This window comes from Manduca sexta, chromosome 24 (assembly GCF_014839805.1).
Source record: "Manduca sexta isolate Smith_Timp_Sample1 chromosome 24, JHU_Msex_v1.0, whole genome shotgun sequence".
Lineage (NCBI taxonomy): Eukaryota > Metazoa > Arthropoda > Insecta > Lepidoptera > Sphingidae > Manduca > Manduca sexta.
The window spans coordinates 9,325,518-9,457,467 of NC_051138.1; the positions used below are offsets into that span (position 1 = coordinate 9,325,518).

Here is a 131,950-nt window from a genome sequence, read left to right on the forward strand (position 1 = left end):
TTTACAATGTTATATCTCAATGGCATAACGGTATAGGAACGCATAGCATAAGTACAAAGAAATATTTATTTTTATATTAGTTTTGCTAGATTTTATATTAGTTTTGCACGGACAGAAACAAGCAAAAACTCGAGTCGCGTGCAAATAATACTGTTTGTATAATGGGTTTCAAATCTTAAATAAAGTTTATCCAGAATATCATATGGCTTAAACATCACAAGGCATATTTTCGTTTGCCAACTGAATAGGTCAATGCTCACTAAAACAAGTGAACAATTCATATCAAAATTGATCTCAAAAGTCGATTCACAATCGACGAACTGCAAACTACTGACTAAACTAATCAAGCGTTAAAAGATAAGTATTTGATGTATTTTTTTCGCAACTAACATAACCATGGCGAAGTTATGTGGGTATTTGACTTAATTGGGTGCAAGTAATAGATGTATAATATCATATTATGTGACCAGGAGTTTCATTCTTACATAGCTTTGGGCTATTTATTGGATAAGTTATTATCAAAAGGTGTACCCGCCAGTGGCGAAAGCGTCCATACAAGCCGATTCCCATCGGCTTCCCTTTCTAGGTTTTCGGTAATACTAAACAAAATATTTAATAGGCAAATATAAATTTACAACATACCAGACAGTGGACAATAATTATAATAGCTTAACTTATTAATTAATGATCACTTAATAATGACATCTATCGGCGAATAGCCCATTGTTTGTTAATTTAATCGATATCGATTACCTATTTTAAATAACGATAGATGGCGCACTTTGTATTTAGTTCCCCAGAAATTCCGTTACCAAAGTGAAATTGTGACGCCACTGGCGCAAGGTAACCCGCTGTCAAGCGGCTTAATGTCGTAGTATGTTTTTAATATAGATGGCAGCACTTTGTATGACTTTCTATGCCAGTGTTTGTCGGAATCGCGCGGAAGATATGGGCAAAGGTAACCCGAGCATTTTCGGCTTCACGTTAACCGACTTTGTATAGTTGTCACTTTTACGTCCATTAAACGTCATAATTTATTATGCTACTAAGTTGCGGTGTTTGTAAATTGTCATATTCATTTTATTTTTGATAGTTTTGTGATATTAAGTAACCAGCGCTTTGTTTATTTAGAAACTACAAGTAAATATGTATTATAATAGAATTAACTACCTGTGATCAGTTTAATGTCTACCTTTACGTAAGTATATTATTAGTCTGTAATTTCACATATTAGTATTTAGATGGTTAAATATTAAAAGTAGATCTGAAAGTTTTTGATTTTAGACACAAAATATGTGTTAGAAGAAAATAAGTACTTACTTATTATATTTTACTGAATTTAAAACGATACAAGCAAAAGTTAACGAATAACCTTTCTTTATTATTTTAATTGATAATTATATACGTTTATCATGAAAGTATATTTAAACTGTTGGTCTGTTTGACGATCGTGATACCTATTTCTATATGGGGTAATTACATTTAAAGTTTTATTTTGAAAAAAAATAACAGATATTTATTTGGAGGTAGTGTGGTTATAATTTTAATACTTACTTTTGTTGCTTTTATAACAAATTAATAGGTAAGTACTTATGTTTGTGATTAATGGAAGGAGAATTATCTACATTTATTGTTCGATTTTATAAATGTTTCAATTATTTACACATAATAGGTAATTTAGTAGGTATGTCAACGTTAGACGATTTCGAAGCAAGATTAATGCGTTGTCTTAGTTTTTGTTTTCCAATAAATTGCTCCCGATATCTTAACTGACGCCAAATATTTCACACCGGGTTACCTTTAGAAAAATTTCACCCTTCGCCACTGGTACCCGCATAAATTTTATTAAGATCTGATCAAGAGGTTCAAGAGTATAGTTAACATACAAATTTCATGTTACGCAAGCTAATCTCGGAACGCGACACATTTACGTGGGCCTCTATGGCTGGTTTTAACGCCTTGTCTACGGTGGTCCGCAACCTGGGCAGAGAAAAAATATATCCTACAACCAGCTCTTTAATTTTATATCTACTTAATCACTGTGTCTCGGAACTAGAAAGAACGAACAAAAAATTATTTTTTAAAATTTTAGATGTAGCAAGACTTTTTGAACTGCTTTACATAACAATTGTTTAATTAAAATTCAAACAAGTAACTTTCTAAGCGTCTTTTCTGCTGTTATGAGGCAATAAGTTTAAAATTAAACAACATTTACACAGGGAGTGTTGTCATCTTTTATTTAATTCTTTTAAGGTTTTTTATGTACCCTTCTGGTTGCTCAAAATCAAGTGTGTAGTAGGGTAACATACAAAAAATATTTCGGTTTTGTTGTTTAACTCTTTACACAAATAATTGACAAATAAATAAGGTTTTATGGACAATAACGGTAATGAACGTCGATTGACTTACAAACTTATACGTATTTCAATATGATAAATTGCGCATGTAAGTAGCATAATTTAAATTAAGGCCTAAAAAGCCTTAATATGAAGTAGTCTGGGACTCCAGTATTGATTTAGATTATTTATCCAGTTTATACGCTAATGAAAGCCTCGGTTTAGAATTAATTACCAAAAAGTTGGTTACTCTATTGGCTCTCGTAACGGCACACAGAATTCAAACCTTATCTCTCATATGTAATGACAATATTACATTTAATGATAATAATGTCACCATTAAAATTACAGAATTAATAAAAACATCTGCTCCGGGTAGATCTCAACACAACACACACACACACAACATCACGCATTTTATCCCCGAAGGGGTATGCAGAGGCGCAACCATGGCACCCACTTTTCGCCAAGTGTGTTCCGTCCCATGATGTGATAGGGGGCGAGCCTATCGCCATATCGGGCACAAATTCCAGATTCCGGGCTGATACTGAGCAGAAAAACCCAAATATCACTTTGCCCGACCCGGGATTCGAACCCAGGACCTCAGAGCGCTGCCGTACCGCGCATGCAGTATAACTACGCCACCGAGGCAGTCCATATAGATCTCAACCCAATTTAATATTACCATTTTTCAAAGAAAATTGTAGTATATGCCCTGCAACAACTCTTTTATGTTATTTAAACTATACTGCAAAATTAAGGCAAGATTGTAAGAAATTAATTATTACAACTAAGAAACCCTTTCATGCAGCATCTACAATGTCTATTAGTAGATGGATAAGACAAATTTTATCCAGTAGTGGTATAGACACTGCCAAATTCACTGGATATAGCACAAGACATGCATCTACTTCAAAGGCTTCTGAAGGCGGAATTAATATTGAGGTCATAAGGAAGGGTGCAGGTTGGAGCAAGAGATCTCTAACTTTTGCCAGGTTTTACAAGATGCCTATTGTTGGGGATCCTAATGCCTTTGCTAATTCTGTATGCTCTATAAGTAGCTGATTAACTATGGTTTTAAATATGTATGTTAATTTTGTGTTCTATATATACCTACATAATTGTTTAACTAAATTCTTACCTATGTGTCCAACAAAGATTAAGACTGATTAGTTATAAACTTATGATTAATGAATAATATTTCTAAATGTATGATTAATTAAAAATATAAACATTAAATATATAATATATTAAAATAGTCTTTGGACTAATAGACATAATAGTTATCTATTTGCATCACTCTATAAGCAATCATATATATGTAAACTTATATATATCGTTATGGGACAACAAATTATAATAATATATATTTTGTTATTTAATAACACAACTTCTTTCTTTAGACATCTACAATGTAGAAAATGAGGATGAGATTATTTCCTATAATTAAATAGATCGAACTAACTTGCCAAGTGACGTCCGATCCTCAATTATGGGAAGTAATCTCGTTCTCATTTCGGTCCCAACCCTAGATTACATCCTTCCTTTCCTATCTAATATGGTTGACTATAGTTCAACTACCCCCCCTTTTTTATATATTTTAAGTTGTGTTAATGCTTTGAAACAATGACATTGACAGGTCGTAGAAAAGCGCGGTAACATAACACAGACTGCAATTTTTTTGCTTTATCTTTAAACGATTGTGGCAGCAAGTAGTTCACAGGTATAAACTACAATGTAGAAAATGAGGACGAGATTACTTCCCATAATTGAGGATCGGACGTCACTTGGTAAGTTAGTCCGATCTATTTAATCATTTGTTGTTGAAGTGAATAATTCAATTTATTTTTAAATTGTGGCTCCATCGTTGGAATACGATGATTTTGCCAATGTCAAAGTTGAAAGTAGGAAAAGTTACGGTAAATTTTTATGGGTCTAATATTATCTATGACTGTTGAGCGGTAAATAAAGCAATGGCATTACAAAATAATCGAAAAACACATTATACATAAATTCAGAAACAGAATGTTATGAATGTATAAAAATATTAAAATTCCAAATATAAGAAAATAAATACAGTCCAAATCAGAGATAAAGAAACAAACTAAAGATAATATAAAAACAAATATCAAAAATCATAATCGGATATTATTAATTTTTAAAAATTTATAGAGGACTTTAATAAAAGGGGAATGGACTAAAGTTAGGATAAATGGAATATTAATTGGGCGGGGGATGTCTGCAGGAAGAAGGTCATAGAGGAGGATTAATAGGTAAGGACAGAAAAAAAATATATGTTCCAAGGAACCCTCGTCCAAGCCACACTCGCACAAGGAGTGATCTTTCACACGAATTTTGGATTAAAAAACTGGCGTGCAAACAAAACCAAGTCGCAGACGAATGATCACAGATGTGATTATTATATCAGAAAAATTCTTCCTTCTAAACCAACATTTTGGAGAAGTTGGAGGTTGAATGAAACCAAAATATTTTCCTTTAGTCTGTCTTGATCTTTGCCATAAAGTATCCCATGTTTTAAACATATTCGGTTTAGCTAGGCAACGAAGATCTCGTGGAAAACAGGCATTGTGTGATTCATCACCCCAATGACAGGCCGCCTTGGCAATAAAATCCACGGTTACATTACTCGGAATACCAGTGTGACTGGGAATCCAAGCCAAAGCCACATTTATCTCTAAAGTATGACATTTGTAAAGAAGTTCTTTAATTTGAAGGGAAAGAAGAAAATTGCTAGGGCATCGAAAATACGATTTTGATAAATCCATAAGACAACTTAGGGAGTCTGAAAGAATAATTGTTTTGTTTAAATTGTGGGAGAGTACATATGAAACAGCCTCAAAAAGCGCAATGGCTTCCCCTGAAAAAACAGACTTGAGAACAGCGGAAGTTTAGTATAATTTTGAATTTAGGGATCCATACCGCAACACCAACACGACCATTTTCGGAAGATTTAGATGCATCGGTATAAATAGAAAGCCAGTCAGGCCAATCCCGGTCTAAAATATAATTGAGTTTAGCATCAGCTCCAGGGTCGTTTTTATGAATATTGAAATTAAGACAAATATTAGGTTGAAAAACTAAGGCTTCATAAGGAATTTCAAAAAGAGGGTTAATTTTAGATTGTACAATAGGAGTACGCATACTAAAGAATTGATTGAAATTATTAATAACAAGAGGTAAATCCTTATAGGACCAATATGAAGAAGAAAGAGTCAGATGTGATAGAGAGCGTAGAAGAGGAAGTAGAGGATGGGATTTATACTGTATAATGTTAAAAAAAACCTGTCTGATAGAAATTGACGACGCAAATGAAGAGGAGGTTCCACACACTCCACCTGCATGGCATTAATTGGAGAGCATTTCGTAGCCCCGGTAATAATGCGCAAGCATTTGGACTAGACTAAATCTAATTTGGCCATGGCAATTTTATTACATGGTTCCAAAATGGCAGAACCATAATCAAAATGACTTCTAACAATGGAGTTGTATAGAATCCTTAGACTGGAAGGATGAGAACCCCAGCGGACACCGGAGAGGGCATGAAGGATATTAACACCCTTTTTTGATTTTTTTTTAAATATATTCAAAATGATAAAGACCGGATAATTTTGAATCCAGAATAATGCCAAGAAACTTTACGTTCAAGTGAGTAAATAAACTATGTATAACAGTGACATTTTGGTTGTCATTTTAGTTCAGATGTTGAACAAATAGTTTATATGGACGTTCGTGTCTATAAAATATAGGTTAATGTTTATAAGTATAAAATATACAAAATAAAGCGTTTTATATTGATATAAAAATAAGTTCTATCTGTATATTTCTAAAAACGCTAATAATATATGTACACATATAAATATTTACTTATTGTGTTGTTTCTCTTAATTGTAGTAATTATCTTATTCTTTTAATTGTAGATATATTAAAACAGCTTTTTGTGCATGTTCGTATTGAATTGGCATAATAATATATGACACAAATGCCAAATTTTGTTTACGAATTGTAATTATATCATGTAGTCAATATACAGTGTAAAAACTGTTTATCGTACAGTCATAAAAAAAAGGTCAGGCATTGATTAAGGTTTCAAGCGAGCTATTGTGATTATAAACCTTAAGATTATTTAAAAATATAATTAGTCTATTTAAAACAATGATTAACCTATTATGCGGAGGCAGCTGGGCGTACAATTTAGTCTGCATGGAATTTAGTACTTAGATCTATTAGAACTCAAAAATATTTAAAGTGAATTGTAAATATTTTAAAATGATTTTTTTTTTCGTATATTTAATGTTAAAGAAAAATTGTTTACATTCTGCTCCCAAATATATTTAGTTTGTGAAAACTATATGAAAATCTATCCAGTAGTTTTGGAGATGTCCGCTAACAAACAGACAGGAGAATTCTAAGATTTGCTGATTTGTGTTTAATTACTCTTTTTTAATCACCCACTTTCTTTTTTTAATAGCTTTTCTCTCAAGGTACAACCACACCGGGTACTTCAGTATTATTATAAGTATAAATAGATTAGCGGACATCTGAACGAGTCTATCTATTAAATAATATTAATATTTATTATATTATCGTAAAGTTTATTAGTTTATTTTTTTTTCTCGTCTCAGTTGATAAGTATTACAGTATAAAATGTTTTAAGAGAATCGGTAATAGCTTTAGGTGTGATATTAAGGCATTTAAAATTTCTGTGTAAATGCATCATATTAATGTATAAGCCGACCAAATATAAAAGAGATACTATAATCTATGCTCCCAAATAAATGGCCACAAGCGCTGACTATACACGTGGATATCACCCAGTGCCCGCTATCGAAACCAGATTGACTAACCTAAACTGGAAGACTGTGGAAAGTTTGGATCCAGGCGCATAATGGCAACATATAAAATCTAATATATACGGAGTGTTAGCCCCCATGGCTAGAACAACAACATGAGGAAGGATTGGATGGCTGATGAAGTATGGGAAACCATAGAAAGAAGGAAAGAACTAAAAAGTGGCCCAAAGTCTGCCTACTTCGAGGAAGAATAAGCACGCTTGACAAAATAAATTCGAAACCTATGCAGGAGAGACAAGAACAGATACCATAAAATTAGATGATTAGGGACAAAAATCAACTTCATTGCTAGTTTTATGGTAGTTTTCTTAAGATACTAAATTAATTCAGGACATAAATGAACGAGTCTTGAGTGCTTCTTTATTATGAAATATATAAATTCCTATATTGACGACATTAGACAAGTCGCAAGAATAATATGGGGTAGAGTGGCCATGGAAAGGTCAGAATGGTAGAGATTGGAGGAAGCCTTTGCCACCTGGCAAACGGACACACAAAAATAAACTTTACACAGCAAAGTTTTAGAAGTTAAGATATAAGAGATAAGTATAGATAAGTACCAATCTGCGGACTTGTTTAAGAAGATCCGACAAGTCACGAAAAAGTTCAAACCGTCCTCCTAGGTAATCGATGACAGGGACAGCAAACCCAAACACGATCTTAGTCAAGTCGTAGAAAGATGAAGAACACTGTGAAGAGCTATATCAGGTTCGGCAGAGTATAACATCTACACATACACCAACGCATAACCCGGAAGTGGTAGGCGATTCAGAGAAAGAAATACTCCGGAAATTGAAGACTTAATCCGAAGGTTAAAAAGAAACAATGCCCCGGGAGTATAGTTATAACATTACAGCGGATGTATTCAAAGTTTTAGGTTCTAACGGGGTAACCTGTTTGCACAACATCAGCTGTACAATATGGAAATCGGGTAAATGGCCCTTTAATTGGATATACTTTTCTAGACTTCTCTTTACAAAAAAAGATCGGTACGCGACTGCAACATTTATCGCACAATAGCCTTAATCTTACATGCTAGCAAAATTTTGACTGCCTGTTATTTAAACGTGTAAACAAAATGTAAATCCGTTATTGGCCTTAAGATAAGTGTATCAGATTGTGTCACTCTAGTATTAAGGGCTGTGGATCACATTTGTCGCGTTGACACAAAGTCATTACTAATCTGGATATGAAACAGTGACAATAGGAGATGTCACGTCCAAGAATTTCGAATTTCAGAAAGGCGTGCGTCAGGGATGCAGCATATCTTCCATCCTTTTAAATATCTATACTTTTATATGGGGAGTATATAAGGCATCATAGCCCGTAGGGTTGGGAAGGCGGTGTAAAAATTGAAGTAGTACCCATATCAAACCTTCGCTATGTAGACGTCACCGCACTCCTTGCGTCGACCGAAATGGAAATGGTTGAACTTCTGGAACGGCTTTAAGTAACTAGCCGCGGGATAGTGCTCGAAACAAACAAAACGAAGACCAAGCTGATGGTAGACGACCGTTTTTGCGTAGCACAGCAAATTCATCTGCCTCAGGATTTGAAATCGTGGAACAATTTAATTACCTTGGTTCAGTTTTTATGAATAAAGGCATCTGTGAACCAGAGATATGCAGGCGGATCGGTATCGTCAAGACAGCGTTGATCCAACTCAGCAAAATATGGAAAGACAAGAACAAGTATCAAATGGAAACAGTTTTCGAAACGCATAAGGAGTTACCATCCTCAGTAATGTGGGGAACGATTAAGAAGAAAAATGAGTGCTATTTAGTTAATATTAGTTGTCTAATATAAAATACAATATGCAAATATCATAATTTTTACTTGTCGATACACTATATGACATTGAGGATAATTTGATAATAAACTTACAAAAAAACTAAATCGATAAAACAAATTGCAAATATTATTATCGTAATTAAAAGAACTGATCGAATAACATATTTTTCGACCTTTAACAGACCCTAATAAAGATATTTGTAACTTATAAATTTTAACCAAAACAAAAAATGGATCTACCTAAAAATCATAGAGATTAAAAAAGAAAGTAATTGCTTACAAGTAACTAATGTAGTCCGTTTAGATTTTCCGAAAACGTTACCTATATATATTATAAAATATGAAAAAGTTTTACATTTGTATCGCTGAAGGAGTGTCCTTAATCTAAATTAATTTTTGACACATTTTTTTTATAGCTTTGAATGACGAGACGACCTTGCTGTTCGCCTGGTGGTAAGCGATATGACCGCCCATAAACAGTAGAAACACCATCCAACACCTTGAATTACAAAGTATTGTTTGGTATTCCACTGCGCTCGCCATTCCGAGACGTGAGATGTTAAGTCTCATTATGTCCAGTAGTTACACTGGCTACAATGTCCTCCAAACCGGAACACAAGTGACTACACACTGCTGCTTGGCGGAACATACATGGGGGTGATACCCCAAGGGGTGCTCTATCTCTGGACCTCCGCTTGACACTATTTTCTGGGACACCCTGTATACTCTACATTAATGATTGATGACTGATTATATTATCAGTCATAACATTAAGAGACTATACGACTTCTTCCGAATCCTCGCAACGTCAACAAACTTGCAGATCGAGAAAATTAACTAGTTTTCTCTGTAATCTTTATCCCGCTTAAGACAACTGTCTTTCGCAAGTGTTATTTCCTGTATAAATAAATAGTCACGGCAATCTGTCTTCGGTAAATTTTGAATTTTGTAAGCCTTGCGGTGAGTTCCATAGAGAATAATCGAAAGATTGCCTATAATGTTAAATGTATGTATATGTATATTCATTCCATATCTTGCTAGTCTGAACTCGGCTTAAGCGCATTGATATGAGAAATTTAGGAAAAAAAAAGTCTGACATGGTTCTATCTATGTTATATAAACAAACATGGCGACGCACTGTGATTGACGAAGCGAAGTGTTGGGAAGACTTGGAGCGAAATCAAGCAGGTGGCCCAAGACCGTGCGGGGTGGAGAGTCACTGTGGATGCCTTCTACCCCATCTAGAGGACATAGGACTTAAATGAATGATGATGCTTCCATCAATTCCTATCCCGCATTTTGTAAAGATAATTTATCTTTGCTGTCTCACTTAGTAAAAACAATATCAAACAAAAACAATATCCGTGTATCCACTACTCAGTTGCTACTTGATTTCGCAGTTGGCCTTAGAGTTGATTAGTTTGGTCAAGATTTACAAATCTTGTTCCATTCTGCTTTTTGTGGTATTCAAAACTTTTTATAGTAATAACATATAACACAAAATTTGTATCTACCATAAAAAGATAATAATTCTCGAAATGTTATTAAGGTTATAGCTTAAGGTCCATTTTTCATACATTTTGTTTCACCTTTAATCTGGGTAACTAAACAAGTATTGACAAGTAAAGAATTTAAATTCACGTCTAGTTAGTGATTAGTTCTCGCAGTTGAAAGAAACACGTAAAAATAATTAATATGCATGGATATTTCGGCCTTTAAAATTTCGTCGTATTAAATTTTAAAGGCCGAAATATGTTGTCATAATAAATGGCTGTCATTAATACGTAAAAATCCTTTACGTCTAATATTTCCACATTCTGATAATCCACTTTAATCTTAATTCCCGTTTAATTATCATCTGTACCATCCCTTCCTCACCGATCCTCGCACCTTATCCTGCCGCATCGTCCGTGGACGGCAACCGGAGCTTTGCCTGAGGTCCCGAACTTTCTCTGTGGTGTGCGCCTCGTGACTTTGGCTGCAAGATCGGTGAGTAATTTTTGCGCAGTATTACCTATTAGCCTTTGCTCCCCTCCCTTGAGGGGACATCGTAGGTATTGCCTGCTCGGCCTTGCTATTCCTCAGCCCTTTACCGCTTTTTCACTTTTTCTTTTTGGATGGGATCTATGTTACATTGGCCACGCCCAACCAATGTATTTTTGTTTAAAATACTTACATCTTCGTAAGATCTGTTTTTTGTTTGAGAACAATTTGGTTTCATTTTAGAGTTATTTAAGATATAATGGCAATTGTACAAATAGTGGGTCTCAAGGTTGTATGTTATGTGGTACGTCGTACATCATTGTATAAGCATTAATATTAGTTTCGTGTTATGATATTTACATTTACTTCATCCAAACTTTCAGCGAAAACTGTTTGAATTGACATAATTTTGATTATTAAATACTAGCTGACCCGGCGAACTTCGTACCGCCTAACAGTCAATGAGTGTCGTGTTACCTTTTAGCTGAACTAATTTAGGCTTTGATGAACGTAATACAATGATACAAAATAATAGAAATATAAAAGTATTTTATTATGATGAATGAAGAATGAAGAAGCTAATATGCGTATGGTTTACTACCGTATGATGGATGGTGTGGCTCGATAATAAATATAGACAAAACGAATGTGAATCTAAAGTAACTCAAATAGCTCAGAAGGAAGAGCAGTTGACTTGTAATCAAAAGGTCCCGGGTTCGAGGCCCGGTCCGAACTATTTTGGATTTTTCTCGATTTGTCTATACACTTCTATTCGGGATGGTCCCTCTCTCCTCCACCCTATTCCTTTCTAATTCCTATTCCTAATATGCGTATGGTTTTTTTTTTCTAAAAAATTGAAAAATTTACACAAATTAATGTCTAAAACAAACAGTACCTAAACTTTCGAGACCTTTTACACAAAATAAATTTCTGAACGCACACATGAATAGTTGTTACAGTATTTGACAGGATTTGACAATAAATGTTTGACATGTAATAAACAAAAATGAGCATTTATTGAAATGATTAAGTATTATTACACATATCGAGTTTTCATTGTTTTTAAGATGTATTCTGCTATTCGGGCCGGAGACAAATCCAACGAATCAATAACCATGAAAATTGGTTCAGCAGATCTCGAGTTATAAGTGTTGTAACAAACCCGTCTTTGTTTTATATATATAGACTAGCTTTTGCTCGCGGCTCCGCCCGCGTTATAAAGTTTTTCAGGCTAAAGTTTTCCGTTATAAAAATAGTAGTTTCCCGGGAGCCTATGTTCTTCCCAGGGTCTCAAACTGTCTCCATACCAAATTTCATCTTAATACGTTAGGTAGTTTTTGAGTTTAACACGTTAAGGCAGACAGATGCAGCGGGGGACTTTTGTTATATTATTTAGAACTTTTTAAGTGAAACAATCCCGTCATACATCATTGTTGCATAACTTTAACCGTTTACGCAGCGCAGGCAACGGAAGCTCTCAAAACTCATAATTTTCCCCGTTTTTGCAACATGTTTCATTACTGCTCCGCTCCTATTGGTTATAGCATGATGATATATAACTTTGAGCACTCCACAAACAAAGGACTATTCAACACAAAAATATTTTTTCAGTTCGAATCGGTAGTTCCTGAGATTAGCCATTACTGCTCCGCTCCTATTGAATATAGCGTGATGATATATAGCCTATAGCTCTCCACGAATAAAGGGCTATCCAACGCAAAAATAATTTTTCAGTTTGGACCAGTAGTTCCTGAGATTAGCCATTACTGCCCCGCTCCTATTGGGTATAGCGTAATGATATATAGCCTATAGCACTCCACGAATAAAGGGCTATCCAAAGCAAAAGAATTTTTCAGTTTGGACCGGTAGTTCCTGAGATTAGCCATTACTGCCCCGCTCCTATTGGGTATAGCGTGATGATATATAGCCTATAGCACTCCACGAACAAAGGGCTATCCAACGCAAAAAGAATTTTTCAGTTTGGACCGGTAGTTCCTGAGTTTAGCGCGTTCAAACAAACAAACAAACAAACAAACTCTTCAGCTTTATATAATAGTATAGATTATATTATAAATTCTTTGTTTGCAAGCATTTACTAGGTACATTATATTAAAAAAATACCAAAATAAATGAATTTGCCTGTGTTTAAGCGTTATGTCTGCTAAAAGTATATTAATAAATAGCCGTAGAACAAAATTTTGAAATGCTTGCATTAAAGTTTATTAGATAACTTGTTTTGGAAAACAATCAAAGCAAACACACATAAAGCTTTCACCCCCAAAGGGTTACACGAAACGATAAGTGTTTTCTATCTCATGATTTGATAGGGTTAACCTATTGCCCTATCGGGTACAAATTTCGGACTTTGCTGACATTGAGCATAAAGCCCAATTTAATTTTGCACGATGTGACAGCGACGTCACACCGCGAACGGAATACATCTGTGTTGCCGAGGCGAGCAAATAACTAGCAAGGTGCGTTGCTGCGTCATCGGTTTCGAGAATTTACTTATAATGTATAATTATAAATATTGTTAATACATTAATAAAGTAGGTCAGTAGAGCTGGTGTTGGTTTATATTCTCCTTACAAATCTAAGATGGTAATCCCACTACGGCGTAATCATTAAGTTGCAAAAAATAATTTATGACATTTTTTTTTTTGGAGTTTCGTAGCAAAGCAAGGCCCCCTGTAAGTCTACCGCGTGTGTTCTGGTATACGAGCGTTTGTGTTATCGTCTGTATGCTATAGTGATAGTTATCGTAATTACATACAATTATGTTTCGGATAAAAAGTAATCTTCGCGAAATTTAATAGTGGCTAGAATACTGTGTCAATATATAGATATACCGAGATATTATTGTAACAACTCCATCAAGTTAATATTCGTTAAAATGATAAATGAATTAATTATTGAGCTTTAAGACTGTAACGGAGGCGTAGTTGTGTTGCGGTACAACTGTTGTGCTAATATCCTGGTTCTCAGAGTTGAATAGGGTGATATTGGATTTTTTATGCCTGACATAGTGGTTTGTCCTTGGCAAAAAGCGTATACATTGTCTCTATCTCGTGTCCCTTCGGGGATACAAGACTTGAATGTGCGCGTTATTTCCAACAAATACGTGGATCAAATTTAGGCTGACTATTCTTGCGGTAGTATCTAAATGTTTTAATTGAATTTAATTGCACATCCGAGTATAAAATAATAATAATAATAGTATTATTAATTCAAAATAATTCGCGTAACGTTCCGCTGCACTTGACAACTCACACGTAATATTCCTGAACATGTTGAGAATCAATTACGATGTTTTACGCGTAAATTAATTAAAATCAATAATAAACAATTACGTTACAAAACATAACTCACGTGCAAAAAATATTATTATAATACAGACGAGGTAAATTATCTGCTTTAGTAAAAAGAGCGTTTTAATAACTAGTTAGATTATTTCTTCATCATCATATGTGGACCTGTCATAGGTTTGATTAAAATACCGTATTTATTATGTGCGTGGAATAGGTATGGGGTCTATATTTTACCTGTAGCATTATTTGTCTTTGTCGATATAAAAAAAAAATTACAAAACGTATCAAACTCTTATTAGCACGAAGTAGCAGAAAATTATCCCTGGATATATATCATAAGAAGCAATCCGTGTAACGTATGGAGTCATTAAAAAGGAGACGAAGTAATTACGGAAAATACCAAGATATGTGCAGAGATTTGAAGTATAGGACAATCCTCATTTTAGGGCTATAAGTTATATTTTAGGTACTCACCTTTAACATTGATTATTTAAAATTGATACAACGGCACTGCTTATTAACACTTAACACAATACAACATCGATAATAAGTTTGCGGAGTCGAGTGCGAAGACAAACGATTTCACAGTACGTCTGTTTAGCTCGGTCACATCTCAACGACTGCCATTAGTGACGCGCCGTGGAAATACGCGATAATATCGCGAACTTTTCCCTTAGATCCATTGCACATGATAAGTGATAATATAATCCGAAATTTATCTGTATAGCCTACATTAATTATTAGGTTAAATGAAGTGCATTTTATAACTAAAGTTTGGACTACAGAAATAAAACAAATTTTCGGATTTCGTCAAGGTTTTTTGTATTTTAATTTTTCCTAAGCTTTCGAAGACTTTGCAGCGTTGTTGATTTTAAAATTAAACATTTATAATCAGTGATTATACATTTTGTACAAGATTGAATTTGATTTTTTAACGGCACCCAGCCGGAGAAATAAGCCTAATGTTTTTGAACCATGTCTCATTAGATACATATTGTGCTGTTATGACCCACATTCAAGAAGGGCAGGTGATAAAGGATAATATATTTAATTTGTGTGTCGACTGTGTCTTGTATCTTGTGTCGAAAGTATCTGCTTTGTGAAAAAAACGATGACCCGATTTTTAAAAATTAACGCAAGGAACTTTATCTAAATATATAAACAGTGTTTTCATAAAGGAAAAATTATATTGCTCTTCACGTTATTATTTATTTTAGTGGCTGAGCCTAATTGTATTTTGTTTATTTGTTTATTATTGACTTGAATATACCAAAAATAAATTATGAACGCTTGACCTGTTTTATTATAAAGGTTGTTTTTTTTTACGCAATCATAAGCACATTGTAGGATAAAGGTACGTTTAGCGACTATGAACCTTTATAGCAATGGTTTTGATAGTGAAACCTAACGCAGTTAGAACAATAATTGATTTTATAAGTTAGTTTATAAAGCTGAAGAATTTGTTTGTTTGTAATTTCAGGAACCAAATCGATTTTTCACTAATATAGCTTTATTAAAATTGATGATACACTTAATACTTATTAACTCTAGGCCAATAAACATTAAAGTCACGTCTTTTTGTTTACTGCAATATATTGTATAATGTCGCGTGACGATTTATACGTGGAAGAGGTAACTAGGGTTTACAATATATTTTATGTGTTAAGGCAAGGGTAATTTTTACCCCGATGGCATTTGCGGTACCACGACTCTATCTTTGAACCTTTATATCGAGGGTATAGTGCTAAAAGCCAATAAGTATGAAATTGTTACTTTCGAGATATTCAAAGTAAAAGTTTTAAGGACCAAAATATATGATATTTAAATAATATCGTTATAATAAATATGTTGTGCTGAAAGCCTATATATTCAATTAATGTAATAAAATATTTTTAAGTTTCTGGGGTAATCGATTTTATTGTAAAAAAAATATAAGTTACAAAGGGTGCCGACTTATTGGGTTTTACCCCAAGAAAAATGCAAAATTTATTGTAATTTACCAATTAGTTTACTGTATGAAAATCACAAAAACAGGATAAATCACTCGTCGTCACTAATTGAGGCTGGCAGTTTGGTGTAGGTCTTCATATCATGTATCCACGCATGGAGTTTCTCGGGTGTAATGAGTTTCTCGCACATATTCATCTGGTCTTTATTTTTAGGAAGGCTCATATAAAGTAATTGACTGAATTATAAGTGCTGGTAATTGAACACCAACTGAAAGCGGATTAGACTCTCGTTTAACTCTAGTTTTAGGTATTAATACACCATTAATATGGGCATTTTAAACACATCTATGTAATGAAAATTCTCGGATATGTTGTAATTAAAATATATATTTAAGTCTCCTTTAACATATTATTTAATGCGTTTTATTTTAAGCAAGTTTCCTGTTTCTTTCATGTTAGCTTTATTTTTGAATCATATTATTCCAGCGTGGTTTTTCAGGTCTAACATTTAATTAAATTTTAATTCTTTCACTTTGTAACTATTGATTTCAATTGTTTCTTTGCCATCTTCTTTCATAATAGTCTTGGTCCTCTTCTTTCTAGTTTTTGTAAAAACGTTCTTCTCACTTACGTTACTTATTGTTTCATTTTTTGACGCTGCTTCAATAACAGCAGGCATAGAGTCCATCTCCATATGAATGTGGCTGCCCTGTAAGAATTTTTGTTCAATTGGATTTAAATGACCGATGTTTTGAACATGTCACAATGTCATAGAGCAGAAGTGCTGAAATGTACTGATTCTTGTTTAGTCCATTAAGGGTATCAGAAAAAATACTCATTTCTTTAATAGATTGGGCTAACTCTTTGGATAAATAGAAATAGAGGCACATATCTATTTCAGAACTCCCTTTTTTACCATTTAATTCACTCCAACAGAGGCTCTATTTGGTAATTTGATTAATATATCGTAAAATTGTACGACACTAGTTTTCTCATAGGTAGTATACCTATAATATACCTTCTTCTCCTCCATTTAGCATCTGCAACACCGCTTGCAAATCCATAGGATAGGCATAAACGAGTCTCTTTTATTAGTACGAATTTTATCTGCATCTTTCTCTGCTTGGCATATTTTTTTTCGTTTTAAATGATTTTCATACTCTTCATAAAATATCTTTTGAGTCGGATTTTTGTATTTTGAACATATTATAAGGTTGCTTTAAAAAAATGGAAAAGTCTTGGATACATTCATTGTTCTTTTTGAAAAAGTATTTCTTGCTAACTGTACGATCCTTATTATTGGAAGTATTTTGTAATTTAAATGTGATTTAATTTTTAAGTATCTAATCAAGGAGCTTATTCAGTTATTGTTTATGGATTGAGCAATTTTAGTTTAGTAGCTTTGTATATCCGAAGAAGTACTTATAAAATGAAAATTTACTTGATATCAGCGCCTTAATGCAAGCTAGTTGAAAAAATTTCCTTCTTGATCACCCATCGTAGTGCTTAACACAAACAATTAGCACTAAATTGAAAATAAAACTCGCGGGCAACGTGCGCGTGTGAGATACTCGTCACAAACCGTCAACAATAGCGCTAGAAATTTGATTTATTGGGTTCTTCCCCAAACATAATTTGAATAAAGTTAGTTAACAAAGTAAAAAATACCATATAAGTCAACATAACTTATGTCCTTTGAAATAAAATCGAAAAATGAAACCCAAAATACACATTTATTTGGTTTTAACCTTTGGTTAAGTTTGTTTTCTTATACAGGCAATTAAAGCTAAATCCGGTTAAGTACTAAATAATGGATTTTACCTTAATGTCGTTAGTAATTTGAGTGGAAATCATTGTACACTCAAAACAAATAAATGACTATAACTGCTTTACGCGTAAACTAAAAATATGATTTATCAATCTTAACTCACTTTATAGTGTTTTAGTTTATTAGTAATGGCGCAAGGTGGCCACTTTATTGGGTTATTACATGGAGTAATTCGCTTTATACTGTGAATTCCGCTTATTGGATTAGACCAATGGGAAGAGCGTCAAAAACACATTAAGATAGACCAATAAAACGATTTTTGATTTTTTGGCACTTATTGGGTTTTAGCACTATACCCTCGATATATGATTGACTAAATTCATTTCCACATAATGTGTCCTATTAAAGTGTGGATTTATTTATTTATTAAATGACACACCAACAGATCAAAGATTTAACATTCTTAATTTAAATAACAACCTATATGGATGAGTCTACTCACTAATCAAAGGTGTGAAACAGCATTCGTATAAGAATAACAACTATAAAATTAAAATAAATTGAACAAAACTAAATCCAAATAAAAGAAAATAAAGCAATCAAGCATAACACACATAAACAACGTAACCACTGAAAAATACTGAGATATACAATAAAAAGAATATAAAAAACTACTTTTGTGAATACATATGTATACATTTATATATGTATTCACAAAAGTAAAAGTAAATTCGGTGTCCTCAATTAACATATAATATCGACGGTTGGCAAGCTAATTGACCTAAGCGACACTATTGGTCTAATAATTTAGATTAGGTGAAAAAAAACGTGAAAACGTCATTAGCGCTACTGATTGGAAATATAAAATATTTTTCTTTTCACAGATTCCATTCTATGTGCAATGCAAATCGGTCGCCAATTTTTTAAAATGGTGTCTTACTTTACTGTATGATTAGTTTATTTAGATTACGAATACTCTAACTTACTGCCAGAAAAAATTAAATGGGCTGTTGGTGTGAAAATAGATACAATAACTGGACTATACATATGCGCGTAGCGGTCAGTATGTTCTAATTACGTATTAACATCTAATTATTTCAGTAAAATTTGCATAAACTGTAAACATACTGGTCCTTTATTTTCATAATAGAGTAGAAATCGGGTGTAACGACATTGATTTTAACGACCAACTGCCGAAATCATGGCCGAAGCTCTATATAAACGTATCGCTTATAACGAGATCGAATAAATTGACATATCAGTTAACGCGACCGATATCATCGTAACTTATGGCTGTAACTACTAAGCGTCATGTCGTTTCATTCCTTATTAGTATTAAAGTATTTCCTTTATTTTCCTATAACCGGTTTTACAGTAATTAGAAAGTGTATTTATTTTTTTTAAATATATTCGCAATTTAAAATGCAGCGATTTAAAATATAAATGAATTATGTGGCGGCGTGTTTGAAGTTTTTTGCAAATTTAATGTATATGAAATATTGTGTAAATTATGAATACTGTTTAAATGTAATATAATATTATGTATAGGTATGGTTTTCTGACTATAATTGGAACTAAATTCTGTAATTTGATTAAAAAACACCTGTGTATTTCCTGAGCACATGATGAGCCACTAAATAATTACTGTACCATCGATATATACTGTATAATCTACAGCAAACATTTTGTTTTTTGTTTATGCAGTTGTATAAAATTACTTTAGTTTTTCTGAAAAAATAGGTATTATTTAAGATAATATAATATCACGTGAGATATATTTTGTTGTTTCATAAATAATAACTAAAACAGAATTGTTACGAAAATTGAGAATGAAGTAATAGCAAGTACTCTTTACACCTCAATATTCATCTTCTAGTCTATATGTCACTCAAATGTGAGGTCGGCGCAATACTTTTTTTAAGCATGTTGCAGAAAGGAATCGCTTTACTTTTACGACCGTGCCGCACTGTTTGCTTTTCTCAGGTCAACATTCCACGGGGTGCATTCCATTTCACAAATCAAAAGCTAATAGTATTAGAACGAGTAGGAAACTACTTTTTTAATTATGTTATATTATGTATGTATCATTACGTTTTCAAAGGGCATCACTATGTGGGTTTTTCAGAAGATAGTAGACAGAATATTTTACTATAAATGTCAGTCTAGTACCTACAATCTTTGTTGAAAAGTTGCTTGATATAACTAGACACAAAATTTATAATATCTTTCTATCTTCTCTCCCCTTTCATTTTCTTGGGGATCAACCATACATTTAATACCAAAGTCGCTACGTTAAAGCAAAATACCGCTAAAGAAAATATTTTTTTTATAACTGTCAATTGTTTGAAATAACTGGCAGCGATTGACAAAATGCGCGCTGCAAATTCATAGTTACGACGGGACTACGTCTGTCGGGTAAGCTAGTTATTATATAATGATTGTCTCATATAATAATTAATGAAAATAATGGCATGCTACCAATAATAACTGTGCGATTGTCCGTTTGGGCTATTTAGGAATGAGATGAAAAGGTCTATAATTGGAAATCCTAGGTGTAGAACTCCGAATTATACGAAACTAGTATATTATCTTTGGCAACATGCCTACTGATATCCCGCTCGACAATTGAACCGACTCGCCTGATAACAATGTATTAAACAACATATAAGAGATTGATGAAAAAATAACGTCATTAACGCAAAATGGATTTTTCCCCTCGATCATAATTTGTACATTGTCTGGTAAAGTATATATTTTATATAGTGTATAAGTTTAGTTCCCGTTTCCCGTCCTAAATATATACGACCTTATTTTTTACAGGAATTTTTACATTTTCCAGTTTAAGTGAGGTTTGAAGTATGAAAGGATAACTAATCATGATAACTGGCCGACAGGATAAGTCAAACAAATAGCCAACATAAGGACACCCACGTCAACAACAGTGTAACATATTAATATGAGGACATATTATGGAATCGAACTGATTTAGTTTTTACGGGTTCGGCAGTGAGCCCACGGCACCTGAGCCACTAAACTTTAGTAAAGTTATATATTTCTATTTAATATATTTATAGGAAGTTATATTTTCCAGAAACAGTGTTATTTGCCGCGAGATTATCCTACGCCAGTCGACACAATTATACACATGGAACGTGACACACTTCAAGGGCCACTATGGCGGGTTTTACGTCTTGTCTATGATGGTGGTATCAGAGTGGAAACGAATATCCTAACACCAGCAACCAGTCCACCTGACAGTAAATCCACATAATTGTCACCTGGTGTATATGGTGGTGCTAGATAAAGGTGATTAAGTAATATCAGTAGGGAGGTTAGTTGTCCCCCATAATAAACAGAGGATTATTTTAATATGTATTTTAAATACTGAATATTTTTACGCGTTACATGATTTGAGACGCCAATTATTTCGCATGACGTATATTTTATCTTAACAGGAACTTGGATGCGAAATAATATTATGTACCAGGCGAACCTGCGTTGAATTAGTAAATGAACCTCATAAATTAACGGACAGCAGATATCGTCTGGACGGTATAATATAGTGTGTAATAATTTTTTTACCTCCAGAATGTAAAGAGTTACGATAGGTTAACAATAGTTCTCGATCGTTATTTTTAAATATTGTGATGTACAATCGGCCAAGTTCGTGCTAGTACACTTCCAAATACATTTTGCTTGACCGGTCTAATGTCCCGAGATATTTAGACACGCCCCTGTCTCATATTTCACCAATTACGACAGTTTTGGAGTTGTGCGAAAGGAACAGCAGATAACTCTTATTGTTTACTATAGTTGTATTTTACTGATTGACGACGCGCACGCAACTATTGAGTAACATTTTGCTCACAATTATTTTTTCGTTTACGGCCATCGATATCTTGCCACTACGTAGACTTATGTTCGTTTACTGGAAGCTTGATTACTTAGTCGCCGACCTGTCCTGTGACTACTGCACCATGGATTATATATTCCGTGAATTAAATCTTACGGTAAGTAAATCAGTCATACTATACTCGATAAATATTTTAATATTAATTTTAACTAGTAGATGTTAATATGCGTGGGAAAAAGATCGTCAGCGCAGAGAACTAATAATTAATATTTTCGTTTTGAGAAAATCGCGGGTTATGGCTTTTTTTAAATTATTGGTCATCATAATTAATTATATTTAAAGCCAATATAAACTACCTCCTTTTTAAGCTCTTTTAAATATAAGTTATTATAATATTATTGAGTTTTGATGAATACTTATACCTTTAATTGTGAAAAACGGACTTCAATATGCTACTTATTATATTTTATATTAATCCTTAAGTTATCCTATCTATCGTAGGGTCAAATATGATTACTGTCATTGGTGTGTTTTTTTTGCCAAAAAATTAACATAGTGCTATTAATCAAACTTATAGTAATCTTTGTAGTATGTTATTTAAGTTGCTTTACGTATAATGTAATGTAAAAATATTAAAAAAAATTATAATTGAAAAACTAAAAAGTACTCAATGCAAAAATAAACTACTTCGGCGGGTATGCTCACTATAGTTATAGGTGTTACCTATCTTTTCTTGACTTCAGTTAAGAATTCAGAGTTTTGATATTAAAACAGCACTAGCATTTAGCGTAACTTTTACCGTCGAGTTTTAATAGTAATCACTAGTTTAATGTTGGGAAGATATTATGACAGGCCGGTAAGCCTTTTAGTCCAGTCAATAAGCTCAAAAAGGTGTCAATTTGTGTATTCCAAAACATATGATTGATAGCTCATTCGATTTGGGATGTCGTCTTGAAAAATAATCTTTAGTGTTCATTGGCACTTAAAAAAATACAATTGTTATTAAGAGGATAAAGAGGTTCTTTGATAACTTAAAAAAATATTAATATTTAAGAGATAAGGAGAAAATTTCCAATTAAAAAAAGTCACAACGCCCGAAATTCTGTCCCCATTATTAGTAATTATTATTTGATGCCAAAAATATAGACGAGTTTAAATAATTTATGTATAGGCGGTAATTTGTTTTTATTACAGTAATATTGCAAGGCCAACACTTTTATTGCTGCACATGTGCAGTTTAAAAAGTGTAAATATTTCACATAAAAAGGGTCTTTGTTAGAGCACGAAATTTTTATGTTTTTATTAACCCCCGTTCCACGTCGACGCCTTTATCGGAAAGCGGCGTCTATTCTTTATTGAATTTAGATGAGTTTAAAGATTTTAAGTAGTGGTATTATGATTTCTTACTAGAGTAATCAACTATGTCGGCGCATTTGTAAGATCCGTTTATAGACGTTTAAGTTCTACCCAGAGGTTTCTGTTATTATTGTTTCTTTTATAACAACATAATATGTAGCACTTAAATTAAAGTAGAATTACAATCCGATTAAATGCAATTTGGGACTTTTATCTCAATAAAATGTGTGCAATTATGGAAAATAGATCAGATTTTTTTGACTTAATATGGATTATTTCGTACTTAACCCACGTATTTTGTGTCGACCGCACAGGCGTTCTGCTCCCATATAAATTTTATTGTGTTGGCACTGTAGTCATTACGTTAAAATATTATTATAATAATAGATTTTAGTAATTAATTGTATTACAGAGAACCACCGTCTCTCGATGGATACACTAGGATGCGGATGAGAGCTCCATCGCTGACTGATCCAGTGCGCACCCTCAACTCAACCTGCCTGCTCAGCGTGTCAAACTTGTAATGAATATAAATAAATCATATCACTGAAGTAACAAAAAATGTGTTTTATTTACATGGCCTTTCTACGAAATTTCATTTTACATGTGTATCTCATTATTTGTTGCTATTGCAAATATATTATCTGATATAATCTATTTTAACTTTCGATAATATATAGCGTAGCGATGTGTGCGTGAGCCTCATCGACTGGTTCACAAAACGAGCCTATTGAAATAAATCATTTTATTTGAAAGATTTGATTGTGAGATTTTAAAAAAATTATTTAATTTAAATATTACACTTAAAATGAACCCTTTGCAAATATAAACGTCATTACATTTGGAAGGCATCCCAAAAAAAGTTAAGTAATCAAAAATCTTGTTTAGTTATCTCTGAAAATAATTACTGCGAATAACATGTTTGTCTAATTTTCTTATTTTTTTAAATTTTCCCTTTATATCCGCAAATGATAATAATAATACTTACTTATGTCAAAAAAAAACAGGTAGTTATATCTTTTGACGAATCGTGAAATGATTTGTATGAATTACACAGCCATGACATTTCTTTCTTATTTTTCTTATAAATGAAGGCTCTAAAATTATTATTGTAATGACTCCAAGTTACAAATTTTTGGCACATTATTATTCAATAAGTTTGAGGTTGGTTGGAATTTATTCGAAACAATAAACCAGCGCCCATACAAAAAGCGGACATGTCCTTTAAAAGTAAATAAAATGTTCAAAAAAGCATAAAGAATTTGGAGAAAAATATCAATTTCTAATAATGAAATGAATAACAATGATTTATGATTATGTATTCACATAATCATAAATCATTGTTATCAATCATTCGATTGAAAAAATTAAATAAACTGAACTATTTAAGTAAATTTTACAATTTAAAAATTCAATCATAATATGCAGCTATTAAATCCAATAATAAATTCAATAACTGTAAATTGATTATAGGCTTTGAGTTTTAACTGAGCGAAAACTAAATAATTGGCTAAAGAAAGTAACTAAAGTTTACAAAGTGGACATGTGCAGCAATAAAATGTTAGCCTTGCAAATATTACTGAAATAAGAATTCAAATCAACGCATCATCAATCAACTTATAATCTTTAAATGCCTCTAAATTCAATAGCATAACAATATATTCAGTTTAACGATAAATGCGTCCACGTAAAACCGGCGTCAATACAAACATTCATAAAAATGCGCTTTTTAACAAACCATTTTTATGTGAAATATTTATATTTTTCAAACATCATCTGCAGCAATAATAATGTTGGCCTTTCAATATTACTCTAATAAAAGCAAATTACCGCCTACACATAAAATCTTTAAACTCGCCTCAAATTCAATAAATAATAATCGTTGCATACCGATAAATAGTCCAATTAACTACTTTTTAAAAGTTAACTAGTTCAAATTTGGATGGAAAAAAGGTATTTCGTTATTAACTAAAAAACTATTCATATTTAAGATAAAAATAGATCATTAAGAGGAAATTTTAAAAAAATCAGTATCTCCAGGAAGCTAATTATTTTAGGTCAATATTACATATTTGTAAATACAGAGATTGGAATAAAATGTTATCGTCTAAGTTTTTGAAATTAAACAACATAATAATTCAAATAATGAAATCTATTAACTATGATTTATGATTATAATATGAATCGAATAAACTGAACGAATTGAATAAACTGAACTGTTTTATTTTTACGATTCAAAATTCAATCATAATATGCAGCCATTAAATTTATTTAATAAATTAATTATAGACTATGGGTTTAAAGAGACCAAAAACTAAAACAAAACGGCTTAAAAAAGTAGCTAATCATAATTTACTTACAAAATACAGTTGTGACAAAATATATGACAGACATTGGTTTAAAATTAATATTTTTTGAATACAACATAAATTTTGGTTTGTTAAAACTTAAAAAGAAGGTAATCAGACACATAATATAATATAAAATAACTAACGTAATGTCGTTTCTCATTTATTAATAGATAATGCCAAAAATTCAACAATAAAAACACTGTAAATCGCGATTGTCTCCAAACTATAAAACTTTTGTTAATACGTTCTTTAAGCCGACGATATGCATCTTACAAGTATAGGAATTATCGTCATAGCATAGACGTGCACGCATCAATTTTAATTTCGTTTTCTATTATACACTCAGCAGCGGTTCGGTGGTGTTACGTAACGTCATTGCAAGTAGCCAGCAGGCCAACGACTAATATCGATCTATGCAATTGATCCCAAGCCCCACCTCCCAAACGTAGTAAAAAAATTTTGCCAAGTTATTTTCACCCTTAGGGTGGTCGAGCGTGAACTTGGCCGATTGTACCTTATCATGATCATCCAGTCTATCAAGTCGGCTGCTGAACATATCTACTCTCCTTAAGGTTTTCAGACTGGTTTTTGTTTTTTTAACAGGCAGGGGCTTGCATCTATCGAGTTCCAGAGACTTTTATCAGTTCGTTTTTCCACTTTGTGGGCGGGTATCTAAAGTCCCTATATTTATACAAAATTGAAAAATAGCTATAAACTATTATAATTTTACATGTCTTCCAGGAATAATAATAGGTATACGTTAATTAGAAAAAACATATCTACATTTCTTGTTTTTAAACATTACTTTAAATGTGTCAAACTTATCAGCATTTTAATCCTAGTTTACAAATTACATACGTGTATGTATGAGCTGGGTTGAAATGATATATCCTTTTTATTATTATTAATAAATTTTAATATTAAAAAATAATAATTTGATTCTTACATTACGACAACAATCACAGTTACGACATTTCACATAATGTATAGGTACTTATATATATGTACATTATTTGCAATTCATGACGTCTTATTTAAGATTTCAATGAATAAGTAACGACCTAATATAACACAAAAAAAAATATATTGAGAATAGACTTGCAACTAATAGTACATTTGAAAACACAGCGAATATTGAATATTAAGCAGATGTATCTGGCCGTATGGTGTCGGAAGAAAGTGACGGGAAATATTCTATGAACTTGTTTGTTTTTGTGCCTTTGTTCAAACCAAGTAAGCTACTGCCTATAAATGCATAAAAAGTTGTCTTTCTGCATCATAATCTATTACTTCTTAATTTTAATTACGATAATTCAAGTGGTTAGGATGTCATTTGTTAATATTTATAATACGGATATTAATTTGATTGTTTTAGTGATTAAAGGAAAATAGATTATTACAAAAATTCAAGTGGTTAGGTTGTTATTTGTTTATATCTATAATGTGGATATTGATATATTGCTTTAGTGATTGAAGGAAAATACATTATTACAAAATAAATCAATCTCTTTATTTTACCATTTATCTGACTATAACAAAACAACTTAAGTATTCGGTATTCAGTCGAATAGGCCGAATACCGAAAAGTAGCCGAATATTTGTTGCAAGCCTAGTTGAGAACAAAAAAATGTTAATAATTAATTCCAAGGAAACTTTAAAGAACTTTCAGAATAAGCTCACATTAGTCTTAAGGTCATTTTTTGTTATATTTGATAATTTTTTTGCTATAACACCATGTGAGCTGCATATTATTAGTATAATACTGTAATTAAATGTATTTAAAAAAAAACAAAGGGCTGTCATTACTTCAAACCACTTCAGTGCCTACAATGTTGTAATCCTGTTAAGAAATAAAATTCAGTTATGCCAATCAATAATGTTTGTTTTTATAGTTTTCAGTTTTTTATTTTTGTGCTATAATATACTTAATGAGATGAATTTACACACCCGGCTAAATAATTGTGTTATTATTTTAAAGTGTGTAAGTATAGTATGGGACCGCTCATGTCGAACCTAGATAGATAAAGCTAAGGCTAGATAAGTCTCTGTGCAGGCCGCGTCCAAAGTTTGACCCGGAAATGCGACACAAAGCGGCAGTGAGTTATCGATATTTTATTCTCATACAATTATTCGTTGCTTCAATAGTCTCTGTAACCTTAATCCACTTAAACTTTGAAGACAACAGAATGCCTTTGTTCGACACATGTTTCAAGCATCCTGCACACATTCGACTTTACGGAATTTGTCATAGCCTTTTAGTTTTGACCAAAGACTATACATGTAATATGTGCGTACGGATAACTGTTATTTATCTAGGTAATAAATTATTTGTCCCCAATATGAAAGGGCCGTATCGATCGACAGAGTACCTATCAGTATCTTACAGAAACCAACTTAAAATAGTTTTTCTATATTATTTGGTACGGCGAGAGAAATGTTCGGAGCCCCGAACATCACCCATCTATACCAAAACCCTTTTTTTAAACCGGCAGCTCATAGATGTCTCTTAAGTGCATGTTGTTGTGGAGATAATTTAATATTAGGCTACCCTACGGTTTGTAAGTCGAACAGTATTAATAAAAATGTTTTTATCCGAAATATTCGTAAACGTGGATATCATTAATTGATGGACTTCAAAAATATTCCTTCATATAATGTGCTATGGTGCTGCATCACTTTGTTTCAAATAATCTAAACAGATGTATAAGAATTTAGTTAAGTATATTACTTTGTGAAAAATCAGTAAGTATTTACATTTACAAAGTTCAGTATTTCTTGTCTTTTTATTAATAATCCAGTGTGACCTAATATATAATGGTTCCTGTCTGTTCCTGAGAAAGTTTTTAAAAAATCTACTAAAACTTAACCAAACCACTTCAAATAGTGGGGGTTTATGCGTTTGCAACATGAAAACCAAAAGCTATCTGCAACTGGTTCCAAAGGCATTGTCATTAAGAAAATATCTGATTTTTTTCTGAAGTGCGTTGTGGAAATGGTCAAGTTATTATTTCCACGAAGTATAATTTTATTAAATAAAAGAAATTTAAAGTACATTACATTACCTCTACTATTGCAACAGCATATCTTATACGTTTCATATTTAATTACAGTTAAATTCTATTGTTTTTTGCTTATTATCTTAATTTCAATAGATTTTACTAAACATAAGCGAAGTATTCATTCATGGCCTATCACAAATACCTCTTGCAAAAATTTGTTAAGTCTATTGCAAATGAACTTAACTTTTATGTGTCGATAAATGGGGCAAATTCTATCAGGGTATCCCTCGCGTAAAGATGTGAAAATGTTTAAAAGTTATATTATTACAAGACATACCGATATACTTTTTTTTAAATGCACTAAGGAGACGTTTCTAGAGAGTGAATTTCTAGGTAGCATAATAAGATCTTATGTTTTAGGATTTTTATTTGTGTATATAATTTTATTTTATTATGGTATTACCTCAGAACTCGCTTATTTATGACTGATTTGGAAAATTCCTTTTTTATTCAAAAGAATGTACCTCCAGATTGGTCCCATAGACTTTTTTTTCAAAATCGTTTCAGTACTTTGGTTTTAAAACTAAAATATTTATGTCGTCCAAGAAAACGAAACCGCGCATTTAGCTTGTGACGTTTTAGTTATGTTTTTGCATTGAGTTTGGTTGAGTGTGCTTTTTACATACTTATACATACAGCATAGCACCTTTTCCTCTTTTCAGGAATAGGCAGAGGTGTAAAACTAAAGCGCGATAGTTGTACTGAGCGAAATATATCCGTCGTGTTTTTGCGTTAGGTTTGCTTGAATGTACTTCTTACATACATATATGTAGCATCACACCTTTTCCCCTTTTCAGAGGTACTAAGAAGTGTACTTAACTCCCTAGCGCGATAGTCCTATTGTGAGCGAAACACAATTATGCCATCGAGACAGTCTATTTGTTACTAACACAAAAAAGCAAAAAATAAAAATAATTTTAACAAAAATTAAACCGCTTTAAAAAACCACTGGAAACCAAGAAATAATTTCACATAACAGGTATATATTGGAAATCAGTTTTGGAGTCGGTGCCTTATTAAAATTGCTAGTTAAGCTAGATAAATACATTAACAAATATACGAAAAAAACGTGCTGCCAGCGTATAAGGTTAGCAAGTCAGATCGTCGCCGGAGATGAACACACCGCCGCAGCACAGCAAATGGTAGCTATTAAGGAAATATTTAAATTTGTGAACTGTACAGTATCCACATGCTCACCTTGTTATATGTAGAGCTGGTCAAATGTGGGTGTATTACACTCCCTGCCCCGAAAAAAAAGGAAAGAAAAAGGTGAAACATGTGCTTGGTATTACACCTTTCACTGTATATGTTTGTTAGTAGTAAACGCAAACCTACTCTTTTTAATTGATTTGAAAGGAATTTAGCTCATAGATGGACTATGTATTTAAAATTAAACAATGTTTCCGTACATCTGTTCATGTATTTATCTAGCTTAATTAGTAATTTTAAGTAGGCACCGACTCCAAAATTGGAATCCAGTATATAAATGTTATGTGAAATTGACTTTTGGTTTTGAGTGGTTTTTGAAGGCGATTTAATTTTTTGTTTAAATTATATTTTTGATGACTATGTTTTGTGGGTATTAGTGAATTTCAGCAGTGCTTTTGCTCAGTGTGAACGCATGTCGAAGGGAAAATAGTTTTGACAATATTAGCCAGCGTATTGTTTGTATATATTATGATTGTAAGAGTTTATACCTTTATACATTAAATATAGATAGGTATGCATCTATACAATAAGTATAAGCAGACCTTGTCCGAAAGTTCAGGAATAAATTGTAGAACTATTAACAATATACAATTTTCTCCGAAAATATTATATTGCACTAATATTTTTTTTATTTGGAAAACGCTTCCTCTAGCTTTTGTTTTACTTTTTTTATATACATATAGTATTATAATAATAAATATCACTGTACCGTAGAAATCTGTTTAGTGGCAAAATATGTATATTACGAAAATATAGTTCTATATAATTTTTATTTTTAAGCTTAGTAAAACATGTATTATATTAACGTGACAGTTTTAGGGATTTTCGTTTGTATTGACCTCTTAGATTTTCTTTAGAATTATTTAAAAAATGATTTGTGGACAAAGCATTTCGAGTCATAAAAGTCGTCATATTAGTCAGTGTGCAAAAAATATGTGTATATTTTTTATTTGCATAACAAAAAAATATAATTCTTGAAATCCATTATACTTTGATACTTAGTAATAGTTTTTGGTAATGAATTTGTATCAACATTAAACAACTTGATTAGAATATTTTTAACATTTGTCATAATACTTAAAAGTAACTACATTACGTGGTAAGTATAATTTAATCCAAAATCTAACGTCTTCCGATATTTGGTTTCATTCCTATAATATAACCGCGTTGGAAAGGTATTTGGGCAAAGGGAATATTCTGAGCAGTTGAATTTCAGTAATCCATGTCCCGTGAGGGGTGACGGTGTCGGATCAATCAGTGTGCGACGAGTTCCGGGCGGAATGTAGGGTCATAGGTTCGGGTTCTTCCTCCTCCCCGAGGGTACCGTCACCGCTTCGTTTCGCTCTATTCACGATCATTGCTGGCGTCGCCGCTTTTACTGTAAAATATTAAAGTTTTTTTATATATCGAACAGTGTACAGTGGGCTGGTATGCATTTAAAAAGGAATTGTTAAACATAATAATATAACAAGTCATGTCTTATAGGTTGAGATATTGTGATGTCATTCTACTGTCCGGGTGGCCAGTTAATTGTTATTGCAATACTGTAAGGATAATATAATAAAATAAATATGACAATATTTTTTAAACATAAATAGAAATTATCAGTACAAATTAAATCTCTTTCAGTAAATGGTTTGTTTGTAGCTCTTGATGGATTTATAAGGTGTATAAGTATATAAATATGTTTTTAATCTCAAATAAGTAGTTGGTATATTGTGTTTGTTAATAAATATTAATTTTGCATGATTAAACACTTACAGTCATATGCCCATCCTATCCTAGAAAATAAATCTATGAAATTTGTGGAGATGTTAAGTCGACCTAATTCTGAGGTCCGGTAGTCCCAGGGGAATACGTGATGGTAGTTGTGCCAGCCCTCGCCCAGGGCTGCCAGACTTACTATACTGTTTTCTACAGGCTTTATGAATCTGTTGAAAAAACAAACATTCATAATTAAAAAAAATATTTTATGTCTCTTGGTTTAGTGGCTGATTTCCAATCGAGCATAATTTTATGTGATTTTTTCTAACCCGATATATCTAATCCCTCTGATTGAATTGAAGCCAGACATAAGCAGCATACATGCCTAGTACTAAACTAAATAATTTTATTTTTTCATAAAACATGCAAATAATCCAGTACTTTTAATTTTATTACAATAGGTTAATGGAAATACAATGGATTAGGCACGCAACAATGAAGTTTGATGCTTCGATAGTTTCTTGGCGATTACTATAGGGCAGAAAATTTAAAACCAATTTCTTATTTATTTCTTTTGTATTAGTAGCTACAAACGTACGCTACGAATATTATTAGTAGCTACACATTGGAATTTTTTGTGGGAATTTATCCGTATAAAGTTATTTGAATATATAGATATCAATATACCAGACCTGTCATAAGGTTTGTTTCCCCATAAATGAGCGAAGCTGTTGACGCAGAAAGCAATGTTGAGAGTGATTGTAAACCTTGTTACGAAGCTCACAACAAAACTGTTAATGAGCGTTTCATTCCATACGTAACAAGGTATCCATACCGGCAGTATTATGTTTAACAATGCGAATAGAGGTATGAAGAATCTGTAAAGGAATAATCGAATAAAGTAGCTGTTGGGGTTGTGTCTAAACTCGTATCTATATTATAGTCCTAACACACAAATGTATATAGGTAGGTTTGCATTGTATTTAGATAGATATACTCTTAACGTTGTAATAATAAAACTCATCGCCATTGCGTCAGTGGCTTAGTTGTATTACGGCATTAACCCTTGACATAGTGATATTGAGTTTTCCACTTAATATCAACCTGGAGTCTAGATTTTGTTGCCGCTATGGCGATAGGTTTGTCCCGTAGCACATCATGGGACGGAATACATGCATTAGAAATTCAGTGCACCAGTTGCGCCTATACCTATCCCTTCAGGGATAAAAGGCATGAGTGTTTGCCTTCTAAAATTCATTATGCTCAGAGCTGAGGAATTGGTAATCATCTTATTGGTAGCAAATTAGGCTATGAGACTCTTTTTAAATTAACTGCTTTAGTCTAGATTTTCATTTGAAAATGAATAGTTTGAAAATGAAATTAGAGCATTTACAGCGATAGACTAATAAGTCGTGACTACAGTGCACTAACAGTTGATATTAATAAAAAGACTTGTCGATATCTCCGGATTGATCGTGCAAATGGATCAATACTAAAAAAAAAAAATTTGATCACGAAGTTCGCATATTACTTATTTTGATTCATTTATTTTCGTGATCAGTCTGAAGATAGTTTCGATCCGGATTGGTTTATTTATGTGTGGATAGAGGGTGCCGTCAAATTCTACGCACGGCTGCAGAGCGACCCTAGTGCTGCAGTTTGCGCCTAGATATATTTATAAGACTTGCCACAATACAAACGACGCTAATATGAGACACAATATAAGGACGTTAAGTAATATACTTATAATTTTGCGTAGTAAGTAGTTTGAAGGTGCCCTTAATTTGATGTTACATAGAATCTTTTCTAAGTGAACTAGAGGTAATCTTATTCACGTTATTTCAATCTGTATAATTTTATGACCTAGCCTTAAACACTATGTAATCCACTTTTATTAAAATGAAGATTAACTAAAACAATGTGATAACTGATAACGTAATATTACGGAAAGGTAAACATAGTTATCATTGTGTACAAATTCTAACAAAAGAATATTGCAATTTTTATATAGGTATACAATACAAACATTGTGAGTTCTTGGCTTGAGGCTAATGTACTTATTTGCTCATGAAACAATTCAAGTAATAGCGTTTAGGTAATTGAGGTATCATATTAAAATACATTCCGTTTTACAAATAAAAGTGTTTATATTTGGAATAGCTTCGTTCATAAAAATTACGCCATAATTTAGACTATCCATTTTAATGAATTTAGAATTAAGTATCACTTTCATTATAAAACGGACTAAGAGGAAGCAATTGTATAACTCACTTCTTCTGTATCTTCACCACGGGGTCAGCCAAAAGGTCTACCGACGTTTTCCGCAGCGCGACCCTGCGGTCTTCCACAGCGGGGTGTGGGGTCAAGACGAGCCAGCCGACGTGAGCGAACCAAAACCCTCGCCTGACATCGTGGGGATCCGCGACACTTTCAGAATATTTGTGATGAACACGGTGATCTAATGCCCAAGTATAAATATCGCGCTGAAACAATAAACAATATTAGATTGACTTAGTGTCCATTACTCTTAATTTTCTTAATAAAGTAATAATTGATGCTCTGATTATAAATACAAAGTTAATTAAAACTCAGGTAAGAATTAAGTAGTTTACTCTGTGTTAAGTAGTTTACTTAACATTAAATATTATAAAGGGAAAGAGTCACGATGCGCCAATACAGTATGGCGCGTTATCAGCTTTAAGTCCAAAATCGTACAAGTTTTTGTTAGGGATATAAGTGTTGCTTAATCCGCCCATTCGTCGCGACAAATCCCGTCCGTGCACGTGCGAACATCGTCATATCATCACACAGATACTCTAACGGGGCGGTAATTTCGCGCATGACGTTTTGCCGTCCACGCGCTTTTACACTGAGGCTAATCAATCGACGCAACCTGAGTACATTGTCAACATAGAAACGGGTTTTACTTTAGGCGTTTGACAGCCTTTTTAAATACTCGATCACGATAACGCACGAGTATAAACATTTGATTTTATATATATATATATATATATATATATATAAAATATATAGTTTATGATTCAATGGAAGCAAATTAAATAAAATGTATTTGTTTTAGTTGCTTGACGTTTGATGTTATAGACGATTTTTGTTCCGTTTAACTGCTGGATTTAATATTAGTACAATTTCGGCATGTTTTTCTTTTAGGGTTTACCGTATTGTGGTGGTGGTAGGATATTGGTAGATCCGCCCAGATAGCGAGCACCGTATACCACATGTAAAATCCATCAGATATACAAGTTCTCTCCATAAGTGTATTGAGTTTTGCGATTAATCTGTTCTGGTTCCAAATAGGCCGGTATAGTTGTGTCGAATGGTGAGGAAAATCATCTCTCATCAATCGACATACTGTTTGGATGCTACTCCACATATCATTAGGTGTAGTAGAGTTACTTTGTATTGCCAATATAATAAAATAAAAAGTTGTGAACTATACCAGAAAAAAAGTAAAGTATAGAGTCTAATTTAAAAAAAATTAGAACTACTTACCTATAACATACTGTACTTTTAGTTTGTAACTGTCAAAAGAGAATTTAATATAATTCAATTATGTACCAATTGTCTAGTTGTACAACGAAACTGGGTTATATTAAATATTTTATTATTACTTTACTGTTTAGTCCCGTCTAGATATTTAATAAATAAGTGTATATTATTACGTTTTTTTATCATAAGCAAATATATTTGTAAGTTTTTATTATCGATTTATGTCACATGTTATCTCCTTAATGTGTCTGTAATAATTGACTATCTTAATTTAAAATGATAGCTCTATCATCATAGTGAGCGCATTACATAAAAACAACTGCATAGACTGGTAATTTTGGTTGTATTCTTTAAACTCCTCATATACGTAAAATCGGTTTACCATGTTATCTAGTTAGTTTATTTCTCTATAGACAGTAATGCGGCCCTCATACTAGCGTAGACAGGTCATAAACCATTAGAAAAGAAAAAAACATTCCTTTTTGGCCACACTTTGTCGTTTTGGCGCGGTATGAGTTTTTTATTCAGTGGTAAATCTTGAAAGGGCTTTCGGAGTTTATTTTCTTGTAACGAGCATGATATAATGAAAACGTTTTATTTCAATTCAGAAAAAAATATCAGATTATTTGGAACACGTTTAAAAACGCAAAATCTTCATTGGGGCTTGGAAAATTCTAATTATCATGAGATGTTTTGTGTAAGTGGAAGAAATTAATATAATTCAAATGACGCCAAGGCTAAACGACAGCGGGTCAATAGCTTCAATTGACTCTATTTGCTGTTTAGTTAAAGATAATAAGTGACTACATCTAAATAATTTCAGGCTAGTATTTACACTGTTTATATTATGATTTGTATGTAAAGTTGTTGCTTTCTTGGTATCTCCTTAGGAACCGTTATTATTATATGCTATGTCTGGTCGTAATAGTATGATAAATTACTTAATAAATATATTTAACTAACACTGATTAAAATTAAAATCAAAAATCGATTCGAATAATGCAATTACAGTTGAATTCATTGATTACGATATTTTTCATCGACACGAATCAAGTTTACGAAGGTTAAAGCATAAATACTTAGAAATTTATACTCCACAGAGGGTTATATCGAAAATGTTAAGCTCTTCGAAGAATTACCTAAGCCGACGTCATTGTCAAGAGTGTTTCATAGTGGAGTGGCAATAAGATAGATAAGACATGCCATTTAATGAATTTGAATTTCGAGAATTGTAAAATAGTTTTTCCATTTTTTTTTTGTAAGTAGTTGTTAATAAAAATTTACTAATAATATAATTATAGATTTGAATGGAAAACAAATGTTTTTGTATCATGACATCATTAGGAAAAATTAATTTTAAAAAATATATTTTCTTATTCTATTAATTATATTATAAGTAGGTACCTAGTAATATTTTGACCCGAATCTCATCGCGTCGGGGACAGTTAAAATATTTTCAACCCGCCAGTCGGGGTTCGGTCGCCTCAAAAAAATGCTCGAAGTAATAATAATCAAGTCTCACAAGTTTTATTTATCATCACCAAAGTTATATAATGCGTCATGCGATGACTTTAAACTCATAAAATTTTCTGTAGTTTTCAAAATCTTTCTTTTAATGTCACGTCTAATGGTCACACTCCATCGCGAATTTCAACCTAGACCTTTTGGCTGCTTTTGTCCATTTTTGGTTTTTTTATAACGTCATAATATAATAATTAATTTAATCAGTAGGTATAGTCTAATACTAGTTGTTTATTGGTTTATTGGTGGGATTTCTTATAATTTCTCATGGCATAATCTTCTAAATCCAGTTGAATGATAACGGCATTATGCCACATTTATTGTAAAGGCCCAATTTCATGTGTCACTCTTCAATCTTCATAAAAAACGTTTGTAGAGTTATTAGCTGATTTGAAATAGCAAAAACTACATTGTTAATGTTCGTATAAGTCGAGGTCGAATCACCGAAGCATACATTTGCGCATCTCGTCAGTGACAATCTTGCGCAAACTAGTCGTTTTGCGCACCAAGTAATGATTACACAGGACAACGCGTTGTATACATTTTTTTTAATTACTTTCATAGGAATATTAACTAAACCTGTAGCCCTAAAACGGCACGCGGTTGAGCACTTCGGTTTATACTAGAATTGACTTCCTTGATGTAACCAAACAAATGATCATACAACACGCCACTATACATCAAGAGACGGGCAGAGGTGCAACCAGTGTACCCCATTTTTCATCATTTGTTTTCAGTGCCATGTTGTGATATCGGGCGATCCTAGTGACATATTGGGCACAAATTCCAAACTCCGAGCTCATACTGTGCAGAACCCACTGCACGATTCAGAATTCGAACCCGGGACCATAGAGCAGTGTTACCGAAAGAGTTATAATGTTATAAATGAAATCCTAATGATTTTCAAGAAAAAAGATTACTGTAAGAGGTATAAAATAAATATTTTTAAATAATTGTCAAATAGCCAATTATACATTCGTTTTTCGTATAATTTTCATTTAGGATACAATATAATATACGTATCAATAAGTAAGTATTGCATTGTTAAGGAAGATTGTTGCTTGCAGTATCTCACGTAATAAATAAATAAATATAGTTGAATTGTCTACTAATTTTTAAATAACCTCTAACACAAAAAGTTCGAAAAAGTAAGGAAATAAAATGTGTTTAATTGTGTTTTAACTTTGATTTTTACCTTTAAACATACACGTAGGTAACTTGTACAATTCTGATTTACTTCTATCAAATTTACCCGTATTAGAGTAATTAAGTGCAAACAGTATCATTTCTTATGATTTTATATATAACAAAGTGCCTTAGAGACTCCATATGCGTTAACTTTATCGTCAATATAATTACACCGTGACATTATGCGTGGCACAATTTAATCATTAGGTAAAAATATTCTATTTTCAATGATCAAACACCGACAATTCATTTCAATCCTTTTTAAAATATTTTTAACCGACTTCAAACAAAGGAGGAGGTTATCAATGTGAATTTTTTTTTGTATGTTTGTTACTTCAGAACTCGCTCATTTATGAACCGATTTGGAAATTTCTTTTTTTATTCGAAAGAATATCTCTCCAGATCGGTCCCATAAATCTTTTTTCAACATCGCTTCAGTAGTTTGGTTTTAAAACTAAAAAACTAGAATAATTATGTGGTCCAAGAAAACGAAATCGCGAATTTAGCTTTCCTGTGACGTTTTTAGTTATGTTTTTGCATTGAGTTTGGTTGAGTGTACTTGTCATATACTTGTAAATATAGCATAACATCTTTTCCCCGTGTCAGGGGTAGGCAGAGGCGTAACATTTCAGCGCGATAGTTGTACTGTGTCTGAAACATATCAGTTGTGTTTTTGGATTGGGTTTAGTTGACTCTATTTCTCACATACATACATCTATGTATATAGCATCACACCTTTTCCCCTTTTTAGGGGTAGGCACAGATGTAACACCACAGCACGATAGTTGTACTATGATCGAAATATATCAGTTGTGTTTTTGCGTTAGGTTTGCTTGAATCTTCTGAAGCGATGTTAAAAAAATGTTTATGAACCAATCTGGAGATATATTCTTTCGAATAAAAAAAGAATTATCCAAATCGGTTCACAAATGAGCGAGTTCTGAGGTAATAACATACAAAAAAAAATCACGTCGAATTGATAACCTCCTCCTTTTTTTGAAGTCGTTTAAAAAAATGTCAAGTTTCAGTAGAGCGTCTTAAAATTTTGCACGCAGATATTTTGTCATAATTATTGAATTACATTTATTATCAAAATGAAATATTCATTGCTCTGTCTTTTTATTTAGTCTTAAAGTTACGTACTTAAGATTTTAAAATATTACATTTTCAAGGCAGCGCAGCATTTACTTGTTTGTTTAAAAGCTTAGACACTATTTGCTAGGCCAGGCTTAAGCAATGCGGTAAGTGTTAAAGTTTGTTTTTTATGCGTTACTGACAAAGATGAATCCACAGAAAATTTGATAGACCTACTTGTATTTTTTGTTTACATATTTTCTTCAAGTGGCTCGGTGGTGCAATTTCGTTTAAAAAGACGATACGGAATTTAGATTAAGTAGCCAAATAATAATTTGATTAACTTCAAGGCTTTTTGTCTGGTGAAGGGACAAGACGCGACAGGACAAGACGGCACGGTGTAAACAAAGCTATTTTACACTTTAAATTACCAAAGTTAGGTAGTGTTCCTATTATATCGATGCTATATTTTTTCTCTAATGAAAGATGTAGTAGTTGACATTGAAAATTCTTTATTATTTCATAAGCGGAATTCTCAGGAAATTACATAGAAAATACGGATTTTACACGAATAGACGAATTTCTAAATCTTGATTTCCTGCACCCTCATGTTTCATATGGAAATTAGTAGACTGAAGTATCGGAAGGCCTGTGCGAATTTACTTACGAACTATCAAATTATCAAATATAAATTATCATAATGATGTGGGCCCACTGATATAACATATTTGGTAAGCAGATTTCTCGCAGTTACAATTGTAGATCTGTCGGCTAACCAGCTATCTAACTTTGATCATGCTTGTGATCGTGATCTGTGGGTGATTATACGGATGCGCTCAGTGAGTGCGCGTCAAAACTAAAATTTATGAATTTGTGAGGTTTTCACGATCTATGATAGGGAAAATGCGACAAATACATGACATTAACATGGCAATTTATCACATTTAATTATAATTTATTTTTAAGGTACCGATGTACCTAACCATGTATTAAAATTTTATATAATCATATTTTTATGGAGGATAAAGGTTATTTTCGCTATATAGGAGTTATTTGTAAAGAAACATATTTTTGCCTGGTAAAATATTTAGATAAAAGTAAAGTGATAACATAAGAAAAACCATGTTTATGTTAAGTACAATTTTTATGATTTCCTTTATACTAATACTGTATATACCGAAGTAAGCGGAAATATAAATTAACCTTGTAAAATGGACTAGATCACGAAAAAGTGGGGTCAGTAAATGGATGGTCAGAGCCTAGCCCAAGTTAGTGAACACGCCACCGACGCAATCAATATTAAAGGTAAACTAACTACCAACGCGCCTCTCAGAGTGTTCTTCATTTTAGGAAGTACGCTCTAGAAGGTACTTAAGTACGTAATTAAGGGAGTTAGAAAATTAATTGTCGAATACTTAACGTCGAGCGGTTATGTGTCCGAATTAGCGTGGATTCACTGCACAATAATATATTTTCGAAGAATGAATGGAGGCCACACACAGAATACCTAACTGAAAACAAGATATTTGTGGTCACTTTCGAGATGAAATTTCTAACTCAATTGAAGTAGACATTTTTAGACAAGAAAAACATCTTAATAAAGGGTTTACGAGTTTTTTGTTGTCTTCACACAGGTGTTAAGAATACTCTTTCACTTTTTTTTTACTTTAATTTCTAGAAATATTTGCGTTGCATTATTTTTTTAAACAGAAGACTATGGTACAAATGTAAATGGCAACTTTATAACAGTGCGTGCACTTTGATTACAGAAATAGATTACGCGATGATACCTACAATGATGAATCTCGTACAAGGGAGACATACTAATCAACTTGATAAGTATAATATGTACAAATTATATTATGTACTAGCTAACCCCACAGAAGTTCTTCTGTCTAACTAAGAAAGCCCGGAGTTTCTCTCTGCCTTTCTTCTTCGGGTAGTCATTACTTAGGTAGCTAGTGTAAGGCTGGTAGGTTAGCTAGGTTAGGGCTCATGTCCTCGCCGGTGAGGATCGCGACGCGTTACCCTTCTATTTCCCCCTACTTGCCAGCCCGAGCTGGTAACTTCGGTTTGTACCTTGTCTTTAGTATAAATTTTATCCCTAATTTAAAATGTCCATAGTTATATAAGTAATTTTAATAGTTGTTTAGAAATAATAATAGTTATTCTTATGCTTTGTTTTGACGTATCATAAGTGCAACTTTGTTCGCCTACGTTTTAAATAAAGTATTTTATTTTATTTTAAAAAATTTGAAGTGCGCATTCTATCAATCGCTGACAATTATTTCAAACAACTGACAGTTATGTAAAATTAAATTATTGTCGATAAGTTTTTTTAAATTTTCTAATTTTCCGCGCAACTTTTTGATTTTTCTTTTCATAAGAGCATTCTCCTGACAATAACAAACACAACAAAAAAAAAATAATGTGAAATCGGTCCAGCCGTTCACGCGTAAATGACGTGACCAAGGGAAATAGGGATTAATTTTTATATGTATAGATTTAATTATTTATAATATAGCCGGCTGAATAGAATTTTTAGGACAGTTATAATTTACACATGTTTCGGCACTTACTTGTCCAGTTATAGTAAAGAGTAGCGCGAGAAGTATCCTTAAAGGCGTATTCGCTTTGTACGCTCTGTGTGACCATAGTCTATGAACACCTGCTGTGATTCCAAATCCTGATGTGTATATTGTACCAAATACTGAAACAAATCAAATTAAAATAAGTCTGTATGCTATCAGGAAATGTGTCGCAGTTATTTTGTTTGCAAAGCATGGGAAACTATTAATTTGGTCAATTAATGTTCAATGATCTCCGCAGATCATAAATACACTATTTTGGAAGATTTTTGGATATGGTACTTGTTAAAATGATTTAAGAATAAGAAAGGGAAAGGTGGTGTTTAGTGTTTCGAAATATCCGCCCACATAGTGTGAAACGCTTCTATCTATGAGCCAAAAGTACTCTGGTCGAGTCGGCTTATTGAATATGATGAAAAATTGGAAATGCCATTTTAACGATTCATGATAATACTTGCGAAAAAAGGTATATTTTTTTCTCTAATACTAATACTAATACTATTTACTTTAAAATATTATTTGAAAGTGTGTTTCGCCGACGTAAAATTCGAATAAGGCCGGTTAAAAGAAAAGTATCTATTAAAAATAAACTCACCAAATAAAACTGTGAAAAACTTAACTTGGAAAGTTATAATCAGGTACAGGCCGTAAATTGTGACTAAATGCAACAATACTTGTACTGTAAGGTCTGGCCACTTGATGCGTGGCCTGAATTCCATAGCTTCATACTTGTTTATGTCAAAGTCTGTTTCACTTTTTGTCTTCTCATTTGTACTGTCTTGTAACAATGTGTTGTTGTTTTCGTAGCACGTCACAGTATTATCACTTTTATATTCATCAGGTATAAGTCTCATTTTCAATTGCGTGTCGATTGCGTTGCACACATCGTCGTTTTGTTGTGCGGGAGCCATGCTGATGGGCTGTAATCAATAATATTTTGATTATGCTCCAGATAACATTTTGTCAACTGTGGTTAGTAAGCTTCTTGGTGGTTAGGTAAAAAATGACCAATTTATGCGTAATCGTGAACGTATTTCATTTTCTGTAACGGTCAGCTGTTTTGGTGGTTATTAAGATGGTAAATTACTGCAAATTAAGATTTCTTTGTCTTTAGGGATAAGTTCCCCTTAATGAAAGCAGAAATTCCTTTTAATACAAAATAAAAAGTTAACTTAGTACTTAATAGGTATTGACTATTCTATATATTTTTTTTTTATTTCAAAATATAAACTTATTGTCCGGTAATTAAAACCAATGTTTAAATATGCCTCTCAAAAGACATCTACTATATGGAAAACTAATAGCAATTTATTGTACGTTAAAAATAAAGATGTCTCGTTTTTTTATTCTAGCAGGACGATGTGACTGCACTGCGCCTGATGGTAAGTACGATGCCGTCCAGATAGAGTATCGAATGGCAACTGATGGCTATCTCATGCCATACAAACGTGCCGGCCTACTGAGATCCTTCTTCACGCCACGGCGGAAGAAACCAGGTTTAAATAGGGAACACGCGCCCAGGCAAACAATTCAAAAGTCATATAGATATATTAGTATTAGAACTTGAAAATAAAAAAACAATTCCTTGTATTTCATATTCATAAATGATTAAAGCTAGATGAGGATATAAAGTTAGGTATCTGTTCTTCACAGGTGTTAGTACTCATAGTAATAAAAATGTTTATCTTTGATAACGCGAAAATTGCGTTCGATAAATTCTAATTAGTGTTCACCCATGGACATTTCCAAAGTAAGAGTAAAAAGTTTGTATTAGTACAAAAAGTTTGTCACTTGGATTTTTCCTGGTGACCTAGTAGCTAAAATTTGTCTTCTTTATTACGCCTTAGATTTTTTAGATTACTACCACGCAACAGTTTTATAATTTGTTATATAGGTAGATTTCGACTTAGAATAATGTTGTAGATTTATAATGCGGATTATACCAACTATTGTAATTTGTAATTGCTATTATTACTTCAATCCAAACAAGGTGTTTGGACTATTTATTTCAGTTTACCCTTATTTTAAAATCGAATTATCTAGTCTATACGAGTGACAATCTATGATAAACTATAGATTACAATTATGAAATAATGCGGCGCGGCGGAAGGAATGACTCAATTTTTTTTGTCAGAATACTATCTTATAAATAAGTCTGATTAGTGATATCGTATCAAAAATACTATTTTTCGAACCGAGGTCGACTGTGACTCATGATTTTTGTTGCAAGTAATTGGTGTATGTGTTCTGAGTTATTTATAAAATTAAGTAAAAAGATGTGTTATTGACACGAGTGTTTATTTCAGAGTAAAATATGTAACTAGGCAAACAACAACATTCAAATATTTACAAAAATAGAACACATTAAAAAAGAATATTGGTCACAACAAAGGTTACATTCTACAACATTTTTTTCTATATATGATATGGTGTAGTCATCTCTATGATGTGGAAGATACATGTATACTGAAACATGATTTTCTGGGTTGCTTGGGTCAGATGTCTGGTTGCAATTATTAAATTATTTGAACTTTCGCACATTTTCTCTTTTTCTCACAGCATCAGGTCATAGAACGTAATTACTTTTGATCGCAACCCGGCCATTTATGTTTTGGTTTTCATATTATTAACAATATATACATAACAAAATATACTCTAACATTGAAATTATAATACTTATAGCAGAGATAACATTATAACGCGTCATGGTGTACCTTAGATATTATTTGTTAATTTGAACATTTCATTTGTTCATAGCTACCTACTAAACTATCTGTTTTAAAATATTAATAAATCATGTGCAGGCGCCCATGCCGAAGTATTTCGCCCATCGATAATTACGTGCCACTAACCTCCAATATACATTAGATTTTGTCGTTGATTTTAACGGTTATTGTTTTTCGCGGTGTACTTAGAGTGAAAAGCGGTTCCTTCGTAAAATTAACTCTCCGTCAGTGAATATGCCATCAAAGTGGGTCTAGTCTAAATTTATTTGAACAAGTAAATAACCATTTTGACAGTGAAGTTATCGTACAAAATTTGTCTTTTATATTTCGATCATTATGTGATGTGTATATGTATATTATCTTATAAGGTTAGATATTTAGAAACATAATTCATTGTATAAATTTTGCTTTGAATATGTATTATGAGTATTTTTCAAAGTAAATTTTCCCGTGTAACCAATAAATCTATACTATTATGTAAAGCTGAAGAGTTTGTTTGCTTAAACGCACTAGTCTCAGGAACTAATGGTTAGAATTCAAAAAATCTTTAAAATGTTGGATAGCCTATTTATCATGACATGACGTATATATAACATGACGCTATGACCAATAGGAGCGGAGCATCAATGATAAATGTTGCAAAACGGGAAAATTTATTTCTCTTAAGAATTTCAGTTGCGTGCGCTGCGTAAACCGTTAAATGTACACAAAAATCATGTATGACGGAAGTATTTCTCTTAAAAAGTTCAAAAAATAAATAGTAAAGCTAAGTCCCCCGCCGAATCGGTTTACCTGTCTGAAGGCGATAAAGTCAAAAACTAGGTACTTAACCGATCTTGGTGAAATTTATGTATGGAGATAGTTTAAGACCTTTGGAAGTACATAGGCTACTTTCTATCTCGGGAATATAACTGGGACTTTTATCCCGAAAAACTCGTCACGCAGGCGGAGCCATGAGCAAAAGCCAGTTCTACAATATATGTGGTAATAGTTAACCTAAAAGGTATTTAGTACTTGCTTCGGCAGTACATATATTTACCTAAAACGTTTTTTTCCTGTTTGAGTTACGATATGTTGAAAGAAAGGGAAATGTCAGGCGAAATTGGGAGGTACGAAGTAAATAAGATGTGTAACGATTAACAATAAAATTGTACAAGAGAAGTTCACTATTTTTTAATTTCAACATTCCACAAATATACCTAAATATATTCTATATTACATATATTAATCATAAACAAAAATAATGTAATCTATTTTAAGTACCTGTATGTTGATCAAGATGTGTATAGATTAGCGATGGAGTGCTGAATGCGTAATATGCCGTTACTACAATCACTTCCAATTAGTTATTAAACAACACGCATTACGTAAGGAATGCTTGACGGCGTGCGCATTTGATGCGCACTTCAAAACAAATGATATGAGTGCTGGATAGGATACACGCTGATCGCGCTTACGCGAGCTTTTGAGCTGCGATATCGCTAACGGCGTGCGTGATATTACGATAACAGTTGCGGAAACAGTAGAGACCGCGTGCATACCACGCGTTCATATCAGGCTAATACACTTAGACGAATTTTGTTTCTAAAAATTGGGACAGCGTTCAAAAAACACAAAATTGTACTACTGTACTAATGTAAATTACAAATATGCTTAAAACTCACTGTCACAAATAAATGTCGCTTAAATCAATTAGCTTGATAACTGGTGATATTCGCTTACCTTTATATTGGGCCGTTGTGTTAACCATGTATGCAATTGAATAATCATGAATCCCTCCTATCCGAATTTCGACTACGGCGGCCAATCTCAACGGAGATTAGCCACGTACCAGGATATATTATAGTGCACAAGTGTGTGCGCAGTACACAGGTGTACCCTCTGTTCCTTCACTCTCATAGTCTGGTGAGACGGCAATCCGACATGACCGGAGAGGGATCAGGCGTAGGACCAACGGCTTTACGTGCTTTCCGAGGCACGGGGGTATCACACCGCCCACTTCCTGACTCCGAGCTGCGTCTGAATATTAAAAATTACTCAGTCTAATCTAATCTAATCCAAACCCAGTCATAATTATTTTGGCCTGACCCGGGATTCGAACCCACGACCTCAGCGCGGCAGTCGTACTTGTACCGTGTTCACTTACAACTACGCCACCGAGGCAGTCAATAATCATAGTACCTATATTACTCACGTTTACAATTTCACGTTTTCGAAGTTGGTCCCATAGTAACAGTTGTTCGTATTGATGGGTGGAATAACACTTTTTAGGATTTAAGGTATTTTTTTTACACTCTGCATATTACCCTAACAATCACGTAAATATTAAACTGACTCATTATTGGACTCATTCATGCTCACAAGAGAAAAAAAACGAAAATTGATTGACCAGATCAGACCTATTAACACTTTAACTTCCACCCTAGCTGTAACCACGGCTGCTCTATCTTAAATTCAAGTCTATCTATGGCTCTGTGCTGTCATATCAATGGATTGCTCCAGTGATTTAAGTTTTTATGTAGCTGGAACGGCATATCGCGTAAGTGACGTATAAAAGACATAAAAAGTAATTGGAAAAAAAAATATGCGCGACGTTCGTCCCAATTTTGTATGGCAGTTATTTTATATACAGAGTGGTGACGACATAACGACATTAAATGAAAACACGCACCCCACTAGTTGATCAAAACAATCTAAAATTATCAAAAAAGTTATTCCGCAAAACTACAAGAATCTAATTTTTCAAACAAACTAAATGCGAAAATAATCTAAATTAAACACACCAGCCTTTATAATATTATTTATTAACCTCATCTGACCTGTAGGCACTGCACGTAAAAGGCGTACGTACGTACTTATTTGGCGGTCCCTTTTGAGCGTAAAGTTTCATTCATGAACGTAATCTAAAAAATGGTGGTCATGGTCACTAGGTTCACATTTCATGTAAACACTTGAACATTTAATCAAAACTAATACACACGCGTACGAACTACAAAAGAAATGCCGACAAATCGTCGGCCGCCGCGCCGCGCAGCATCAGCTGATGTGCGTCTTACAACTTGCATTATGATATTTTTTTAATAATATTGAATTTTGTTTCTAATTAATAGTTTAGTTTATCTATCCATACGTAACGCTGTATAAGAACGTTCTCTTCTTTCGGAGAGCTAATCATTCGATCGCTCTGTCTTCGTTTTCGGTAGCGCTTCCCTTACACCTGGTATTTTTTCCTACACTTACCTACATGTTTAGACAAAAATTTCAAATTGACAACGTAGCTATCTTACCAGTTTACAAAACAAGTGGTGCGCCTCGGCAATCTTTCTTCGCCAATAATAATAATGTTATCTTTATGGTGATTAGGTCTAAATACAACCAGCAATACAATAAAATATTGTAATATTATTTCTGAGTAGCGAGTAGCACATTGTATTTAGTTGTATTACGCATGTAGGTAAATGAAATTGTTTTGAGGTGAATGACCTAATGAACTTGCGTGGCTAAATCGTAATGCACGTACATCATGTTCTAAACTCGTTAAAGTAAAAAATAATTCCTGCGGCTAAACCATTGATTGTAATTTGATAATTTTTGGTATACGTACTACTAACGTGATACTCGGTATGTGGTTTCATTTAATGTCGCTATGTCGTCACCACCCTGTATATGTATGTTATAGATTTGTTTAAGATAACTAAGCAGCTTAAAAACATATCAACCAGTATCGAAAGAGAGTGAGTAGCTTCGGTAATCTACTCTGTTGTGTGTACATAAAGAAGAATGTTAATAAACTTCTTCAATAAACACAAAAGGCAGTGTTGTAAAACTCTACACTGAAAACACTGAGGTCGCTGTCATTTCATAAGTTAATTATTTGTGCGTTAATTACAATTATAAATCTATACTTTAGTTTGTAACTTGTTTTCCATACACTTCTATGCTTATTAGAAGTAGTAGTATAAAATAATACGTAATCACTTAGCACGAAAACACAACACCTACGTGCAATTTAATCTTATCTCGACTATTATAACGTGGTAAAATATATGTGTTAATAATATGAAACAGTTATTCTAAATTATCTTACTATTATGTACAAATCTACACTAATCTTAAGGAAAACAGACATATTGCAATTTTACAATTTGGATGTTTATAAATAAGTTTCAATACTATAAAACAAATGAAACACAAGATTTTATGGTTATAAAGAATAAAAGGGTAGTCATTAGCCAAGTATATAAAAATATAATGTTATCCTTATCGAAAAAATAGAGTTATTATAAGACTGAATCCATAGGCTAGTCTTATTTTATGTAAAATACTGCTTACCGCCGCAAAGTTATTATTACAATAGGCATCCGCGGCTCTAGTTTGATTATTTATTTATAGCGCTGTTTTATATATTGCGTTATTTTCTATAGAAATAATCTAGCTGTATCTTGTGACATTTAGTAATCTATTAACTATGTAACTGAATATAAAGGAAAGAGTTAGAGTTTGATGTCTTTGTAAAATCATTATTTAAATTAGTAAATAAAAAAATACTATTAAGCGTTATGTTAGGCACAGTTTTTTTTATCCCTTAAACACTTGTGGTTAAACCAAGGTTTATGTGGACGAAGTCGCTAGCAAAAGTAGTGTAAGTTTAGTCAGAAATCATAGAGATTTACTATATCATTTCTGTGTTCCGTATTTGCACTGCTTGGTTAAACAGAATTTGGACTCAATATTTCTATTTCTAATAATTAACAAGATTACTTTAATTTAGGGCTAGAATTTTGATATCTAGCCCTGTATTATATTTATGTACTACCAACTATTGGGCTTACTATATAAGTAAGGGGTTTTAGGCTTTAGTGCACCACGCTGACCAAGGCAAGTTAGCAGACTTGCTTCGATCAAAAATACCTTGAAGCTAACTTTACATACCTTCAAAACTGTTTTTGGAGAATTCTCAGGTATGTATGTAGGTTTTCTCATGATGTTTTCTATCACCATTAAAGCGAACGATTATAGTTAAACCATAAACATAATTTGTTTATTTAAAACTTAGAAAAAAATAAGCACTTGATACGCTATTTATGTGACATTCAGTCACTTAAAAAATGTAATCTGTTTCTATTAGTGGCGAATAGTTAAAATTTTCGAAATGGGACCCGATAAAACATATACGTAGCAATAGTTCTAATGATTTTACACTAATTATAGTGAAAAGGAAGCCGGCAGGGATCGGGTTATATGGACCCTTGGCAACTTATATCTATAAAAAATATGTCTCAATAAATAATGTTAGTATGTATACTATTTAAAAAAAACTGAAAAAATACTTTTGTTCGATTGCACTAATCTCTAATTAGTAGTCTACATTTCAAATATTGGGAGAAAGAAAAATCGGGTTTTGTATCCCTCTTATGACAGGATAGGGGGCGATATCGTTTCCATCGGGAATCTAAACCCTAAACGCTATTTTAGGAAAATACTTTTAACTACTTTTGTAATACATAGTGAACATATTTCAAGAAATGGATTTATTATATTCAAGGTAGATGTCTGTAGATAAAAAATATGCAAAATGCCGCACATACATATTTTTTGCACTTGTAGTGTAACGGAAGTCTTAAAGGCAAACCTAATTTCAATAACGTTTCATGAAATAATATAATAAATAAAAACCTATGTATAAATTTCATCATTGCATTATATATTATAAAAGTTAATAATAAAAAACACGAACAAAAAATTCTAATATGCTTTTCCACTACAACAACAAAAAAATACCAAAACTATAGTGGGCCTTATGAGGAATTAGTCTTTTATTCACCTTATCTTACTAACTTGTAAAAACAATTGAACAAGGTCATATTTGAAGATCGTTTACTTATTTTATGAAATTTTTTATGTTTCTAAAAACATCGAAAGTTGTATGATCATTTTGGTAAGAAACATAGGTAATGTTGTTTTCTATAGAGAAATGTAATTAAATCGATCATTCCCAACCAAATAACAAATTAATCCTTAACATAACTTGTTACTCATTCGAATATTTCTTTTTGCACGGAACGCTTAAACAATGTTACTATATTTTGACGTGTTTATCTCTGCTACTCTTTGATGTGCTTCCAAGGTTTATGCCATTCAAGTATAAAACTAGCAAATCAGACCATTCGATAAATACCATCTGTTTTCCGTGACAATATGAAGTCATAGACGTATCTGCTTTTTTATGCAATGTGGATACCGAGAAACTATTATTATAGTTTATGATTACTATAAATTTGAATTCAACGATTGGTAAAAAAAAAATATTCTTGTATTTAATTAAATATTAGATATTATTAATCGATCGTTTTCGATCGCAGTATTTCAAGTGGTTAAAGATGTTCGAAACAACCTATATTTGAATGTAATAACTTATCATTTTATACTTGTTTGCTTATGCTCCTAGTTACCACAAATCTTCATAAACTTAATTTTAATTAGCATTTCCGCTGGACTGTAGCCTCGACGGACGTAAAACAATGACCACCTATTCCATTACATTGACTAATAAGTTCCAAGGAACAATGCATAATTAGCGAAATGAATGTATGAAGAATTTGTCCAGTGACACGCGATACTAAAGAATAACAGTCATAACTTGATTCCTTGTAAAGATAACGGTGGTGTGGTGAATATACAACACTTCCGCTCGATAAAGTGATAGAAGTCGGTCTAATCCTATGTGGGTCATCATTCCATATCATGGCAATTTATTTTGACTATAAAACGTTGAATAAATTTCATACAGCACGCGCCCGAAACTTTAGTCTCGCCTTTCACAGACTAATTTGTATAGCGTCACTATAATAACGAGATGGTTAAATTATTTCAAAATCCAAATATATCATATAATATTTAAAATTGTAAAATAACCAGCGCTCTGCAAGTGTCAGATAAATGTGATTTTAATTTAAAATTATTTCTATAATATAATATGGATCAGAACATGAAAGTAAGTTCTATTGTGTACATTATAGCCAACAAAACAGATGACTCGTTACAAAATGGGATTAAAAATATTCTTTAAGTAAATTATGATATATTCCGACATAAGTATTACATGATTGAATCGTTCATTGTTTGTTAAGATATTTCTATAAGTCACAGATTTTTCTTTCTAAAAAAATATTCATTATATATTCTTGTAATCTCGTTATATATAATGAAAAACATAATATTTCATGACTAAAAAGAGTTTTTTTTTCTTATTACACGTATTGTAATAATTTTCATGCAGAATAACATTAAGAACTGATGCAAATTAATTTAAATCAGTGGTAAGAGACGTAAGTGGCTTCAATCAACGTCCCCGTATAATATCAACAATTTCGTTCCATCAACCGTATATTTTTCGTCCGAGCGGCGCCATCAGCCGCGTGAGTCCGCTAAATACGAACAATATGTTCTATACTTTGTTCGGAAGTAAGCTTTTCAGATAATTTCGTTTTAACTAAGTTTGATGCTCAACCGTAATTTAACTAAACATGCTAGATTGTATTTCTAAAATGTTAATTAACAGCCAGTGCCGTAATTAGGTTCGTACCAGTGGTGCTCAAGCACATGACATAAACGCTGGTGAGGCGCAGAAATTATCATCAGACCTGGACCAAGTTTTGAAACATACATGGACGCTATTAAAAAGCTGGCAGCGGACGTATGAAAACCTTATCATGGCACTGTAAATATAGGCAAATATATGCGCCAAACGTATTATCAATCATGTAACTGTCTCTTGAGTTATCTGTGTTAATATAACCATTATTTAATATATATTTTTTTCAATATTTGTAAGGGAATTCGAAATTTTAAGCAAAGCCGCAGACACTGTTATTTTATTCCATTGTATGCTCACTGCCGCCGCATATCATCGGCACGAAGTCATGGAGTGAAGTCAGTGTTTTATGTAAATGTAAGCAGAAAATGCTTGAATAAAGGCTGTAATTGGAGAAACTTTTTTTGCGCAAAACTACTCTTTTATTGAACTGAACTTGAAACTTTATACTAGAAATAAAACTAAACAAATTTCAGCTCTTACAAATTAATTTTATTCAACAGACGGTTCAACTTGCGTATTCGGAAGTAATTTTATATTTCACTAAGCTTAAATCAAGAAAAAGAGCGGTCGTAAATATTATCTACTGATTTTCATAGATACCTGTCGCGGCAAAACTACGCTCGCGAACTTTATTAGTTTTGATGTGTAAAAGTGTTTAAAATATATTATAGACATCACTGAAATGTTGGACAAAGTGTGTGGATGATGTGGTAGTGTTATTTGGGTGTTAAAACTCATTATTACAGAGAAAATCGTATGAAAAGTATACAACTGACAATTGGACAATTAAAAATCTTTTCAACTACCTTCAAATTTAAGACATTTTTTTATTCGGATCTTTAAATCAGTGTGACCAATAACTTAAAATATACAAAATACCAAAATGAGTTCTAATAAATGTGCAAAGTGTAATAAATCACCAAGTGAGAAGAAAACACCTGTTAAATGCGACTGTTGTAACATCTTACTATGTAGTGACTGCAATGGATTGTCGCCGACCGAAGTTCGTGTGTTGGAACTAAAAACCATTCCTCGGATTATGACATTCCTGTGCAGTGATTGCAGGGCTACTATGAGACAACTTCCAATGATATTAAAAAAGCTAAATGAGCTCTCTGAGGAAGTTAAACAATTGCGTATGCGGCAGAACATGCACACAACTGAATTAGCTATTCAAGAAATGTCGGAAAGGGCCAACAGGGCTAACAACATCATCATGTATGATATACCAGAATCCACCAGCAATGTAGGAGATAGTAGGAAAGAGCATGACAAGAAAGAATGTACAGCTATAATAAAATCTATAACTAAAGTGAATTGTGAAAAAGTCAAGCTTTTCCGCCTTGGTGCTCGTAAATCTGATGGAAATGTCAGACCACGCCCGGTCAAGGTAGTTCTAAATAGTAAAGGTGATGCATTAGAAGTACTGCGCAATAAACTCAAGTTAAATAAACCGTCATCCATATCAGCAGACCTAACTCCCATGCAGAGAGAATACTTAAAATACCTACGTGAAGAACTTAATAAACGCATTAACGAAGGAGAGAAAGATATCACAATCAAATATGTTCACGGTCACCCAACAATTGTTAATAATACCCAAAAAAACTAAAAACTTATGATATCATTAAAACTAAGCAATTAATTAATACAAATGATTACAACAATAAAAACCAAATAACTCATATATCATCACCCCTTATTACAGTTACAATTTTATACACTAATATACAATCGGTGACATCCAAATTAGATCTACTTATTGCAAGAGTGGAGTCTTTGGAACCTACTTTTGTTGTAATTACCGAAACATGGCTAAAGCCCAATATACCCGACTCAGTGATCAAAATACCAGGATATGATATATACAGAGATGATCGAATTGGCAAACGAAGTGGTGGTGTGGCAATATATGCTTCAAACAGAACTTTTTTTATATCAACAAAATTGAATGCAAACTACAATATAAAACATGAAGCTTCGGAGTGTGTACTGCTCGACGTCACAATCGGAAACGACAAATTCATACTGTGTGGACTGTATAGAGGACACCATTCAACAATGGACCAAGATAATGCTTTATTTAAACAACTTAACCAGGTTTCTGAAAATAACACAGTTGTTGTAATGGGAGACTTTAACTATGGAGGAGTGAAATGGCCATTAGAAAATTGCGGATATATAACACAAATAGAAAATAACTTCATACAATGGTACATGAGCAGTAACATGGAACAATTAGTGAGTAAGCATACTAGATTTAGACAAGGGAATCAGCCATCATGCATAGACTTGATATTAACGAATGGAGATTCACTGATTGCAAATGTAGACTATCACGCTCCTATTGGCAAGAGTGACCATTCATGCCTACAAGCAACTATTCAAACTGAATCTCAGGAAAAGAAAACAAAGTCCAGATATAGACTCAACTATAATAAAGCAGATTACAATAAAATAAATGAAAAAGCTCACTCTACCTTGTCTGTAAGTATGAAGGACTTAACTTGTGTAAGAAGTCAATTTAATACTCTCTTGAATGCACTCAAAGAAGCAATAGCGTTGGTCGTACCACGAACCAAACAGATTCAACACGTCAGAAATAAACCATGGATTAGTAATGATACAAAAAAACTAATGAAACAGAAATGCAGATTATGGGACAGATACTTATTAACCGGGCTTGATAATTTCTATATGGATTACAGGAGAATTAACAATAAATTAACTAAGCTAAACAAGTCAGCACGAATGAAATATGAAACCACATTAATAAACTGTGGACCAAAAAGATTCTACTCTTATATAAGACAACAAATAACTTCCAAGGTAAGTGTACCAAGAGCGCTATACAACCGCCAAGGTCAAATTGTTACTCAGCCTCATGAAATTGCTTCAGCATTCGCAGATCAATTTGCAAGCGTATTTCAGATAGAACCACAAGGAAATTTACCTATCTTAGATCCGAATTACAGAGTGGAGGACTGTATAGAAGATATATTGTTTACTAAAGACAAAATTAAACTTGCGATTATGGAAATGAAACCGGATTCCTCATCTGGACCAGATAACATTCCTGTAACAATATTACAAAAGTGTGACATTAATGAATATTTAGTAACAATTATGCAGACTTCATATGAAACAGGTATCTTACCAGAGTTATGGAAGACTGCCATTGTAACTCCTATTTTTAAAAAAGGAAATAAATTAGATCCAACAAACTTCCGACCAATAAGCTTGACCAGCGTAATGTGCAAAGTTATGGAAAAATTATTGTCCAACATATGAGAGATTTCTTTTCCCATTACAGAGTCGTACCAGAACAACAACACGGTTTTTGTCCACACCGCTCTACTATATCAAATTTACTGTCGTGTCTATCAACATGGACAAAATCTTTTAATGTTAGAAATCCCGTGGATGTCATCTATCTGGACTATGAAAAAGCTTTTGATAAGGTTCCAATTAGAAGGCTCCTACAAAAACTGGAACATGTAGGTATACGCGGTAAACTACTATACTGGATTGAGTCATTTCTGAGACAAAGAACTTTCCAAGTGAGGATTGGTGATACATTGTCAGAACAACGAGAAATTTACAGTGGTGTACCACAGGGATCAGTTCTTGGACCAGTTCTGTACATAATTTATACTTTCGACCTTCCCAAATGCCTGAAATGTAAAGTTAGCATATTCGCCGACGATACTAAGATATTTGCGAACCCATTATTGGATTATGAACAACTGCAAAATGATTTAAGCAAAATTGCAAACTGGTCAAAGGAATGGCTTATCAATTTGAATATTTCCAAGTGCACCGTACTACATATAGGTATTCGTAACCCTCGCCTTCCATATAGATTGAACAATGAGCAGTTATTGGCAGTCAAGATGCAAACCGATCTCGGCGTAAAAATTACGGAAAATTTAAAGTGGGGCGAACATATAATGTCAGTCACCTAAAAGGCGAATAGTCTTATTTATCTGGTTAAGAAAGCTTTTAGGCATTTGACCCCGGAAATGATGCTGAAAATCTATAAAACATTTATTCGACCAATTCTGGAGTATGCTTTTCAAGTGTGGAACCCATACTTTGTTAAGGATATTGAGCTATTGGAAAAAGTGCAACGTAATTTCACAAAGACGCCAAAGCTTCTGAAACACCGTCCATATGAGGAACGCCTTGAAGTATTGAAACTAACCACCCTAAAGGATCGCAGGCACCGTGGTGATCTCATTGAAACTTATAAAATATTAAATGGACACTATGACATCCAGGGGTTCCATAACCTATTTAACCAAGACACCAATGTACGTCTCAGGGGCCATAACAAAAAACTAATCTCCACCATGTCCAATAACAAACCACATATGCATTTCTTGACGAACAGAGTAGTAAGAGCGTGGAACAACCTCCCACAGGATGTGGTTGCAGCAGAAAATGTGAACATGTTTAAAAATAAACTTGACAAATATTTTACTGGGAAGTGAAACTGGAATTGAGAATTACAGGATACAGGCATATCAGTTAAATATACTGCCTGCCTGATAACAAACAATAATAATAATAATAATAATAAATTTTCATTATGTTTTACAATTACTTGTCAAGGAAGTTAGAAGTAGGACAAGTATATATATAATGTTAATGAACATTATCGTATAGGCTAGCGTACATTAGGGCGGGACGCAAAGTATCGCGTAACAAAAACTTTCCTAAATCACTTTTGTCATTTTATATTAGCTATCTCAATGGCTATCGTACACTACAGGTGAGCCGCATCGCAACGCACTGAGGGATCGCTTCCTAGGCGTATTTTTGCGTCGATATTATGCGTTGCGATGCGGCTCGCCCCAAAATTCGTTGGAACCATAAGGAAAGTCATCACTATAGGGAACGTAACTGATTCAATTATTGCGTTGCGGCGAGCCTAGTCGCGATTCCATTGTGATCAATAGCGACCACCGTACGCAAAGTGTTAAAACCCGCCACAGTGGCCTACTTAAGTGTGTCGCGTTCCGGAAATGGCTTGTGTATATCCGGTTCAAAGAGACCAGCATAAATGTATCGACTGGCGAGGGGTAATCGTCTCTCATCGGTCGACAAATATCTAGACTCCATTCCGCTTTCCATCAGGTGAGTCAGGTTATAATGCTGTGCCGGTATAATAAAGACTCAAAAGTTGTACACTTGTATTAGAATTAATAATTTTTTCACCACTGTCATTCATAATTTGTTGTGATATGCCAGTTTACATTGGCATTAGGTACTTATGTTTAATGTTGTTTGGTGTTATATTTAATGTTGAGACTCTAATTAGATAAATTCTGGTGTTGATTTAAAAAATGTGTCCCGTGTTCAACTTTGAGATCATGTTAGCTTCACAATTATATTTTTATGCGAACAAACACGGTCTACATTTTACATATTATATCAATTGGACTTTTATCAGTCCGCTTAACGATTACAAATGGTTTGTAACAATTGGGTTTAACTCATGCATACGTGAGCACGACTAAGGTAACATGAAGTTTATTGCATAATTTGGATAACAGTGTGTGGCTCAGCGATGTTATCTTATTTACAAATTCTGTGTCAATAATGAGACTTACGAGCATACGATGGAATAGAGCTCTTATCTGTTTACTAAGTATTTCGTTTTGAAGGAATTGGAGGAAATGTTTATACGCAACGAATTAATACGATATTCATAAATATAACAATATTGTATGACTGTAGTAATAGTATATTATTTTCATTTGATACCTTACAGCTTTTACGGCTTATTATCAGCCGTAGACTAATCGATTGCCTGGAAATAGATCTGAGAGGCGAAACACTAAGCCAAATTATCTATACACTCCACATTGTAGTAAGACATGAGCAGGACGAAGACAAGTAAACAGATAGAATCTTGGTCATGGATGTGCTTTTCTTCTGCCAGTGCTCCAAAAAAGTGATTGTTAAAACATTTTTACTAAAACTTTAGTATTTACCGGATTGTAAAAAGATTATTTCAAACATTAGGTACCTACTATTTGTAACTGTGGCATGTGTAAAATGTACATAAAATATACCTCAACAACTCGCTTGACTTTTATTAACCCAGAAAAGCACTTCGATCAAGATATAAATGGCCGCAACATAACTTAATGTGGTAAGTTCTAATGCCTTATTACTTTTGTATTTATATACTTACAATTGTATCAATGTTTTTATATGAAATTGGAAAATGATTAAAACTGAAATCATTATGCTGTGGTTTAGTATATGCTTATATTTTCCTGTTAGTCGAGAAAGTAGAGAACGAGGTCATTTCTGTAGGCATGCATATCATAACAAGCGTTCCTGAACTTTAACTTCTTCACTATTTTTTTATTCGTCTATTTATTTCAGGCTCAGAAAATCCCTTATAATATATAACGTAGGATAACAATCATATACATATTACTTGGTTAATAACCACAATTGATCAACAACCCATTTGATTAAGTTTTGTCATCGGCCTATTGATTATCCAATGAGTTGTGATATTATAAGTACATGTCATTGGCATCATCATATCATTGTTTTTCATTTATTATATGAACATTACAAATCATTTATTGTATCTGATGTTAAGTGATGCAGTGTCATGATATGCTTATTAAGTATTGACTAACGAGAGATAACGAATTGTTAGTGATCGCCAGTCGACATACCTTATTATTTGGGCCTGTTCGAAAACAAATAACATACTGCTCCTGGAATGCAATAGCCATGAATCACAATAGCGGGATTTGCACCTTCTGGACAGTGGTCCTTCCATCGATGTACCTCCTCATCATCCTTTCTCATCCAAAAGAAAGATCATACTAATTTTTATTCTGTAATTCTTCTGACATAAATCTATGCAAGAGATATAACTGAGAGCTCTTTTGTTGGGTTTATTGTAGACGAAAATATTAATTATCAAGTCCGAATAAATGTTGAAATATCATAATAGAAATATATTTCAACGCTTGGAAACATTTAGCTTTGTTCAAGTATAAAACATTATTGTCTCGAATTGCAAATGAAATTCATTCCGAAAATTAATGATTAATTGGTAATCGGCAAATAAGATTCCTACGCCTGAATATATTTATTTTTATATGTTACTCATACCAACGTTATCATATTCATTTGAAAATTTATCGATGAAACTCCTATGTGGGTTTACTATTCTGCTTATCATCGAATGGAGTAGATAGCAGCAGATATAAATAATATTACTCATACAGGGCACTATCAATTACAGCAAACTAGTTACTGCCCGCGACTTTGCTCACGTAAGGGTAGGTTGCCAGGATAAAAATGATCCTTAAAAGAATAGCAGTCAAAGGCAGTTAATACAGCTTAAAATTGCGACAATAGTTTTTATTATAAGGGCGTTCATATACACAAAAGAAACATTTTATAAGTTATATACCTATTTTACCTCAAAAAAAGATGCCCTGTAGGAGATAAAATCCTAGAACCAAGGACAGCATCACCTAGCGGGTCCAATTTCAATCTAAACCATCCAAATTGACAAGGTCCTACTCGAAAATACGTAAAATTTCTTCAAATCAGTCCAACGGTTTAAGAGTTCAGTGATCAAAAGTGCAACGTATAAAATAATTATATTATATTGTTTATATTTATCAAAAAAAAAAATCACGCGAACTATCAAACGCACGTAACTAAAATAGACGTTAAGTTCTCTGAAATTGTTCAATATTCTTGTTCTTTTTAAATTTTTCTCTGCGTAAGAACTATCTACGACATATTTGAAAACTTAAGAAAGATGATTGAAATCGGTTGAGTCGTTCTCAAGTTATGACATGGCCTAGGAATTAGGAATTCATTTATATATACATTATTATAATATATAGGTATAGATTAGTATTGCATGCATTGAAACACAATCAACCAGTAGGCACTGTTATTATCCTTAAAGTTCAGTAGGTGTTTAAATTATACATATTGCATACATAGGTATGGAATGCTTAAATATTAGGTACATCGCTAATTTACAATGTGCGTACCGATATATTTTAAAATCAGTAATGATAGAGTCGCCTAACTACAGAGTAATGACGTCAAATGGCAACCTTGCAGTTTTGTTTCGTATTTTGGTTCGGTTAGTGGGTTGTCGGAGCCTAAAAATATCCTCTTTCTACTCGATCATCATTCCTTATGAATCGATCATAGATTTAGCGTATCCTAGGTTTATCGATCGGCCCCACATAAGTATGATTTTTTGGCGTCACTTACCATGTACCGTTTAGTTCTGTGAATTCAATACAGAACTTCACCAATTTTTTTATTAAAATTAAATCCTATATAATCTTGAACATTATTTAGGCGACCGTTTAGGTATATTGTATAATTTTGGAAATGTAAAATGACAACACATGCAACAGTTAGGAACATAAAGTCTCGTAATAGTCTAAGAGCCCGTGAACCCCAGACCTTCGTTATGTTATAAAAGCTGAAAGTTTGTCAGCGCATGCTCCCAACACAGGTAACAACGATGGACCATTATGAAGTTTGGGCTACAGAGGCTTTGGCAGGTACATGGTATTAAAGGTGTGTAAAAGGTGTGTGTGTATCAAAAACGTCTGGCTAACGAGGAAACATTATTTACTTATTACCCAAGTACTATATATAAAAATCAGCTTTTATACTATAACGTAAATAAAATTATAACTTCATGAACATTAAGGGCGTCTGGCAAGGGATTGCCACGATGTTAAGTGTCTGTCAATGAATAACGTGATTTTTTATAAATTTCTGAAGGTAATACCATAAAATCTCAATTTATTATTTGATGAAACTAAATCAGTATTTTACACACCCTTAGTACCGTGTACCTGCCAAAGCCACTGTAGCCCAAACTTCATAATGGCCCATCGTTGTTACCTGTGTTGGGAGCATGCGCTGACAAACTTTCAGCTTTTACAAAATAACGAAGGTCTGGGGTTCACGGGCTCTTGCTCTATAATAAACATTAATAATATCATGTAAGATACCTTATACCTTGCTGTCTATGGCTATCCGCAATAATATTGAAATGTCGAAGGACACATAATTAGCATATCTGCGAGTAATACCTCTAATGGACCTCAAGCCGAATATGGAACTAAAATAATGTTCCTAAAGTCGTAACCATACAATACAGACTTAGCCATGTTTGGATGAAATGATTAGCCATACTTTGAAACATAAAATTACTATTTTCATGTAAGTGACAGCACGTACCGTTTCTTATATAATGAGTGTGATGTGTTTTAATTGTTTGCACAATTTGTATGGATTATTGTATAATATTCTTTGTATGTTAGTGGAATTTGTCCTGAAACCTGAACTAACACAATTCTAATAAAAACATCCTAGCAGGTCCGGAAATAATGGACTTGCATATTTTAGAAAGTAGAATGCATATGTAAGGTTCAAAAAAGTTATATATAACATTTGATTTTGTGTATTTTTTATGTCATGTGTATGAAAAATTATTTTGTTTCACAAGCGTTTCTTCTTATTAACGCTCGGAAAGTCTACGTGAGTGATTCTGTTTGCGTTGCTTAACCATTATTGTCGTCAATATGCTTAAATTTTCAGTAAAGTTCTCGACTTTTTTTCCTTTTATATGTATGTAATCAGAATATAATATCTAGCTATACCAGAAGAAGCAATAACGTCATAATATTTTTTGTATGAAATTAGGCTTCCTTTTTAAAAAACTGTACATAGTCATAAAGCTCGAAAATTGGTTTGAATGATTACGAAAAACTTTTGTGGTCTCGTTTAATAAATAGGTATATTTAATCATTAGCTCTTCATTAGAAACATTAGTTCATTAGAAAAATGATCAATTTCTTATATGTATTTTTAAATATTATAATTTTCTTAACGCAGTTTTGATATTTTTGAGACTCTCAAGAAGAACAAGGTTAAAAGGTATAGCGATACGAAATTATATGCACGATTTTATTTATGTTTTTATTATTACTTTGCATAGGTGGAGCGTTTTATTTTGTTGTTACTCTTGAATTACATAACGCAATACAAAAAATATTGATGAGTACTTAATTACTAGTTATCGTCTACGCATTAATAAAAATTGATCAGCCACACCTGTAAAGTGCGACCAGAAAATTTTGTATTTTTTATCCATAACCACTGACAGACATTTGAGTTTATATGTATACATTTTTATAATATATACCGTGTCAGTTACTAATATTAGGTATATTTGTTAGGTTGTGTTTGTATAAATTACGCGACTAATGCTATGAATAATATGTCGAAATGAAAGATAATTATGTATAATCCGAATATTCACTTGAGTTAAAACGAGTTTGAAACTACATTATTTAATAATCCCCAAGTGATAACGTTATCGATGAATGTTTTACTAATATTTTTTATTCGCTCGGCTCGCTGTAGTTAGCAATTCATTCAAGTTTCTGTCAAATAAAACGGGTTTTTATTTTTCGTTATCAATGTTTACGCCATGAGAGGATCATGAGCCAGCCAGGAAACATAATTTATATATTCTTTGGTTCAAACCCCGCATCGAAACATGTGATTATTTTTTTGTTTCAGGTTTAAATATCGTTAAAAAGACCGATGAGGTCGGGATTGTGGTATATGATTACAAAATATCTCTTAGGCATTCACGTGATATAACTAAAATGTGTTGTAACGGTTGAATACTAATAAGAGTCTGAGAAACCGATATAACTGTTTTGAAAAAATAAATACAAAACAGAATATAATACTTACGCAGAGATATTATAGCTTTATATTGTAAAAGAAATACTAATAGGCTATATTTATTAGTAAAGATTAATTGTTGCAATAGTATCATAATGAACCCACACGCTATTTAGAGATCTACTATACGTTCGCACATAATATGTTCTCACTGGAATGACATCACTCTGAAGATTGTGTCATCATAAATACACAAAGTATTCTCAAGGTTGTACGCGGCGGCTTCAATTTATTGGGTTGGAAAGTTTCGGTTGGAATGTACGGACGCGGGAAAATGTCAATAATGTTTGTAGGTTAACTGCACGATACTGTACAGCTATTACATTCTGAATCCGAGAAACTCGCGAAATATCAAAAGATTATTATTAGTCATCTTTAAATAGAAGCCTGTAGATCTCGTGAAGTGCCATTATATTTGTATTTTCACGTGTTCTGCTTCTTATATTATTTATAAGGTAAAACACCTATCTACTGTATTATTTCGTAAATTACGTTTATAAAAAACTATTTATTTAACGATATAAAATAATATTGCTACACAGTTTCAATTAGGTACCTAAATAACACGAACCATTAGATGCAACCAATTTGAAGCTGTTAAAATATTTAGTAACCAATACATACATGCGGATTGGTTAATTTAATTAAATTAAATGCAAACATGATTTTGTATTTGATTTATTAACCTAATTTGAGTTTTTATAAAAAAATATATAATTCAGCAATGCTTCAGTGATGCCAAGAAAATCATTGAAAAAACCTATGAGGAAAGATACGTTAGTATAATTTTCAGTGTTTTTATTTAGATTCTCATTTTGTAAAGAAAAAGAGATAGCTGCGCAAGAGCAAGGTTAAGTATATTACCAGGGACTATTTTACCATCCAACATAATATTTCTAAACATTATTTTTTCTTAGTAAGTATAACACAGTAACAATATTTATTTGAACAAACCGTTGTGTATTTGTGGCAGACACGACGCAACACCTATAAAATGTTCAAATCACAGATATGAAAAAATGCATTCACGTAATGTATTTAACACTGTGCGCGATACCGCTGCCGTTCGAAATAAAATTTTCTCTAGAAAGACGACTATATTTACGCAATTGTCAAGCGTTGAAGACCTTGTCGATTTTCTGTGGCCACGGAAAATTAGTCACGATTTGCACAACAGGACGCGAGCCACGGCGGCGTGGTAGCGTGGTGATGGGATGCCGGCAGTCAGTGCCGCGTTCTATGGTAGACTGGTATGGCTCGCAACTGATGGGATGGGGTCGGGGCCATCCAAACACTGTACTACCTATTCTAACTAGTAGGTACGTCTCGGCGTCCGCTATACGCCGGGGTATCGGATTAAAGACATGTCGCGAGATTTTCTTCTCTTTTGTGATAACTAAGTATTTAATACCGATTTGCCATATAAATTAATAGTTATGTTTTTATGGAATATCTGTATTATGTGGCTAGAATAATTTTTATATCGCCATTCGTTATTATATTAACTAACTTTTTAGTTCAACAATATAGTGATACTGACTACATTAAAGAACTAGGTAAATTTATAATTATATTGTCTTGTATATACTAAAATAAGTTGTACCTAGTATTGGAGAAGGGCTATTAGGGGCTATGATAATTCATATTAGTAATCTAATAAATAGTCCTAGACTATATATAATCTAATATTATAGTTTAATAAGGCAGTTTGTGAAGATGAACATTTGTTAAAAGTTAAGCTAGAAACTGCTGAAGAATTTTAATGTAATTTGACATGCAGATAAACCAAAACCTGGATTAACCTAAGCTACTTTTTATCCAGGAAAGAAAAGAATAAAAATATTTTATTTTTAGTTTTCATCATTCGTATGGTGACCAATATTATTATGCAAAGGTTACCGATTTCGAGACACGTGTTCGGATGTGGATGCGGCTGTGAAGGCGACGATGCGTCACTGTGGCGGCAGCGGGGCGCGGCGACAGCCCACGAGCTGACGCTACATCTGACATCTCCAACTATATCTATAACACATTGTGCCGGCTACGTCATATTCTTTTCACCACATGCTTGACACACATAGTAATTGTGTGTAGTCACCTATAGCGATAGATGGCGTTGACAGAAATTTTGGATAATATTTTTTTACATTCAATTTGTCATCTTGCCGTCGGACAGTTCACACTACGCTCGTATTTAATGGCGTAAAAATATAATATAATAATAAAAATAAATAACATTCCTTTTATTGTAATGAACTAGTTTGAGAAACATAGATAATCTAGAACATTTAAAGTATTTCAAAACTTATAAAAAGAATGTGGAGTAAATACTCATTGTTACATAAGTATTTAATGTTAATGGTGTATTAACATTATGTAATATAACAGTAATCATATTATGCTTAGTATTCATTGCATAGTTTAAGAAATTACTCTATATTACTTATTGTATGATAAAATCAAAGTGTTCTAAGATTATACTTATATAGCGGACTTTGGGAAGATTGTCATACAAAAATTTTGCGCTTATGTGATGGTTAGGTACTCAATCTACCGTATAATAGCAAAACACCAATGTAAAATACTTCAAATTTTTTTCATATCAAGATTTGCATTTTTTAATGTGAATATTAGCATATTTACTGTAAATATATTATTTTTATATTAATATAATATGTATGGACGTTGTGACATCTTGTCATACGGACATTTCTACTTTAACTTTTGGAGCAAAAAATTGGCTTTGTTGTCCGGTTTATACATATAGTTACATGTCTTTGAAAAAAACAATTGAAAATAACATTCAAATAGCTTTCCGTTTAAAAATATACGACTTCGAGAATACACACAAAATATGATAAAGATTTACATTGGAACAACCGCGCATTCTGCTTAAACTAGGTCAAAGTTATGGCGAGTTCTCGCGACTAGTTTTTTGGGCACATGAATTGCTCACTCACGAACAAACCTCCATTGCGTTATTAACTAAATATAATATACGTTCAGAGAATCCTTGTTTTTTAATTTAATTTAAAGTATGTTTGGTTGTACGACTATGTTTAATTTATATGTTGAACTCTACTTATGTCAATCTAATCGAATTACTAATTCCTCGCCGTGTTAATATGTCCAATTAACAAGGTTCTCTATTAAATCATAATAGTTTAAAGTAGGAAGTTTTTAAAAATATGACGGTACTTAGAAAAAATAATGAAAATGAATAGTGGTGGTAGTACGGAAATCTCGGTTCGCGAATCAGTCTACCACTTGAGTTTTTTGAAATAGGTTAGGCATTATAACTACGTGTGGTAAAGTAACGGCCTGTTCAATGTATACATCTATTTAGCTTCACGGCCTACCTACGTCGCGTTAACTTAGTCAAGGCCCTTGACATCGTGTCGAATCAGGGATCGCGAACATTTTGTTTTTGTGTTTTTTAGGTTTTTATTTATGTGATTACAATTAATGTGTAATGACTAATTATGATTAAAATAAAATATTTTTTGTAAAATACTTTATTAATACAATTTATAAAACACGAACTTAGCCAAGCGATTCATTATGTATATGCTTAGTGGGCTATATATAAATGAATGATGATGCGAGTGAATTTTTGGCACAGACAATAACACATGGCAGCTTAGTCCCCAAGTTTTAAAAACAAATAAATTCAATGTCACTATGTTCGATCCGGTGATCGAATCCGAGATCTCTCATTTGATTTTAAGAAAACAAGTTAATAATTAGTTTCTTTTTATCCATTGATGTTGGATTTTTGGAAGTTTTCATGCATTTTTAAACATTCTCCAAGCATTATTCATGTATATTTAGAGCTTTTGAAATTAACATAATCCGGTATCTATTCATAAGCGTGTTCTATGGCAAGAGAGAAAATAAATTATGTTGATGATTTTATTGCAGGACTTTAGTAAGTTTAGGTGATGTTTTGTATGTATATATGTAATGTATGTCAAAGATTCAAAGTCAAAGAGCATATACGTAGTGACAATGTATTTAAATGTATCTATAACATTTTAAATCCTAATTGGCGTTAGTCATCCGATGTCAAATTATTATGAGTAATTTGACGCTCAAGTATTCCTTTTATCAACTACTGCTGCTTTAGCATCGATCGTCAATATTGCTATTCATTCCATTCAGTCGTTCTATGCCGCCTACTCGGTTTAGTACAGCAAATGTTCTATTGAAATTGAAACTAATTCAAATTCAAATAATTTATTTGCTGAATACAGTACATGTACATTTATAGGTGTTATAATATGAAAAGTCTCGCCATATTATACCCTAACTGGGTGTGCAATTTTTTTTTTCCAGGCGAACATAATTATTAAATATAAGGACAGAAGTATTATATAACATGAGTTATTATATAATGACATTATATTTATTATATTACATTGACAAGATTAAATTTATTATGATTTGAAGTAATCATCAATTGAGTAAAAGCATTTATTAATAAGGAAATTCTTAAGTTTACTTTTAAACAAATTAATCTGCTCCACATCTTTAGTAGTTAGACTCAGTTTATTATAAATTGCTGGCCCCATTCGATAGATACTCTTCTGCAGAAGCGCTGTGTTGCTCCTTCCTATAGATAAAGTATTAGCTTCCCTTGTTCGTAACCTTGTATCAGTTGGAGGTCTCATTTCAAACAAATGGCCATGGGTTTTAATGAACACAGCTATCTCATAAATGTATAAAGACGGAAATGTGAGAAGTTTCAGTGACTTAAAATAGAGTTCACAGCTTTCCCTAGGAGGTAAGTTACATATTGCACGCATACATTTCTTTTGAGAGACAAATAGGTACATCATTTATATGTTGAATTACCCCAGAAGATTATCCCATATCTTAAGATTGACTCCACGTAACCATGGTACCGCATCACGATTTACGACTTTAGATAATCTATATAAAGCATAAGCAGAGCAATTAATTTTTTTACATATAGCTTGAATTTGCTTGAATTTCCAATTCAATTTACTGTCAATAATTTGCTTATTAATTTTAGTAATTTTCTTATTTAGTGTAGTGTAAATATTAATTTTTCCTTTTGATAAAGTAATAAGAAAATCTGTTATTTAACCAAGAAGTCATTTGCACCTATTTCACATTATTTTTTTAATAGGTACTTGAATCATTTTTATATAAAAAAGATATAAGTACAAAATAATGTATGTAAGCGACTATAAAATACTAAAAATTTGTAACTTCAACAATTAGATATGAAATAAGAAATCGCATGATGTTTATTTGTGTGTATGTGTGTGTTTTCTCATTATTTGTCTTATGTTTCTTTTAATTTGACGCTTGCGAAGTTTTGGAAGTGCACGAAAATGAATAATTTTTGTTAGTGTGCAATTGCAGCAATCAATAGAGTAGGTCGTATCTACTATAATCGTATTAAGCGTAATTATGCTTAATATAATAATCAAATTTGACTTTAATGGAATAACCTACCAGTGGCTAAGGTCTAGGAACCACCCGTTTTAAATCTATACGACCTGATGTTTCTCAAGGCTATGTGAGGATGTAGCGAAAGGCAAAGATACCTACTTACTTCCCCAAAACGAATAACAAATATTTATTTGTGCTCTGATATTCACTTGCCAAACCTTTATTAAATGTAAACAATTTTTCCACAGCTTAATATTACTCAATACTTATGATGTTTCTAGCATAAATTATTCTGTACATCTTTACACAAGTTATCATAAAGTGATTTTAGCTACATATTTTTCCACAGGCGTTTTAACCATTACTAAAGCAACTGTTCTCCTTGTCTCAGAACCGTTGGATAAATCCCTAAGTGGAGATCTAAGTAATACTTTCTATTTAAATACGGGAGTAGCCTCCCTATCTCCATCCTTAAATATATATATATATATATATATATATATATATATATAACCAGATATATGGTTATCGATGTAACCCATACAAAAAATCAGATATTCGTTAAAAAATTGTTTAAATTGTTTTTATAGTGAGTTTAATTTTGTAAGGGTAATTGCTCATTCCATTCTCTATGTTTATGAGTGAAAACAATATTTCGTGGGCATGTTGGTTTACAGATATTTGTCTATGTTCAGACCATATTGGTTCACAAACTGTGAAACATAAACAATGTATAAAGCTCTGTACCAATGAGGTCAGAGTGTCATAATGCTGTTCCCAGAACTGAAGTGTGTTGTATCACAATATCACAGTATATTATAGAAAGATATTATAATTTACTAAATTTACAACATACATTCACACCGACCTTTGCACCTTGACACTTGCACCGACTTTTCGCCGTGCGTATTCCATCCAAAGATGTGATAGGGGGATGCCTATCGCCATATACGAGTATGATACAAATTCCAGACTCCGGGCTGATACTGAGTAAAATCCCAACATCATTCGGCCGGACTCGGGATCGAAATATTGCAGTCGTACCATAAGACAACTACGCCATGGGGGCATTCCACTAAATTCATCAAGGGATTCACTAAATCAAGGGAAAAAAATATTTAAGATATTATAGAAAGTTATACTGTTAATGTCTAGGACAGTGGGAGTACTCGCGTTGTCGTCTGTCTTGGGGCGCCTTATTGTATTAGATGAGCGAACAGACCGCCCTTCTTCCCTCTTCACCCCGCGAACTTTTATCTGTCCGGAACTCTCTATTAGGCAAGGGATGCCTTTGTCTCTGTGGGTTGCAACATGCGAACCAAAAACACATAAGAATTCTGTTCAAATAATGCTAGCCCTACGTTACTGCTCGTCAAAGCAAATATATTTGATGACGGTAATTTATTTACTCGTTTACTTTTCACACTACCTAGACTAACTTGACCATCGAAATACTAAATACATAAAATGTATGATGCAGAAAATTCATTCGAGTCCTAACTAAACTTGTTTAAACATCTATATTTAAAAAAATATTTTAAATACTATATCCAATGGTTCCAAGGTCATCTTATTATTCAAAAAAGGTAACTTAAATAACTACCCCCCAATAAGTTTATTACCTCAACTCTACAAACTATTAACTAAGATCAATACCATTCGGCTGATTCATAAATAAGGTCTCCACCAGCCGATTGAGCAAGCTGGCTTCAGATGTGGATACAGAACCATGGATCACATTCTAGAGAACGAGAATTATAATTGAAAAAGTAACAGAGTAGCGGATGTCTTTATGGATTGCTTTCATTGATTACAGGAAGGCTTTCGATACTGTGGAATTGTGGGCCATTATACAGTCATTGCAAAATGCTCGATTAGACCGTCGGTACATAAAATTAATTAAACACAATTATGATAACGCGACCATGAGAGTTACCTTGGCGGAATCTACGGAACCAATAGCCATTAAAAGAAGTGTAAGGCAAGAAGATGCATTCTCTCCGAAACTATTTACTCTCGTTCCGGAAGATGTTTTGAAAACACTCTCATGGGAAAAACGTGGTGTAAACATAGCGGGAGGTAGACTGAATAACCTAAGGTTTGCTGATGACATAGTTCTTTTAACAACCTAGAAGAACTGCAAACAATGATCCAAGAGCAAAACCAAGATAATGATGAATATGGATGACAGTAACATACGTATAACCATCAATCAAACTACCATAGATAAAGTGGAGAAGTACGTATACTTGGGACAGGAGATCAGGATAGCCAAGCATAACCAAACTAACGAGCTTCATAGACGAATCAAACTAATGAGGGCAGCCTATTCGAAACTAGACTTTGCTTTAAGATGAAAATTTCTGCGGAACAAAAAGCAAGGCTATTTAACCAGTGCATCCTACCGGTGCTCATTCACGGTGCCGAGACCTGGGTTTTCACCAAGGATACCATCAATAGACTGGAAGTGGCCCAGAGGGCAATAGAGATAGAGCTGGTACATTGATGACATTGATGGACCGCAAAATAAACAAGTGGCTAAGAGAGGAAACAGATGTAACGAAACGAGTGGGACACCTAAAATAGAAGTGGGCTGGACATGTTGCTCGGAACGATAGATCGTGGTGTAAACATTTACTTGAATGGAAGCCATGGGGAAAAAATTGCCCCCGAGGAAGACCACACATCTGCTGGATGTGTGGTCGCACGACGCGACGTGAAGAAAGTCGCCGGATTGAACTGGATAAAAAGAGCTTAATGCCGCAGTAAATGGAAAATGTTAAAGGAAGCCTACACCGAGGAGGTTGAAAAAGATTAACGAAGAAGAAGAATACCCAATGGTCCACATTCGATAGTAAATCATGAAATTTTGTAGTTTTAACGTTATTGAGGTTGTTTTTCCAAAGGAAAACAAAAATAATATGGTATAATGTAATGATTACAATCGTGACTAAAGTAATTGACGATTATATTATCGTTGCAATATACATTATTTTTTCTCTTACATTAGTCACCTTACATTCTATTTAATCGCGTATTGTCATTGCCAATATGAACGTAAACAATAAATGTTTTATTCCATTGAAGAGTTGTTTCACAAGTTTCAAGTCAAATTTATTTGATAGTTATTCTATTATCTCACGTTGATATTACCTAATTCATTTCCATTTATTTGGGAGCATAGATTAGAGTGTGGTTTTCCTATTTGATCAGCTTATATATTTATGTGACGAGTAATATTTGTTCAGAAGTTATGAAACAGAGCCTAATTTGTTATTAAACTTGTAAAAGAGTCAAATATTTTACATAAAATCTAGCAACGTGCAATCTACGTTATTAACTTTGAACTGTTTATGTTAAACCTTACTCTCAGTGTGAGAGTAATATAGTCAATATAATTTATATAAACAACATTTAGATGTTACGCGGGCACTGAATTATTGTGAAACTGAAGGTGCCGAAGCGTCGACGTGATGCCTTATAACAAGAAATGAACATTATTAAAGAGGTGTGTGATTAATTGGTTTGTCGGAAATGTCCCTGACACCAGAAGCAACAGTGGAACTATCAAACGGCGTCTATTAGATCAGCTTGGATTTTTTGTGTAAGGTTTGTACTCATTTAATTTTACGATCCGCCGAATGCAGACAATCCGATGGCACTCGTGAAAATTAGTGGATATGGATGCTCTTGCACATAAGCTATTCTAGAAGAAAACCAACCTGCTAGGGTGCCAGGGTCTTTGAAGAATTCTAGAATACTTGTTCGCGGAACATTTTGTAAGCAAGAAAATAGCTCTAAGGCAGTCACTTCCTCATTGGTGGTTAGAAGGGTGCGTAAAATAAATGTACAATTAATATTTTAAATTTCAGCCATATTTACACAATTAATATTTTAGTACTATGTTGGGCGAGGTATACTTGTGAGCTACTCAGTAAATAAAATAACTTTACACAAAATGTTTATACATTTTTATGAATTCTAGTGTATCCAGAGTAGGAATTTTAATGGAGATGTTACGAAGCTGACGACTTTCAGTTATGTCTAAAATTTGTATCACTGGAAATAATAAAATACAATATCTTATTATTTTTCTGCAACTCAATAAATACAATTTAGTCTTAATGTTTTAATTAAGACATTTCATTTCAGATTATAATATTAATTTGTTTCGATTATAGTTTAGATAAGTTTTTGCAAATTTTATTAAAAGAGTCACCACGCTCATCCATGTAAACTTTGGGAGTGCTACTGGCATATTCATATTATCATATTATAATAGTATATAATGAGCAAGGTGACGTGGTCAGTCGTGCGAAAAAAAAGAAGAATGAAAAAGGACGCGAAACTGACCGGCTGGCCAGCGTACCTCTGCGTCGGCGGAACACTTTTGCTTGCATTTTGCTTTAGGATCGGACGGACGTTCACAATAGTTGCATTTCGCTAGCTATATTTTCATATTCTTGCACTTTTGCTTATTAGTTAACTAATTTGATTAAAATTGTTGTCTTCTGGTAAATAAGTTATGTTGTTGTTATAACTACTAAATATAATTTTAGTTTTGAATTAACTTTCAAACAAATAAATGTTATAAAAAGCTAAGTATATATTTATTTAAAGCAGTTGTGACTCAAGTTTTTGGTACACATAATAAATTATACTGTTCCGAAAACTTCAAACACCCAAATCCTCGTGAGATACCGCAACGGTGACTTACACAGGGTGTCCCAGAAAGTAGTGTAAAGCGAAGGTCCAGAGATAGAGCACCCCTTAGGGTATCCGCATCACCCCCACGTATGTTCCGCGATTTTTATTAGTTTTCGAGTTGTGAATATTTTTCTAAATTTTTGAAAATTTTAGATATGAACGATTAGATGCTTTCATTTTATTCCTGATTTTTTTATTGCGACTAAATTTTCATTAGTGTATATGTTTAAACAGACAAATCTGTTCGCTATCGTAGCCTGGATGCTGTTTAGACTAGTTCTGATCCTATGCACTAGATATAGACATCGTTTGCACATAGTAGCAAAGAAACAGAAGACTACATTGCTTTCGTTTATTTAAGAAGACTAAATTTATTAGTGTAATAAATTTACGTAAAAAGGAATAATTGTTAGATTAATGTTATAGAGGATTTTCAATCATATTATAAATAATATATACCTGATAGAAAGTATTGTGTAGTATTAAAATAAACTGTTATTAAGCTGATTTTCTCAGTTACAACAAATAAGTTGTTAAAAATAGACTCATGCGCTGTTCTTATTCTAAAGCCTGTCCGAAAAATGAAAAGCGATAGAGAGTATTAGTTAAGTTATAAATGTAGGAACTAAAAAATATGATTTTTTTAAATGACATTAATATAACTTTTTTATGCAAAGTTTTACTGAACATTATTTTAAGCAGATATCTCGACCTATTTTTTAACTGCATTTTTATGAATATATTATTTTAAAAATATCCTTTATTATTTTAATTATATTATTTTAATACATCAATCTTTTATCCAGTAATCATTGAGGCTTCTTCCAAATATCGAAAATAATAGTTTTAATTGTTTAATAAATTTAAATGAAGTCTTTAAGGTACTTATGTTTATTTTCAGTATTTAACAAAAATATTATTACGTACCTGCGGACAATTTTCGAAAACGAAAGAGAAAGTCGAATAGCTTTTCCACTTATAAAGAGATGAAGATAGGTGGGGAAAGTGTTACATCGGCTGAAACTATAAGTAAGAGGTGAATGCGCACGCGTCATTCAAAGCTTCGATTATAGCGCGCTGTCTCGGCCGCCGATTGCGTTAGAATACAGTATTAGTGTTTGCGAGCAGTGTGTGCCTAATTTGTTGGATACTGTAATTATCTTGCTTTAAAAACAGGTAATTGTTATTTTCTATTTAAGATTATAAATAAATCAACATAATATTTTTTTCAGTACATAACTTATAATGTATTTTTTTTTATAAGCAAAATATAAATGATTACTAATTTAATACCAGCCTGAAACATCAAATAAAATGATGTCGGTTTATTCATTATAATGAAGTGAAAAGAAAAGTAAAATTTTGTGGAGAAATTATTTGCTGTATGAATAATGTGCATACGCAGAAGACAGAGATGACGAAGGGAGGAAAATAAATGCATTGTTCTTATACAGAAACTTACGAATTGACTATACAATTGAAAAAGGCGTGATGAGACTTTGTTTGTTTGTTTAATCTTTTTACTTTAAAAATATTCGATATGTTCGTGGCTCTGTCTTATGAAAATATTTTTTTGGAACAAAGGTATAGCATAGTTTTCTATGTAAAAGAAATCTATAATTATGTTTTCCATGACTTATTTGGTGCGCCAAATGTTATTCAAATCCATTTTAAGGTTTAAGCGTGTTTAAATTATCCAATCATACACATATACTCATATAACATTTATAATATTCGTAGGTAAGGTATATTCAAGTTCTTTTTATTAATAAGCGATAAGTGTGTTCTATATTTAACCTGTACTTACTTACATTCTGTTGATTTATTTGTTCGTGTTAGTTTTATTATAAAACCAACGTATGTACGTACGTAACTACTACACAAACACACATGCGTATCTAAAATGTATGTATGACTATGATGGACATAATATACAAAGTTTATATACCCCATGAAACGAAGAAAAAGGAACATCTTTCATTTATGTGAAGTTTGCCCATCGCGATTGCAACTTGCAGCTCAATACTTCTTCATTCATAAACAGTTATTAGTCTCCCTATTATATAAAAATCCTTTGCGTTAAGGGATCCACACATACCTTGTAGTCTTTTAATAATAGTAAATTTCATTAGTTAGACATTTTGAGGACTTAAATTAGAAGTTCTCAGAAGTTTGTGGGCAAAAGAAAAAATTGGGCACTATTTACAACAATCTTTGTTTTTGCTGGGCAAGTGTAGTGATCACTATCGATAATATATTATAAAAATCCTGTGGTAACCCTTTCTGGCTCTAAGTACGTAACCAAACAACCAAGGTAATCATGTCGTCGGGTACGTTGTGACATCTGCATATTCATTATGTTCACCAGGACCTATGGGGATGGCTTTCCTTTGCTGTTTTAATTTTTATGTGTTGGGTGGCTTCTGCATAGTCATTAAAGTCGTCTGGTGGTGTCGTGATGGATTCATGTCAATTGGAATTTTAAAAAAAGTGTGGACATATTTCCAGAGAAACTCTCATGAGATGAATCTATGTCTAATTGCTTTCAATCACCTTCAAGACCTAGGCAATCATGTCCTTCTACCTAATAGCTATAACTATGCTATTACCTTACATAACACTAAGTACATCTATTATATTTATATTATAAGACCGTATTAGTAGCGAAATGCGAAAAGTTTTAATGGAAAATTTATACTTTTCTCCAACGATAGCAATTAGAGTGTATATCGTATTAATATTTACAGACATTCGAACTATATTAAGTAGCCGTAAATATAAAAAGAAAAATAAACAGTCAGCGCAACCTTGAAGTATATTGTTAAAACCACAAATGCACACACTTACGCCTTCTTTCCTTAAGGGGTAGGTAGAGGCCCAATAGGTACACCCACTTTTCGCCGTGTGTATTCCGTCTCATGATGTGATAGAGGTCGAGCCCATCGCGCCGCGTCGGGTATGAATTCCAGGCTATTAAAGTGTAGAAAAACTTAATACAACTTTGCTCGAACCTCAAAACCAAAAGTTTAAAATACGCTACAGTATATATGAATAAATAACGAACTGCTTTATCTTCGGAATACGGATCGATCTCGCATAAAAAATCCCATCAAATGCATCCTCTTTAATATCAAACAAACTACATTCTGGTATTTTCACCATCTATTCATTCCATTGATATTTTTTTGTATTAATGGACTCGGTGGAGTACTTAGTTGCTGTCTGTAGTACACTGAGTGTTGGTACTTCTTGCTGGAGTTCACGTTACAACCAATATCAATACCACGTAACCGCAAATGCGCAAAGATTCACGAGCTAAAGCTGAGCATACTTTGAAACTGGCAATTGGAATTATATAGGTATTATCAAACATTAGAATGCAGTGAGCATAGGATACAAACTTATCTTATTATTTATCTTACTCTTACTTATATTATAAATGCGAAATGTTGATTTTTTTATGTTTGGATGATTGTTAGAAGTATATAAATGCAGAATAAATAATAAATAAGAATATATGCAAAATAAATCAATAGATTTCATATCCTGGCAATTTACTCTCACAGGAAATCATTGAATTTTTAAATAGATAGCGCTGGCGCCTTCTAACATTTTAAGAACTTCAATAGCAGGAAAGGCTTTTCGTACAGGCGAAGCCACGGGCAACACTTGTGAATAAGATATCTTATTATAAAAAAAAACAATGTAAACAAGTATAGCTTTTTAAAAACTTAAAATTTCATTAGATTTAACTTATTGTATTATTAATGCATTGCATGCATACTTTTTACAAATTACGTTAGACATAACATGAAACTGAATTAAATGAAATGTGCAATTAAATATAAACCATAAATGAATATATTCACACGGGCGGAACCACGAGAAAAAGCTAGTCTGAAATAAGAATATAACACATTTTAGGCACACTGCATAAATTTGAAACAGAATACACGGCACAGAGTTACGAAATGGTTTAAAAACATGTAACCGCTATGTGCCGGTATAGGGCCATCTTGAGGTTATACTTTTACGAGCAATAAGCATAGTTACGACTCGATCTGAACTGTGTTAATGTTTCTGCACGTAAAACAGTCGAGAATTCGTGTATTCCTAAAAAAATGTAATACATTACTTACATTTCGAGGTAATGAGTTCTTACAGTTGGAACGTAGTTGAAAATTATGAATACAAGCAGAGTTGAAATATCAGGGGCCGTAGCTAAGACCGTTTTCTACAATCGTAATCGCTAACATTTTGTATGACGACGATATATCCTAGGAATAGATTTATCGATAAGATTTCTTATTTCCGTTCACTTTCTGACTACTGTTAGGGTTAACAATGGCCGAAAGGCATATACCTTCTCAACAGCAACAGTTATGCTTTGATAAGTACTGTAATACCTCAATACTTCATTACTCAAATTATTGCATTCATGCTTACATAAGGTCTAAGATGCAACTATGTCACCCACAGTTCGTCTCTCACGTTTTTTCTCTCGTAGATATTGGGCTTAATTTTTAAACCTTAGCCATTAACATATGGTATCGTATTAAAAAATCTCATTTTATCAGACCTGGGAACAGAGCCAAGGGCGTCATCGATTTCATAGTATTCGCTGATACTAGAACAACAAATAAAATTTACTATTACAGTGTTGGTACATTAGCATTTATTATGTCAGTGTAACGAATATAAAGCAGTGCTTGGTAGTAAAAATATGGGAAATTTCGTGTCCCATTCGTATTTAGTTTTTGAGTAAAGATTTTGATTTAAAAACTCCGCCAAATTTACCAGATTCCAGAAGGCATTACTAACGTTACGACACCATTGAAATGAACGCAGTTTTCACGGTCATCACGATTGACTTCTAGATTTACTATTTTAATAATTCTTAATTGTTCTTTACGTGATGTGTAAATGATTATCATGTCGTAATGGTTCGTTGAAAACCTATTGTTAGCTCGCAAGTATTTAATAAAAAAAATTGGCGTTTACTCACCCTTGGATGTGATTTCGCATTGTATTGATGATAATAATGTTTGTAAATGTTCTATGATAATTGAAGGTCCAGCATTGATTTTCCTTAATTTTTAACAACCTAATTTTATAAAAAATGTACCAATAGGTTGCTATTTTGCTTCAATCAGACTTTGACTTTATTGTAATATTTTTCATGTTTAGTTTAATGATGCTTAGTATTAGCATACATACATAATATGAACACTTTATCATTCTTCATGAAGGACTACAAAAGTAATGTACACTGTTGCCCAGCGATAAAAATAACTAAGCAGTACCAAACCAAACGGATTGACGCATAGAAGACACCTACCAGTTACCTCGTGAACTTAATTTTTACTCCTGTAAAATATTTCTAAGAACCTTAAAAATAATTACATATACTTACATATTCGTCAATTTCTTCATACCCCTAAGAAACAATTCAGTGTTTAGATGTACAATTGTTTGCGGAGATGTATGTCATATGTGAATAATATTGCTAAATTCGAAGCGCGCGTTTGTACCGACTTCTTTGTGTTGGATGAAGTTTTACGACCGACAGTTTCTAGGACGTGTCGGTTATAAAATATTCGGATACACAGAGAAACCTTATATTTACAATATTTATTTATTGATTTTGAAGAATCATTCTTGTAAAACAATTTAGAAATAAAAAAATCGGTTGGATTTTATTAATAAACTTGAATTATTATAATCGTTCTAATACCATTTTTTATTTTAGTAAAGGATTACACTAAAGAAGTCAAATCGATACGTATGTATAGGTTGGTTATTGTAAGTATATTTTTTAATTTATAAACATGTGCATTTTGTATAATGATCATGAGGATTGGACATTGCAAATCTGTTCATAAAATGTATTAAAACTTATTAATTTTTAAAGATCATATATAAGGATTTTTAAAAATATTAATAAGGATCATATATTACATAATTCATTTTTTAGACGCGTAAAATGATTAGCGTCATTTGCAATTACGGAAGGGTAAAGGATATTTGTTATGGTTTGTAGCTATTATTTACATTCCCTCACAGCAGTAATTACACTGTATTTAATCGTAATAGTAAAATGAAAAAATGGTATAGGTACAGTGAAATTTAATGAAATCATTGATTTCAAATCCAAAAAATGATAAACGTTATTTAAATTTATTCAATTTTCACTCTACCACTAGTTCGGAAAGCAATTTCCACCAGAGAAAAACGGCCAAGAAAGTCTCGTGCAAGTCAAATATAATGTCGACCGACAAAAGACGTTTCAACTCTCGCATTTCTTTACTAGGGACCGTAATTACAGATACAACTCAGTTTAGCTCTAAAATGCGATATCAGCTAAGACGTTGTCAAATTTAGGCAAACAGCTTTAAATTGTCGCTTCTTAATAAAAAAAAAACATATTACCATCAGAAATGACATCTTAAATTACAATATGTGACGGATTTTGATAGCCGATGTTAGTATATTCAGCAGCACCGAATCGGCTAAGAAGCTTCTAAATGACATCTTAAGCTTTGTTTATTAAATAGTTCAATACTTTAAAAGTCAACTGAAAATTTCATTTAAAAGTGAAATTGATTTATTAATATGAGAAGATCCCCCCCCCCCCCGCTCCAGTGTGCTTATCAAAATAATAGAATAATACCACCACTGTATTTTATACTATTCCACTGCTGGGCACGGGTTTCCTCGACTACTGAGAGGCCTTGGTCTCGTTGAAGTAGAATGGGTTGGCACGGTTCTTATAGATAATTCTTAGGGCAATAGGTTTCCTCGCGGTGTTCTTTACCGTTTAAGCGGACTATAATTATTGTTAAACAATAATTCACTGTACACACACGTAAATTCGAAATGTCAGAGGTGTGTTTTGGTTTCTAATCTGCGGATTTTCGTCTCGGCAGTCGGTTGCATTTCGAACTGGGCAATCGCCCATTGGTTGTTAGTAATAATAATTACTTAGTATTAGTGTTCCTAAATGTAAAATTTTATGTATGTAAGGTCAGATGGTACTATTTGGCCTACGAAATTATATCCCTCTTTTGAAAATTATTTAAAAGACAGCTTTAACAGTTCTATCGGTAAAAGAGTAAAAAAACCATATTTATTAATGAAGTAGAAGAAGAATAAACCTGTGGGGAATTATTGAATGCATCTCCAAGTACATATTTTATAAAGTGCAGTGAAATTGGCAGTTCGTAATAATTGTGTCGACTGGCGATGGATAATCATCTCTCGACAATTAGCATACAACTATCTGGAGGCCACTCCGCTTAACATTAGATGCAGTGGGATTACTCTGCCGCACCCGTATACTAAAAAAATAAAAATAAATAAAATCATTTGCACTCTAAATTACACAAAATTGGCCTATTTAAATATTTGTAATGTTTTGTAATGTAATATTTTTTTTCGTTGTAAGAAGTCGTTAATTACTTAACGTTCTTGTAATAAAACTGATATTAAGGAATTTCCTATTCCCGCTGCAAATCACTTCATACCGTCAAATTATTTTATAACTCAAGAAGTTACATTTTCAATTTGTAAAAATCATTTAATGTATTAAATTGTACTACATGGTGTTATTGAAATATTTGAAAAAGGGCATAAAGACATTAAGGTCATTGCATAACTTAGATATATCGGATGTGGGCTTCTTATAGGTTAACAAATTAATACTTATTCGATAACAAAGATTGATATGCAATACCTATAATTTGTGTCACCAATGTTTAAACATGTATTTTGTAATTATTGTACTTGTATTAATTTTCAACTTTAGGTAGGTAACGCAGGTAATAGCTTTTTCTCACGTCCTCTTAGGGGACGTCCATTAATTATGTGAGGTGATTATGGCTTTTTTTATTTTTATGCATGGAATTGGCTACGTTTTTACAAAATCGTGTTAAATACCGACGCACAGTTAGTCTCCGTAGAAATAGGACCTAGGATCTGTCAGGCCACAGGCTGATATGTTACCAAGTGAAAGGTAATAATAGCAATTTTTGGCTAACTAATTATAATTACAATATTGCCTCAGTAATGTATTGCGTGCGCTGTACGACACCGCTCTGAGCCCCGGAATCATATCTCGGGTCGGGCAAAATGAGTTTATGTTGTCCTTCTCACTATCAGTCTAGAGTCTGGAATTAGTGCCAGATATGGCGATAGGCAGGAATACACATAGTCTACCTACCCCAACGGAGATAAAGGCGTGAATGTGTATATGTAGTTTGGACAATATACTTCAAATTTGTAGATGCTGAGTGCAAAATTATAAGATGTTGTCACGAAGAGTGCGTAATGAACATAACAACTTTTGATTTTCTTGCCCTATTTGTAAGTGTTTCACTTTCTTAAATGAAAAATTACCAGGGACGTCGTGACATAGGTATGTTTTTTTTAATTATAATTATGAATGCCACATTATTAAAGATTTCTCTAGTTTCATAATGGATTGATACTCAAACTTTATTTGCACTAATTCTTTTTAAATAATCTTTTTAAATAAATAATAAGACTTTTTAACTTATGGGTTAGGAAATAAATTAAAAAAATCTGTACATTGCGTTATATGATTTGAATAATATCAATTGCACGTCGCACGCATAAATTATATCTTAAATATGAGAAGCCAATTATAGCCCGGTAACTAGACAGTTAAACAAAGCATATACATTATACATGTTTAAAATTTACAGTATTATTGTTAATACTCGACCCTAATACTCACACTTTCGGTATATAACGTGTGATTATACAGAAGACTTTCATAGCCGTAAACATGTTAACAACCGTAACTAGCATGAATATACAGCGCAAATAACGACATTGGCCAGCTAGGGTTGTTTAAAATTCTTTTGAGGTATTTATTTTTAAAAAGATGGACATTTAATTTTGACGTCAATCAAATTTTACTTGACAATGGTTTTACTTATATGTTTATTTTCCAAATGTCAATATGTTAATTGGTTATTTGCTAATTAAAAAAAAAACAGAAAAATAAAATTTGAGGTATGCTGTTAGTTAAGGCTAGTGGTAAGTATACACCTTACTTTACCTAACAATGTATTATATGAAGTAATAAAAATATTTTGTAGTCACCTCTCGCTGTAATAAGTAGGTACCATGGACAATATTTTTATTTTTATTTTTCACCGGCCGTGTATTGCAATAAAACAAAACATTTTAAAATGACGAATGTGTTGGTTTGTCTTTACAGGAAGTTAAATTTCCGTCACACGGACGGTTTATTTGCTCTAGGTACTCGCTGATTTGTTTTGTTAAACCAATATCGAGTGCAAAAATACGAACTAAATATAGATAGGTACTAATACAACAATGTTTGTTAAGGAAATGTAAAAAAAACTTATCGACATTTGATACATTAAAAAATAATCTCATTAATATAATAATAAGCCTCCTATCCTAAACTGCTTCTCTTTCTTCTCCTTTTTTATGTAATTTGTTTAATTACAAGATATCTCTAAATTAATATTGCCTTCTGACAAAGGCCTCCTCTAACAATTTGTAAATTTCTATGTGCTAGGTCTAACAATCCTTCTCCAATTCGGACTCGCCGATAGTTTTAGCTCATCTTCCTACTCTTATTATCTTCTTGATTTGAAATCATTATGTAATTTATTTACGTTTTGTCTAATGTACAAACATAGCTCAAAACTAGTTTTCTGTGGTTAAAAAATACTTACCATAGTAATGGAATGTAACTGCACGTACTGCATTACATTTCTTTACGTTTATACGAAGGCCTTAATGCGAGTCTAATTTACAAGTAATTTAGTTTTTGTGTGATTTTTTACTTTTACGTGGTTTAACCGTGTCACATGTCAAACAAGCCAAGACATGAAGATAAATATTATAGAATGAGTACACGTTTGCTGAGTGAATAAAGTAAGGATGTCAAACGACAAATAATCACTGCGGTGAATGGCAGCCCTGGTCAGGGCTGTACGATCTTTAGGCGGGTTGGCTGGCTGGCCAATTCACTTGCGCAGTGCTCACCGTGCTTACTCTCTACCAAGTGCCGTTGTCGGTGAAAGTGACTGACAGTCCCCACGCAATTTCATTGACTGCAGCCCAGTGTTGAGGTCAAACGCGCAACAAGTTTCGTTGTCATTATTTACTTTTTGTAAGGAAGTAAAAGTTGGTAATAACATGTTAAAAAATTTAAGCAATTATTAATTAGTTGATGGTTTTTAACTTTTAACAGTTGCCTTAGGGGAAGTCGGGTAAAAACATTATAATGAATTGTTTATATACAAACTTTAATTAGTATATTAAATACTTGTACAATGCTTTGATTAATTTCCGTAACTATGTTTAAAGCGGTAGAGCTGCCCTGTAGCTATTTTTATACAATATAAAAAGACAGGATCGACCAGTAATCGTTATCCGATTTACTTTTTTAAAATAAGCTAGCAACTGACGTATGATTATTTAGCTATTTAGGGTGTTCAAAGGCGATTGAAATCATTTAACTTCAGACGACCACTTGGTAGTTTTCCGGCCAGTATTATAAAAAAATACTTTACGTTTCTGAATACAACTTGCACAATATAAGTTTGTATAATCACATTATCGAGAAAAATAAGAAAAGATAATCATTGCATCTTCTGAAACTAAGTAGTGTGGAACACTAATACGGTTGTCCATGCATATTGATATTTAAAGTAAGGTGGAAAAAGCAATTTAGTATTTACAGCAAATAAATTATGACGTTTCCACAATACTTCGTGAACACCTGTAATAAAGTTAAATTTTTATATTACCATACGCCAGTTCCACTCCATATTTACGACAACGTCCAATACCGTACTAATATTTACCCCTATTCATTTTTAACGACGTATAACCTCTTGACCTAAATAAATAAGTTCCATTTTTCAGTGATACGTTTCGCTTTCACGTCGTGCTAGGTACTTGAAGAATATTATTGGGAAAATACCTATTATGAAGGCGATTACAATACTTCAATTTATTTTAAATACTCTACTGAAAACAAGTTACGATGAAAATTTTATGTAAATAAATAATAATAATGCCAGCCCCTTATCATATACTGCCCATTGCTGAACACGTGCCTACTCCTTAACTACTGAGAGGGTTTTAGGCTTAATCCACCACGCTGACTTGGCTGACTTCAAATAAGTCCCTTAAAAATTCTTAAGGAGAAACTTTCGGGTATGCACTTATCTTCACGATGTTTTCCTTCACCGTTAAACCAAACGATAATTCAAAAAGAATACACACATAACGTATATGACAAGTCGGAAGGGCGTGCCCTTGTGTTTTGAGTCACAGACCCGCATTTCGGCAGTCCGTTCCGTCCCCAACTTGGCTATCATCACTTGTAACGTAATTGTAATTTTTTGAAATTATAAATTTTCATACATGAGGTATTCACACAGCGAAAAACTACAAATTTGTATAATATGTAGAAAGCATAGAAAATACTCCTCCCGCTAAGAGCCGATACGTGTATGTCTTCTTACTTTAGTAAGGTTACAATGGCGTGTATATGTCAGCTGAGTCGAACTTAAATCATTGCCATATGCTGTGTGACATCTCCGTTGTGAAAGTTATACTGGTTTCACCTTTTCACCTGGCAATAATTGTTGCGAATACAACAATGTCACGTCATCTTCATTTTGTTACATATTTATGTTCAAAAAGCTTCATACAGATCCTGTTCAAACTTTAATAAGGATTAACGACAGATAAAAGTCAGTCAGTCAGTCCATTGTCTTTTTTAAAGGTTTCATGGAAATCCTTGGGATACACATCGCTTCTAAGAAGTCTCTTCAGCAGTGGACTTCCTGTGACTGATGATAGATCACAGATTTCCATTTCCTGGGTTTAGCGGGCAGTTAACTAGCTTCGAAACGAAGGACCGTGGAACCAAAATATGACTAGTGACTACTAATACTAAAAACTCTCGTATTTTATATATACACTTACAGCATAACAACTTTTTTATGATTAATATATAAAATAAAAAAGTATAAATAAAAATATACTATAAAATAAAAAAAACATAGCCGTACATAGTTGCTATTAGAAAAGTTAAGGCAATTATCTACATGACGATACTTAGTCATTAGAATAATTAATGTTAAAGTTGAAAAATAACACTGTATTAATATATAGTATAGACCAGTGCTTCCCAACCTTTTTTAGGCCATGCCATATCTTAACATTTCTACAATTTTTATGCACCCCATACATATTTTTTAACCCTTAAAAATTGTTTTGTTCCCTTAAGAAATATAAATGATAAGTTTTAGGAAGAAATCATCATGAAATTGTTATCTGCTTAAATTGCCCCTCTTAATATACACCATACAGTTTCTGGTACAGATATCTACTAAATTTGTTTTGAATCCGTTCCAACATGAGACTGTATTTAGCTTCATGTGGTGACCAGATGACTGCATTCCATTCTAATTGACTCCTTACTAGTGCATTGTACAATGCTGTAATAGCTTTACTGTCGGTAAATCCTTCTGCGCGTCTCAGCACAAAACCCAAGCTTCTAAATGTTTTTTTACAAACATTTATTATATGGTTACGAAATGACAATTCGATGTCGAGGCACACTCCCAAATCTCGTACTGTTTCTTTCCTATTTAATATCACACCGTCCAATTCGTAGGGGTGGTGGTATGGTCGTTTTTTCCGACTGAATGTTATAACCGCGCACTTGGCTCCATTAAAATATAATTTATTTTTCTTGCTCCACTCTTCAACATTATATCAATTATAATGAATTCGGGAAAAGTGCATAGAGAATGTATAATTTCGGGGAAGAAAAAACGCGGGCAGGGCTGCCGTGCAATACCATTTGATTGCCTTGGTGGGGTAGTTGTAACGCGTACTCGATACAAATACTACTACGACGCCCAAGTACTTGGTTCGAATCCCGGGACGGGCCAAAAATAATTGTGACTGGATTTTTCCATCTTAAAAATTACTCAGTCGCAGCTCGGAGATAGGAAGTTGGTGGTGTGATACCTCAGAGCCTCGTAAAGCACGTAAAGCCGAAGGTCTTGCAATTGATTTCTCTCCAGTTGTGTCAGATTGCCATTTCACCGGACTATGAGACTGAAGGAACAGGGAGTGTGCCTGTGTATTGCATAAACTTGTACACTGTAATATCTTTTACATTCATTTCATTCATCTAGAGGTATTCGTGCAAAACATTCGTGACTCCGCAAGGAGTAAAACCAAATGAGTAATGCCACTAGTAGCAGCTGACACATATAACTAACGTATTGTATTTGACTACCATAAAAATCGCGTCTTACCTACAAGATTTCATACCCATTGTAATAATCTTTATAAGAAAATCACGTTTTTTGGTTGTAAAATGGAGAAAATATTAACGTATCCCTTTAAGCGTGTCTAAAGTACAAAGACATTTGTCGTATCCGCTCCGCGTCGCGTCGCGGCCGTAAAAAACATAAAAGAATACCGTTTTTAATCTTCAGTCTCTCATAGATATCTAATAGTACCTAATGTTGTTTGCAATCTAGTGACCTATATATAATAACTTTAATGAAGAGCTTCTAATATTTTAATATTGTTGGTATGATTTTGCGATTACTTAGGATATCGAATATTTATGTATTTATTCGATATACATAAATTATTATATACTCCGGGGTTCCGGGAAGGCAAAACAATTGAGTGAAGTTAGATGGAACGATGTTTTATAATTTTTATTTTTTGACATATCTAAAATTGTTGACTTATCAACTTTCTTTTTTATCTTACTAGCTAACCCGGTGTCCCGAACAACAGAATAAGTATTAAGAAAAATAAAAAAATAAAGAATCGACCTTAAGGCGGTAGGAAGTTTGCCAGGTCAACTAGTATATAAATAAAATTAGCTTTGATGGTGTAGTTGTAAAGCGTGCGCGGCTATTATGACGTTACGATTACCGCGTTGAGGTCTTGGGCTTGAATAAATTTATATTCTATGATATTTTTTAAAATTTGTACATTGTTGATGAGTAATAAAAACTCTCATTTAAGTTTTTACCTATATTCGTTTGTAATATTTTATTGCATATTGTATCTTCTTTTCAATAGTTTGCATAAAACCTGAGTTAAGGCGAACGATTGTGTATTTATACTTTACATAACTTATATAAAATACTCGTAATACTTAATTCGAAATTAATTATTGATAATAATACTGCGACATGACTATCAAGTAAAATTTATTTAAAACTTATAAAACAGGTGCTACATAATTTACATTACAATAAGAGAGATTTGATCCCAAGGGAAGGATAATCAAATTATTTACAATTACACATTGTTACATATTATACTAAAATCATTATAAGTTGAAATCAATTCGAGGAAAGATCAGACCGTAAAGAATATAAATATCTTAAGATTTTGCTACTAAGCCAAACGACGCTTTTGTTTTTTTTCTGGCAAATTAATTTGTTCTATAGTTTTTTAAAATAAATGTATGCAAAATGATTATAAAATATAATTAAATTACTTTGTTTTACACAAGAGTGGGAAATATTCTTTGTTTCAAATCACTATACTACCTAAACTGACTGTCTCAATGTAAGTCGTCAACAAGTCATGGGAACGAAATTTACTTAAAAACCTCAAATGTATTAACACGGATACAATAACATATTATGATACGAAGGTTAAAACTTTTAAAATTTAAGTGTAATGTTAAAATGTTTGCCTTTCAACAACTGAATGTCATTGTATACTATGATGACTATTCTTGACTATTTTTAAAATTGAACTTTATTTTTCATGTATTTATCCGCAATAAAGTCAATGCGTCATGGAACCTGTCTCGGCCGTAGTAAAAGTATTGCCAGAGGCGAATAACTGTTGATTGAGTAAAAGTCAAGTTCAGTGGCATGCATGACTACGTAATCCATAAACTACTTATATACGAAAAAAGATAATCCATAAATTATTTAATTGTTATTATAAGGAATTCTGAAACAGAGTTTTGTTTTTACATGATGATTTCATTCTTATTTTAATAGAATAATGATCTTCGTCTATTAAAGTTTTTCTGTTAAAAACCTATTATGATCTAGCCATATTTTATAACTGCTTTAACATGGATTCCCAGCACTTCATGAATTAATCCAATATATTAGGCTCTTCAATTTGTGTCTCCAGTTATTTTTTCAGAAAGTAATATAAACTTTTTGTACGTATTATAAATATCAAACTTCAAAAAGAACCTATCTGATATAATTTCCTCTAAACGACTTTCATATTAAAGCTCTTTATTCATCTTTTTTCCAGTCGGACAGCCATGTCAATTTTTATGCAAGCAATGGAGACAGATACGGAGAAGAAGTTTTTAAATAGAAATTTACAGAATACAAATGGTTTCCAAAGAAAAAACAGGGATTACGAGTAAGTAGAATTGGATTTGCTTTAGATAACGAAAGAGCTGATTACTGTCTTCTTGAGTGAATACTGAATAGCGTGACTATGCAGATATTTAGATGAGTGACACGCTTATTATACACTATAACTAACACTATTGTTTATATTTTAATTTATTGATAATATTTTTATCAACTTCATGGTACTCTATTCAAGTCCTAAGAGACATACGGCTATCTAGATTCACGAGTATGGGGTAAAATTATGACCTGACTTGTTTGATTTTCATCCTCATCATTTAGATCGACCATAAAAAAAATTGACACCCACTGTTATTCTAAATTACTTTAAAAAAAATTAATATAGATATTGCCTTATTTTGTTTAAAGTTATTTATATTATTTAATTATCCGAATTTATAGATAAAGGTAAAAACTGCTTCTTATCACGCTAGAACGTTTGAGTTTAGTTTTAGTTTTTAGAGTTATTATAGAAATTAACTATTAATTTCTTTGACACTTGACTTCGACAGGTCGAAATTTATATTCCAGCACGTAGTTGCTTCATATTTTTAATTAGCAGCAGAGGTTAAATTCATGCGTGTACGGTCAGCAACAAAAGTCGATGAACAGATACTAATTAACAAAACACCTGAACATTGAAACGGACCATAAATCGCTTACCAAAGAAGAGTACAGATTAAGGTTATCATTTCAATGTTACATAAGTCGCTAAACATTTAACTTGTGAGTTTTATAACTTGATAGTGCATTAGTTGATGAATCTCATTATTTAATACAAGATAAAAGTCTACACCATTACTTGCTTAACATCGTTTTATTTTATTACAAGCTATTATTTACGATGCAAAGTTTGTATGTATGTATGTTTAGGTCAAATCTTGCAAATGATTTTTAAGCGATTTTTTCCTCAACTGATTGGAATAAAATATTGGATGTACGTTTAGTTTGGATGATAATGCATGGTTAACTGAGTGACGTCCTTCTAAATCCAATATGACGGACGGCCCAGGATGGCGGACTAGTTATTTATTACCTCTTATAATATTGATACCAAAGTAAAGCATTGGCTGAAAAAAAGTATGAAAAAGAAACTGACGCTTATGTTGAATCATTAGAGGAGAATCTACTGCCAGAATAATTGTTAATTTACACATTATTTTCTTAAACCGGCCAGTGCTCTATAAAATAGAATGTTTAAAATGTAACTAACCTATTCCTATTATTTTTATAATATTACTTCCTAATATATTACGATGTTTTGCCCATATTTAGAAAATATATAATTCTGGTTATTAACTTCAATATATACTATTATATCAACCTGAAGAATTTGTTTGTTTGAATGCGCTAAACTCAGGAACTACTTAACCTATTTTGAAAATATTTCACTAATAGGAAGCTACATTACTCCTGAGTGCTATAGGCTACTTTCTATCCCGGGTAAATATAAAGCATGACTTTTGTCCTTGAAAAACTTTTTCACGCGGGCGGAGCAGCGAGCCATAGCTAATCTATACTATTATATAAAGCTGAAGAGTTTGTTTGTTTGTTTGTTTGTTTGTTTGTTTGAACGCGCTAATCTCAGGAACTACCAGTCCAAACTGAAAAATTGTTTTTGCGTTGGATAGCCCTATGTTCGTGGAGTGCTATAGGCTATATATCATCACGCTATACCCGATAGGAGCGGAGCAGTAATGCCTATCTCAGGAACTACCGGTCCGAACTGAAAAATTCTTTTTGCGTTGGATAGCCTTTTGTTCGTGGAGTGCTATAGGCTATATATCATCACGCTATACCCAATAGGAGCAGAGCAGTAATGGCTAATCTCAGAAACTAGGAGTTTGAACTGAATAATTCNTTTGTGTTGGATAGCCCTTTGTTCCTGGAATGCTATATGCTATATATATCATCACGCTATGCCCAATAGGAGCGGAGCAGTAATCGCTAATCTCAGGAACTACCGGTTCGAACTGAAAAAAATATTTTTGTGTTGGATAGCCCTTTGTTCCTGGAGTGCTATAGGTTATATATCGTCACGCTATGACCAATAGGAGCGGAGCAGTAATGAAACATGATGCAAAAACGGGGACAATTTATTAGTTTTGAGAGCCTCTGTTGCGTGCGCTGCGTAAACGGTTAAAGTTATGCAACAATAATGTATGACGGGATTGTTCCTCTTAAAGAGTTCTACAAAAATATATCATAAAACAAAGTCCCCGCTGCATCGGTCTGCCCGAACGTGTTAAACTCAAAAACTACCCAACGTATTAGGATAAAATTTGGCATGGAGACAGTTTGAGACCCTGGGAAGAACATAGGCTCCCGGGAAAATATATAGCGTGACTTTTATAACGGAAAACTTTAGCCCGAAAAACTTTATAACGCGGGCGGAGCCGCGGGCAAAAGCTATATGTTATAAAATAACAATTTAATTGATATTCTGGACTGTTGTATTTATTCGGCAATGTTTTGACAGTAAAAAACGCGGTGCGCTGCGCTCCGCGAGATGGGTGCCTTGAAGCTTGATGGGTTCAATTTAATGAATAGGATAAAAAGCTTGTATATAAAATAAAGAATTCGCTAAATTCAGACACATTTGTATTTATTACAGATCATAAAAAAAACACTAGTAATGTTTAGGTTTAGGTTAATGGTTTGACGGCGTTCGGCTACTTTTGTAGTTCAATTATGACAAATATTGAATCAGTAACTTATGGTAAATGATAATGATTAGGAAATATTAGAAACAAATTATGTTCAGCGACTTCTGTTGCTGACTGTACAAGCATCCTTTTTTTCTCAAGTATAAGAACTCCAATAATGATGTCGGATTGCACACTACGAGTATGCGAAAAACATCTTCTCTGTAAGGAAATATATTTTTTTAAAGTAATTGACTGAAATTCGTCTTCTATACATGACTATCAGGTACTTAAAACAAGTTTTCGAAATTATGTTAGTAAATTTGCAGATTACAATGTTGTGAATTATCTTTATGGTAAGGTAAAAGCACTTAATTAACTGCGATTTATTTTAGGCAATTCAATAATTGTCTTCGTTTTTATCTCCACTTGGAAGTAGGCAAGGCTATAAAATCTAAAGTGGGTAACACTCGAGAGAAAAAGCTGGGACAATAACAAAAACATTATACAATACGCTCTCCCTCATTTCAATGATTTTAAAAGAAATTTTGTATCGGTCTCCTATTTGAACGAACTTGATGTTTGTCTTTGGATGGAGTATCAAATGGCCTAGAAAGTGGAGAAACTTAACATAAAAACTAATAACATCCCAAAATTTAAAATACTTTATACTATTATAATATTTATATTACAATAAGGAAATTATACTTATATTGAATTTATTTCAACAGTTGATTTATCTTACTTCTTAAATTATCTAACTTTTACTAATATTATAAATACGAAAGTCTGTGAAAATGTTTGAATGTTTGTTAGAAGTAAACTCAGCAACGGCTATAATGATTTGTACATAATATGACATACAAATTAGTACAGGATCCCTGGTACACTTTCCATCGTTTATTACTATCAAGTTGATTTTTCGTGAGTAGCTTCCTTTTGACTAGACGCCCAAGTTTTTCCTTACAGTAATGTTGGTAAATGGTAGCTTAATAGAGGTAGCAAGGAAAAAATATGTTGATTTGACGAATTTTAAAAATGTATTACTAACCGAATTTTTCTTTGTTAATTATCGAGATAATTATCTAAATAACGTGAAAAAATATTGGTCCTACAAAATATAAGGTTTGGTTAGGGAGTCCCCTCTCTCCAACATGTATTATAAACAAGGTCATGAAAATTTTTTGTACATTTTGCTATTGGAGCTGAGGCACACTATTATCCTTGCTCACAAACGCATGCGCACAGCATTGTTTACTGTGGACTAGGTATTCCATGCTTGCCCATGCTGGTGTCGATCATAACCACGTAAAGTTGTTTTTAGTCAACCTCGTATTTTATTTCTTCTCTTTTTTCTCGAAAATTAGAGTTTTCAGATAATAAATTACACAAAACACACTCCATTATTATTTTGCAGCACAGATTACATTTCAAATTATTTTTCGAAAGACGAATAATGTAATATGGACCCTTCGCCACTGGTACGTTAACATAATTTTACTGGTTACTTCGAGCATCCACGTTCCTAGTTAGCCCACAATCCATGGGTATGAAAAATATTATGTCAGACAAAACCACAAATATTATTATAAATATCTTGTAATTTAATCATATGTTTTTCTATATATTCATTTATAAAATTTTAAAAGAATGTGGGCTCTCAATGGTTCTGTTACCTTATAGTGAATTCACTTTTCTGCTGGTTGGGTAGTGTAGCCACTTTCCATTTCACCGCAAGTTAAACAACTTAATATATTACCTGTTTTTAACCGGCACCTTCTAAAAAAGAGTCAATGTCACTCCAATATTTTTTTGGATATAAATAGCATATTATGATAAAGTTAAATAGCTCTTTCTGTACAAACTGAGAATTTTATGTTTTAAAACAAATTTTTGTTTACGGTCTCGCCCGCATATAAGATTAGTCTTAGAATATAAGCAGTATTAATTTTTTCGGGGTAAGATGAAGCTCTTCCGAAGCAGTTGAAATATATTACGGTAACGTAATTTCTCTATCCTGATTATTATCTACCATCCAATATTTAGCGAAGATGTAAAGTGTTTTTTTTTAACGGCTGATTAGTGTTGCCCAAATTCAGTCTTGGTCTTGCAGTCTTGGTCTTGTTCTTGCGTTTTTGCAAGACCAAGACCAAGAACAAGACCGCGTATTTTTAGCAAGACCAAGACCAAGACTGACCGTGCAAGACTTGAGCAAGAACAAGACATAGCCTGCAAGACTCTTGCGTCTTGCAGCTAGGACTTAGCGCTATTTCACTGAGTAGTTAGGTGTAACAGTTCGGTGTATAGGTAGGTACGCTTAGGAATTCTATGAGACGCAAAAACTGTATCAAAGAATATGAAAAACTGGACCTATGCGCATTACGACTAATACCATAAACATAGCGAATAAAAAATATCTATTAAAATCAAACTGAGTGCATGCATAGCTATGTTTTAACCATCGGCACTTTGATAATGCGGCATCAAAGGTTTTGTACTTACTTCTCAAAGAAATTTGCCGCTTTTCGGAAGTACATGGTTATGATACACGCGCCGGCGGCTTCTTTTGAAATCTAAAACAATCGTTGCCGCCACGCCGAAATCATAACATTTGACACTATTTGATTGCCGCCATAGGGCGTAGGTATACTCATGCAAAATAATTTCGAATTTTAAGAGTACCTACAGGTGTTCCAAAGAATAAATAAGTTTCAGAGTGCTTAGAATGAAAATGAATACATTATACTGATCACGCAAGTAGTATTATGATTGGGATAAAATGGTAAGGATAGCCCGACTAGAAATTTAAAAGTGCGACCAATGGGGCCCCTCTTGGGCTTGCCTCTTGGGGCCCACTTTGGGATGTCACGCAAAGCCCTCTGGGCCCCCATTGGGAAATCCCAAATGGGCCCCCATTGGGAAATCCCAAATGGGGCCCAATTAGAAATCCCCATCAGATCCCAATCTAAATTTATAAAAAAATCTAAAATTTCAAAAATCAAAAATAATTTTGAATTACGGACTCTGATGGTACTATGACTTTATATTTCGATTAGAAAGTGAACTATTGGTTGAATGCATCCTTGTCGTCAGTTGGGCTCGAACTCGGGTCCTCTTGATCATCAGTCGTTCACGTTACCACTGGTCCAAGCGGGAATATTACATTCGTCGCTTTATTTGATGTACATCGAATCAACTAGATGATATTACTAATATTGCGGTTAAATGTTTAATATTTGTTTCTGATTTTTCGTTTATCTTAGTTAGATTTATTCAAGCGGAACTATTAACAATAATTTACTATTTCAACGTTGGGATTTCCCACTTAAATCCCACTCAAGCCCCAATTAGGAAATGTTAACAATAATTTTTCATTTTTACTTTGGGATTTCCCACTTTGGCCCCACTCGGGTCCCAATTGGGAAATATTAATAATAATTTTTCATTTTTACTTTGGGATACAATGATAAATCGTAAAACTCTTTTATTAAATTTCTTATAAGTTGAAGGTTCAATCTCTTTCTAGACAGATAAGTATTGTTCTTTAAAATACAGTCAAGTTATTGTAATTAATTTGTTTTTTTACATGTTTTAGCAAATGTAAGCTTATAAATCATAAATGTTTATTAAGAAACAGTTACTTCCATGGAAAACGACATATAGGTCAGTTGATTTTTCGAATTTCTTATCAAATCTTCAGTTATTTATTAATCTGCTTGATCTTTACTATGGCTATGTTAATTCAAGCTCACAATGTTCCAATTCTAATACGTTTTTCTAAGATTTAAAGTAAACTTTAATAAATAGTAATAGACTAATAGGTAATTGCAAGACTTGCAAGACTCTTGCTGCAAGACCAAGACCAAGACCAAGACTGGGAGCGCAAGACCAAGACCAAGACCAAGATCAGGTGTATTGGCGCAAGACCAAGACCAAGACTGGCTAAGTCTCGTCTTGTTCTTGCATTTGGGCAACACTACGGCTGATCCTGCAGTCAACACCGGGAGGAACCTGCGAACGGTATACTGGTTCCTCCCGGCTTAACGACTGCAGGGGCCACGAGGAAAGTGGGAGGGAAGAATTGGGAGAGGAGTGTGGGGGAAGGAAGAGGAAGTATTAGGATGGGCGGAGAAGAAAAGGAGGTGAAATGTTCAACGAGTCCCTGTTGATCTTGCAAACATGAGGGTGTAGGCATCACTTTTTGTGTGCCTAAGGCCGCGATAAATGTCCCCCCGTGCATGGGCGTGCATTCGGTGTGGAGACCGAGCGAGAATTGCCTGGGGGGGGGGGGGTGTAAAGTGTGTGAACAAGAGCTTATGTGTTTTTATTTACATACCAACTTAATGTTAATGTGTTCCCAAGTAGAGGGTCAAACTTGCGAGGCTTAAGGGAATTGTACATATGTTTACAGATGGCAAGTGGTGTGGAGAAACGTGTTCGCTTTTATTTATTTGCACATCGCCGCATTTTACGGCATCTTCCTTATGGTCACCGGCAAAGCCAAGTTATGGACCGCGTTATTTGGTAAGTTTATCTTCTATACTTATAATAAATCTGTAGAGAGGTCAATTCTGTACATGAAATATATTTCCAAAATAACTATCAGGGGGTGATTAGGGATCGATACTGATGCCAAAAATGCAATTAGTAAAATATTTGTCTGTCTGTCTGTATAACCGTTATAGAAACAAAAACTACTCGACAGATTTTAACCAAACTTGGTACAATTATTTTTCATACTCCTGAGCTGGTTATAGTATACTTTTCATCTCGCTACAATTAATAGGAGCAGAGCAGTGAAGGGAAATGTTGGGAAAACGGGAGAAGTTACTCCATTTTTAAGCTTCCGTCGCGTGTGCAACCTTAATGGTTAAAAGTTGCTTCGATTTCACCAGGATCCCATCATCAGACCCTGACCAGACAATCGGACCACCTGCATACCACCATACATTAAAAAAACATTCCGACAAATTGAGCACCTCCTCCATTTTTGAAGTCCGAAATCCACGCGGGCGAAGCTGCGAGCGGAAGCTAGTTAATCATAAATGTATTACAGTATGGCTTAAAATCTAAATAACTGGTGATAACTAATATTTGTGCGAGTTTTTGATACGTAAAAGTACAGTCCCATAGCTCGAAAACATGGCGAGAGGGTCGCTCTCTCACTTCATGGCGACTGCGTCTCCGCCTGAATGAGTTATTACTATGGTTTTTAAAATACTAAACCACTATTAAAACAATGATCTATCTATGTTAGCATGGTCATTCATTATTTTGGGGACGGTTTCGGTCAGCCGTGGTATATCTTTGAATGTATTTTCAAATCAGTCATTTCTCAGTTAATCAATTCAATTTATGTGGGAAATATATGGTAGAGTTAGAAAAGCTTACTGCATATCTTATTTCCATCTGTAAAAAAAAACAACTTAAAGTAGGTGTTGACTAAACTTTATTTAGGACTTTACTTCATGTTTTTAAAGAATCAAAACTAGATTTTATATTATGGAATAGCTGGCAGCCCCTCCGTCATAGTGTATTTACTTGTACGCTATATAAATTAGTTACTTGATAAATTTCGCAAAAGTATTTTACCAAATACACAAGTTTATTTTAGAATCCTAACTTTTTGCTTCAATATTTGTAAAATAATAGAAAAACAGTTTTTATTCCAATGAACAAAAGTATCGTGCGAAAGCAGTTAGTTACGTGACATTTTGAGCTTTGACGTCATATTTTAACGTCAAAACAAAAGTTACAACGACAATTAAACCACAATCTGACGTAAATGGTAAAATATGACGTCCTATGGGGCTCAATCATGGCCGTTCGCGTTACAGTACTTATAATAAACAGATAAAACGTAGCAATATTATTTTTCAAAAATAAAATATTTGTAATCTTTAATAATTCTACAAATAGTGTAATTAATATTTGGGAATAAGTTTATTATATACAGATCTATTCATATTTTTTATACAAATAGGCATTTACAATAATTACACTACAATAAAAATAAAAAGGAAACAACTTAGAATAAATAATACGTTAACATTTTCTTAAAAGAATAATTGTGAATTGATGATTAGCTGTTATGTTTGGAGATTTTCAGGAACTCACACAAACCGAGTCTTTTTCCCAATACTTATTATTTCCGCAAAATTTTGATGTAAATATGTATGTTTAATAGCCAAAGAAACTACTTCAGATAATTTACTTTTCTGTTTTCCTATATACTACTAATATGATAAAAATAAAACAAAAGGAAAAGGTAGTTGTTATTTAATAAAATGTGGTAAATATTTACTGCCGCGGTGGTGTAGTGGTATTTTACGATTACGACGTCGTACGACTGCAGTGCTGAGGTCATGGGTTCGATAGCTAGGTCGGGCAAAGTGATATTGGGATTTTCAACTCAGTAATAGCCCGGAGTCCGGAATTTGTGCCCGATATGACGATAGGCTCGTCCTCTATGACATCATTGGACGGAATACTCACCACAGAGAGTGGGGCCACCAGTTGCACCTCTGTCGACACTTTCGGGAATAAAAGGCGTGAGTGTGAGTGTGTGGTAAATATACTTCGGACATACCACAAACATATTCGTACAAAAATCAACCTGTTGGTTTTAATTTATTTATTTAAAAAAAGACTCTTAAATAACATATTAATTTTATTACAGGATTGCTTTTCGCCTTATTGTCAGCAATGGGCGTGACGGCAGGCGCGCATCGACTTTGGGCGCACAGGGCGTATAAAGCCAAGTGGCCACTTCGACTGTTCCTAGCTATCATGCAGACGATGGCCTTCCAAAACCATATCTACGAATGGGTTCGCGATCACAGGTAACATAAAATATTGTTATTGTTCTTGCTGCGACGATCTATACTAATTATAATGCAGACATTTTTGTGTGAGATTTCAAACAAACAATTTCCGAAATTACCTGGGTATCGCTTCTAATGTGTTTTTTTTTTAATTAATATGATTTTAAATTTATTCACGAGTACTAAAGGCTAGATTTTAACCTCCAGCACTTTTATTCCGGAAGACGGTGACTGTCATCAAGGTAACGAGCAAATTTATGAAATGCTAGTACTGTTGTAACCAGGTTTATATGAATGGTGCAGTATGAAAAGTTATTATTATTCTAGGTATATTAATTGTTTTTTGTTAGTTTTGTTTAATATTCTATACTTAGTACATAAAAATATTGAATACGTTAGAGATGGTAGTTATTTACAAACAAATACATATCACGCGTTTATCGTCTGAAGGCAGATGTATAACCAGGGCATCCACCTCCAGCCATGTGTTCAGTTCCATAATGTCATAGAAGACTGAATGTGACCCCATCGCTATAGGTACTAGGTACCAGGCACAAATTCCAAACTGCGAGCTGATACTGAGCAGAAGAAGTTAATATTACTTTGCCCCACCCGGGATTCGAGCACGAGACCTTAGAGCGGTGTCGTGCCTCATGAAATATAATTACGCCGCCGAGGCATTCAATTATATTGTTAAACTTAAAAACAAAATTCAGTATATTTATTACGTAATTTCTTATTAGTGACTTTACAGATAAATAAGTTACTACTACAGCCTTAATACATTATGTATTACTCGTAGTTAATTTAAACTTATCAGTCCACTGGTTTTAATAACTAATATAGTATTATTACATATTTTTTTGTGATAAACTGTATTCTGAGTAATATCGGAAAGTTGTGAACATGTTGCAAAATTGTTTGCAAAGTAGAACTTTAACGCATCAGCAAACTTTCTTTTAACTTATTAACTTGAAGAACTTCTTTGTAATTTATCAACTTGTTCGTTACTCAAAAGATTTCCAAGAATTATTCCTTTCTTAAGTAAGTTGCTTTATAATATATTAGGTATTTAACTAACTTAGCTTGCGATCCAACTCTAAATTTACTGACTCATTTCCCTTAATATAATTCTATTAAAATGTTACTAATATTTTCTTTCAGGGTGCATCATAAATTCACAGAAACTGATGCAGATCCTCATAACGCAAAACGAGGTTTCTTCTTTTCTCACATTGGCTGGTTGATGGTGAGAAAACACAAGGATGTCTTCGAGAAAGGCGCTTCAGTTGATATGTCAGACCTAGAGAAAGATCCTATTGTTATGTTCCAGAAAAAGTAAGTTCCTACGATTATTATAAATCTTTAAAACGAGTTCCATGATGGATATTCTTATAATTTATTGTTCCAATTTTATGAGGTAAATAATATTGTATAAATGAGAGTAAATGCTTTACAAAAATGAATAACCGTTGTTATAAATGAATCGTCTCTGCGATAATTTATGTTTTAAACGTTACGCCTAACACCACAAACATAATTGTTAGTTATTAAAAAAGAATAAAATATGTATTTGAACAACATATTATATCACTGCGCTAGAATGAATAGATAACAGATTTAGAATTTTTGTTTTCAGGACCTATTTAGTAGTGATGCCGCTCTTATGCTTCGTCCTGCCCGCATATATACCTGTTTATTTCTGGGGCGAGTCTGCGTGGAATTCTTGGTACATCGCTTCAATATTAAGATACACCATAAGCCTCCACTTCACTTGGCTGGTGAACTCCGCCGCACATATATGGGGCAACAAGCCTTATGATAAGTAAGTTTTTTGAACTCTCCCGTACAAGAAACTCGCTAATTACATAAATTAACAAATTTTATTTTGTACTAGTCGAACATTTCAAAGCGCAACTGTTGTTCCTGTTCTTGATGCCTCTAGCTGTACTGTACAAGTCTAAAAACTTTGGAAAATATCAACAAAAATTCAAATTCAAATTGTTTATAAAAGAAGAAGGACTTAAAAATAAACAAAAATAAGTATATCACATGAATAATTTTAAATACTAAAATTGTTCATATGATATACTTCCCAAACTAGGTGAGGCGTGTATTTTGGATAAATCAAAATTATTTATTTGCCTAATTAAATAAGTATAAACAAAGCATAAAATATAAATTAACCAAACAGACAGATCATCACAGCAACAGTTTTAGGTAATTGAAAAGGGCATGATAGACTTAGTAACTATTTATGGTAAAAATATATTATGAAACCTTACATGAATTCTTCCTGGGAAATCATTTAAAGTGGAATTTTATGGCCGTTGTTCTTATGTTTGAAAAGGTGGGCTAAAATTTGTTACGAGTATCGTATGACCATATATTATGGCAGACCCCTCATGGACATACTTTAGTTCAGAAATCATTTAAACGTATATAAGTACCAACCATTAAATACAACTGTTAAAAACAATATTTTTTATAATACAGCAAACAAGACGCAAATCTGCAATTCATCAAATGTATAGTGAAAGTTTTTAAAGATTTTGTTACTTGACCCGGATTCGCTTCAATAATTAGTACGAGTCAGCTTTTGCACACAATTGTACTTTATAGTATGTTAGATTGCACTAAATATATGTGCAATAATAATAATATAATAATATCAGCCCTGTATTATATACTTGCCCACTGCTGAGCACGGGCTTCCTCTACTACTGGAGGGGTTAGACCTTAGTCCACCACGCTGGCCTAGTGCGGATTGGTAGACTTCACACACCTTCGAAATTCCTATACAGAACTTCTAGGATATGCACAGGTTTCCTCACGATGTTTTCCTTCACCGTTAGAGCGAACGATAAATTCACAAAGAATACACATATGATTTAAGAAAAGTCAGAGGTGTGTGCCCTTGGGATTTGAACCTGCGGACATTCGTCTTGGCAGTCCGTTCCACATCCAACTAGGCTATCGCCGCTTATATGTGCAATACTACTAATAAAATAAAAATAGATTTAAACAGGAGTTACATGACCATTTGACTGCCGAGTGCAACTACCGCGCTGAGGTCCTAAGTTCGAATCCCGGGTCGAGCCAAATAATTGTGACTGGGTTCATCCATCTTAGAAATTACTCAGTCCCAGCTCGGAGTCGGGAAGTTAGCGGTGGAATACTCCCGTGCCTGGGTAAGCACGTAAAGCCGTTGGTCCTGCGCCTGATCTCTCTTCGGTCATGTCGGACTGCCGTCTCACCGGACTGTGAGAGTGTAGGAACCGAGAGGGCACCTGTGTATTGCGCACACACTTGTGCACTAAAATATGTCCTGCGTACTTGGCTGATCACCATTGAGATTGGCCGATGTGGCCTAAATTTGGCTAGGAGGGATTCATTCATTCACGTCACCATAACAGAAACACGAAGACAACAATAATAATAACCACTGTAATAAGATTATTAATGTAATTAATAAAAGTTCTTAAATAAAGTTAGTTCTCAACTACTCGTCGACTTGGCAAGTAGTCCACGGGCTTTGTAATTGCTTTTTAAAAGCATTTTCGCGTGTACCCGAACATAATTGCGGATAAAATTTAAAATATTTTTTAAGAATTCCATATTCGGTTATCGTATATTCCGACGATTTTTTTCTAACGAAAATGTTTGTGATGCTCTGATTAAATTAGTGAATAAGCCATATTATGTAACTTGATTATCATCATTTAATTTATAAAACTAAATAAAGCGACGAGCAAGCCGCTCGTCTGATGATAAACGTCACGGCAGTTAATAATATTGGCGTTTGTTTTTGCTGTGCATATGTGTCTGAAACGTTCGATAGAAGGAAATTGTCGCGTTAGTTAAAAATGCTTATTAATGCAGGTCATAGCCGGGCGTTGCCCCCTTGCGAATTGTTAGAAATGTTTGTTGTGCAGAAAAGTTGTATCAGCACAAATTGTTGGTAACCAAGTTCAATGTACAAAACCGTACATAATAACTTGACAAATACGTAGTTGGTACAGTAATTCATTCTATGATAAAGTAACAGTAGAGTCCTGCGTGGATAAAAAAAAATACAATATTCTAACTATAAAGAGCTCTTTAAAAAGCAACTCTTGTTTTCCGTACGCCTACCGGTATTGACTAAAAGAGAATCGTAAACATAAAACAGACACATTGCTATTACAGGAACATAGGCGCAACTGATAACAAGATGGTAGCGATCTTCGCTGTCGGCGAAGGCTGGCACAACTACCACCACGTGTTCCCCTGGGATTATAAAGCGGCAGAACTTGGAAACTATAGCACCAATATATCCACTGCGCTCATTGATTTTGCTGCGAAATATGGTAAGACAGAAAACGAACTTCTTTATTTTCTATATTTTCGACATAGGCATACATACCTTGATTAAAATCCTTTCGTACGTAAAAATATGTATCAGTTAAATATAAATCTGATGTAATACAAAAGACCACTAAAACTAAAAAATAATTTAACATACCAGGAATAGACTGGTTACCAAGTTTCAATTCATCTTTGACGCCATTGTTTTGAAATTAATGTTACATGTTAATTGCATATAAAAACATGGAAAGAACGCAATAGCCACCCTTATCATATTATATTAAATTAGCTTTTGTCCGCGACACCGCCTGCGTGAAAAAGGTTTTTCGGGATTAATATTTTCCTGGGAAAAAATAGCCCATAACACTCAAATGTATTGTAGCTTCTTATTCGTGAAAAAAATTCAAAATCGGTTCAGACAAACCTCCTGCAGTCACAAACTCACAAGTTTTTCGTCTTTATTATAGTAGGATATATCTATGTCTCTTTCTATCTATCTAGATAGTTACATAATTAATTGGTTAATATTAAAAGAATGCATAGTATATTAGAACCAGGCAACCGCCTGGGGCCACGCGCAATATGGGGCCTCGCATGGTAACTTAGCTGAGAAATTTTGTTTTACGTCACGACCCTGATAACCAACAAATTATGTTACCTAGAGAATAGTTGAAATCGGGGTTTTTTTTACTCCTGCCCAGGGCCTCACGCTGGCGTGACGGCCTTAGCCGTCACGCTGTTCATAATAATTATAAATATTAATATAATTACTTACTTTATTTACGATTTACATATATTTCCATGATACCGCATACCGCTTAAAATTTATAATAAGTATGTAAAGTTTACATTTTTAAATATTAGTTCATATTTCACTGGACATTTAATTGAGCGTTTGAAATTAAATATTTTAATCAACCTACATGGTTTTCTTGTTAATATTATAATATAAATATGCAATTCAAATTGAAATATAATAAGATAGCTGACAAGTTTTTTAAAATAAATAAATAAAATACATCTATAATAAGTGTATATATGTATATCATGAAGAAGCATTTTCAAAATCTACATAATAATATTATTTAATATTTAAGTTTATTATTTAACATTATATTTTATTTTGTTATTTAAGTTGAAAGCTTTATTGGAATTAAATTATAATAAACTGTGACGTCAACAAGTGTCACCGGCTATAACGCTGCGCGTGTGAGAAAGAGATAGAGCGAAAACATCACAACGCCCCTTTTGCTCACAAAACTATTTGAAATATGAATAAGTACTTTGTTTTAGAATTTTTATAGATTGCAAAAAAAATCTTTTTCTATTATTTTCTGTTACATATAAAATAAAGTGCAAAATGAAATATATATGAAATTACCCGATTTACTATAAAATCTTGATGTTAGCTTATTTTAGTAAAATAAAACTGTGAGCTAAGTCGGTCCACTAAAATACAATTCATATCAGCTATCTGTATGTATTTAATTCCTCGCAGGTTTTGTTTCGTATTTCCCGAGGTTTCTGTATTATTATAAACCTTATTGATATTCGTGAATTAAATAAAATTACTCATGAATATTTATAATAATAATAAAAAAAAAACTCTACATTGCAGGATTGGCGTATGACTTGAAAACAGTATCTGCTGACATGATTAGGAAACGAATCGCGAGGACCGGAGACGGCAGTCACCCGTGGTCGAAACAAGCATTGGAAACAGATGAAGATCATCATCATCCAGAAAATCCTGTCTGGGGATGGGACGATAAAGATATGACAGACGATGACAAAAAATTTGCTCAAATCGTCCACCAAAAAGAAGAATAGTCTAAACTTATAATTGTGTTAATTACAAGTTATTTTCACTGCCTACAGTGTAGGCTCTTATGATGTTTATTTAATGTAAGGTTTACCACAGAAAATTGCACAGGAGGATAATGCTACTAATTCTATCGATATTGTGTCTAGATTTATAATATCATGGAGATGATTAGCTAATTACATATTCACTGCTGAATAGGCTTGTATGGGATTAGGCAGATAGATGCAAAATTTCATTCAGGGAGATTTATGGCGGAAAAGAGTAAAACAAAGCTTGTAATTTATAAGACAAATTTTAAAAGGCGGTGCTAAAAATTGTCTAATTTGCGCGATTTTAATTTAAGAACTTAACTTTAATTCGAATTGGAATTTGTTGTCCAATACGTTGTAGAAAAATATAATTCGTCTGATGTTTTGATATCACAAAAGTCATATCCATCACTTAAAATTGTTATTGGAAAGATATCTCAAGTACAGTGCCAGTGGTGTTTATTTATGTATGTCTATTACGTATGTTGGTCTTTTCTAAAATGTGTCTTGATAATCTACATTTATAAAAATGAATCCGTATTTCCTTTGGTCACGCCATCACGCATGAACGGCTGGACCGTTAGCACAATTTTTTTTGTTGTGTTTACTATTGTCAGGAGAAAGTTCTTATGAAAGAAAGAAATCAAAAAATTGCGCCGAAAATTATAAAATTTGAGAAAACTTAACGACAATATTAATTTTACATAACTGTTAGAGGTTTGAAATAACTGTCAGCGATCGACAGAATACGCGCGTGTATACATAGTTAAGACAGGACAACGTCTGTCGGGTCAGCTCTCAGGGTCAGCTAGTTGTAAATAGATTATAAAAGTTTTACAAAAGCAATAAGCATCTTCATTACACTTTAGCAGTCAGTGAAGTGTTTAATAAATATATTGATGTGATTGTAATGCTCGAATTTGTCGTTTCCTATGACTGATTAAAAAATAAAGAGAATTTAATTTTACATTATTTCATATTTAATTTTGGGGCTTACGCATAGGTTTAAGGGCTTATTTAAGTTTTCGGTGATAATAAAAAAAACTGTGATGAGGGTCACAAATAGAGTGAAAGACGTTTATGTATTGTAATAAGTGAACGAAAATAAACTAAAAAAACATGATAAATTGCTTTTTTATTTACTAACTAGATGATCCCGTGAACTTCGTATCTTTTAAAATGTTAGTGTGACTACAAACTATCATGAATGAGAAATTTTGTGAAAATGTATGGATGTTTGTTAGAAGTATACGTAGAAACAGTTGGAACGGATTTGGATGAAATTTGCAACATGGAACAAAATGTCTGAGATCAACAATTTTGCTCTAGTGACGATTACTTGTATTAACAATAAGGAAAGAGTGATATTAGAAGAAGAATTTGAACCTCTTAGCCTGCAGTACTTGGACTGCAGACTATAGTTAAAGAGTTTCGATTGCTAGCTCGAGCAAAATTCATCGTATACGGTCATATACGTAATATAATCATTACACAAATACATTAGGCGACCAATACAAAAATCGCATTGTAATCTATGCCCTCAAATAAATTATAATAAAATTAGTACTATCTATATTTACTATCTAATACGATAACTGTCAAATTAAATTTACTTGAAACTTGTGAAAACCTTAGTTTAAATACCCTCGAAATCAGATAACTAACAGAAATTCAATAAGTATAAATGTATGGATTATACAAAGAACATTTAAATTAAATAAAAGTTAATTTAAATCAGATATTTTAATTACTTACAAAGATGCAATTAAAATAATTTAGCGATATCGGGTAATCTAAATCTTATTCAGGTGCAACTTATGAAAGCCTTTTAATTATATTCACGAAGAAAGTACGAATATTGTGAGATGTTCAAAATATTTCTATTTACAGAATATTAATTTGTTTTCTTGATTCCAAGGTTTATATCGTAATATAAATTGAATAAAGTTAACTCAATAAAATGTATGATGTTCTATCACATTTATCTGGTAAGATAATATACCTTTCATTAATCGTATAGCAATTGCTGTATAAAATGCGTAAAACAAAATATAAGTGCTTAAGGGTATAGCTTAAGGTCCATTTTTCATACATTTTGTTTCACCTTTAATCTGGATAACTAAACAAGTATTGACAAGTAAAGAATTTAAATTCACGTCTAGTTAGTGATTAGTTCTCGCAGTTGAAAGAAAAACGTAAAAATAATTAATATGCATGGATATTTCGGCCTTTAAAATTTCGTCGTATTAAATTTACCCAGTTACCCAGATTAAAGGTGAAACAAAATATATGAAAAATGGACCTTAAGCTATAACCTTAATATTTATTTCGTTATTTACTTATAGCCTAAAGTATTTTCAAAGTATGAGGTTCCACAGTATAATTACTATGTATATCTATTATTTCATTAAAATATTTGAAATGTAATATACTTTGGCTACAGAAAATAACTTTATTATTATTAAAATATTTTTTTTTCTCTTATAAGGTCTTACATACAATTTAAATTTATACAGTAAATACACATCATTGCCGTAGAGCATCATACTATCAAACATTAAGCAAAAGACTAGCACAACTAATAAATAGGTAATTAATACTTTGGCAAGTTTTTACGCCGAATGATGTCATTGTCACCCAATTTTTTGTTCTACTTTGTGCTCTATTACCTTATAATATTTATTTCCACTGTATTTGTTTATCCAATTAGGATTTATAGGCACCTCTTCAATGGTCTCAACATTCTCATCAATAGAATATTCATTATTTTCATGGCGTTCATCTTTATGAGATTTCGCGTATGCTATATCATATTGTACATTCGTAGGGTGCCCTTCCGTGAAATGTAAAGGTGCATGCTTTTCATTTTTATACCCAGCATTAACATATAAAACCTTATGCTCATATTTATCGTTAAAAGCGTTGTTTCTGAGGAGTGTAAACACGGCGCCTGTAAGGGCCATGTTGTTTAGCATGCCCGCTCCGATCGTCATCATTTTCAAAGCTGGCAAGATGAACGGCAATACAGCGGACATTAGAAGGCCGGGTAGTACTAAGAAAGGCACGATTTTGTAGAACATCTTTGTGAACTTTTTCTTGCTGCCTCGACCTGCTTCGATCTCTTTATCCGCATCTGTAAAGAAAAGAATAGCCTATTAAAATAAAGCCAAAGAGATTAACCTTGCTTAAGGATATTTTATATTTATAGTTAGGACTGGGTTATAGTATAATTATATGCTTAAGACCTGTAATAATATTACAAAAAACGACTATTCTCCCAATCTTAATAATAATGCAGAATTAGCTTTAATACTTTTTATAAACCTACTAGCTGACCCGACAGACGTCTTGTCTTAAATATGTATGCACCTGAGGTATGCACGCGCGCATTCTGTCGATCACTGACAGTTATTTCCTCAGAACTTCAAACCACTGACAGTTACTTATGTAAAATTAATTTTGTCATTAAGTTTTCTTAATTTTAATAATTTTCCGCGCAATTTTTTAATATATATATTCACGCATTAACATTGATGCATCATGAACAGCATATATCCATAGGTACCTACAGGTGCACAATAAATATATTAATAACAGTGAGAAACTTTGCAATTTGCATACAATACCTACTTACACGGTCTGATTACTTCACAAGTATGCTGAGTTAAGATTAAAATAAAACCATACAATTGTCAGCATTAATATAACATGGAAGTAAATACATAAGAAAAATTATGGATGTGCCAATTTGCATGCATTTGCAGCTACACGGTACGTAAAGTTTGTTAAAAATTACACTCAAATACAAAATATGAATTATGTAGAGTCCTTATTACAACGAAGTTGACGGCATTTCATCAATAATTTCTTTAATGTTAAATAAAATAATGATTAACTAGATCATTAGCTTGAATTAACACACAACTTATACATTTAAATAATACTATATAAATAATACTGCCATACATATATTATTAATAAGTGATAAGTAAATATCATAAATACTTTACTCACTTTGTAGCATATCAACGTTAAGAGTCCCATTTCCTTTAGATTCCAATTTAAACAGGTACCCTGGCACTGACAGTTGCAACGAGCGCTTTTGCAACAATCTTTCTGCTCCATCACACAATTGGGAATATAACTGTTCATCGGAAACATTACCGTATTGTTTCCAGGAAAACTTGTCTATATCTGCAATCAAATTGAACTGGGCATTTCGCTTTTGCGTCAGAGTTTCCAGAGCGCGATGCGCACGCCATGCGCTAAATGCATTAAGACATTTTATCGGTCCAAGTTGTTGCGCACAGCTAAAGATCTGTTGAACATGGTGATTGCCACCAATTATGGAGTTTATAAAGCGTGGCAATAAAGGAGGTTGTAGTGCGTGCAAGTGGCACGCGCACGCGAGTGTGAGAATGGCGGCGAGCACGCGCATTGCTGGCGATGGACTGAGCTGGCGGCGAGCCCCTCACCACTCGCCATCGCCACAGTAGGGACATTGACTTTGTAACTTGGAGCGAAAGCGAATTGATTTTGAGTTACCCAAACAACAATAATATTATAATATTGGCCACACACATTATGGTAAATTTATCAAATATAAGTACTTATTTTCATTTGATTTGTTTATTTGAAATCAGACAATAAAAATATTAATGTATTATAAGATGTTTTGTTCGACTTCTGGATAGGAAATTAGTTTTTTAAATGTCCAATGACGCTCTCTAAGTTTTTATCAGAAAAGAAGAACCGAGCACAGCAGTAGGACCTATGCTACTTGTACTTCCAATATAATATTATCTATGTGAAAGTCATTATCTGTGATCATTGCTCACCGCGCAGAAGAAAGTTGGATACTGGTTTAGAACTTATAAAAATAAATAACTATAGTCCCGCCATTAAAACCATTGGCTTAAACTTTAAAGCAATACAGGATGAAGAACCGCTGATTAAAGCCATCTTTGTTCTAGGAATGGATGCCAGTTACACGACTAAAAAAGAAATAGGCCCGTTAGATTAACCTACCTACAATTCATAGTAAAATGTACTTGCAAGTAATAATACCAAGTGAACATAATAATTATGTTACCCGTCGCTATCCTTGTCGATAACATCGGACGTTTGCGGGAAATATTGGGCTTTGCTGGCGGTCTAGCTGAATAGAAGCCATGTCACGTTATTATTATCCCGCTATTATTTTTGGTCGCACATAGCCAATAATTGTATGCTGACGGCGTCACTAATTATTACGAATCGATAATGTTATGAATATAATGATTAATATGCAAAAAAGGGTATTTCATTATTTCATAATTATTATGTGAATAACTTTCGGTGTTATTTAATATTTATTACAAATGTAAATATTACATAAAATATTTACTATTTATTACGAATTTAGGTGGGTGGTTTATTTTATCAATCGACGTTAAGCCTCAGTACGGCGAGGTTAGCGTAACTAGAATTTGTATTCGTCACCGTAACCCTGGATTAGCGTAACTCAAAATCTTTGTATGTGTTACACGTACACTGAAAGTAAGATTGTTAAAAAAATAGTTTAACATCGTCTGCAAGTCCAAAACAATTTACTCTATCAAAGTTTATTCTTACCTGAAACGTTTTATTAAAAGCAAGTTATTGTTAACAACCACAAGAAATTAAATAATAAATAATGCTAATCGACTTTCATTAAAGTGTTTTTCTGGCTACAATCCAAAAAGAAACAGGAAAAATATATATCAAGCCTATATAGTTATGTAAGAATGTGAAAAGATTTAAAGAAATCGATCTAGACTATGTTTCATATTCTAGGTCCACACCAAACACGGTGTTGTCATGACAATGTTTTTCGGCATTCCGTGTTGACAGGAAATGGCCCATATTGCCAAACAAAGTGTATCATTAGCATACGCGCGGTCACGGACACGGCGCACGCGCCTCGGCTCTACAACAATTTGATCGAGTTTCTCCACGTCATACGTGCCGCAACTGTTAATAAGCCGATTAATGATATACGATACACACGCAAATCATAATTTCACTAATTACTCTCACATGACTCGAAGCAATTATATATCTGAAAGCAAAACTAAATAAATGGACATCACGACGTGTCCGCTGAAGATTTATCGTCGAATCACATGTTGAACGCAAGTTTTCTTCTATATAATTGCGTGTATTTGTAATGTATTCTTATGTGAATCAATATATATATATATATATACGTACGTTATAATTACAAAACATGTATACTTAAAATTAATTGTAATACTACACGTGATTGGTTTTTAAAAGTATATACTAGAGTAACGTTAAGCAACTGCAATTTATAATCGAATAAATTAGCTTTACATATTATTGTAATATTATCAAAGAAAAAAAACCATTACATTGCGAATTGTTAATGCTTTCTGTATTGAATTATATGATGATACGTTACATGGAATACAGAGATACCGACTATATCCAAAATCCATCTACACCAGCCCGTCACGACATAGTACATCATATCACTTTCGACTAATTTGCGTCGATAGCGATCAATTACTGTCCACCGGGAATCATAAGCACATTATTCCGTTAATGATTCTTTCTATACAGTCCTTTAGCGGACTCTGGTATCGAGGACGAACATTTCTACCAATCGGTCACGTTGTCCTGCACTTTCTTTTTGTCGCGACTTTTTGGTCCCGCCGACTATTGTCTTCGGATGACACTTTATATCCTGGCAGGCGAGCAAAGAACCCATCAGTCATTACCAAGCAGGCATCAGCAAATCATCGGCAGCACAACGAAAAAATGTGTAACAAATTCACAGTGTTAAGTTTGGCCTATGTGGTCGTTTTTCTCACGGTTGTGAAGTGTGATGATCAAGTCAGTTTTGGCGATTTGAGCAAAGGTATAGTAGATCTAAGATTTATATGTGTTAGATAAATCAAAATCTTTAGTGGAAAGGACAGTAAAAAATACTAGGACCGTAAATTAACATAATTTTAACACTCCCTATACAACCTTGATTAATTAAAAATCTTACAAAATTCTGCTCTCAAGGCTTGTAACAAAGAAAAACTGAGCTGCGTTCAAAACTACGTGTGCCAGAGCTGCAAATCTATAAGTTCTAGGCTGGCTTTGCCTCCTCGTCTGACTGTCAGGATTGCTCTGAGCTAAAACTTCTGTAAAAAGGCATCGTATTTTTTACTCAACATACTTGAGAGCCTGTCAATTGATTTTAATTTTAACAATAAATAAATTCTTCAATTTCTGTTACTTAGCGAAATTTGTAAACATATGAAATAAAGATTTATTAATTGTCCCTTAATGAGCATAATATTGGCTTTTAATTTGAGTAATTTGTGATGATCTATCCATAATTAATTATGAATGCCTTTAAAACTTAAAATAACTTATATTGAATACCGTAAATATTAAAAAAGTGTTAGTACTATTATTTTTCAACAAGATTTAAACATTATCCTGGAATACTATATAACTAAACCATTCTAATTGTATTTGTGAATATTTTTGTGCATATTATACATGTAAGAATGTATGTATAATAAATATATTATCAAAATGTTTTCAGAGACGGACGTCGGCCGTACGTTCGGTCACAATGCGCTCAAACGCCTGTCCTTCATTTTCCTACCGGTGATGTTCACCCTGGGCGTCATATCGACGCTGCTCATGGCCCTGGCTGTGATATCCGTCAAGAACCTGGCTATTGGAGTGGTTCTCTTGATCGTCGCAGTCAGTCAGGTAACTATAACCAAAACTATTGATTGAACCTAAAGGAATAAAACCAAAAATAATCCTGAATAATACAGCAAATTGATGGTGATTTGTTAAAATTTCTATTTCCATTTGACTGAGGTCAGGTGGTAATCAATAAATGTGGAAAAGAACTTTAATTTGTAGGATTATAACATTAATTTACGTCGTTATTTAACACACACAATAGTTACTTAGCTAAAAGTACTTAATTGGATTACTCAAATACACATCACGCCTTTATCTCCGAAGTGGTAGACAGAGTTCCAACTAAAACACCCAATTTTCACCAAGTGTGAGTATTTCATCCCATGATGTGATAGGGGGCAAGCTTATCACATAATAATTGAATTAATTCTTAGAGAAATCAGTCATTCTATAAGTCCATGCTACACGACTGTTTAGTATGGAGTTTTTTTTAGTTTAACCTCATTGAATTAATTTCTATGAAAGCTTAGCTTGCAAATGATGACAACGTCTGATAATCGAGCTAAAAGATGTTCACAGAACATAAAGCACAATACGTACTACCCCAACATAGAGTACAGATTTTTTATGCAGAAATACCAAATTTCGACACATTTAACCTCTTACATAACTTTCTTTAAAACAACGATCTCTACCAGCACATAAAATCTGTTAAAGTGACTGAAATATGTTTAAAATGGTAATTGCAAGTAAAAATCGACTTGGTTATGCTATTCCGTATAATTCCACGTAAAATATGTATCCATTATGGAGCCGACACTAGCAGGCAGTTAAAATATGCTAATTCACACATAACTCATCCAGCTTACTCAGATGTACATATAGCCAACGGTTACTTTCTAACTTATTTAGTTGTCATATAAATATGCATGTATATTTAATAATTAGTCTTTATGTAAAGAGAAAGTTAATACTTTTTATGCACTTGAAAGCACATGGTACTTGAATTAAACTGCATTTCCGTAGCTCTAAGTTACCTTTCTAAGTAATACCTTGAAATTAAATATACTCCGCTTAAAACCCGGAACTTAAACGATTCGATCATCAATCATTCCGTTATTATATATCCTTACATGTAATGTAAATATGATATTGTCCACACAATAACTTACCAATAAATATCTATATGTATATTGACCTATTGGTCTATCTATATATTAGTTGTGATCTGGAGAGTACTTACGTACTTTTTACTTCCAAAATATACCTAGTTATTGTACGAATTTTAATCTAAGAAAAGCATAGAAGAAGCTGAGTGCTGAATCTCATATATAATACCTACGTCATATATTTATCTTCACACTAAGCTGTACCATCTAAGATATAAAATACCAGTAGGTGATTCAAATAAATACCCATATTTTGTATGTCTTTAATTTAATTTTATAGGCTGTCTCACGGTTGTTTGCGGCGACGTCATCTCCTCTAGTGCTGCACCCTCGAACTGATGTGCTGCCTGCTCCAGTTGTGCCTGCTCCCTGGCCAGCCTCTGGACCCCTTCTCTCCCCATGGGCAAGATCTGATAACGAAGCCACCATCTCTGACTAATTTATTATACATTGACTCGAATTTGGCTGCACAGAAGGTTAGATAATGCCAAGCTCAGATTTATAAAAGTTAAACTTTGGCTACCTCAAAGACTAGACATAACAGACATGACAATTGCATTTAATTTGTGTATTAATTTAAGTATTTATTTGACGGGGCTTCAAAGGAAACCCTCACTTCGTCTGCCTCTCGCGAACTTAATATATTTGTGAAAGGTAGACGACGCAAAAATTATTTTAATTATATTTAACGACTTAATAAATTAATATAAAATTACGTTCTTTTATTTATTTTACACAATTTATATTTTTATGACTTGACGATGACCTAGCGTCTTTAGGTCTTCAATTAAACGATACTAAGTTACATATATAATCGTGGGTTAATGTTTCATATATATTAGCATTGCTCTTAAAATTCGTGAGTATTTTAATACAATATCCTAAAACTAGTGTTAACTACAAGATCTCTACTAAATAAGTTGTAACAACGATATATTAAAGATTTTTTTAAAGAAAATGTTTATTAACTTTAAGTTTTTAAATCGCTACTAAACCTTTTCTAATCTCTAAGACTAATTCATTCTGAAATAATTCTTCAATGTTTAACACTAACTCGACATAACCAATGGGCGTCATAACTAATCATGGTTCGTTAAAAGTATCGTAGTCAACATGTTCATTGTAAGTACACAGTAATACCGACAATTTTACACTGAAGGTAGAAAATCGTATTATGCTAATTGAAACGGCATATTATATTATATAGATGCAAAATAATTTTAACAATAAATTAAACCGCCTTCAAAAACCACTCAAAGCCAAAAAAATAATTTCAAATAACAGGTACGTGTATATACTGGATACCAATTTTGGAGTCGGTGCCTAATTAAAATTGCTAGTTAAGTTAGATTTTAATTGCATAGTCCATTTATGAGCTAAATTTCTTTAAAATTAATCAAAAGGAATAGGTATGCGTTTACTACTAACAAATATACACAGTGAAAGATGTAATACCAAGCAGATGTATAGTGTTTTACCTTTTCCTTACCTCTTTTTTCGGTACAGGGAGTGTAAAACACCTACATTTGACCAGCTATGTGTAACAGGGGAAGCAAAAGCACACAATAGTTTTAAAACCAAAATTTTGAAACTAAAAAAGCGATTTCGAAAATAATTCTATGGGACCAATCTGGAAGTATATACGTTCAAAAAAAAAAAGAATATTCCAAATCGCTCCATAAATGAGCGAGTTCTGAGGTAACAAACATACAAAAAAAAAACATTCGAACAACAACACGTCGAATTGTTAACCTCTTCTTTTTTTTGAAGTCGGTTAAAAAAACATCACGCTATATATTTTGACTTTGTTGACGCATGAGGTTTCCGTTGTCATGACAACGTATATTTGTTCACAGATTCTACAAGCGCGGAACATTTATGATTATGTGTATGACTGATTTTAAATTCACATAGCTGTTTTCGGAAATTATGTAGCCGTTTTAAAAATTTAACAGCAGAATCATTAAGATTAAAAATATTCTAGGGTCTCATTATGTGCAACTCATTACTGTACTAGACAAAAATATTTTCTCATGCAACTTCAAGTGCTATGTGCTACTTTCTCACACGGCTCAGTGCGAAATTATGTAGTATTGTCTTTTTGCAAGTCGTAGTTTGCACGTAAAATGAAAGTGAATCTCAGACAGTCGTGTTTCATGATTTTTTTTATCTAACGCACTGAATAAGTTCAGACGCCATATAAAAGTTGTTAAGTGAATTCTTTTTGCTGTTGGTACAGGATGTACCGTCGATTTAAATTGAACTATTCATTTGATTTCCCTTATAATCTGCTTCAAAGAAATATCATTTACCTAAGTAATGTTTTATGTTTATGAATGGAATGGGATATCCATATTTTGACAAATCTAAGTTTTAAATCAATGAATTGAAGTCCATCTTTCATTTTGTAAGAATATTCAAATATAAAAATGTTGGTAGGAAGTGAATTACGATGCATCTCGGATTGTAATTATCTTATTAGACTTTCCCCAAATTTCCCTATAGAAATTGTATCATATCAGCCTATAATGTCCCAATGTTGGGCAAAGGCCTCCCCAAGATCCTTCCATGAATCACGATCCTGCGCTATAGTGAATCAGTTATTTTTAAATGAATCCAGTTCATCCCGCCATCTCTTCTTTGGTCTGCCGCGACGCCTACGAGCAGTGTCAGGGCTCCATAAGGTAGCGATCTTGGACCAAAATTCGTCAGGCATACGACGTATAGAAATTGATTTATTCAAAAATCAAATGATGCCATATTTTTTTTTGTACTTGGCAAATAGCCAACAAATGGTTAGGTATTATAAAAGTGTGCCCACAAAGTCGTCTGCGTAAACTTCGAACTATCTGAGTCAAAAAGTTTCAAAGTAAACTTCAAAAAACTTGAAATGACGATAACTTTACGATATTTTAATTTAATGCAACAAATCCTATATTCTGCTTCCAATTATACTCCGTCGATATGTCAAAAATACATGAAAATCTGTTAAAAAATTACGGAGATGTGCGAACAGACAAAGGGAAGAAATCTTAAAAATCGTTGATTTGTGTTTAGTTTTCTTTTAAAGTACAGAAACATCGGGTTCTGCTGTTTTATTGCATTTATAGGTATTCAACCTAAGCACGTTAGACCTTATGCTCTGCAACGTTATAGAAAATATAAAATGTAGGTATTTACCACCAAAATTCAAAAAAATTCCATCACGCAAGTATAACGAAACGCATAGTTATGGCACTTTCTATAAGAAACGCGTTATATAATCTATTATTGTAGATACTCGTAGAGCCATTCCCCATATAAAATAATCTATAATTTTTCCATTCATCTGCATTCGGAGGTAATATATAAAACCTGTTGTTTGTGAGTATTATAAAACTTCTCAAATATAATCTTATAGCACGCATAACACAACAGCGTTTAAAAGATATTGAAGTATATGTTTATAATGTAAAAATAGTTAAGTTTAGCTTGTATGTTTGTCACTTTGTACCGACAAATTACCGAAACAGTTATATTGAGATCGACAGATATATTGAGTTGTACATAAAAACAAAACAAATTGGAAAGAAGATTACACTGTTTGTGTTTTAATAATTTCTTATTAAACGGTATATAAAGTTTAATTATTTATTGGATCGTAGTAGGTTCTTGGATTCGGTTTTTCTTTTGTTATACTTGATATTGAGTTTAATAAGTAATATAAGTCAGAATTTACAAATGATTGTCAGATATTCAGACAGAAATTTTATTTTTGTAAGGGATTCATACAATAACAATTTCCAAATGAAGTGCCCTGTGTGAAAATGAAAGTTGAACCGAGAAACCAGTTCAGCGACATCAGTCAGTGATAGCATTTAGTCTCAAGATAAGGTGGTGTTGCTCATTCTTTTATTAACCGATAGACGTATAATAACATGTATGTTTAGTCTACACACAAGTGCAGATAGGTTTTGTTACTTATTTCGTTTATGAATTATCGGCTTCGGTACACGTTCTATAGCAGTAAAAGTATATTAACTCTATGAGGCGAGTGTTTTACGTCATTGTAATACACTTTAGCATTCATATTTCAATTCAATTTAATCTTGATATTTTTCAACTAACACCGAAACAAAGACTTTCATTCACAAAGTTAAAAATACAATCATAAATTACAATATCATAAAACTTGTATTTACATACGTACTTTTCTGTGTAAAGAACCCAACTGTTCTGTGTAACGGGCCCTACTTTCCTGTAGAAGTAATTTATATAGAAAGTGTTACATGGTACATGGCAAGATTTCTTGACCGCGATAATTACGTCACGTATTAATTTAAATGCGTGTTCAAATACTTTTATAACGAACGAGCGACACCGACGCCCGTGTAGAAGCGAGCACTTCCATAAATACGAAAATTTGTGGATATGAATGAACTGCAATATATTTAAATAAATTTTGGGTCATATATAGATAATTTCCGACTGATTTTTATACTTGCGACACCGCTCGAGTTAAAGTATTCAATCTGTTCTTGATTCGAAAAAATACACACTAAATAAGTATGTAAGGTTTTGATGGATAGGCCTTTTCATTTTGTATATAAATCTTGATATTAAGTATATAAAGCCATGACCATGATTTATCTCTGGCTGAATATTATAGTAACTAAACTTTTTGATACCAAGTTAACAAAAATAACTAAGAAATCCCCAAGTCTGTAATATCAAAAGTAATTTTAGCAACTATTTCAAGAAATGAAAACTTATTATCTGACATGCTCGTTATACACTTCAATTTAAATGTCAAACGTTGAACTTTAGCTCGACTTGCACCACTGCAAATAAAGGGTGAAAATGAAATTGGAAATTATATAACGTGATAGCGTCCGTTTTGCTGACTTTAAGAAATTATATACACACATATTCTATCAAAACGCTCTCTTTGATAGAATTGTGGTTATTGTAAGCAACAAAAATTAAAGGACTTGTAGTAATTGCGCCATAATTACATAATCATTCGGGTGTGAAGTAATTCGAGTTATATACACTAATCTTACGAAGGAAATAACAAAAAATACAATTATATTTTTGTTGGTCGTGTATGGTATGACATAAACGAATAACTTTTGAAGTTCCCATTTTTTTTAAATAATACAAAGAATGCATTTTCTGAACTTCGCCAGCTGTGTTACCAATCATTATTAAAGATGGTCAGTAGTGAATCTTAGCATGTTGTAGCAGTACTTAACAATGTATAGCGATAATATAAGATCAATGTTAAAAGAAAATTTTCGTGAAGTTAACATAATCAGTAGCGATTTCGATCACATACATAATACCTAGTGCTTTAAATTATATAAAATTTTATTGCCTTGTTATAAAAATTATAACCGCAGAAAACCCAGTTCCTAACAAGTCCCACCATCTATTTTTTGGTTATTTTATTGTGTTGTATTGCAAAAACATACTTCGAATTTTATTGGTTCGTCTATTATATTTTGTAAATCAGTGATATCTTAAAATTTTAGGGAATACCTAGTTTTTTCGTTTAATTATTTTATGAAGATTTCATAATTAGGTGGGTATACAAAATGTAAGTCATTTACATATAATTAAAAATATAATATAGAATTGGAAATACGTCTACTTATTTTTTCCAATACACATTAAATAATTATATTGCATAAGTCATAGGTTTATATTAAATATTGTATAAAAGGCACTGTTTTATATAAATAAATACCTGGCATCAGGCTACTATCCCATAGAGGAAGGCAAGGACTTTGGGTTTTAACTTTGCTCTATTCTGCTACACTACTTTTGCTTTCTCAATTTTTATCTATCTTCTCATGAATTCCTGCCAGTTCAGTATACTTTTGACCTAACATTTACCAAGAATATCAGGCATCTGATCTTCGAAGGTTCGTTGCGGTCACCCTTACCTGCTCTTCCATCCACAGTCGCTTCAAAATACATCTTTTTGTCAGTCTCTTATCATCTGTAAAAGTACTGTATTATGAATATATGCCATTAACAAATAATATAGATTTACCTCACATACATAAGTTAATAACTTTGAATCTAATATGACGTTACCAATCGATTCGCATCTTTACATGCTTATTGCCTACAGGTATTTGGCAGACTAGCGTTGGTAAAGACATTCAGCTGGTAATTCAGCTACCTTTACTGTAAATACATATTCCATTCCAACTTTGTTGGTATGTAGAAAATCAAAGCTTGAAATTGAATAGTGCGTAATCGAAAATGCGACTCTTGAAAACATACAAACACCAGATCAAAGTTACTAGTATTTAGTACTATATTATATGCAAGGGGATTTTGTCTTATAATTACAATTGCAGTATGAATGCATAATATTGGAATAGAACAATTAATTTGCGGTGACTTAAAATGTGAGTACAGGATTTCCTGTCGTATGCGCTACATATTTCACAGGGTATTGTACTACTAAACTCATTCTATGCACAATTGTGTATTAAGGCCAATAGAAATGTCTACTCCTATAGCATTATGTGGATTAGTTAAGTGATTAATATATGCGTTAATTCTGTTATATTTTGTGATATTAAAGAAGCTAGACGTGTAATTCCGAATCTCAGTAATATAAATGCGAAAGTTTGTGAAAATGTGTTTCTGCTTGTAAAATGTATACGTAGAAATTGGTAATCGGATTTAAACGAATTTGGTAGACCGGTTGGCTATGACCTGAAGCAGCACAAATGCTACAATTTATCCCGGTATTTTGCGCCTGTAGGAAATATTACATTTTTTATCACATTTTCAAATAGATGGTACTAGCGTCCTACAGAGTGCATTGTGGATCGCTATAGTGAATTAGAAAGGAAAGTATAAGTTACTTCTTACTTTGATCCCGATAAATAAACAGTCGGACTTTTGTACAAAGAAAGGTCTTTCACGCGGCTAAAGCCGCGAGCAACAGCAATAAATAATTTAAAATAGAATACACAAATATTTCATAGTGATGGTTAGCAAATTTAATATACCAACTACGTGGAATAACGGAAGCTTCATAATGCTGAATACATATATTAATTATTTGTACATTACCACCAGAGGTAATGAGGGTCTCTAAGTGTATATTATATCCATGCCGTAGTAACGACTAATTGCAAACTAGCAATGAATACGTCTTAGCACCAGCAAGGTGCAAACAGTGGGTAACACACGTTTGTTAATTGTGATTGAGATCGAAGATATAACGATTGCTACTCGTATGTGTTCTTATTTGTAGCTTTTGGAACGCAATGGAAAAACATCTATAATATTATTTAGATAATCTTTTCGTACTGTCAAGAAAAAAATATATCTTACAGTCATCTGTAAGTTTCGTGAAAGTGAAGAAACTGGATCTTATGAAAATAAAAACTATATGTATGAGAAATCAAAAGGTTGAGTTTAGGTTACACTAGCTTTTGCTCGCTGCTTCGCACGCGTGATAGTTTTTCTGGGATAAAATTATGTTATGTATTTTCCTGGGATAAAAGTCCTTTGTCCTTCCCAAGATCTCAAACTATCTCCATACCAATTTTCATCGAAATTCGTTCGATAGTTTTTAAAATTTATCGCATTCAGACAGACAGACGCGGCGGGGCACTTTGTTTTATAATATGTAAGGATTACTATTACGTTCTAAGAAGCGCCTTCTGTGCACAACTGAAAGTTGTCTAGTCAACTTAAATTGCACTGATTACTTTCATATTTTTTTATATACTAAATGATATCTAAAGACTAAATACTCGTTACCTAAGATCTCTAACGGACGAAATAAATAAATGATCTTAATCGCTCTCTCCCTCGAACAATGTATATAAGACGCGCCTTGTGTGCTTTTCTCCTTCTCCTAAAGTCTAAAAGTAAATGCTCATGAATAAATTTATAAAACAGTAACAGTGTGCATAAAATAGGCAATTAGTTGTTAAGATTTATTTATGTGAGCGTTTATTACAGCACAATACGCCATATTAGTATGTGTGTTGCACTATTTATGCAGTAGTTACATTGAAAGTGGCAGATTTTTTTGTTCTCGACAGTATGCACATGGGGCGTCCTTTCAAAATTGCCTATACTCCATTGAAATGTTACATTTTTTAGGCCTTACCTTGCGTTTTTTAGAGGACGCAATTTTATTTTTTTGAAGTGTAGGGGGGGTCAGTCTAAAGCTAAAACCAAGTTTGTGGGGTCGCCACCCTTGTCCCACGGCCGCCATCTTGAAAATAGGGGTTGAAATGGTTTTACGATGTATCTCTTAAACTATTTATCTGACAAAAAATGTATAAACACTTTTTGTTGCAAATTAAATTCTCTACAACTTTGGTTTAGTAACTTTTGTCGTAGAACTATAAATAAAAAGTTATAAGCGAAAATGTTAAGAAATTCAATGTTAAGCAATGTCCATTGCAACGTCATCAGAACGTGTGTTTATAAGGTTCATAATACTCTTTTTGTACTCATTAATACCCAAATACCCAAGGGACAATTAGGGAACAAAAGAACATCTGCCTGCTATTATTATTATTATTTCTAACCTCTCTTATTCTAAGAATAGCTGATAATATTGTGTTGAAGTTGTCGTTCAACTTATATCTTTTAGTTGTGCTACATATTTCTGTACGTGCGAATGTATTTTATTCTGTTTTTAATTCTGCAGACGATTTCGAATGATTTTAGACACGATTTTACCTTTAGTGAAAACTACTTTTTTTTTATTAGCATTTTGACTTTTAAAAGACTTTTAAAAGTCAAAATGCTAATGAAAACTTTCTACTTAGGACAACTTCAACACAATATTATCAGCTATTCTTACAATAAGAGAGGTTAGAAATAATAATAATAATAGCAGGCAGATGTTCTTTTGTTCCCTAATGGTCCCTTGGGTATTTGGGTATTAATGAGTACAAAAAAGTATTATGAACCTTATAAACACACGTTCTGATGCCGTTGCAATGGACATTGCTTAACATTGAATTTCTTAACATTTTCGCTTATAACTTTTTTATTTATAGTTTTACGACAAAAGTTACTGAACCAAAGTTGTAGAGAATTTAATTTGCAACAAAAAGTGTTTATACATTTTTTTTGTCAGATAAATAGTTTAAGAGATACATCGTAAAAACCATTTCAACCCCTATTTTCAAGATGGCGGCCGTGGGACAAGGGGGGCGACCCCACAAACTTGGTTTTAGCTTTAGACTGATCCCCCCTACACTTCAAAAAAATAAAATTGCGTCCTCTAAAAAACGCAACCCCAAATGTAACTTCAATGGACTACTAAGCTTTTTTCGGATCTATTTAGGGAATAAGCCAATCAGAAAAAGACATCTGATAGAATGTCAAAATATACAAATCATTTTAATTGGTTCACTAATAGCGATTAAGATCCTTCATTGATTTCAATCGTAAATGGATCTGGAATTATGCATCAATTTATTTTTAGACTACTAAAAAAGTATAAAAATGTAATAATAAAATTATAATTAAAACAAGACCTTTTCTTTGATCGTTGCACGAATGCGTTTGCTTTAGCTGTAATTAAATTGCTCAGGAAAGTTCTACAAATTCTTTTGAGTTTAAGCAAAATTAACGCAATATTGTGGAAGAAAGCATAGACATTATACAGTAAATTCCACGTTCTATGTTCGTCGTAACACGTTGTGTTTGCTGTAGTAATAAATATAAATTATCTATAATTGAAATCCAGTTATACCACTCACATGATTAAGTAAAGTTTTTAATAATTGTTAAATTATTATAGCATTTCTTTTTCTAAAATTTAAAACTTAGGAATCTTGTTTGTTCTTAAGTTATCAGAATGACTTTTTGCTTGAATGTTATAGTTAAAATTTTCTCTTATTTTAAAATTGTGATGAGAGTGAAATTCTAGCTACCAATAAGTTTTGAGGTCAGTTTTCTATACATAGGTTATCCGCCACGTCCAGTTCGCCATGCGATAGTTTCTAACCAGTTTTACACGATGGGGAATAGACTATAGCCACTTATTTTACCGGTGGATAAAAGCACATTGCAGCAGTATATTTTTAATACTAATCTGATCTATCTAACTAACATTATAAATGCGAATGTTTATGAAAATATTTGGATGTCTGAGTGATTCTTTGTTCGAATTAACGCAGAAACAACTGTATGACATTTAAATAAAATTTAGCACAAAGATAGACCATGTCCTAGATTGACGTATAAGCTACCTTTTTATTCCGGTTAGTTGCCCCCACGGGATAATATACTGTTATTAGTGATTTTATAAATATATGTCGCTGGTGTCGTACAGATGCTATGGATGGTGGAACGCTACAGTGATTTAGGGAATTTTGTTTGATTTCGAGAAAAGTTTTTCAGCCATGAGAAACTGGGAGCAACACCTAGTGTCACATATATGTAAAATCTTTGTTATTATATAAATATATCACAAAAAATAAAATAATATTTTTGACTATTATATATACTAGGTATAAAAAATTCAATAACAAGTACTAAGTAAATGATTAATTCCAATCACAATGAGATAGGTAGTAATTGCGTTTTTCTCTTATAAAAGCTCAATGAAGCACATTGATACGCTCTAATTAATTAATATGTGGGATTAAGTAGGAGGAGCATGCAGATTTGATAGAAATGTATAAAATGGAAATATGTAAAATGTTTACCTAATTTTACCTTTTAATAGTAAATATGTACATACATATAGTTAATAAAAACTTAATATACTATATTTTGGTAGATACTTTTATTGTGGCATGGCAACAGAGACGATATTTCGCTTAAAATATTTGATTACCGAATAAAGATTTATGGTAATATTACGATAGGTGAGTTGTATAATATCAAACGAATTATTGATTAATAAGAATTTCCCATCGCGGTCTATAGCCTATCAGACCAAGCTTGGAATGCTCAGTCCATAATATCACGTGGAGGGGCGCAAGCGCACGGCTGCACTGCCAAAACGACCGGCAGAATGTACGCACCGCAACTTGTACTCGTATTCTGGTTCTGTTCGATTTTAACCCCTAATTGTTCAGCAAGTGTGCAAAACACTGTCAACCATGACATTGAGACGAAAAAAGTTAAACTGTTTGATGGAGTGTCCGTGAAAATACCGAGGGGAAATGATACGGCCAAACTGTTGTCTTTCGAAATTTTAACGGATAATGGTGTGGTGGAAGGTAACTAATCTTATTATTATTTACGATGCACGCATAATAACATGCATAAACTATTCCAGATATTTATTTTGTGCCGATTAAATTTTCTCGTGGAAATGCCTGTAGAGTAGTTTTGAAAACCTAATTTAAGATTTGAAGTATGTTATACCTAAACAATTTAAAACCTGCTTGATGCTAATTTGCAATATTATTGACAAGGAAGCAGGATTCTTTATTTTGAAATTTAAACCAAGGCATCCCTCACGTGTTTAACTTTCTCAAGTATTCATTTATAACCAGTGAATGCAGTAACTCGAAAAAAAAATAACTAGTTTTGGTTTATTTTTTTCAGTAATACACCGTGACTTTATAGTCGTTTTGGTACCGAAAATTTCAAAATCAATAATAGCTTTTAAAAAAATACCAATATTATAAAATAATCATATTTTTTTATAATCATTAATATGAATGTTGTGAACAATAAATGAGAACTCGTGATAAGGCAACTAAATTTCACGTACTACTACGATCACTAAGATGTGTGATTTTAAAATGACGGTGAATATATTATGTATAACATTAAATAAGCACTTGTATAGTGAAGATTTTGTTTTCGTCTTTGCTCGTAAATCCGTACATGTTGAACGAAATAATGAAAAATTATTCATAGATGCTCTTTAGCCAATCTGCCTGAATTACATAAGTCATTATAAACCTTCTTAAATTACATCTTTATTTTTTAAATTTTTTACATATCCAAGTGATGTATTATTTAAATCAGTTTACAAAACGTGAATATCACTACCTAATAATTTAAATTTAAATATTTATTATACCTAGCTTAATATAAACTAGGAAGTACCATAAACAAGCATCACATTAAGTCAGGGGCTCAAGAGAGTATAATAATCCTACATGATCAACTCAAACAAAACATAACTTAACGAGAGCAGAAACAATATTATTATATTATACTTATAGCAGATTTCTATTGTGTATAAAAATTAGAAGAGAAGGGAGTGGGATTAAAATAATTAGTTACATTATAACAACAGCGACTCCTTAGTCGCTAAGTATTGGTTATTTATTTTACAACTTCTCACGTTTTGTGCATCTTGCCATTTCAAATTACACGGTTGTTATGGGAAATTGCGTTCCTACTAATAAAATATCATTTTATAAAAGCTAAAATGATTTTGCCGTATCCATAGTTAACTTTTTTATTTCCAAAGATAAATAAACATAATGTTTTCAGTGACTTTTGAATGAAATATAATTATAATTAATATTTCTGTATATTAATAAAACTCCCTTCGTATAAAGAGAGTAAAAGCGCGCATTTTTTTGCCTTTTAACTGTGGGTTTGATCATCGATTAAAGATGTGTGTAATCCGAAAATGTTAATTGCTTTGGGTTCGGGTGTGGTGTTGCAAAAACCCCTAATCGATTTATTGTAATGATACGCTTAAGGGCTCTCATTAATGTAACTTAAACATTTATACGGTGGATTCAAGTCTCAGCGCGTGTGTTTTTATGTTTAAATGTCGCGTTAAATCCATGTTCAATAATCAATCAAAACTACCCTAGATATAAAGCACTACATTGCACTAAACCTGTCGTGATTTGTTGCTCCAATATAAATTTTGTTTTAAAAATAATAAATTTGTTATCGGACCAAATACCCGTAGGTATAATTTGTTCTCACTATAAATTCGGTGTATATATTAATACGTAATGATATTATATGAATATAGTTGATAGTTATAAGGACATTGGGGGATTATCAGGTTGGAAGTCGAATCCTGGATGTTTTATTAATAATAATAATATCAGCCCTGTATTATATACTTGCCCACTGCTGAGCACGGGCCTCCTCTACTACTGAGAGGAATTAGGCCTTAGTCCACCACGCTGGCCTATTGCGGATTGGTAGACTTTCAGACACCCTCGAAATTCCTATAGAGAACTTCTCAGGTATGCAGGTTTCTTCACGATGTTTTCCTTCACCGTTAAAGCAAGCGATAATTCACAAAGAATACACAAATATTTTTTAGAAAAATCAGAGGTGTGTGCCGTTGGGATTTGAACCTGCGGACATTCGTCTCGGCAGTCCGTTCCACAACCAACTAGGCTTTCACTGCTTTTAATAATGGTAGGTATTTAATTTTAATATATTCGGAGGGCAACGTTATGGTGAGCGTGAGCAGTGCTCATTTTTATTTTCATTTTCAATTACGTTTATCAAAATATGTGGTTTGTGACACAAACGGACTGTAGTTGAATTTCGTAAAAAGAAATCCATTACGTGAAAGTAGGGAAGATGTGAACGACATACTAAACAATCAGAGCATCGAGCGGTGTTTATAGACAAGGTATCAAATGCCGAACACCCATCAACTCGCCTAACCAACGGCATCGGAATGAAAGTGAACGTAAAAATTCGTTGCGCCAGATTTCTGTTACACTTGCATAAAAAGATCAAAAGTTTTGAACAAAGAATCTGAAATGGCGGTATGATTTCAATTCTGCATAGAAGAGTAATTAAAATATTACCCTACTTACCTTACTAATTGGTTGCTCATTATGTACATTCCTTAAGTTATACGTGATTATCTATACTTATAATAAATCTGTAGAGAGGTCAATTCTGTACATGAAATATATTTCCAAAATAACTATCAGGGGGTGATTAGAGATCGATACTGATGCCAAAAATGCAATTAGTAAAATTTTTGTCTGTCTGTCTGTATAACCGTTATAGAAACAAAAACTACTCGACGGATTGTAACGAAACTTGCTACAATTATTTTTCATACTCCTGAGCTGGTTATAGTATACTTTTCATCACGCTACAATTAATAGGAGCAGAGCAGTGAAGGGAAATGTTGGGAAAACGGGAGAAGTTACTCCATTTTTTAAGCTTCCGTCGCGTATGCAACTTTAATGGTTAAAAGTTCCTTCGATTTCACCAGGATCCCATCATCAGACTCTAACCGGACAATCGGACCACCTGCATACCACCATACATTAAAAAACATCCCGACAAATTGAGCACCTCCTCCATTTTTGAAGTCCGAAATCCACACGGGCGAAGCTGCGGGCGGAAGCTAGTATATAATATAAAGCCGAGGAGTTTGTTTATTTAAACGCGCTTATCTCTGTAACTTCGAAACCAATTTTAATTTTTTTTCACTTATAGGAAGCAACATTATACATGAGTGTTATACGCTATTTTTTATACGGGGAAAATCTTTATCCTGGATAAAATTCTTCAGACGGGCGCAGCCGCAGGCAAAATAAAAGTTAAAGTTATTTTATAACTATTACCTACATCCATCGTGGGTGCGTCGGTCTCAGTTTTCACAGAAATGTTTTAATAAGAATATATCAGTGAAATGCTTCGAAACATTACATTCTCAATTTCAAATGAATTGGGGTAATAGTTGTTTTTGTTGCACATTCTGTAGTTGCTGTGTCACATACGTCCATTCTTTTGTAGCCGTTAGCCTTAATGACAACGGGTGATAACTACGTGACCCTATAGATGGCTGTAGCTTCTTTCGCATAGTGGGTGATAAGCCAGCTATAAAATGAGGGGCCGAGGTTTTGATATTCGAAATATCTGTAGTTATAACTTATGTTTATGCAGGTGTTTGAGACCGATTATTTCATAGTTACTACCCACGAACAATGACTAATATGTTTAACTCATTCAATTTCTTATTAATGAATTATAAAAATACTTCGATTGTTACAATCTTCTCTATACATATGTGATTTGGTTAGCTTGGGTAATAAATGTACATAGTCTTATTCAGGACGGATATTAACGATGTCACTCCCTGAGGTTACTCCTGAAAACCTACTGTTAAATTCAATGGTAAAAATCGAATACCAGCCCATTTACGGCAAGGAAACGTCATAACCAAATCTCTAGGGACTCTTGAGAGTTATTGGTTCGAGAGAGCACTGCGGCAAAGATGGAAAATCCGGACCTCAGAGATGCAGACTTATACAAAATATTGTTTTTGACTTTCATTGAGATTAAAATAAGTACTAACATACGAATATGATTTCTCGTTTCAGGTCGGAAGAAACAAAAGAAGCTGTTGGAAAATCTTCTGCCGTTATTTATCATGCCCTTCGTACTACAATCAGCTATTGTTCCTTTGTTTTTGGGCATGTTGAAATTTATGTTATTTAAATCCCTTATGGTTGGAAAATTGGCTTTGTTACTCATTGTCCTTAATGCATTTAAAAACCACAATTCATTCAAAGGTAGGGATGCAGAAATGGCTCATTTGCATTATGGGTACAATGGAAATGGGATGGAGGAGTATGGAGCTTATGTAAATTAACATAGTGTTCTAAATGAGCTAAACCTCTCTAAGTCATTAGATGTATTTTTCTTTGGGATTATAGTATCGGAAAATATACATTCATCATCCAGTCATTCTCTTAATAATTAGGATTGTGACCACAGTAGACCGAGTCGATTAGCCCCGTCCGTCTGGTTCTACCATGGACGAGGTTAATTGCAACGCACAGTGGTTATGATTTGTTCACTCTATTTAGCCGATCAATATAATCTTTTCGAGACTGTATAGTTCTTGCGATTTGTCTGTCCAAAGAAAGAAGCAATGCGATTCCTGGAGATTGCTGAGTATCGGGTATGGATAACTAATATCAAAACTTGCCTTATATATATAATAAATTAAAACATAATATCTAAGGCCTCACCAGCAAATACTTTTAATAAATTTATCAATATTAAAATTATAATTATTAGATATCATAAAAAACCTTGAAAACATGGTCTGTCCTCAACTCTAAGCACATGATTTATAAGTTGCAAATATCCAAAGGCTACAAATATATTTGTAGGGCGGTAACCAATCTTTGTGCTATATTAACCTTAATAAGGTTCTATTTCTACTTGAAACTTGTAAAATAGGATATTTTTTTTAATAAATTATTTTATGTACAACATGTAAGTACATTATTTCTCAAATTTCACGTAAATTATATTTGGTAATTATCGTTTTAAACAGCTAATGTGAGAAGTACCTCCTCATTTTATTACCATTTATTTGGGAGCATTAATTACAGTTTGACTTTTTGTATTTTGTCGGCTTATACATTTATGTGACGAATTGCATTTAAGTACTTAGAACTTGTGAATCAGGTCATAAACCGATAGGTTTGATTGTAGATATATTGTAATTATAATCAGTGTAATATAAATGATGTTGATTTTGGCATAAGTGGTTACCAGGTGGAAATATATTTATTTAGATATTTGTATAAATTTATACAAGATAAAAGTAGGATTGTTTTTACCTAAATATGAAAAAAAATATAAAATGAATTACTTAGAATTTTTGGATATTTTCTATTGTAACTTATTTTTTAAGAATTTTAAGTGCATAATATAAGATTAATTTATTTATGTATAAAACTAGTAGGTAAGTTATTTATTGTCAACAGAATAAATCTGTAATTAAATTTCTTTAACAATTGTGTGCTATTTTATTTATTAAAACGATTTGCAATTCGTAGATAGTCTAAGTATTAAAATTAACTGATACAGATTCAAATCGTACCGTAATGTACTTAATTTTTTGTATTACATAATATGTATAACAGTCGGCCACAAACGTAGGTGTACATCAGCGAAGTGTGTATAGCTATGTTTTTATGAATCATGAAAAAATCCCCATACATGAAAACATTTTTGTGTTGTATTAAATAGGTATTTATTACATAATTAACAATAATTTATAAACACATAGTAACTTATGTACTGCTTCATCATTCACGTCTTTTATAATAGCATCATGTGGGTTTTTTTTCTACCTTATAAATGTTTGTACAAACGTGAACAAAGTATAAGAACGTATTATTGATCACATTTGTTTTAATTATGCAATTTTAAGTTATGATTTACTTAAATGGCTCCTAGACAATATCCAAAATACATTTATTTTAAATGTGAATTATTTTTCTTTGTGTTATTTACTACAATTTGTTTTAAATTAATAATGATGACGATTAGTAATAACATCTTATACCCCCTTAATATTTGTGTTGACGATACAAATGAAAAGCATTTACGGTCAGTATTCTTAGATGTAGATCAGTAAAACAATCAGCAACGTTATCAAAACAATAACTCTTAACGACAACTTGTAATGAAAACAATGTTAAAGACTAAATTTATATTTGTACGGTTACCACAAATTAATGAATTTTAAATATTTTTTAGTACTTCATTTAAATTATCTGTGTATAAGTATTTTCTCTTGGGCTTCGAGTCGCCCTTGCAGAGTAAGTGTGGAAAACAAACCAGGTTTTCCGTAGAATAGGAACTTATATTTTAATAGAGTTAACACGTTAGGCAACCGTATTAGACTAGCACACATTGCTTGGTAACAGTACATTGTTATTTCATTCCAAATACAATAATTCAAAAAGATACATAATATTACGCGGCCAGTTTACATTACATTATAAAAGAGGCTTTGTATTTGTCTATGCAAACCTCAACATTTTCGCATAGAGTATTTAGAGTTACTTTTTCGCACTAGTTATTATGCTGATAATAAAATACATTTTTTTTGCATATTGTTTAAGTGTGAAAATCTTTAAATTAATTAGATACCTTTAGCTGCGTAAACATACCTGTAATGGGTATATAAGTAATATATTAAAAGCTACTAGTCATTGCAATGTCTTTCGAAGTCTTAATGTTGTTAAAATATATACGCTGTTGGTGTACTATATAAATAAATAAATGTTAACATAATAAAATAATTAAAATTAAAATAAAATAACGGTGGCTATTTATACTAAAATGTACTCTCCAAGAATACAGTGCAGTTTGTTTGTACGTACGTAAGTACCTAATAGCAAAATCCTAATGCATTGCGGCGTAGTTATAAGATAGGCTCTGTTCTTATCCTATCATGAGGCAGAATACACATGGCGAAAAGTGGGTGCACTAGTTACGCCTCTGTCAACGATCTGGCGACAAAAGACGTGTGTGTTCATAATGGTCGCAGCTGGTTGTGTTAAAAAAATCAATTGGTGCATTGTTACAAGGCACCCCGAGGCCTCCGTATGCCCCGAAGAAGGCTTCCTTCGATTTGGAACGGTATACCTGTGTAGGTACACCAGAAAGTGTAGGAAAAAAGTAGTAAGTAGTAAGGGTGGGAAAAAAAAGGTCTTATGCTCGCTCAGTTGGTAGTCACTCGTGTGTCCGTAATAGATCGTAAGACCGGCGAAACCAATATAATTTCACTATAGAGGAGGGACCCCTCTCACTTAGATGGTGAGGTTATATTAGTAGCGACAAGGGGTTTTTTCCCTACGAAAAAAAGTGGAGAGTGAGGTAGGGGCAGGTGACCTCCCTTCTCACTGGAATAATCACAGATGTATACTTTCGTATGTAGGTACTTCTGTCCAATTAATAGTACTACGCATATAACAAAAAATCCGATACGGTATTGGTATCTAACTAAATGGGAAGTGATCACCAATGTTCATGAAGGTCTAAATATCCAGCAATCTCATATTCCTGTTGGAGATTAACTATCTGCAATGTCGCCTAACCACTCACATTTGCATGTAAATGAATGCTGACAGACGCTGTCCACAATCAGCTCAACGTGATTATTATGAATATGTTTATAAAGATATAGTGCGATTAATACCTACCTATTACGTCAAAATCGGCTATATGTTTTACGACCGAAATCCTAAATCAATCCTAATCCAATGTATGCTATCTAAGACTGACAATTCATTCGTTCATTCATTTACTTTTTTTGATAAAGCGTGGCAATAACCTATTAGATTGAGTAAGCTATCTCTAAAAATAATCGATCTTTGAGAGGTTGGATAACAGATTATAGATTTCCCTCTGTTTCAAAATGTCAGTTTACGCTTACCAATACCCTATCTACCCGTTTTCCAAGCGAACCAATTCCTCGGTTTACTCCGTATGTTTTGAATATCACTTACACTGATTTTAGGAGAAGAAAAAGGTAATGGAAAATCTTATTCTTTAGTGATAGTGACGACAGTGATTTGGAGGGACTAGCTCACCTATCAGAATGGGATAC

General features: G+C 32.8%; 6 protein-coding genes across 11 annotated transcripts in view; 3 read left to right on the forward strand and 3 right to left on the reverse strand.

Moving 5' to 3' along the window:
• The window catches only part of LOC115450006 (pyrokinin-1 receptor), an 83,416-nt gene extending 68,491 nt beyond the window's left edge, over nucleotides 1-14,925 (reverse strand). For both annotated transcript variants that reach the window (XM_037442453.1, XM_037442452.1), the window contains exon 1: nucleotides 14,764-14,925. The gene's annotated coding sequence lies outside the window, so the exon portion shown is untranslated. The remainder of the gene's footprint in view (nucleotides 1-14,763) is intronic.
• A 15,731-nt stretch (nucleotides 14,926-30,656) lies between these two features.
• Nucleotides 30,657-63,782, reverse strand: LOC115453633 (stearoyl-CoA desaturase 5). 3 transcript variants are annotated; one of them, XM_037442145.1, is made up of 7 exons: nucleotides 63,479-63,782; nucleotides 42,012-42,336; nucleotides 41,408-41,538; nucleotides 33,810-34,021; nucleotides 32,231-32,416; nucleotides 31,596-31,765; nucleotides 30,657-31,212 (listed from the first exon to the last, which is right to left on the reverse strand). In XM_037442145.1, exons 2-7 carry the CDS (start codon nucleotides 42,325-42,327, stop codon nucleotides 31,085-31,087), a joined length of 1,143 nt encoding a protein of 380 aa, XP_037298042.1. In that variant the 5' UTR covers nucleotides 42,328-42,336; nucleotides 63,479-63,782; the 3' UTR covers nucleotides 30,657-31,084. The 3 variants fall into 3 exon arrangements, with proteins under 3 accessions (XP_037298042.1, XP_037298041.1, XP_037298043.1); XM_037442144.1 differs by lacking the exon at nucleotides 63,479-63,782 and adding an exon at nucleotides 45,865-46,004; XM_037442146.1 differs by lacking the exon at nucleotides 63,479-63,782 and adding an exon at nucleotides 45,406-45,566.
• On the forward strand, nucleotides 56,523-104,898 carry LOC115450910 (stearoyl-CoA desaturase 5). 3 transcript variants are annotated; one of them, XM_030179075.2, is made up of 9 exons: nucleotides 56,525-56,878; nucleotides 57,516-57,899; nucleotides 87,995-88,108; nucleotides 95,158-95,270; nucleotides 97,426-97,588; nucleotides 98,735-98,908; nucleotides 99,210-99,395; nucleotides 101,759-101,919; nucleotides 103,536-104,898. In XM_030179075.2, the coding sequence occupies exons 2-9, from the start codon at nucleotides 57,895-57,897 to the stop codon at nucleotides 103,745-103,747; spliced, it is 1,128 nt and encodes a 375-aa protein (XP_030034935.1). In that variant the 5' UTR covers nucleotides 56,525-56,878; nucleotides 57,516-57,894; the 3' UTR covers nucleotides 103,748-104,898. The 3 variants fall into 3 exon arrangements, with proteins under 3 accessions (XP_037298044.1, XP_030034935.1, XP_030034936.1); XM_037442147.1 differs by lacking the exon at nucleotides 57,516-57,899 and having other exon boundaries at nucleotides 56,523-56,878; XM_030179076.1 differs by lacking the exons at nucleotides 56,525-56,878; nucleotides 57,516-57,899 and adding an exon at nucleotides 73,725-73,828.
• Nucleotides 104,899-106,017: 1,119 nt separating this feature from the next.
• Nucleotides 106,018-108,360, reverse strand: LOC115450907. Its single transcript, XM_037442577.1, has 2 exons — nucleotides 107,786-108,360; nucleotides 106,018-106,904 (listed from the first exon to the last, which is right to left on the reverse strand). The coding sequence occupies exons 1-2, from the start codon at nucleotides 108,207-108,209 to the stop codon at nucleotides 106,405-106,407; spliced, it is 924 nt and encodes a 307-aa protein (XP_037298474.1). The 5' UTR covers nucleotides 108,210-108,360; the 3' UTR covers nucleotides 106,018-106,404.
• Nucleotides 108,361-110,504: 2,144 nt separating this feature from the next.
• Nucleotides 110,505-113,537, forward strand: LOC115450913 (protein apnoia). The gene is made up of 3 exons (XM_030179079.2): nucleotides 110,505-110,672; nucleotides 111,357-111,529; nucleotides 112,919-113,537. The coding sequence occupies exons 1-3, from the start codon at nucleotides 110,573-110,575 to the stop codon at nucleotides 113,075-113,077; spliced, it is 432 nt and encodes a 143-aa protein (XP_030034939.1). The 5' UTR covers nucleotides 110,505-110,572; the 3' UTR covers nucleotides 113,078-113,537.
• A 10,057-nt stretch (nucleotides 113,538-123,594) lies between these two features.
• Nucleotides 123,595-129,345, forward strand: LOC115450909. The gene is made up of 2 exons (XM_030179074.1): nucleotides 123,595-123,848; nucleotides 127,914-129,345. The coding sequence occupies exons 1-2, from the start codon at nucleotides 123,641-123,643 to the stop codon at nucleotides 128,183-128,185; spliced, it is 480 nt and encodes a 159-aa protein (XP_030034934.1). The 5' UTR covers nucleotides 123,595-123,640; the 3' UTR covers nucleotides 128,186-129,345.
• Nucleotides 129,346-131,950: the final 2,605 nt, after the last annotated feature.

Coding starts and splice junctions, on each gene's coding strand:
- LOC115450907 (XM_037442577.1), bottom strand. CDS start 108,209: ATGCGCGTGCTCGCCGCCATTCTCACACTCGCGTGCGCGTGCCACTTG. Junction 106,905..107,785: donor TAACGTTGATATGCTACAAA/GTGAGTAAAGTA, acceptor TTTTCTTTACAG/ATGCGGATAAAGAGATCGAA.
- LOC115450909 (XM_030179074.1), top strand. CDS start 123,641: ATGTACGCACCGCAACTTGTACTCGTATTCTGGTTCTGTTCGATTTTA. Junction 123,849..127,913: donor GGATAATGGTGTGGTGGAAG/GTAACTAATCTT, acceptor TTCTCGTTTCAG/GTCGGAAGAAACAAAAGAAG.
- LOC115450913 (XM_030179079.2), top strand. CDS start 110,573: ATGTGTAACAAATTCACAGTGTTAAGTTTGGCCTATGTGGTCGTTTTT. Junction 110,673..111,356: donor TTTTGGCGATTTGAGCAAAG/GTATAGTAGATC, acceptor AAATGTTTTCAG/AGACGGACGTCGGCCGTACG. Junction 111,530..112,918: donor TGATCGTCGCAGTCAGTCAG/GTAACTATAACC, acceptor TTAATTTTATAG/GCTGTCTCACGGTTGTTTGC.
- LOC115450910 (XM_037442147.1), top strand. CDS start 56,805: ATGTATCGACTGGCGAGGGGTAATCGTCTCTCATCGGTCGACAAATAT. Junction 97,589..98,734: donor GAATGGGTTCGCGATCACAG/GTAACATAAAAT, acceptor ATTTTCTTTCAG/GGTGCATCATAAATTCACAG. Junction 98,909..99,209: donor ATTGTTATGTTCCAGAAAAA/GTAAGTTCCTAC, acceptor TTTTGTTTTCAG/GACCTATTTAGTAGTGATGC.
- LOC115453633 (XM_037442144.1), bottom strand. CDS start 45,912: ATGATTATTCAATTGCATACATGGTTAACACAACGGCCCAATATAAAG. Junction 32,417..33,809: donor GTGGTGAAGATACAGAAGAA/GTGAGTTATACA, acceptor ATTCCTTTACAG/ATTCTTCATACCTCTATTCG. Junction 31,766..32,230: donor GGAAACAAACCTTATGACAG/GTCTGGTATATT, acceptor TTTTTTCAACAG/ATTCATAAAGCCTGTAGAAA.